Source organism: Adiantum capillus-veneris, chromosome 6, assembly GCF_014529385.1.
Source record: "Adiantum capillus-veneris isolate H3 chromosome 6, ASM1452938v2, whole genome shotgun sequence".
Taxonomy (NCBI): domain Eukaryota; kingdom Viridiplantae; phylum Streptophyta; class Polypodiopsida; order Polypodiales; family Pteridaceae; genus Adiantum; species Adiantum capillus-veneris.
This window is the reverse complement of record NC_140936.1, coordinates 63251118-63395296: the sequence shown is the minus strand read 5'-3', so window position 1 is coordinate 63395296 and position 144179 is coordinate 63251118. Positions and strand designations below refer to the sequence as shown.

General features: G+C 40.4%; 1 protein-coding gene across 1 annotated transcript; it reads left to right on the top strand.

The window, feature by feature from the left end:
• The first annotated feature begins 62078 nt into the window (after positions 1 to 62078).
• On the top strand, positions 62079 to 130214 carry LOC147455613 (uncharacterized). Its single transcript, XM_086513731.1, has 10 exons — positions 62079 to 62347; positions 97847 to 97901; positions 98113 to 98498; positions 99411 to 99669; positions 105341 to 106123; positions 127603 to 127773; positions 128122 to 128196; positions 128305 to 128370; positions 128869 to 128919; positions 129646 to 130214. The coding sequence occupies exons 1-10, from the start codon at positions 62079 to 62081 to the stop codon at positions 129781 to 129783; spliced, it is 2253 nt and encodes a 750-aa protein (XP_086369857.1). The 3' UTR covers positions 129784 to 130214.
• Positions 130215 to 144179: the final 13965 nt, after the last annotated feature.

The following is a 144179-nucleotide window of genomic DNA, read 5'->3' as shown; positions in this document are numbered from 1 at the left end:
GCAACGCCTAGTCATTAGTGGACCAGATTTCATCTATATGCTTTGTGAGACACAGACACGCTTCTGTGTCTCTTTTTGTACAAACAGTTAGTGTTCAGACAGTTATTGTTTCCCTTATGGTTATGATTATTGTCATTGTCATTGTATAGACAATTATTGTTTCTCTTTCTGGTTATGTTTATGGTTATTGTTAATTTTGTTTATGGTTATGGTTATCTGCATTATGGTTTTGATCAAAGTGGTTATAGCCGGTTATGGTTTTAAGTTATGGTTATGGTTCGTTATGGTTATGCTTTTAAGTTATGGTTATGGTTCGTTATGGTTATGCTTTTAAGTTATGGCTATGCTTTTCAGTTGGTATGGTTGTCTTTCATTGGCCTTAAATCTCATGTGAGATCCTACATGGATAGCATGTAGGAGGCGTATACATGATAGGGTTTTTTTTGAAAAGTTTATGTAAAAACAAAGGGAACTCTGCCGAAATTTCTGCGCGCGGGAGCATGGTTGATATTTTGGTGCTGCTCGCTTTCTTGGGCAGAGGGCAGGAAGTCTGGCTGTGGCTGTGTCCATCTTTTAACTGGGCACAGGCCAGGCTACCTGCCCTCTGTCCAAGAAAAAAATTTTCTGCTATGGTCGTCGCTATGCACGTCGCTATACACGCCGCTATCTACATCTCTATACACGTCTATACTTGCATCGCAAATAGCGACTGGTTTCACAGAGACGCGGATAGCGACGTACAAAGCGACGCTCCGCATCAATATCTGCGTTGATAACACCTTTTTTTGTTGTAGTGACCTCCTCCATAGACTCAAAGTCTCTACGCTCTACAGAGTCAAACCATGTAGCTGCATCCTCCTCTAGGGTTAGTCCAAACCCTGCAAATTGGGTAGGGAAGTCTAACACCTCTTCAGCTCTAATTACACGCACACAGGCTGCTACATGATCTCTAGGATCTCTGTTTCCCGTGTATTTCTTGTTTACCCATTTTTGCACCTGAGAAGGTCTAATTCTCCGATGGTCTACAAATCTCATCATTGGATCTCCACATCCTAATCGATATACCTCCTCTGCCCTTCGTTAGTGGGTGGGTTCCTCTCCCAATGGTGCTCCTAAACCGTAATTTCTGACGGTTCTTGCAAGAGATGGTTCATCCCTTCGAACTCGCTCTATGGGTGGTCTTCCAGGCTCTTTTGACCCTTGAGTTTTTGGCTTACTCTCGCCTTGATACCATGAATAGAGTGGTGATTCTTGTAAATCCCTTAGCCCTTGTGCGGCTTGATAACCTCTCGGTTTCGGTGTTGTTCTAATGTTTCACTTTGTCGAAGCCATGCTTGCAAAGATGGCTGGGTTGCTGGTTGGCTCTGGTTGTTGAATCTCTGGTGTCGGGTAGAATGTGAGGTCGCTTCATACTCTTCTAAAAATGGATTTGTCGACTTGCTAGGGGTGTAGGTGGCTCTTGGCACTTCTTCGAGGGAATATGTTGATGCTTTTGGAACTGTTGCCTTTTCTACCTCCTCTGGGAGAATGCGTTTGTATCTCGCCCGTACCTATCAACAAAAACGATATCCTTTCCCATAGCAATTTCATACGAGAATAAGTAAAGAACCTTGTCTTTGATTAATTTGTTTGGGTAGGGTTCTCTGCAACGGAAGTAAGAGACTATTCCCTCGCTCTCATGCTTGTAAATTCCCACATTCTCATTATAGGTTGAGACCCTGGTTGTTTTCTTATCATACATAAAGCTCCAGGTCGATCAATGTTTGGTGGCGGTTCTTGAGTTTCTGAAACCATTTTTCCTTTCGCCACGTTATCTCCCGTATCTGTTGTAATCCTCAGGGTTACTAACTATCAGATAGTGGTTTCCCTTTTCGTCTTGGAATCTATCTCCATCATCATAGACTCGAATTATCTCCAGTCTCTGAGCCGGCCTTTCTTCAATACAAATACACTTGCGTCCTCGATACTTAGAATAAACTAGGGCTCCCCTCAAGTTTGTTCCTTCTAAGAAGATTACAGTGAACTTGGAATCGTTCAAAGGATTTAGGGAGGTGCTTCCTCCTGGCATTGGTTCGTCATAGGAGAAACCTCCTGACTGTTGACTAACCATCATGAAGAAGGACTTGTCTGATGAAGTGTCAGTATCACTACCCTCCTCAAATGATCGGTGCTAGTGGATCTAGCCTTGCCTGAGTTACACTCTCCTCGGTGGACACTAAGCTACCTTGATCACCTGCCACCTTTAGGTCTCTAAAAATGTGTCTTCCTGATCTTAAATTCATCAAACTTAGCAATGCAACTTAACACAAATCCAACCACTCACCTGGTAAAGGATCAGTTTCCGCACAACTTCTTGCTTTGCCATTGAATATACCTGTACACAAGCGTTTAATTTCGGCAATCGAATCAAAGCATTTAACCGCTAGAGGTGATTTTAGTAATGATTGGTATAACTGAAGAGTTAACCTCAACCACTACTGTATTTTTACACTTCTGATGTTCTGGATTAGGTCTGCTAATCTGGAACTGTATTTCCCTCAGATGTTGGTCAATTTACCTGGAAAGTCTTAATTCCATCTTTGCTCCATCAGAAGGTCAAACAAGGTCCAAATTCAGTTCTGAAAGAAGTTCTAGAACTCTTAAGTCAAATGGAACATCACTGTATGTCCTCAGTCATTTTTTCTCTTCACTAATCCCTAGTAGACATCCTACACGTAGGATGTCTCCTGTTCTGTTTTGCCTGGATTTTTGCACTATAGACTCCCCTTGATGTGCTGAGTCCACAGCTGTTTTTACTTTTTGATTTGGACACCTATAAGCTGGTCAATGGATCAGAGATTTGTTCCATCAGCCTGATGTTGGTCTGACCAGTCAAATCAAGTCCAATTTGGACCAAAATTGACTAGGAGGCTTGCCTCAGGCTATACAATACCCTGCTATGCCTACAATCAGTTTCTGGCTTCAATTTCATGCATTAGACATTCTACGGGTAGCATGTCTAATTGCTCAAAATGGCTTCATATGCAAAGCACATACTCCTCTTGAGATGCTAATCACTTTGGTATGCTCAAAGCTGGATTTGGAGTGCCAGATTACCCAAAACACATCCTATGTGTAGGATGTTTATTTGGCCTACTTGATCCATAGCTTCCCCTTGATATCAGCAACCCAGTGCTATGCTTAAATTTTGGTTTGGAGTTCAAAAGCCCCAATTGTAGCTGTTCCAGCCTTTTTTAGTAAAAAATGCTAAAGTCTGCTTAAAACCCAATTTTCTCACCCAATTGAGATGAAACCTTTCTCAGTCACTCAATATATCATGCAGATCATGCTCGTGCAGCCATCCTATGGTTTTGGTCTTAAAATAATGCCTTGGCACAATTTGGGTAGGATGTTTGGCAATTTCTGTCTATCTGGCCTTATCCTGTCAAGATATGGTCAAATTTCCACTCATTAGGAGATTTCGGAGGTCTTTTGGAGGGCCTTTTGGAAGAGAGAGGAAAATAAGCTCCTCCAATGAGAGAAGAGCCTACGTTACGTAGAAAAATAGATTGATATTAACAAAAATATAAAAGGTGTCCCTCTCCTCATTTAATAATTGAAGACGATCACTCTCTTTCATTTAATGCGAGCACCTTTTTCAGAAGGTAGATGCGGTGCATTTGATACGGTTTACGTCATCACTAGAACTCAAAAAGTTACAAAACTATCAAGTGGTGGAAGATTTTGAAACTTTTGATACTGTCAATGCGTCCGGAACGCCCAAACATCCTAGAAATGAATGTCCAATTGTCTCGCTCCGACATCCAAAAAGGCAAAGAATATCAAAAACCCCTAAAAGAACATTTTACTAACGACGCGCGAGGGGGCATTCCAAAATTTTGGAATGCCTCCTCGCGTGCCGTTAGTAAAAAGCCCCTTTTTTCCTCTTTTAGGGAGCTTTTTGAGAGGAAAATGTCCAAAAACCTCTAAAAAGGGGATTTCTTGAAAGATAATTGTCTAAAAATCACTAAAAGGAGCTTTGTACTAACGGCGCGCAGAGGGGCATTTTAGAATTTTAGAATGCCTCCTCACGCGCCTTAAGTAAAAAACCCATCTTTTGGGGTTTTTTGACATTTTTTGCCTCTCCGGATGTCGGAATGAGACAAGTAGACATTCGTTTTTAGGGTATTTTGGCGTTCCGGACGCATTGGTGGTGTCAAAAGTCTCAAAATATATCACTATTTGATAGTTTTTGACTTTTCAACTTTCAGTGATGACGTAAGCTGCATTGAATGCGCCGCACCTGCCTCCTGAAAAAGACGCTCGTATTAAATAAAAAAGTGATCGTTTTCAAGGATGATTGGGAATATAAATCTACTTTTTAGAGTGTCTGGTTGTCCTTTTGGACTTACTCACAAGGTGCAAGTGCATTTTAAAAAATGTTTCTAGAGAGAGAAATACAATTTCTTACAAGGCCCTCCAAATGACCTCCGAAATTTTCTAATGTTCCAGGTGAAAATAGGGTAAAACCTACCTTCTGAACACATTGGTCAACTCAAAACTTCAAAATTTCCACCACATCACCCTGTAGACATTCTACGCGTAGGATGTCTCCTGGCTTAAAATTTATTTTTTTCCTGACAGAAATGCTCCTGATGCTCTGCAGCTCTATCAAAAACACTCACAACAACTTTTGAACTTCAGTTCAGCTTTCAAACACTCTTTTGCGTCTTTTACAACCTTGTGATGAACTTAACAGCAAGTATAACATGCATGAAATGCTCTAGATCATGAATCATGATGTCCTACTTACCCTACTCCTACTCATCATGTGAAATGGTGATATTGGTGTTTCGGTTGCTTCCTGGCCTCTCCGGACTCTCAAGCTCTCCTCCGCTTCTACCACTCCAACTCCTACTCATCAACTCAACTACGGCCTAAAAACTATCTAAGTCTAACTAAGTCTACCTAAGTCGAATTATCTAGGCCAGACAGACACTCCCTAGACTCCCTCTAAGACCTAGAGAGTCCTCCACCCTCTGATCCTATCTAAATGTAAAACGAGACTCTGGCAAGCCAGAGAATCCCTATCCTCAAGGACTAGTCTCGGTCACCTACCTAGGGTTTTCGTCCCCGGCAACGGCGCCAATGTTGGCGGATACACCACGACGGACGTCAGCACAGCGAGAACTCACCTAACAAGATTTGTCAGCTAAGGACGAAGCTCGACCCGCAGGCGCATGGAAGCAAGCACAGGGTGCCAATCTACACTCGACCGACTCTCGACTAATTCCTACAGAGGTCTCTACCCAATGTCTAAGCTACAGCCTTCAAGAGTGCATAAGAAGAGGTTTCCTACAACGCTTTCTAGAGCCGAATACCGATCAAATAGTCTCGAAACGCCACAGAACTTGAAGGAGACCCTACTAACACCAATAGGTCACCCTCCCTAAGGTCCATGAACCAAAATCCCAACCCTAACCACCCGGTGCAAAATCACGTAGGATGTCTGGCTAAAATTTGCAGGTCATCGTTTCCAAAAACTAAAGTGCCTAGTGTGTAGCTCTACTCAATGCAAACGCGTGGATATACTGAAATGCAAAAACGAATAACGTATGCTCACCAAATCACCAGATGAAGCTTGTACGTCTAGCTCGCAGAACCGGACCGTACGCGCGCAATGTAGGTATTGGCGCGTAGCTCTCGTCAGGGGCAACACGCTTCACTTCTCCACACTCGATTTTGACCACTTGTGCGTGCGTAGCAATGGGATAAAATCTGGAAACTTCTGTAAGCCCCAATATTTACAAAGGTGAAATGTCAGGTTTTCTCAATAAATGAATAATTACAAAAAATAATAATCCGCCGAGCAGTCATTTTCCGTAGGGTGTGTCCAACCGCTAACACCTTCGTAGATTTGCTTCTTCAATGAGGGCACTCGACGTGCATTCAGTCTAGATCCACATGTGACACGTGCTCTATATATGCTTGTTTGAAGCCCTGCATGTATACACATGACAATAGATAAGCTTGAGAAAAACCAAGATTTACAGTGTTTGATTTTGAGTGTAAATCAACTGAGCTTTTCTGTTAGTCCGGGATAGTCATGCCTGGTCCACATTAGAATACCTCTGATCAAAGAATTTTGTCGACCTATGTGTCGGCTCATATCCACCACTTCTATGCCAATCCACAATTGCTGTAGCCTTCCAATAGTGGATGAAGATACACATCCATATTCTTCACTTTATACCGCCCGGGCACAATCAAGCTTAGCCACATGTGCCCCTTCTTGGTAGTCAACCACGGGGGAATGTTGTAGTTGATGATGACAACGGGCCATACACTGTAAGATGTTGATCTTTGACCAAATGGATTTACGCCATCCATAGCCAGGCCTAGGCGCAAATTTCGAGCTTCCCTGGCAGAATCTGGCCATGTTTTGTCTATATGTTTCTAGGCTGCGCAATTTGCAGGAATTCGTAGCACACCATCCGAAGATTTATTCTCCTCATGCCATGATGCTAGGGCGGCCATGGACTTACATTTGAAGAAATGCTTGATGCGAGGAAGCAGAGGAAAATGTCACAAAATCTTTTGTGGAATTTTTGTTCCGTGCAGATCTACTCGATATCTCTCGGAATCACATTTCGGACACTTCTCCATGTCTATGTATTCCCCTCTGAAAAGAATGCAGTCGTTAGGACAAGAGTGAATCGAATTGTTATCCATTCCCAAGTTAAGCAAGATCTTTCTTGTTCCTCTCTAGAATCTGGTGTCACATTATCAGCTGGTAATATGTGCTCTTTGAGCAATCTACACAGGGAAAAAATGTGGTACACTTGTGTAAGTAATCTATCAGATCATTATACATATAGAGTTTTTTTATTAAAGTAAACACATTGTAATAGATCACCTAAAAAGCACTGTGACGCTAGTGTCACTCCATCCAAACTTTGCCTGCATGTTGAGAAGAACCAGGAGTGCCTTCAATCTAGACACACGTGCTCCATCATACAATGGCGTATCGGCTTGACTTTTCATATCATCAAAGATAAGCCTTTCTGAATCCATGATCATCTCGATCATTTCATCGATCTCGAGCTCAAACATTGCCTCATTGGGAATGTGGTCTGCAAGATCATCCTTCGAGCTGTCAGAGGCTATATCTTGTGGCCTCACGTATGCTGCTTGACTAAAGTGCTTGCGAACACGTCTATTGGGTTGCAAGATTGCTGCCTGTTGGCCAGTGTCAGAGTCCGATGGGTTATAATTGGCAACAAACTCGATCTATAATAGATGGATCGAATGCACCAAATTCGTGAACGTGGTGCAAAGAAATGCATCTTGTCCGTCGCACAGCATGCTTGCATTGATTACAAGGACATAAGATCCTTGTTGAGAGATAGGTGTTTCGGTTGGATGGCCCCACATCCTCGTCACTACTCATAATGAAGGTAAAAACCTTATAACCTAGACATAAATATAATCTTCTATTGGAATCCTCCGTCTTTAATTTATCTCTCTCTCTCTCTCTCTCTCTCTCTCTCTCTCTCTTTGTTCACACTGTAAACTACCTCACATTCTCTATCATGTCAAATCTCTGCACACCTCGGTCTAGAGGTGCACGGAGATCAGAACCACCTGGTTATAATCTCGTCTTTATTGGTCAATGCCTATATTTGTGTGTACGAGAAATCTACACACCCACGTCTACATGATAGTGCATGTAGTGGACAAAACCCCTTTGCCTCTTCTCTAGCTGTAGCAATTCACAACATCTTAACATCTCTTCATAGTAGATCTTCGTTTGAGGGATTACTTAGCACATTACATGTTGGCCTCCAATCTGAGTATCATGCCGTTGAAAGCTTTCCAACTTAAGGTCGCATCCGTAGAGAGGAAGAGAGGGATCACCGTTTGTCTAACTCTAAATTTTTTACCGTAATCCCAAAGGTAGACTCTAATATAAAAACTCAATTTAAAATCTAATCTAAAATCTAACCCAATTGAACATGTGGTGATTCGTGGCTAATTGAATATGGTTAGTGTGTGAGTTAATAGCTGTTAGGTTCTGATGGGAATATACATATTGTTGTGTAACTAGTGTTTGCTCTTTGGGCAAAGCGCGCCTTCATTGACATGCACTAAAATCTAACCTAAATCTAATCTAATCTTAAATTGAACATAAATCTAGATCTAATCTAATCTTAAACTCAAAATAAACCTAAATCTAATCTAACCTTAAATCTAATCTAAACTTAAATGTAATCTAACTTAAATCTAAATTTAATCTAGTTAATCTTAAATCTTGTCTTAATCTTAAATCTAAATCTAATTTAATATTAAACTGAACTTAAACTTAAATCTAATCCAATTTTAAATCCTAAACCTAAATGTAATCTAACTTAAATCTAACATAGATAGCTAATCTTTAATACTATCCTAATTTTAAATCTAACCTAATCTTAATCTAACGTAAATCTAAATCTAACCTAATCTTAAACTCAACATAAACATAAATCTAAATGTAATCTAACCTAATTTAATTTAAAGCTTAACCTAATCTCTCTCTCTCTCTCTCTCTCTCTCTCTCTCTCTCTCTCTCTTTGTTTTCTCCCCTTACCTCTCTCTTTCGTCTTCTCCCTCTCTTTCTCTTTGGTTTTTTATTCTCTCTCTCTTTCTCTTTGTTTTCTCCTCTCTCTCTCTCTCTCTCTCTCTCTCTCTCTCTCTCTCTCTTTCTCGTTGTTCTATATCTTTCTCTCTCTCATTCTCTCTCTTTACTTTATCTCTCTCTCTCTCTCTCTCTCTCTCTCTCTCTCTCTCTCTCTCTCTCTCTCTCTCTCTCTCTCTCTTTTTCCTCTCTCAATGTGTGTATGTGTGCATTCTTTATTTACGCATGTGTGTGTATGTGTTTTTTATTTATGCATGTTCTCTCTCTCTCTCTCTCTCTCTCTCTCTCTCTCTCTCTCTCTCTCTTTCATCTTTCAAAGACACAATATGTGTGTGTGTGTGTGTGTGTGAGAGAGAGAGAGAGAGAGAGAGAGAGAGAGAGAGAGAGAGAGAGGAAGAGAGAGAGAAAGAGGGGAAGGGAACATGAGAGAGAGGAGAGGGAAGGAGCATACCTGGCTCTCCTTCCTCTCCTCGTGTATGTGTGTGTGTGTGTGTGTGTGTGTGTGTGGGGAAGAAAGAGAGAGAGAGAGAGGGAGAGTGCGGGTTACCTCTTTGCTTGACTGCTGAAAACTCAGATCTGAGTTTTTGGGCGCTCTCGATTTATCTTTTACCCCTCTCAGCGTCTCTATGGGCATCGCTATAGGTGTCGGTATGTAACAAATAGAATAGCGACGCTCATAGCCGCCCATAGCGACACTGATAGCGATGCCGTGGATTTTCACTCTTGAGCGTTGCACTGTGAGCATCGCTAATGTGAAGTACCTCTTGTAGTGTTTCTTGGTGGATTTCTAATACAATCACTCAGAATTGTGAGTTTTACAAAGAAAAAAAAAGATAACACTTTCCCTTGCATGGTTATTCCAAACCCTTAAAATTGTGTTTATCAAAATCATGCACTTGTTTTACCCTAAGCTCTTTCTTCAAATAACCACATGTTTGGGTATATGCATGAATAGGTGGACTTACTACCTGTGTCCCAAATACCACTGGCAAGGTGGTAGCTACCTCCCAAATTCAAAGCCGGAGGGAAACTTTTGTGAGACTTCAATAGTAGAATTTGCAAAATTTAGTGGTGCCCACCAGAATCCAAGAATATTATGACCTTTTTCCTCTCTCTCTCTCTCTCTCTCTCTCTCTCTCACACACACACACACACACACACACACACACACACACACACACACACACACACACACACACACACACACACACACACACACACACACACACACACACACACACTTTTTGTGTTACTAAGACTGCCTAGCCTTTTCGGATACACACTCCCTAAAAATACACTCGGTTGGGTCTTCACTATGGGACTTAGCACTTCTATAAAAAAGTTACCACCCCTTTTCATTGGGTAAATCAGGCAGATTCTTTATTATTGTCGTATAGGTGCTGGTTTAGGAAAAACTCTCATTACTTGGGCGTGAAGGTGGTGCTGCTTCACAGATGGCAATCTCCTCACTCATGGTTCCCGCTCATGACACAGGACTAGTAGTTGCTAGTCCCTCCTCCTTCCCCTATATAAACAGGTGAGGGTGCATCTCTGTCCCTCACTTAGCTCGGGTTGTTCTGTCTTGTTTAAACTAAATAACCTACTGCGTGCTTCAACACGGAATTATGGAGCTCACTACTCATGTCTCTCATGTTTTTTCCTTTCCCATGCTTACTTCCTTACTGTTATTTGATTTTTGATAAGGTTGTACATTAAACAAACATCAGGTGTTGGCTGTTACAGCAAGGTAAGTATAATGGATGCCGGATGTTGGCATGATAATGGTATAAACATTTCTCTGAACCTTGCCTCTAGGTATGGACTTCCTGGTATTTTTGAGGTATGAGGGTTGGATTTTTGACATTTTCTTATAAGCTGCTACCGTAAAAAAAAGTTCTTTTCTAGAAAACATCCTACAGTAAATTCTTTTATGGCTGCTATGCGCAGCAGAACATAACTCTGATCCAACAATTGCTTTATGGTCTTTTGATTACCAAAAACCTTGGGGATTTTTTTGATACTTTCGCCTCTGTAGTTTAAGGCCATCCACATACTTTTCATAAAGCATTGGATTATTGGAAAAAACATCTTGTCAGACTGCCATTTTTTTGTATAAAAATTGGGGATTATTTTCTGGTTTTTTAGCACCGGAAGCCTTGGGGACTATTTGATACTGGGTGTACTGAATTTTGAGTGGGAACTATGAATTAAGCTTGGCATCATGACCACTGTGGCTTTAAGCATGGTAAAGCCCATCGTTTTGGGTTGACTAAGTACAAAAAAGGGGTTTTTTAATGCACTGATGTTGAAGGTAAGTATATGGTAACTCACACTTGGTTTGACATTGGAATGGTAAGTATCCTATCGATATTTAATGGAGCTTTGGGATGGGGGGTATACCCCGGATGATTATTGGTTCTTAAGCTTGATACTCTCGCTACTGTAACTTGGTATCATGATAACTGTCGCGTATAAGATCTGGTAAAACCCTCCGTATGGGGTGGCTTAGTGAATTTTTGGACTTCTTTTTTTGCCCATGAACACGTTGATGTTGCATGTTTTTATGGTGAGTTTGGGGGGAATATGGCCCAATTGCATTCTATGTTTGGACCTGTTCGGTATTAGTTTGATTGTTCGAGATAATGCAATACACTATTTGCATTCACAGCTTGACCTTATTTTTTGGTTTGACAGTTGGACGGGCTAGGATACCACAAAAGGTCTCTACCACTTGGCTTGCTATGAGATTGTGACTTATAAAATTAGGAAGGACTGGATTCCATTGTAACATAAACAATATTAGTTCTAAATATAGAACAATAAGCTTGAACTCGTGAATGATATTTAGGCTTCTTTACTGACGGAGCCTCATTAATTTGGCAAATAAAAACTCAAGTAGTTTGTTTTTGTGGGGGAGCATACCACTTGGAGTAGAAGGGGGTATGGCCCTCTAGTAAACAATAAAGTACTAAATAAACTTTGGGATAGTAAAACCTTTTTAGAAAAGCTGCATAAGTACTTTGGACTAAGCTTGTAAGTTAAGAGATGGACATGAATAACAACTGGTATAGTCCATTGATACCTGTAAAACACAACCAAGGCTAACATATCTGTTATCTTGTTTGGATGGATGCAGGTAAGGACTCTATCCTATCTTGGAGGTTTTTTTTGACTTTGGCAAGCTGACCTACACTGGATTGCACACTCACTTATGATTCGAGAAGTTTTTCTACTTTCTTTATACTAGATTGGGACCTCATTCCTACAAACATTGTACATAAATGAAATGATTCTAATACTGAGTTGTTTCTATACTTATCTGTTCTTTGATCCACTGCCAGTTGTCTTTTGAAACCAGCCCCCTCTTAAAGTCGGGCCTGCCATACGGCTAAGAAGGAAGGTGGCCACTTGCTCCGAACCCTATAAAAAGGTGATCTTCACATGCTCACTTAGCATTGGTGGTGTGTGTATTTGGGAGAAGTGTTTGTACATTAGGACTGTGAGGATTTTACCTGCAAAGGGGTATGTTAAGTGTCGGATCTATGACAAAGGGCAAGAATAAGCAAGCTATTATGGAGTTGGATGCTCCAACTCATTCTCAGGTGGATTTTGGCATTGAAATGGACAGCTGTCCAAACTATTTGATGGTTGTAAGTATTCCTCATGCATATGCTGGTAGAAGCACTTGAATAGCTTCTTCTGCTAATGAGAGCTTGTAAAGCACAAGGGGCTTCATTCGGTTTCCCCTTGTAAATGATTTCATCTCTGAATATATGATTAGCTTGACCTTTCTTATTATTTATCTTTGAAAGCAATCTAGTTGGGTAACATCTATAACATGTGGGATACCCATGTATCACCTGCATACGATACCAATGCTAACTAAATGTTGTGTTGTTTCCATGGGTGCAGGTGAGGGTTGCCTTCTCAGATATGGTTTTCAAAGTTCCTTGGCTTGAAGATGAGGGACTATCATATCTTCTGACCCTTGATTTCAACACTTGTGTATAAAGACTGTTTTGTACTATGAATGGGAATTATACCACCTTTTCATTGACATAGTTTCTAGTGTCTTTTGTAATACGAGAGGATTCTTTGGTGTATATGTTATATTGTTATTGGAACACACACACACACACCTAACACCAAGAATAGTATTGATACTGTTCAAAGACCTAGTTACTATATTTTAAATCTCTTGATGTCTATCCTAGATTGACCTTGGACTGACCCTTGAGGGATGGAGCTCTCTTCACACGGCCCTTATAGGTTCTCCTGGTCGGTTGAAGGCTAAAGAGGCTACCAATTTTACCATTGGTGGTATATTTCTCTAAATAACTTTTTATGAATTATGTAGAACTTAGCACTATCTCAAGGGTTAGAGATTCCTACAGAGCCTCTTTCTAAAGCCTCGCTTCAGGTACTTAGATGCTTAATTGACTTTAATCTAATGATTTTAGGAACATGTTACTTTTCAAAAAACTACACATATGAGGATTCCTTTGGGATCAAGAGAAAAATCATAAAATATATCATTGAGAGACTATGAATGACAACCATAATTTTTTCAAACTGGCTACCAAAGCCTTAAAACTCATACAGGAGTAATGTCTTTCTTGAAGACATTATCAGATAATGTGTTGATAAGATGGACTTTACCCACCTCAAGGACACCTTGACTTGGCACTTCTCTGCTAAGGCTTCATACTCGACTTTTGTTACTCTCATCTACTTCACAAGGAAGTAGGCCCGTACACAATGGGCCAATTGCCCAACCCATTATGTATGGTGCCTGGGATAGGGCGGGCGCGCGCGCGCGCACACACACTACTGATTATAGCGTGTTGCTATTTCCCTGGTATAATTTTGTTGGGGCTGTTGGCCTGGGGTACCTTTAGTGAATAACTCGCTTAAATTTACTAAGTACTGTATATACTGGTACTAGTACTAGTACTACTAGATTATATTGGTATTGGTACTAGCACTCTATACTACTGATACTGGTACTACTATACTAGTACTGGTAGTTCTGGTGTACTGGTACTATATATACTAGTATTGGTATTGGTACTTACTAATACTATTGGACTATACTGGTACTGGTACTGGTACAGACATAACACATGTGGCTGGTTATTTCCTGGTATAATTTGCTGGAACTGTTGGCCTGGGGTACCTTTGGTACTGACTGGTACTGGGAATGGAAATATACACTATTGACACTAACACTGCTATACTGCTATACTAGTATTGAGATTGTCTTGTTGTACTGGTACCATATATACTAATACTAGTACACACACAGACACACACACACACACATGGCTGGTTATTGCGTGTTTCCATCTCCCTGGTAATTCGCTAGAACTGCAAGGCCTGGGGGACCGTTGGGAGTGACTGGTAATACTGGACTATACTGCTACTGGTAATAACACTATACACTATAAATACTGATACTTCTATACTTGTACTAGTTGTACTAGTACTGGTACTCATTAGTAATTCTGGACTTTATTGGTACTGGTGTTGGTACACATGTGCACACACTCATATGGCTGGTTTTTACGTATTGCCATTTTTCTGGTATAATTCGCTGGAACTGTTGAACTGGCGTACCTTTGGTGAATAATTGACTTAAATTCACTAGAAAATATCTTTTAAGGTGGTACCTTAATGGTACCTAACCGTTAGTTACTAAAAAGTTTATGGGCGGGCTACCCGGCTCTGTAAATGATGTCATCTTCTGCTTAATAGCGAGGTGGCTCCCTCTTGACAGTTTGGAGATACTTCACTCTTAAGTGCTCTCTCTCTCTTTCTCTCTCTCTCTCTCTCTCTCTCTCTCTCTCTCTCTCTCTCTCTCTCTACAAAGCGGTGCTACTACACCATCCCCCTATTAAAGTCGGGCCTGCCATACAGTGTCGTGCTATGGCACGTATATAGTGGGAACGGGCATTAAACGATTTATCTTGTGACTTTTTGACGCATAAGTATACTTCATATAATACTCATATGCATAAATAAAATCTTTCTACCATACCTTAGTATTACCTTTAAAGTAATATAAATCTACATTACTATTAGAAAGTACTGCAAGAGAAGTATCAATGATTGTGCCTCTTTTTGTCTGGGGGAAAAGCATTTGTACATTTATTCTAATATCTCAGCTATACCCTACCATATATAAATTATTTTCTTCTTTTCCCATTTATTTAATAATATAACCCTTCAATAATGCATACCTTCTTGGATACATACAAGAGGGAAGGGCCTACTAGAAGACTTTATGAAAAGGAAGATCCAAAGCTTCTTGGACCATCCCAATTTGAAAATACCGACCTAAGGGCATGGAGAAAAGTCCAAAACCAAGTCAAGCTCTTTTAGTAGGCCAATTTTGCCTTTTGAAGCATGTTAATCCGAGTTACAGGTCAAAAGTTACAAGGAAACCAGTGAAAAACCCTCTAACAACTACACTGCAAGAAGAGATGGTAAACAGGTGAATCAAGTGAAAAGAGGTAATCTTGGTCTTTTTCCATAAAATAAGATATTTGGAGGATAAAAGACACAAGCATGTGAATGTGACACCTCAAAGATGCCTTGAAGGACAAGACACACAAGTTGGGACCCCCTGCTGGAGCCACACAAAAGATGCCTAAGTGGGGCCCACATACATCATGCACCCACATGGAGCCTCAACGACCAAAAATGCTGAATATCATGATATTTTGAGTCCTAATATTGCCCATTTTAAGAAATATCCAAAGAGAAATTTGATTTGGGCTAACTCTTTAGCCTAATCAAGTGATTATGTAAAACATGGCTTCCTCACCTATAAAAAGGGCAACCTTCTCTTCATTGCGGGCAAGTTATGAGTGAGTGGGAATAGCTCAATTCCATAGTGACACACTCATCTTAGTGCCACACTTTCTCTAGAAGAAAGGCTGAAGTCTTGCCTCATCTTCTCTCTCCATTAAGGTGGTGGCGATTGCTCTCATCAATCTTGTCAATGTAACGGGCACAACCTTCTTGCGGGAAACAATTATGTGCACAAGGTTAGTAACCATATCTTCATCTTTCACAAGCACCTCTCTCTCTAAAGGTTCTCATTATCTTCCACAAACTCTAGAATCTCCTTGCTACATGTACTTCTCTCCCCGCAGTATCCTTATTGCCTAAGGGCAACAATAGGGCTTGGGAGAGAAGCTCTCTTCTTCTTCTCCTTTCACTTCTTTCACACCTTTATCTTTGAACATACTAAGTATATCATCGATGAATAACCATAATGCACATAGAGGCGATTTCTTTCATTTTCATTATGTGCAATCTATTAGGGTCAACATTTGGATTAGTCGAAAGATTCACTTTCAGCAACGCATAGTGTTTCTATTTGGTCCTGAAAGGGTCAACGAAATACTTCTCTCACCAGATCCCATCATACTACCTATTATTGACTATAACTTCCTGATTGATGTGAGCGTGGTTATTTTATTATGAATCAAGAGGATTTGTACTCACAACTAATCCCCATCGCTAGACAAAACATATACATTATAGTAAGCACAAAGCTACAGTTCCAAAGAGAAATCCGTAGCTTATTTGTACAACAAAGATTAAATATCATTAACTCATCCATTAACCCTTTTATCCTACCCATGATACGATATGATCGTAATCTCGATGTTTTCATTTTTGTTTTGTTCTGATTATCTTTCATGAGTTCTCTCCATCACGTGTATGTCTGTAAGGAAAAGTGAGCGGCTTCTTTGGCTACATTTCTTCTTTAGCTCTAGAAGCCATGTTATCTACATCTTAGCTCTTTCTCATAACCCTTGAGCTTCCTCACAAAATCTCACAGCAAGAGGCCCGGTGCCTTCCTGGCAAGACCGCCTATTTCTTGACATATTTTTGGTGATCCCGACGCGAAACTGCTAGGGTGAGAGTTTGTGCGTAACCATGGGTGATCATGTTGAGCAACAGGGTATGCATTTTGATCCAACAACAATGCAAATGTTTCAAGCATTTGCAATGTTCATGCAACAACAACATGCCACTGAAAGAAGGAAGATTTCAGCAATGAAGGCCATACACGCGGTCGTCAATAGAATGGATCAATTCAATGGCAAAGATGTAACCAAGTACTTACGCGAGTATGTGAAGGAGATGGAGATGCATCGCGTGTCAGAAGGTGAGATGATTCAGAGCTTTGAGCTAGTTGTTGCTCCAGAAATTAGGGAGCTTGTTAGGGCAATTAAAGATGGTCATGGGAGAAATTGGGAAGAACTAAAAGTAGCTTTAAAGGAGGAATATTTCATGGAGGACTCTGAGAGAGTAACCAAAAGGACATTCTTAAAATGGGTAGTCAAGCCAAAGCAAGGACTATCAATAATAGAGCTACTTAGGGAATTTGAGCGGCGCTATGCACAACTCACAAGGACAGAAAGGGACACACTAGATGGAGAGAAGACAGATCTTTTCTTACAAGCTGTAGGTAAAGTGTTTCAAGAAAATTTGGAGCTTCTTCTTGAAGATAAAGATGATGAGCAAGGACTAAAGACCGGACTGGAATGAAGTTGAACGTGCTATCTTGTTGCTTGCCAAACGACAAAGAAGAAGGGACAAGATGGTAGTAAACAGTACAAGTCCTTCAACCTCAACTTCTGACAAAATGGTAAAGCCTACTTTTATCGCTCCTAAGTTTGATGAGTCCATGCTAGATGAGCTTGTGAAGGGAATGCGTGACTTGAAGGTGAAGCTTGCAAAGCTTGAAGAAAAAGGCCAACCATCAGGGCCACTTCCTAGGCAAAGACAACAGCCCAAAGAAGGGTTTGTTAATAGATGTATTTGGTGTGATAGTACAGACCATGTAAGAAGGGATTGTGATGATTTTAGTGATGCTTTGTCAAAAGATGTTGTCTTTTTTAAGGATGGTAAAATCCACTTAAGAGAGACAGGTCTACCCTTGAGAACTAACTTTGGGAAGGGGGGAATGCAAACCTTAGTTGAAGACATGGAAACTAAGCATGCCACCTCTTCAGTTCAGGCAGCTACTTATGGAGTAAAAATTGAACATTTTTTGATGAAGAGGTGAGTGACCATCATGGTCAAATTTGGCCAAATGTCATGCAATTAGCTAAAAAGGAAAAGCTTACAAAAGAGATTCTACATGAAGCACGTGATTGCATACGTCTAGAAACAGGATGGAATGATCCAGTGGACTCATTGTCAGTGCATGCCTACATTACAAAATGCCAACAAAATGAGGCAATTGTAGAAGAGAAGCGCAGACGTGAGAATACTGATGAAGGACCATCAAAAAGAGCTTCTAGAAGTGGGGGAAGAAGCGACTCAATGCCTTCTCAAACACCCTCAACAAAAGGAGCATCTCCACTTGAAGTACTCATGGAGGAGTCTACAACAGGAAAGAAGAAAGAGCCAACAAAAGGTAAGACAAAAGGCCCAACTTATAAACTACAATCTGATATTGAGGTTGCTATAGATTTAAAGAAAGTCTTGGAGGAAAGGATCTTGAATAGCAAGATTGAGTTTACTCTGGGAGAAGTTCTTGGCATTGCAAAGCGCGAATTCCATGAGGAGATCATTGACATCATCAAGAGGAAGAGGCAAACCCTTGCTGAAGTTTCTCGTCCACAGGTTGAAGGGGAAACCTTGAAGACACAAGGGATGCAGCTGCAAAATAAGGAGGATGATGGAGCTGTGGTAGGATGCTACCAACCTAGTAGGAGAGTGAAGCAAGTGCATTTCTCAAATGATAATGAAGAAGTTGAAGATATTCCTAGGAGCTACTATTCATGAAGTCACTGGGCAAGGGCTACTACAGAAACTTTGGTCAAGGTAGGTGATCTTGAAGAGCCATTTTTTGCCTTGATTGACCATGGTTCATAAATAAACATAATGTCAAAGAGTCTCTACAACAAGTGCAAATGGCCGATGGACACAGATCATGGCTAGATGGTAAAAGTGGCAAACAATTCATCCGGTGAATTGTATGCAGCATGTCCAGGTGTGAAGGTGACAATAGGTGATGTAAAGATTGAACAAAACTTCTTTGTACAGGATACATCTTCATATCATCTCATCCTTGGACAGCCCTACATTGGGGGAGTTCGAATGGAAACAAAGGTAATGGACGATGGTTCAGCATATGCTAGGATACGCAGCAAAGATGGTAAACGAGTTGTCCAATTTTGGACAGTTTGTGTAAACCATGAAAGAAATCGTGACAACCTCAGAGAACATCCTCTACCAAAGGTAAGCAAAGAGTTTCATGATCATAGAGAAATGATGGGTTTTGGCCAAGTACCATTGTAAAGCGGGATTGAAGTGGTACAGAAAGAAAAAGGGTCTCGCCTGATCCAAAAATAGGTGAAACTTTCTCAATGAGCTCCTTGGTAACAAGGAATGGATCAATATGTTTTACAAAACTTGAAGATTTGAAGAGATGTGAGAGGCAATATGTGCATAATGTACAAATAGGCATGAAAAAGAGTGGGTTGCTAAAGCCTACTGAAAATGTTTTGGGTTTGTGTGAACAAGTTTCTTTTGTAGATACTATGGGTGAGCTTGATGCTATAATGAGGTCTAGTTTGCATCTTGAAAATGAAATTGTGGAAGTTTGCTCTATGGAAATGTATCAAGTAATAGAAGCCTTTAAAGAAAGCCAAACAATTGGCCCAGAAGTCCATGTTGAAACTAAATACAAGAGTATAGCAAAGAAGGTGAAACCAATAGCTTCACCCTTACCACCCAACAACAGGGAAAAGATTGAGCAGGCTTCTTTACAACCAAGTTTGAGTAATCCTAAAAAGATCGGGCATACCTCACAAAGGAGTCTTTTCAAGAGTTGCAGATTGGTTGCGAGGAGTTTCTAACACAGGAGGAGACAAAGTGCTTCAAAGAAATGCTTTCAAAGCATGGTAAGGCTTTTGCATTTGAGCCACATGAGATAGGATGTGTTGATCCTTCTATTGTAGCTCCTATGGTAATTCTCACAATACCTCATGTGCCTTGGAATCTGCGGCCTATTCCGGCTCCAAAGGCTCATTTGCCAAAGTTAGTAGAGCTACTGAATGAGAAAATCAAAATGGTAATCTTGGAGCCTTCTTGTGCTCCATACTCAAACAGGTGGTTCACAGTTCCAAAGAAGAATGGTTCTCTACGCTTCATCCAAGATTTGCAACCAGTAAACCAGGTGACAATTAGAAATGTAGGTACAGGTCCAATTGTGGATGAGTTTGCAGAGGCGTTTGCAGGGAGGGCAATCTACTCAATGGGGGATCTCTACTCAGGGTATGATCAATTTCATCTTGCAATCGAAAGCAGAGACTTGACAACCATGAGGACACCTTTGGGTTTGGTAAGGATGTGTACCTTTCCACAGGGAGCAACCAACTCGGTTGCACATATGATGAATGGGATGAATAAGGTCTTATGTGACTTTATTCCTCAAATCACAATGCCTTTCATTGATGATTTGCCTATCAAAGGATGTGAAGAAAGTGACAAAGATGAAGCTTTGGATCTCAAGGGATGTCGCAGGTTTGTGGTAGATCACATAAATGATTGTGATAAAATTTTGTCTAGGTTGGAAGAAGTGAATCTTACATTGTCAGGGAAAAAGTCTATGTTTGGTGTCAATGAAGTGCTCATTGTGGGGCACATGTGTGGGCCATATGGTAGGAAACCTTGTCCAACAAAGGTAGATGCCATCCAAAGAATGAAAGAAACGTGCACTAGCATCACTGAGGTTAGAAGGTTTTTGGGAGCATGTGTCTTCTATGTTATTTGGATTCCACATTATGCACATGTAGCTGATCCTCTCTATCAGCTGCTTAGAAAGAATCAGAAGTTTAAATGGACAGAAGCACATGTAAAATCCATGAAAAAGCTAAAGGAGTTGCTCCTGTCAGCAACAACTTTGAGAAAGGTAGACTATGAGTGTCAAAGGCGAGTAATTGTGACAGCAGACACCAGTCCTACAGGGATTGGATGGGCAATAGGGCAAGATGACAAAGAAGGACACAGGTATGTGGTAAGATTTGGAGCAAAGGTACTAAGTGCTCGCCAAAGAAACTATCCACAGATAAAGAGAGAGTTATGGGGTATGGTTATAGCCTTGAAAAGTGGGAAAGAGTACCTAATTGGTGCATGTGTGGTTGTAGAAACAGATTGTCTACCACTTCTTGGGATGATTACAAGCTGCTCAACGCTAGACATTGCTATGTTGCGGTGGATTGCCTACATTAAGTCCTTAAATCCTGAGTTTAAGCACATTGCAGGTAAAGACAATACAGTGGCAGATATGCTATCAAGAGCAAGGTATGAAGATGAGTCACAAATGATTGACGAGGGAGATGATGTAGGCACAAAGTTCTATTCTATCTCTCATGTCAAAGATAACAATGTCTGCATGACTAATCTACTTGAATCATTCTTGAAAGAGCTTTATGAAGGTGATTGGCTTCTTATTGGAAGCTACTCGAGTACTCTAACAAAACAGGATGATTGGTCTGAACAAGAATTCAAGAGGATACGCAGGAAAGCATATGGTTAATTTTTGAGGGATGATTACTTGTGGAAGCATCCTAAACAAAAGGGTGCTACACCACAACGGGTTATATGTAAAAAAGAGACTCAAGTAAAGCTCATGCAAGAGTTTCATGAGAGTCTATGGACTGGACACTGGGTGTGTGGGCAACCTTCTCCAAGTTGAAAGAAAAATATTGGTGAAAGGGTATGTATAAAGATGTATCTCAATTTGTAGAGTCATCTGTAACTTGTCAAATGTATTCAAATGTTCGACATCGTGATGGATTGCACCCTACATATCCACTAGCCATGCACTATAAATGGGTTGTGGATCTAGTCACAATGCCTATAGGACTCTGGAAGATGAGATACTTGGTTCTTGCACGAGAAGACCTAATTAATCAGGTTGAAGGAAGAGCATTAAGAGCTAAAACCACAGAAGCTGTGTGCAAATTCCTTCTTGAAGAGGTGATTTACCGTTATGGTTGTGTGGGAAAAATCACTGCAGATAGAGGTGAACTGGATGCCGAAGAAGCAAGGGAGTTCTTTTCTAGATTAGGAATCAAGATTTCTCTTAGTACAGCTTACAACCCTGAAGGCAATGGAAAGAGTGAAAGAGGGCATCCTCCTATCATCAAAGCTTTGGCCAAGGCTTGTGAAGGAAGAGTTGGTGAGTGACCAAAACTGTTACCATATGCTGTATGGGCTGATCGTACAACACATAGCTCAGTAATTGGCTATATGCCTGTGGAGCTAATGTATGGTCAAAAGCCAGTGATGCCGATTGAAGATACAATTCCCACATGGAATGTACTACCTTGGCAAGAGGGGCTTAGCAGGGAAGATCTCCTTGCACTGCGTATAAGGAAACTAGAGAGAAGACCTGGAGACATTGAAGCTGCAAAGGAACGACTCAAAAATGCAAGGTTGAAAAAAAAGGACTACTTTGATAAGCGACATCGACTCAGGAGCAAAGCAATTGACAAAGGTGACTGGGTTTTTAGTGTATGATAGTAGCCTTGATAACCAGCACACACTCATGCGCAAGTTCTCAAAAATATGGTTTGGACCATATGTTGTAAAGCATGTGCATGAAAATGCTACTTACAGCTTGTCTGAACTAGATGGTACATAAGTAAAGATTCCCATTGCAAGAAAAAGGATTAAAATGTTTAAGAGAAGAGGAGACAATGATCTAGAAGATGTTGATGAGGAAGAAGAGCAAAACACACGTGAAGATCAAAGTGAACATGAAGCTCTGGAATTATCCAGTGAAGAAGAAAGCAAGGAAGATGTACAAGAGGTCTGATCTTACAAAGAAACAATGTGGCACATACCGAAGGATGTGCAGGTTTAGAGGGGGTGGATGTCGTGTTGTGGCACGTATATAGTGGGAACGGGCATTAAACGATTTATCTTGTGACTTTTTGACGCATAAGTATAATTCATATAATACTCATATGCATAAATAAAAGCTTTCTACCATACCTTAGTATTACCTCTGAAGTAATATAAATGTACATTACTATTAGAAAGTACTGCAAGAGAAGTATCAATGATTGTGCCTCTTTTTGTCTAGGGGAAAATCATTTGTACATTTCTTTTAATATCTCAGCTATACCCTACCATATATAAATTATTTTCTTCTTTTCCCATTTATTTAATAATATAACCCTTCAATAATGCATACCTTCTTGGATACATACAAGAGGGAAGGGCCTACTAGAAGACTTTATGAAAAGGAAGATCCAAAGCTTCTTGGACCATCCCAATTTGAAAATACCGACCTAAGGGCATGGAGAAAATGCCAAAACCAAGTCAAGCTCTTTTAGTAGGCCAATTTTGCCTTTTGAAGCATGTTAATCCGAGTTACAGGTCAAAAGTTACAGGGAAACCAGTGAAAAACCCTCTCACAACTACACTGCAAGAAGAGATGGTAAACAGGTGAATCAAGTGAAAAGAGGTAATCTTGGTCTTTTTCCATAAAATAAGATATTTGGAGGATAAAAGACACAATCATGTGAATGTGACACCTCAAAGATGCCTTGAAGGACAAGACACACAAGTTGGGACCCCCTGCTGGAGCCACACAGAAGATGCCTAAGTGGGACCCACATACATCATGCACCCAAATGGAGCCTCAACGACCAAAAATGCTGAATTTCATGATATTTTGAGTCCTAATATTGCCCATTTTAAGAAATATCCAAAGAACATTTGATTTGGGCTAACTCTTTAGCCTAATCAAGTGATTATGTAAAACATGGCTTCCTCACCTATAAAAAGGGCAACCTTCTCTTCATTGCGGGCAAGTTATGAGTGAGTGAGAATAGCTCAATTCCATAGTGACACACTCATCTTAGCGTCACACTTTCTCTTGAAGAAAGGCTGAAGTCTTGCCTCATCTTCTCTCTCCATTAAGGTGGTGGCGATTGCTCTCATCAATCTTGTCAATGTAACGGGCACAACCTTCTTGCGGGAAACAATTATGTGCACAAGGTTAGTAACCATATCTTCATCTTTCACAAGCACCTCTCTCTCTAAAGGTTCTCATTATCTTCCACAAACTCTAGAATCTCCTTGCTACATGTACTTCTCTCCCCGCAGTATCCTTATTGCCTAAGGGCAACAATAGGGCTTGGGAGAGAAGCTCTCTTCTTCTTCTCCTTTCACTTCTTTCACACCTTTATCTTTGAACATACTAAGTATATCATCGATGAATAACCATAATGCACATAGAGGCGATTTCTTTCATTTTCATTATGTGCAATCTATTAGGGTCAACATTTGGATTAGTCGAAAGATTCACTTTCAGCAACGCATAGTGTTTCTATTTGGTCCTGAAAGGGTCAACGAAATACTTCTCTCACCAGATCCCATCATACTACCTATTATTGACTATAACTTATCTTTTGATGTGAGTGTGGTTATTTTATTATGAATCAAGAGGATTTGTACTCACAAGTAATCCCCATCGCTAGGCAAAACATATACATTATAGTAAGCACAAAGCTACAATTCCAAAGAGCAATCCGTAGCTTATTTGGACAAAAAAAATTCAATATCATTAACTCATCCATTAACCCTTTTATGCTACCCATGATACGATATGATCGTAATCTCGATGTTTTCATTTTTGTTTTGTTCTGATTATCTTTCATGAGTTCTCTCCATCACGTGTATGTCTGTAAGGAAAAGTGAGCGGCTTCTTTGGCTACATTTCTTCTTTAGCTACATTTCTTCTTTAGCTCTAGAAGCTATGTTATCTACATCTTAGCTCTTTCTCATAACCCTTGAGCTTCCTCACAAACTCTCACAGCAAGAGGCCCGGTGCCTTCCTGGCAAGACCGCCTATTTCTTGACAACGGCTAAGAAGGAAGGTTGCCACTTGCTCCAAACCCTATAAAAAGGTGATATTTACATGCTCACTTAGCATTGGTTGTGTGTGTATTTGGCAGAAGTGTATGTACATTAGGACTATGAGGATTTTACCTGCAAAGGGGTATGTTAAGTGTTGGATCTATGGCGAGGGGCAAGGATAAGCAAGCTATTGTGGAGTTGGATGCTCCAACTCATTCTCATGTGAATTTTGGTATTGAAATGGACTGTTGTCCAAACTATTTGATGGTTGTAAGTATTCCTCATGCATATGCCGTTGGAAGCACTTGAATATCTTCTTCTGCTCATGAGAGCTTGTAAAGCACAAGTGGCTTCATATGGTTTCCCCTTGTAAATGATTTCATCTTTGAATATATGATTAGCTTGACCTTTCTTATTATTTATCTTTGAAAGAAATCTAGTTGGGTGACATCTATAACATGTGGGATAACCATGCATCACCTGCATACGGTACCAATGCTAACTAAATGTTGTGTTGTTTGCATGTCCTTCTCAACTATGGTTTTCAAAGTTCCTTGGCTTGAAGATAACAGACTATCATATCTTCTGGCGCTTGATTTCATTACTTGTGTACATTAGGAAGGAAATGGGGTCTAGGAGGGCCTTTTAAATTGACACAAGGTTATAAAAAGGATTAGGGAATGTACAAATGGAAGGTTGACGTGTGTCTCAAAATGGTGGGTATGGTAGAGGGTTTAAAAGATTCCAAGAGGAGTTTTTCTGGAAAGATATGGACGTCCATCTTATTTATGGAGTGGAGAAACCACTAGCTATTTTGAAGGGCCATCATAGCTTTATTAAAGTGAGTGTGAGTGTAGTTAAAATTTGGCCATTGGATAGTGATGGGATCAAGGGTTGAGGTCCAAGATCCTCAATCCAAGAGAGGGGACAATCTGCACCCTTGGATCTTTGCCTAGATCAAGGGTCCTTGTGAAAAGGTGTTTTTCTCTTGAAGGGTTGACTCCCAATCCTTGGATCTTGGCCTAGATCAAGGGCTCTCAATCACAGGCACCCTCCCACATGTCCCCACTTGCTTCCAGATCACCCCAATATCTATATTTTATTCAAAAGTCCATCATGGCTTGTCATTATTCCCCTCCACCTTTCCATGTAATGATTGATGTCCCCCTCAACTTTCCAGATCTCGTGCAGCTCTCCAAGAAATTCTTGTAAGATCCCTCTTTTAAAAATACTTTCCATTTGAACCTTTAAAGAGGAAAACCATCCTTATCAAGTTTAAAACCACTCAAACTACAGCATTGACTTGTAGAAAACCATGGAAAGGCCCTTATTTTTCTTTTTATTCTCACCTCTTGGTTTTAAATAGGGATTTCAAATTACTATTAAGAAAAAATTAGCCATTCCTTAAACTGCCAAATAAAGAGGTCCTCCTAGACCCCATTCTCTTCCTAATGATAAGACTGTTCTGTACTATGAATGGGAATTATACCACCTTTTCATTGACATAGTTTCTAGTGTCTTTTGTAATTCAAAAGGATTCTTTGGTGTATATGTTATATTGTTACTCGAACACACACCCAATCTGTCTAGAGGTGTTTCTTGTCCAAAAACTTTGGACAGGGTACTTTGTCTTCCACCTCTCAAAGTCTTGCATGATGCTAGTAATGGTTCTAGTTGAGTGAAGTGCAATTCATGCAAACAAAATGTAATCAAAGAGTATGAAGGAAACAAAAATCACGTATATTGTGAGAGAGTCAAAGAAAGGGAACCTAGAATGAAACAAAGCAACTTATAGATACCCCCCTATGCCTAGGGGTCCAACCATACCTTCTGTGGCTTAATATAAAAAAAATAAACTCACAGTTCTTGGATGAAACCCTCCTAACCTGACGTGCCACAATATTACTACACAAGTGATCAAGTTATTCAAGTGTTGCATAGAGGGTCTTGACAATGAGGCAAAGGGGAAAATCCTCGATAGCATTTTGAAGCGTCAAGCATTGAGAGGCCTGAAGTTTCAATCTACAGGACCTGAGGTTTCCAATGATGAGCAAAAGTTTTTGATAAGTGGAATGCACAACAATCTCAAGGCAATGAAGAGACCAAAAATCTTGAAAGAGTTGTTCATTAAACGAGAAATTATAATGATGCTTATGAGTTCAACAAGTAGGAAACCAAGTATAGAAGCTGCATTGAGGCTTCTTGGTTTACATCGAAGAAACTTCTATGTACTAGATCTTGATTGAAACATAATCATACACAAATGCCATTGCATTTGTGCGAGTGCCACTGCCAACCATACACAAACAATGTAATTATAGAGGAAGTGAAGGCCATAGTTGTGACATTTTGGACTAACATGTTATACACGTGTATCACCCAACAAGAAGGATGTGTGTCAAAAGAGTATTGCATAGAAAGTGTTCACAAAACACCCAGTTACAACACTTTTGAAGGCCAACTAAACCACAATGAAGAATCTCACTGCTCTCCACTACACCACCCAACTTACATACACACAAACAAAATGAAACTCACCAAATCTTACCAGAATCATACTGAACTTAAGGAACACCATCCCCTCACTAGGATACACCTATCCCAAAGCCTCTACACTCAAAATCCTCATTTGAAACCCATATGCAAAAACCTGTATGAAGATAGAGCAAAATTTTGCAAGTTCCTGAAATTGAAATCTATGAGTACCTATCTGTAGCTTATGGCCCCAGGATTCTCACCACTACTTGCAGCAAAAAAATAGACATCATTTGATACACTCACAACCACAAATATCTCGTAGATGTGTTAGCACATGTGCTCCATTTCGCATGGAATGCTTGGTGTTGTTGCATAGCTCTCTCCAAGACTATCACAATGGTGTAGTTGGATCTCCAATGTGATGAGCAAGTAGTGGATAGCATCAAGATGAAGCTCATGCTCTCTCTCTTTCTCTCTCATACACAGTCGACGACAGCTCAAAACTTTAATTATGATAAATTAAGTTCTCTTTACAAAATGACCTAGGTACCTTATATACGAAGGCTACCATAGGTTCAACCAAAAATAGAGTTCAATGGGTCAAATGGATTTGTATTTACAACCTAGAAGTTCCATTGCACCCCAGCTTCTGCAACTAAAATAGCTACTGATTACAATTGATGTTTTTAGCCTTAATCCACATCATTTCATAACTCTCAGAAAATAAGACTTTGGTACAAAAATTGAGTTATGCCATACTATTGACCATGTGTCAAGACTCCCCCCCTTCGAATTCACATCATCCCTGACATGACCTGCTTTCCAATGTCGGTGCGGTCTTTGTTGTCATTTTCACTTTTGTTTGCTCCAATGCTTGTACATTGTCTTTTGGATGCCTCTGTAAATTCCTTACTAGAATCTCTTTTGATGTCTAGTGCTTCAGGGATGACTTAAGGCTCTGCGTCTTCAATTTTCTACCTTTTGTGTGTGCTCTTATTCATTGGGGACTTCTTTGTTCCTGCATCAAGGTAATCAAAGTCACACTTGGCACTATTAGCTTTTGGTGTTGTGTAAATCATTATACTGCTTCTACTTGATACATGGCTTAATTAAAGCCTGACAAACCCTAGTTAATTCCCCAAGTTAGTAACTTACTTCAAAAGCGCCATATCCAACATCATGCATGATAGATGATCATCTATGACCTATCATTGTCCAATTTTCCCCAAAACTCATATACATGATGTACAGGGTATGTAGATGGCTATCATGGCTTCAGATTTGAAAAATTGCATCTTTGGCTAGGGGTTAGACTTCTATCTTTTTTTTTTTCAATTTTATTTATCACCGTTAGCTTGTATTCTCTATTCATAGCCTTTCGACAAAGTTTGGCTTGATTTGGACTTGAATTTGGCTTTCTAAGTTAACGTTTTAGATTTCAGTTTGATGGGCATCTCTGGCACCTTCTGGCTGCCAAACTAAAATGAATTATACCTTGAGCATCCTCTAAATATGTAGAGCCGATACCGATGACCAAAATTTGGATTGACCCCTGGTTGTTCCTATAGACATCTATTGCAATAGATGACTAAACTGTCATTTTTGCCTTTTTTTTTGTCGGTACCGTTAGTCCCTTTTGTTTGGTAGGCTTCATTAAGTCACATACAAGATAGAAGATTTACAGTATAAAAGTCTACTTCCTGTATACGGCCTTGTAGTCGTGTGAAGTGTTTGATAGGCAACTTTACACTTGATGGATGCTTTCATTGAGTTGCATCATCAAATTTCTTTGTCCTTGTAGGCCATCCCGCAGTTTAAGACCATTCTCAATCATTTTTGGCCTCATATTGTTGTTGCATACTGATCAACATTCTTTTTGTACCTCTGACATTATAACCTTGTGCATGTGGCTTTTGAGACATACATTATGAAGTTTTCTCATTTTTGTGTACCTTCTTCTCTTTGTACTACTCAGGCATTGCTACAGCCAGAGGCGTGGAGTTCCCTGCAAAATATCCAAAATAGCATACTACAAACCATAAAACAGACTAATTGACATACCTGGCAACCACCTTTGCACCTACTCCAAGCTGTACACGATAAGAGAGAGACAGAGAGCAGGAGAGGGCAAGAGAGCGCGTGCAGACACACCTCCTAGAAGGGAGTGCTACGCCGGCACGCGAGAGAGAAGAGAGGAGAGGTGAGAAGAGTAACGCAGACACTGGGTGCAATCTCCCCCCGTGCAAGAGTCACCATTTTCCTCTTGCACGTATTTGTTATATAGATTTCTTGAATGGTCAAATTGGTTACAAACTGGCTGGCCGGTCATAAATGGCCAAAGCTCATAAAAGAGCACTTGAATAATCAAATATACATAAAATATAATATCCTTCTTCATAATCCATTATCTGCTAATGCTTTTGCCACCTGTCAGCTGCAATAAATGTATAAATATCAATTCCATAACATACCTCTCCGTTGGAAAGCAACTGTCCTCAGTTGCGAAGATAAAAATCTACAAACAGTACTTGTCAAAAACAATGATTAGAAATCTGTATCAAATAGTAAAAAATTCATAAAATTAGACAATATTGCTTATGCCTACCATCATCCATATACTACCTATTCTAGTGTCCTATACCACTAGAATAAGCAGTATATGTCATACCGTGATGAATCAGGATATCATTGGTCACGCTCATCATCAATCTCATAATGTCAAGTCTCATCACAAAAACACTGCTAAATAATCACCAGATACCAAATCCCAATCCAATTCCAATTCCACAATATAAGTCAAATCCAAATTACTTTCATTATGTACCCGGGTAACAAAATCATACCAATTACAGTGGTGGCCAGCCACTGCAGCATGATTTTGTGATCGGTGTTGCCTCAACCGGCGAATCTACACCAATAGGATGTGCTGCTTAGATCGGCGAATCTGCACTAATGCTGCCTATATCGGCGGATATGCATCGGCGGCTCTACACCAAGGTGAGCATTTACACACTACCTAAATCGGAGGATCTGTGTGCATGTGACCAATGGACTAGACAATACATAAAAAACAAAACATTAACTACCTATGTGACACCACATTGGATTATAGTTGAGTAGCAGAGTACTTACAAATTTTTTGTTCGCTATTCGAGAGCACCTTAACTCATATAAGCAGCAACATAGCTTAATGATAAATTAGCTCAAGAAAAATTCCTTTCATTATAATTAGAAGTGATGACCTTAGTAGCAGTGTCTGAGTATTCATGTTAGAGCACAATGCAGAGAAATGAAATATGAAATGAGGAATGACATATTTGATGTACATACCCGGAGGGTAAACTGTATTTGAATATATAGACCATTGTTGGTATGTGGATGAGGTACAAGTGCTGCAACTCGCGTTTTACACCAAAGTATACCAATAGATCCAAAATGTTTTAGCATGGGGTTAATAATTGGTCAGGAACTTGCAATGACAACTACAAAAGGGATTAGTATACAATCGAGACAAACGTGAGACAACTGAATGGAAAGAAAATGTTGACTTTAAATAGCATACATCAACTCGTGCCACTAACCAAAAACAAATACAAGAATAAAGTGCGAGTTGTTGCACGGCAACTTGTGCTCAGGCAGTTGTGAAGCACTTAATTTTGGTTTAAAGTTTCATAAAAAAACTATTGTTAACTCAATGACCATGTTCAACTAGAATGAGCAAAGGTGCTCCAGGTAAGCGTCAATTGTGAGGGTGGTTAGTGTATGATACTAGTGTCCAAATTATATATATGAGCCATGCCCTGTGTGTTGTTCCGGTACGAGGTAGATGCGTGTTCTCAAATGTATTACTATTATTTTTATTGCAAATAGTGAATTATTATACATTGCGTAATTGTCCAAAAATCTAACATGATTGACGTCAATTACCAAAACATAACAATAGGGATGTGACGGGGGGTTGTGAAAAGAGAGAGAAATAAAATGAAATGTTATCGTGATCGTCTTTAAAATGCCAAAATTACCTAAGAACACAAAGTGAGAAAATCCTTGTGAATCTAATCCTCAATGTCCAATGCGTCTATGTTATCGACTATCAACCAAGAGGGAAGAAAAAGAAATGAAAGGAAATTTTATATTAACAGTCTTAAAAAGACCACAATTATAATCCTTGTGGATCTAATCTAATGCCTAGGTACAAAATAAAATGTCGTAAAGCAAAAGACTGGAAAAATCATCATGAGCATCGTCAATGCTTGAGCATACTTGTCAAGTATGCTCAATGCTTGAGCATACTTGACAGCGGACACTGTGACCTAGTTGTGATGATGCCTTTGAGTGTCTGCATCTTGCCCACCATATGGCTGAGAGCAAGGGAGAATAGTACTACGTTTCCAGGCAATGAATGACAATCGTGAGACACCATGTCATTTTTATTTTTATTTTGGGTTAACTTTTCACAATAAATGTCTACAAGTATGTAGCTATGTTTTCAAACCAAATTGTGTTCAAGATTTCTGGGCTACACGAGCCATTAGGTTGAAGTTTGAAGGTAAATTTCAATTATTGATACAACTTGTAATTCGGGTTTTGTTTTTCAAACTCTACGAGAAAATTTGATTTATCAGGGCAACCATTATGCCAAGTAAGAGAATATGAAGAAAACCCTCATTTAAAAACAACATATATCAAAGATATTGGTCGCATTATAGGTATAATTTATTACCAAGATAATGCTAACGATCATTCAATAAAAAAAAACATGAAAGACACGATTCGTCATCACGCAGCTTGCTCCAAATTCAATGTGTTAGTCTGACATGTCCTTAAAGACCCATTAAGACATCATCAATATACTACTCAACATCCAACCATAAGTCAACGTGTTCCTAAAGACCTGTTAATAGAAAACGGGAATACGATGGGATGGAGGCCAGTGCCATATATACAAACAAGGAGCGTTATTGACCTGCACCATATGTATATAAAACAGCTTCATCCTTCGAGGGACACGAACTCATCATAACAAAAATACCCTAGTCCAGTTTCATGATCCAGTTTGCTCGTCATTGGGTAGCTTTGCAAGCCTAAGGGCTCTATGCAATTTGGCTACCAACTCATGGCCTCATAGCAGCGACCTCAGAATGGTGGCTCCTCTCCGTGGAATGCCATGCATGGTACTATGTGCGTCCTTCTCCTCTGCAGCTTCCAGAAATCTCCTCTGCATCTTCCCTATTCCGGTCCTCATCCTTGTGTTGTGCCGGCCTCGTTCCCTCATCCTCTCCCTTACGATTCCTTGAGACTAAGCACATTGTCACAGAAGTTGGTCCAAAATGCTGCCATGGGGGTTCCTGTTCCAGGAAAACAGGGATTTGATGACACCCAAAGGTGTTCTTATTACTGCAGAGGCAACGACATCAGTGGATGAGGCGATTATATTGGGGGTCCAATACAGGATGACCAGTGGTTGACGAGATTGGGAAAGCGATTGGAATGCTCGGCACCATGCAAGAGAGGGAGGGTGGATGAAGCAGGTCCACTCCAAGAATGAGTGGGAGAGAATTATGAGTGGGAGCGCCTCTGCATGGTAAGTGGGTAGGTCTTCGGTAGGTGCAAGCCAAGGGCTGCATGCAGAGAGTAGAGAGAGAACTGGGGTGCCTGACGTGTACTGCTGTAACGAGGGGCAGAGAAAGAGAGAGAGTGAGTCGGGCTGTAGGGCTGAAAAGCCTACGTCTGTGTGTGTGTGTGTGTGTGTGTGTGTGTGTGTGTGAGAGAGAGAGAGAGAGAGAGAGAGAGAGAGAGAGAGAGAGAGAGAGAGAGAGAGAGAGAGAGAGAGAGAGAGAGAGAGAGAGAGAGAGAGAGAGAGAGAGAGAGAGAGAGAGAGAGAGAGAGAGAGAGAGAGACTGTTGAGAGAGAGAGAAAGTAGGAAAATCCGGGCGGCTACTGTATATAAGGGATACCAAGAGAGTAAGAGATGTTGATGGCTCGTGCTCCAATCAACTGCAGCGAGCCATGAGCTGTAGTGGCGGCTCGTGAGACACGGAGGCATGCATAGTGGGTGGAAGTGCCTGGTGGAGAGATAACTCAGTTGTGGCTGTTGGTAAAACTGGAGCCGCGAAGACGTATAAGAGACGGGAGGCTATGACGCTGCATGGATATTAATAGGTAGCTGTGAGTGAGTGCAGGCGCCATGCAGATATGTGCTGCTGTGCATGGTACTAAGGATAGGGGGAAAAGTTCGAGTAGATGCATGTGAGGTGTCGGATAAACAGCATTGGCGGCCGCTCCTTCTCCTACTCCTTCTGACTGGCCTTTCCGATCTTGAGCTCCTCTTCTTCTTATACAGTTTTGTTTGCTTTACAACAGTGCTAGTTTCCTCACGTTCCATCCTATTACCGGATGGGGATGTGTCTGCTATCGGACTATACACACAGACATATTGCTGCTAGCCAGTGCCCAATATCCATGCTACTGCCTGACGATTGAGTTATGTGTGTCCGTAGAGGCCCTGTGTAGTTTGCCATGGGCTCAATGCTGCCATGATAGAGATGACCTTCCAGCTTGCGTGCTGGCCGCAACGAATAATGTACAATTCATTTATTTTTTTGAATTACCTTACTCTGAATCTGTGGGTATTAGTGTGGGTTCACACCACAATCGACAGCCTAGGTCGGCTACTCCTTTAGGAACAGAGGATGAGTTCATTGCACACAAAATACCTCTACATAGCCTTCTCGGATCATATATCCTCAAAGCTTAAGGATCAAAGTGATCGTGATTAAGGGCATTGCAAAAGACGCGTTTTTTCTTCATTCTTCTATTTCTTTACAGCTCCTCTAGCGCAATAGGCAGGCATGGTCACTTTGACGAGTTCACAATCTCTTTGTCCCCTTCCTACCGGCAATAGACAAACTAATACTAAAATATTGAACCTCATTCCAACCTCCTATTATCTCTCATGCTATGTACTCTATAAGCAAGTGTATTATACACGATTAAGAATTAATGTAAACAATTATCCTACCAAGCTTGCTAATTAAAAATTTGGTTTGTTTGTACACATTCAACTTATAATTTAAAAAGATTTGCATTACAAGCATCTTTTCCCACAAAACATACACCTACATCCCTATATATTGAATGAAAAAGTTCAAATAACTTAGCTGTATTCATCGCTGCTCTTGTTCTCTGGGTATCCATTCTTCCTTAGCAGTAATTACTAATTCCAAGATAGTTTCCAGGGCTCTGATACCACTGCTACAGCCGGAGGCGTGGAGTTCCCTGCAAAATATCCGAAATAGCATACTACAAACCATAAAACAGACTAATTGACATACCTGGCAACCATCTTTGCACCTACTCCAAGCCGTACACGATAAGAGAGAGACAGAGAGCAGGAGAGGGCAAGAGAGCGCGTGCAGACGCACCTCCTAGAAGGGAGTGCTATGCCGGCACGTGAGAGAGAAGAGAGGAGAGGTGAGAAGAGTAACGCAGACACTGGGTGCAATCTCCCCCCGTGCAAGAGTCACCATTTTCCTCTTGCACGTATTTGTTATATAGATTTCTTGAATGGTCAAATTGGTTACAAACTGGCCGGCCGGTCATAAATGGCCAAAGCTCATAAAAGAGCACTTGAATAATCAAATATACATAAAATATAATATCCTTCTTCATAATCCATTATCTGCTAATGCTTTTGCCACCTGTCAGCTGCAATAAATGGATAAATATCAATTCCATAACAGGCATATCTTCAGTCTTTTCTTCATGTGGATTATGGATTTTTTCCCTGTTTTTCTTAAGAAAATTTCAAAAAAATAGTTAAATAAAACCAAAAATTAACTCAACAAAAAGCAAAATCATTCAAATAGAATTCTAAATGTTATGTACACTGTACACATGTCCCTAGGAGCTCAAATATGGCTTTTGTCCCCGCAATCCTCTTGTATTGCTATTATGAGGACATATACTCTGAATTTGTCAAAAAAATATCACAATCAAATGCAAAAATTTCAATTCATCTCACAAAACATTTCCCTCTAATATGCATAATATTAGGTACGCATTTAGGATGCCTCCCCGCTCCTATTTGGAGTCCTCCTGGACGACATGGTATCATCAAGGTTATGTGCTGTGCTTGGAAAATTAAATACTGTGCCAATGCAGGCCTTGTAATGTAGCCCTATTATGCATACACAATCAATGCATGGAAAAAATTTATGTTGTGCAAGATGTGGGTATATGAAATTTGCTAATTGGCATTTGTTGGGGCAAGGCTTCCTATTCCAAGCAATGTGATGGTCTTTGAAGCTCCTGTGCTATTTTCTTGATTGAAGGTTGTAGAGAGATTTGGAAGTCCTCTTTGGTTCCTCTAGTTATTTTGATTCCAAGCTTTTCTTGTGCATTCACTTCATTTCCTGATCTGAAAGCCTTGTGCAACATACAATGGTGAAGTGAGCAACTTTCTCTATTCTAGCTGTACTATAACCGTAGGATGAATTTAAAGAATTCAAGCAGCAATGCATTGATAGTAGTTTTATTGGTTTCCTTTGGGACCCACTTCTTTGTGATTACTGTCTGTCTCATTGATGATGATCATTTGGGAGCCCATACTTGTCCCTGCTTTGTTTGTGTTTGAAGAGACTTCTTTGGGATCCACCTTGTCTTTAAGTGAGTTAGTAGCGGTCTTTGCTTCAGCCTTTGCATGACTGGTTGATGACAGGATTCAGACTTTGGGAGTTGATACTTTAACCGTTTTGGAATCCAATAAACTCATGTCCTCTTTGTGCTTGAGTCAAATTCTTTGGAACCCAAATTTGAGTTGCGAAAGCTTGTGACTTTGTGATTTTCTTAGCCGTTCTTGCACACTTTAATTGTTTTCCTTTTGGTGTTGGACCTTGAGATTTTTCATCAGAGATCGTCATCATCTTGATTCATACCTACTTTTGGCCAAGCTGTCTCTTTGGTGTCCAGAGTTGTCAAATTTCTTGGCTCTGGCTTGTTTTTCTTTTCTTTTGGCCTTCCATGGTTGTTACGGAAGCTGCTAGTGATAGTGATGACCTGAGTTCTTGGTAGGGGATGTCATAAGAATCATCGTTGTTGCTACTATCCTCAACAAGGTTGATATCCAATGCTTTCCCTTGGTGGTTTGGCTTGTTATGGAAAGTTATTATCTGTTTTCTCTTGAATTGCTGTTTCTGGAAGAAATTTTCTAGCCAATTGATTAGTGCATTGTTAGCTCGTTGACATGGTTATGTTCTTCTTGGCTATGTCTTTTCTTCCTATATAGGAGCCACATATGAGGATTCTCGTTGCGGTTGCATCACCATCGGGGATTTTGAAATCCACTACTGATGCATTTTATTCTTGTAGTGATGGAATTGGTTCCTTGATCTTTGATTTGCACAATCATAAAGCCATGCATTAATTAACGGGTCGTTTATGTCACCTATTGGGTTGTATGGATTTTCATTTTTGGCATCATCTTGAAGCTCCAAGTGTTCTACGGAGTCATAGAGCTCATCTTCTTCTTCATTACAAAAAATATGAACCCCAAAGGGGCCTTGTAAGAGAAACCACTCAGATTCAAGCAGGCAATAGGACATGAAAGGGGGGGGGGGGGGAGGGGGGCATATATAACCCATATCTATGTACCTCAAAAATATATCATGTAACATATCTATGGAAAGAGCTTGAAAATGTGCTCCAAATGAATTACTTTTTGACAAATTTGAAGTTAAAACGCTCAAGTTATGGCCGTTAAAAAAAAATGCAAAAATTGGTGGAACCGTGGCCACAAGCCCATTCTCATTGGTGTAGAGAGTGTATATTCCAAAAGCATCTTTGACCCTAAAGGACCCTTTTCGGGTTCATATTTTCCCTAATGTCATATTTTGATTTGCCACATTTATTTGTTTGCACTTCATCTCAGCAACTTGTTGATTCTTGGTTCTCTTCATTTTCCTGGATCAACTTTATTACAAAACTTTGTTGTTGGATCGCCTTATGTGGAGCAACTCAGCTAACGTTATTGTACAAGTGACTGGGGTAGATAGAATATCTATCAGCCCTTTTGAGTCGATGATCTTGTTGGAAGACAGTCTCTGTGATGAGACTGTAATAACATCTAGCTTGGCCTCGTACTCTCTTGTATAGGATGGTAGTGCTCTCAGCAAATGGGGTTGACTATTCATAGATTGTACAAATCCTTTGTCTCCCCAATACAATTGCACTTCTAGATTCATTTGATATCCACCCTCAAATTTCTTTATTGGTGGAAGAATCACTCCTCTTCCATCACTCGTCTAGTTTAATCGTCTACTTAGCTCACTTACTTCATTGGCCTCTCTGACTTGTTTCCACAATTTGTCAAGACCATTCATTTCTTTACAACTATCTGGTATAGCTAGGTGAAATCCCTCCGAAGAGTTATTTATGGTATCCAACACTATCCTTAGTTCTAATGCTGGGTCCTTGAGCTTTGGTCCATGCTTGTGACTTGGATCTGGCTCTATTTGTTCCTTTTTTGTTGGGATTGATGATGTAGGTGGGACAATTATCACATCCACAGGTTTTCCAACTGGTGGTTCTAGTTAAGCCTGGGTTGTTTGAATCATTTTCTAGCACATTTCAAGCCTTTTCTTTTCTAGTTCCTCATATGGATATGCCATCCACCTCTGTTCTTGGGTTTGGTTGTTTTTGAGTTGTGCGTCATAGGCTTTTAAGACGACGTTTAATGACTCATTAACCTTCTCGACCAACACTGATCCTCCTGAACTAGTACTTCTTGGTTTCTGTTCTATGGATGGTTCTTCTGGAGGTTGAGCAGTCCTTGTTAGAGAAGGTGCAACATTTTTCTCATGTTGTCTTATCTTCTCTTTATCTTGAGTAAGCTCCTCATCTATGGATTTTTTGCTCTCGTTTCCTACGTGCCTTCATCCTAGCTTTTCTAGCTTTCCAACTATTCCATTTGCTCCTTGTTCTTTGAGTAGGTACGTTGGTCTTTGTTTCATCATCCATATCTGGTCTTGCATCAATTTTTGTTTTCTTTGTATTTGGGTTCTCATCAGCTTACTTTTGAGCTTGCACTCTCGTAACTACTTGAACTAGTATGGCGTTTTTGTTTTCTGAGCTTTTGGGTAGCTGAATGATACCTAAGAGACTTGTTGTGATCTTTATAGCTCGGTTTGGGTTTTTTGAATAGTCGGGGATTAAGTGAATGATGCCACAGTCAAGACAATAGGCATTTACTTGAGTGATCTTTGTCTGAGGACATTGTTTGACCAACTAGTTGTCACGGATTTTGTAACAATCTGACTCTGGTTGAGGAGCTTCTTCTTGCATTTCCTCTTGGATATAAACATTTTATAACCTAGCTAAGCCTCTATTCACAAAGAACCAAAATGTCCTTACATCCATCTCACACATTTTTTCTTCAGGTCAAAACACAGGAGGCGAAGGTTGTACCAGTCTCACCACTCCATGTGTTTCTGTCATCTTTTGTCACTTCAATGGGTAGTACCCGCTTTGATTTTTATAATACATTTTAGTTGGTACTAGTTCTTGTTTATTATATGCTTCCATCATCAACATGTATCTCATGTTTACAAGTATTTTAGTACCTGGAAATGGACGTTGTTGTCCTAAGAAGGGTTGTGGCCTTGAAACTCCTATTGGACCTGTCGCATTCCCCATAACGTATCTAGGTGGAGTAGGTGGCACTAGAACAGGTTGTACATACCTCTCCCTAGCATATTCCATACTATAGTAGCACTCTTCCCTTGTATGGTTCGTCCATTTCCTCTCAATTTCACACCACTTAGGCTCCCTCATATCAAATTTTACAAGAGGAGTTAACCTCGTGACTATGCCGTCGATAAATTTTATTTGATCGATAGGTGCCATTGGATTCACAATGGACTCAGTCATCTATAATTAACTATACTGAGAGGATGTGTTCTCCTCTTGACTCTTACAATCCTTTTCTTTATTCCCCATGATCAATTCATTTAGCGTCAGGCTCCTTATCATATGTAGGTCCTTCTAAAGATCTGCATGTCTCATTCCCTGGATAAAGATAATCATCAATCATGCTTGCATAGGTAGTTCCACTCTCGAATAGAACTTGACATATCTCTTGAGCAATAATGCCGCTTTGCTCACCGATTCTCCCTCTTTTTGCTTGAATTTGTAAAAAGGCATTACAAGAGGAGTATTTCCTTGAAGATTCTCAAAGGATAACTAAGCAAAGTTTTATGAAGTGGATCCATAAAAAAAACAAGGATTTATCTACACAAGAACTTCTATGAGAATTTGAAAAGAAATTTGAGCAAATATCTATAGGAGAGCAGTGTTCATTGAAACCAGAACGGGTAGAGCTATTTGTCCAAGCTGCTGACCCATGGCTTCAAAAGAGCTTGGTGCTGCTACTTGAAGATTCAACAGGTTAATTGGGCTTAACATCTGATTGAAAGCTAGTTTTGAATTAGTCAACATGATTATAAATCATTGAGTCAATTTTGGATAATGTCAAAAGCCAAATGATCCATCACATTGATTCAATTTTGGATGTTTATGAAGAAGCATTTGAAGATGAAAAGGCAAAGGTTGTGGTAGTTTCAAATCCAATTATACTTGAGGTAAGGCATGTTCATTTTAATGAAGATGGAGATGAGGAAATTATCACTTTTCTAGGAATCATTGGGTCAGAGCAACGACAAAAACCATTGTGAAGCTTGGGGACATAGAAGAGCCGGTCTTAGCACTTGTGGACCATGGGTTAGGAATCAATCTTATGGCAAAGAGATTACATCAAAAAGGGAAATGGCCTATTGATGTGGACCACAACTGGCGGATTCGAGCTGCCAACATGCTTCGAGGGGATCTTTATGGTGCTTGTGCAACCATTAAGGTAACTATTGGGGATGTTTGTGATGAACAAATTTTTTTAATGTAGGAGCATTCATCCTATTTACTCATATTGGGACAGCCCTACATTATGGCTGTGTGCATGGAAACAAAGGTGTTAGATGATGGATCAAAATATGCAAGGATCCGAAGCAAGGATAGTAAAAGGGCTATTCAATTTTTGATTGTGTGTGTTGATCATGCCAGAAACAAAGATAGACTACGTGATCATCCATTGCAAAAGATAGCAAAGAGTTCAAAGAACACAAGTTTCCACAGGATTTTCTTGGGGTGCCACTATAGAGCGGGACTATGGTGGTACGGAGAAGGGAAAGTTATCGTAAAGAAAGAATTTCTCTTTGGGATTTTTGGGATTAACATATGCAAGTTTGGTGTCATACAAGAAGTATAATGAGCTACCTAAATGGAAAAAACAATATGTTTCAAGTATTCAAAGTGAATTGTAGGGATGTGATGTGCTTGAATCGGATGATGTGATCTCAAGAATCTTTGAAGAGTCTCTTATGTGGATACTATGTCAAATCTAGAGGAGATCAAGGAAAAAAGGTTACAAAGTGGAACTGACATTGTTAAAGTGCATTCAACGTACATGTATGAATAAGTAGATATATATGAAGCACTTACACATATAAAGGAGGATTTGGGTCAAGCAGTTATATTCCAAGTAGAGACAAAATATAAATTTATTACAAAGAAGGTGAGGCCGATGGCTACACCTTTGCCAGAAGGAAGTGATGAAGTGATGGAGAAAGCTTCTCGACAGCCTATGCTGAGAGATCCACATAACATTGGGCATAAATTCACTGAAGAGACATTGAAGCAACTGAAGATTGGAGAGGAGGATTTCATTACCAAAGAGGATATCAAATGCGTCAAGAGATGCTTGGAAATCATGGTAAAACCTTTGATTTTGAGCCTGATGAGATTGGGTGTGCAAATCCAAATGTTGTTTCTCCTATGGTTATATTTACTATTCCTCATATGCCATGGAGTTTACGCCCTATTCTAGTATCCAACGCTCATTGATTTTCTCAATAAGAAGATACGGATGGGTATTTTGGAACCATCATGTGCACCATACTCTAACTGGTAGTTTACTGTTCCAAAGAAGGATGGTACCCTAAGGTTCATTCAGGATATGCAACCGGTCAACAAGGTAACAATCTGCAATGTAGGAACATGTCCAATAGTGAATGATTTTACTCAAACTTTTGCACATAGGTGATCTTTACTCAGGATATGATCAATTTCAACTTTCTTTGGAGAGCAAGTATCTTACTACAATGTGTACACCTCTAAGATTGGTAAGGATGTGCACTCTACCACATGGTGCTACTAACTCTATAGCTCATATGATGAATGGTATGAATAAGGTGCTAAGAACATTTATTCCTCGTGTTACTATGCCTTTCATCAATGATTTTTTGTTCAAGGGATGTGAAGAATAATTCAAAGATGAGGTAAAAGATTAGAGGGGTGCCGACAATTTGTTGCATGTCTGAAGTTGAAGCTATACAAAAGATGAAAGAAACATGCACATCGGTGACTAAGGTTTGAAGGTTTTTGGGTGCATGTGTATTAATTGTATTTGGTTGCCACACTTTTCTCATGTTGCAGAGGTGCTTTACCAATTGCTAAGGAAGGGGTAAACGTTTGTATGGGAAGAAGCTCATACAACGGCCATCAGAGAAAATTGAAAACTATGCTTCTCGAGGCTCCTACCTTGAGAAAGGTTGACTATAAGTGTGGAAGGCCAGTGATCTTAATTGTTGACACTAGTCCAACAGGTATTGGGTGGGCTATAGTTCAAGATGATGAAGATGGTCATAGGTATGCAGTCCGATTTGGAGTAAAAATGCTTAATGCTCGTCAAAGAGGTTACCCACAAGTTAAGAGAGAACTTTGGGGTGTTGCGACTACCCTAAGGTCTAAAAAAGAATATTTCATAGGTGCTTCAGTTGTGGCAGAGACATATTGTTTACCATTGACAGGGATGATTGCAAACTGCACTACTCCGAACATTGTAATGTTGCGATGGATAGCCTTTATTAAGTCTCTTACCCTTGAGTTTTGTCACATTGCAAGCATAGATAACGATGGATGGAGTGATCAAGAGTACAAAAGGATTAGAAAAAAGTATTATGGCTACTTTTTAAATGGATGTACATATGTGGAAGCAACCAAAGCATTTGAGAGGGGTACCACAATGAGTTGTTTGTGATAAAGCAACTCAACCACATGTGATTAAAGAGTTCCATGAAAGCTTATGGGCTGGACACAGAGGGGTATGGGCAACTTTTGTCAAAATCAAGGACCACTACTAGTGGAAGGGGAATGTACAAAGATGTTGCTCAGTTTGTATGCCAACGGTATTCTAACTTATGGCATCAAGATGGATTACATCCTACTTATCCACTAGCTATGCATTACAAGTGGGTACAATGCCAGTGGACGTTTGGAAGATGAGGTATATTGTTCTTGCTAGAGAGGATCTCACAAACCAAGTTGAAGGGAGAGCTTTGCGTACAAAAGCTACAAGTTCCGTGTGTAAATTTTTTCTTGAAGATGTAATCTCCAGGTATGGTTGTGTGAGTGGGTATGTCTACAAAGGATTTTCTTGATTTACATATTTGCCAACTTGAGAGGCATCGAGAAGATATTGAGCAAGCCAAAGAAAAGCTCAAGGAGGCAAGGTTGAAGAATAAAGCAACATTTAATGAGAAGCATAGACTACAACCATATGGCTATCAAAGATGGTGGTTGGGTACTTGTTTATGACAGTAGCTTGGAAAACCAATACTCTGCTATGCAAAGTATGGTCAAACATTGGTTTGGGCCATATGTTGTACTTCATGTTTATGACAATGAAACATATAAATTATGTGAGCTTGACGGCATTGAGCTTTGAGTGCCTATTGCAGGGAAAATGAACAAACTATTCAAGAAACGGGAAGGTGATTTCAATTTTGAAGATCAAATCTTAGATCAACAATCAAGGGATGATGATGATATGTATGCATCAGGCGACGTGTTTGATGAAGCTTTTAATGATGCAAATTAATGACAAAGACGGTTGGCACATGCTGGAGATGTGCAGGTTCAAAGGGGTGGATGTCGTACCGCTCCACTTCCATGATGGAAAAAAGGGCAAGGGGATGCAAGTTAAGCTTCTTTGAAGCCTATATGTATATTGAGCAATGACCAAGGTTTGATAAGAGGCAATGTTTAATGTTGAATGTATGGGCTTTAAAGGGCCAAGGGCTATGTTTTGATTCTAGAAATGGGTATGTTTGAGGTGATTAAAAATGTATGTTTATGGACTAAAATTGAATTACTCAAGGTGCTACGCGGGCTTGACTTTACAGCTCGTCAATAAAAGCTACGCTGGGGAAGATATAATAGTTTGAAGTTGGGATTGATAGCAGACGTGTACCAGATTGGGAAAATGCAAATGAGGGAACGGGGATGAAGTGAATGCAAAGGCCTAAAGTGCTCATCTTGTGGAGCACGTCAATCTTTTCAGATCTGCAGTCGGAGTTTTGGTTGGTGGTTTAAGTTTTACCAGGGGCCGGTCCCGTACCAGTTTGGTCGCCTCGGTTAGTGTGAGATCTGGCGGTTTTGGGTTTTGACCATGTTTTGGAATATGGTGTACATAATATAGCAATAAGTGCTTGAGGAGTATCTTGTCTAGAATGTCATCCCATGTAGTGCTCGATCGGTAGTAGTTATGCTTGGCAGTGCCTTGATTGAATGCGATTGTCGACGAGTGGCTATTGGAGAAGCATGTTGTGGTTGGAAAAGCTTGATCGATATGTATGCTAAATGTGGTGCCCTTATGAAAGTGCATAAAATCCTTTATGAGATTATAATTTCATAAGGCCGTCTCTTGGAGCGCATTGGGTGTGGAAAAAGTCCAACAAAGTTGTGGCAAAGAACCTCTGGTGCTTTTAACCCAATGCAAAGGGAAGGTCTTTCACCAAATGCAATCACTTATACTTGCATCTTGAAGGCAAGTGGCACTATCCAAGAAATTGAAATGGGTAGCAAAATTCACGATGATATTTTCAGTCAAGGGCTGCTACAAATGAATGCCGTGCGAGGCAAGCCTTGGTCAATGTGTATGCCAAATGAGGTAATTCGAGGGCCACCCAAAGGCAATTAAAGGAGCCAACCAGAGATGAGCTCAAGATAAATGTCTGCCCTTTTAATAAATAGAGGCTTATGTGTGAAAAAGGGGGAAAAATAAGGGAAGAGTAGGTAGGTAGGGCGATGGCTGTACAAAGCTCGAACAAGATCGAGCATGAAGCGGAGATGAATTGGCAGGCTAGGGTACCCGTTTCAGTGTTGTTCCTGAGCGATTTGGCTCTGTTCCTCCCAAGTCGACTGCCACATCATCAATTTGTCAATGACGGCGTCGTCGTTGCTTAGGGAGAGGGAAACATTTAAAAAGGACGAGATAAGGTGTGTGAAGGAGAAAAGAGAGAGGAACGTGTCGATTCAAAGTGTAGGAGAAGAAGGGAAGAGCTCAAAGAAGAAGGGCTTGTTGGCTCTCTCGACTCAAGGCGTGGAAGCTTAAGAGGTTGAAGCAAGAAGGGAGGGATTTTGAAGGTGATTCAAAGCAAAAGGTGGAGCTCCGGAGGGAGAAGAAGTGGGGAAGAAGGAAGCTCAGGATAAGGGGCTCGAAAGCTCGGAAGGGAAGGAGAGTCGAAGCGAAGGTCTCTCTCTCTCTCTCTCTCTAGACTATGTTCCTTCTCTCTCAAAATAAAGGGAAGCCTCAAGAATAGCATGAAGCAAGGGAAATAGCACAAGTTTGGCGAATGATACGAAGTGATGGAGGGAGGTAAATTGCAAGAAACCTCTCTGCTCTCTCTCTCAACTTAAGGAAGTAGACAAATGGTAGGGATACTAAAGTGGATAAGCTTTCAAGGTATAACCAAGATTAATTTCTGCTCTCTCGGTTAGATTTTGGGAGAATTAAGCTCTCACAAGCTTGAGGCTTGCTCTAACAGTGCCGTCAATGGCTAGCATTTGTAAAATAATTCCACTATGGTTATCCATTAGCAACTTAAGTCTTTCAGGGTGTCGATTTTAAGTGATCCATGTGTTTATTGAGCTTTTGTTTGGTGTCGTACATCTAGTCTCTTAATTTTCCCACAGCAAGCAGCTCGATGATGACCCAAATCACCTCCTGAGTCCATTATCCTCAACAATGCATATGATGTATTTTGTGGAACAACGAAGTCTTTTATCTCAAAGACTCTTTATCACTCAAGCAACTCTCAGCAACTTCCAAAATTCAATTTCAACCCTTTTTGTGCAAGTTATGGTCAATAGAAGCATGAATCTTGCCCAATTTTTGTCTTTTGGCACTTTTTAGCCCAAGTGTACTCCAAATGCAATGAAATCTTGATTAGGGACTTCTTTTATGCTTTAGGACACTAGGGTATATTGAGATGTTTGATTTGACCCAGATCTGGCCTAAAAGTCTTCTTTTGGTTCATATTTCACTTCTGCTTCTACCCAAGGTTCTCCTTGATAAATACAACAAGAATATGTGTTCACAAAAGAATTTGGACGTAATAAATGCACAAAATCACCACTTTTCACGTTTACCTTCTTGGAATTGCAAAAAGCTTCTTAAACTCAAAGATATGTGTCTAAATGAGATGAAATTTTGTAAACAATCTTAAATCATCATTTCCAAACCTCTTTTGTGGTCAAAAGTGCAATTGGACTTTTAGATCTTGACTTGAGACATCATACGCGTATGATGTCTATGTGCTCAAATTTTGAAATTGTCTTTACCTTAGGTCCCCCTTATCATAAGTAGAAAGAATATGTGATCACAACAAAGTTTAAAGCTCAACATTGCTCTCAAATCACAAATTTTACCTGTTACCTTCCATGAAGTGAAAAATCACACTTTTCTCTCAAGCTATATGTCCAAAACGATTCAAACTTGGTGAGAATGCTCAAAACAATGTGGCAAAGCACCCTATAATGACAAATGGTCAATTTTGTTCAAAAATTGGCCCAGGAGACATCATACGAGTATGATGTCTATGTGCTCCAAATGCAATGAAATTTGGTCTCTAAGCTTGTTTTGTGGTGTGTGCTAAACACCTTGGTGGTTTTGTGGTGCGTGCTAAACACCTTGGTGTGCTATGATGTCAACTTTGGTCCCTAAAATTACCCTTTAAAAATCATACGTGTATGATGTCTAGCTGGTCAAATTGAAGTGAAACTCACTCCAAAGGTCTTCCACCTCAACAAGCAACTCTCAGCATCTTGAAGAATTCAATTCCAACATTTTTTGTGCTAGATATGATCAATTCAAGCATTTACTTTTCCTAGATCCATCTTGTGGATTTTACAAGCCCAAAACTATTTCAAATTCAATGGAATTTTGCCTATTTTCTTCCTAAATGCTCTAGATCACAAGGGTGCCCTCAAATGTATCTTTTGACCTCAAATATGGCCTCTAGGACATCATACATGTATGATGTCTATCTGGTCAGAATGAACTTCTGTTTCTACCCAAGGTGCTCCTTGGTATGTAAAACATGCATATGTGCTCACATCAAATTTTGGAAATCAAAATTGCACAAAATCACCACGTTTTGACAAAGAAATTTCTTGAAAGAGTAAAATCCCCTCAATTCTCAATCTATATGCCCAAATGAAATATAGATGATGTCAAAGATACTAATGAGATTGAAGAGTTTTCATATGAAGGACACCATGATGCGTTGAGTGATGCATTTTGTGTTGGTGGCAATTTTGCTGTTATAGCTCCTCATGACAATGTGGAGCTTGTGGATTTCTATGTCTTGAAATGTAGCAGAAAAGACTCAGACTAAAACTTTTTGAAAGATGCATGGGAATGTTTGCAACACCGACTCATTTATTGTCAAGGGGTTTTGGTACAAACAAGAAAAAGAAAATCCCTACGAGTTCAAGCTATTGAATTGTAAGCCTAAAGGTACCTTGCAGAAAGTGGGATGTCAAAGGAAATTCCTAATTTCCTCAAAAGTGTATGAGGATTTTTACAATAGCACTCCTTTTGATGTATAGCACCCCTCATCACATTTCTTATCCTTGAATGTAAGGATTTCAAAGTATATTTGGTAAAGGCTTTTGTCTATGCTGCTTGTATACTAAACCTAATTTTTTTTTTGCAAAATTTGGAGAGTAGATGCAAGTAGGAAAAGAGTAGCGACCATGCAGACTAGGATCTGCCAATGATATCCCACTGGCTACCAAAGATATCATGGTAGATACTAGTATTATCCTACTAGCTGGTTGACTGAGAATTACAAGGATGACACTAGTAGCTACCAGTGCTACAGCAAGCCTATGAAGCTACTATGCACAAATTGGTAACCATTATGCAAAATGGTAGCTACCAATGCAATAAATACTAGTGAATACCACTATTAGACATTGGTAGCTATTGTTGCTTCCTAATAGTAGAGTCAATAAAGGGTTGCTACCAGATAGATTTGTGGATACCAATAAATACTCTGGAAGCTACCACTTAATACATGAACTCATGGGTATGCAAACCATGCATACAAGGGTAGATACCATGGAGACCATGATCTACCAATGATATCTTGGTGACTACCAAAGATATACTGGTAGCTACCGAGCCTATCCTCCTAGCTATCAGTATTATCTTGCTAGCTAGCTGATTAAGAGCTACCAAGATGACACTAGTAGCTTCTAATGTATATATACTTCATACACATAAATACTTTGGAAGCTACTATTGGTACTCAACTTATAGACTTTGGGATTTTAATGTATGCAGACCTCATACCCATAAATAGTTTGAAGTTTAAATCTTGATAGCTTGTCACACACATGCCACTATAATGCCTACAAACCTTGCAAAACAAGTTGACTATGCAACAAAAATAGAGGCATGAGACTTTGGTTTGAGATAACTAAAAGAAAGGATTTTGATCGACTCGTTAAAAAAAAGCATAAGGAGGAAACACTTGTACCCTTTTGTGGTATCGTGAAAACCTTGCACAGTAAGTTGATTTTGCAGCAAAAATAGATTCATGAGACTAATTGTTTGAGACAAGTAAAATTAAGGGGTTTTTATCGACTCATTTTAAAAAAGTAGCAAGAAACACAAGAAACATGTTTTTGGCTTTCGAAAATAGGAGAAAACGCTAGTACCCTTTCCTAGTATCGCGGAAACACCGTCTAAGTGTGTCCCTTGTAGGTGAAATGATAAACAATGTGAAAACTTAAACAAGTGTACAAGTGAGCAAAACTTTCTTTACGACATTAAACACTTAACATTCATCCTCTTGGTTTAGTACCAAATAAGATACATGTATCGCCATTACCAGTGAGCAAAATAATGTTTAAGATAATAACACCGCTTACTGTGATTACATATCAGAATACCAGGTCATGCTCTGTGCCATTTCCTTGCAACTTCTATGCTCACATCATCAATCGATCGATTGCAGCAACGGTGAATGGATGGTGAATGGAGGCAATCTTTGGCACAAATCCAAGACATGAGCCAAGATATGACACTGGTAAATATTCTTAAATCTCAGTGGGATTCTGATCTTCCATTACCTTCACTATGCATGCTATGCCTTTAGGACTCCACAACAGCTTATACTTTGAGTCATCCACTACAATTGTGGATGCAGGAGTGTACTAGTTTTTTTTTTCCAAAATTCACATTGCTTCTTGCAAAATAATACATGCCTGCCACCTTGCAGTGCGAATCTGTTATCTCTTGTGATTTGTTTTTGTGAAAACATTGCCTTGAACCTAGGAAGGTGCTTTGGAAAGAATCTTTTCAACATTTTTTTTTCTTTCCTCCTCATACAGCATGTCCGCACAAAAACGTCAAAGTGCTCAAGACACCCAATAGACTGCCTTGCTGCCGTTTTCACAATTGAGAGTTGAACCTAGGTAGGAAGGCACATCTTTACTATGCTTTCTATCTATTGAAGTCAGCAGAACACCATTAATGTCAAGAATTACCATTGGCTTTGACTCAAATAGTGTATGCTTTGGATCCTCCCATGGATGATACACTATCCCATCCTTGCGCTTCACATATCCACTAGACCAGATGCATCACCACCTACCCCACCTACATCACTATTTGCAACACTTCCAGATGCATCACCCCTAGAGGCATCACCACCTGCATCACTATCTACAACACTCCCAGATGCATCACAACCTGCATCACCCCCAGAGGAATCGCCACCTACAGCACCACCTACACAACCTGCATGACCATCATCCTAGATGCATCACCATCTAGTTTTTCAGAAATATACACAGATGCATCATCATTGTCCTCAACTGCTTCAAAATTTCCAACAATGCAATTTTTGATTGCCTTTAATAAGTCACATGTGCTGACCACATTTAGCCCGTAACCCAACTCATTGAGTGTCTTATGTAGTGAAGACAATCCCGCTAGCTTCGAGTAATCCTAGCTTAGACCAAATCCTCTTGCCCCTCAAGAGTGCTAGCACTTGGAACTTTTTCCTCAACTTTAAATGAAGTACCTGCATCAATAGGGTCTTGCAATGTAAACTTTACTACCACATTTATTATTTGATCTAGATCCCCAATGAGGTAGTATTGGTAGCATCTGAGCATAAAAAAAAACATAAGATAAACGACAACAATAGACAGAACATAAAAAAAAACAATTTTGGTTGTCTTAATACAAAGGAAATGGAGAGATGCTACAAAGCCACGCTTTAGAAAAAATGCCAAAAATGGGGATATGCTGCAAAGCAAAAATACAGAGACTAAGTTTGGAGTCTTTTTCTCACTTTGGTTGCAACAGACCTTTTCTTCCAACATCTTTGGAACTATTTTCTCTTTCATCTCTCTACCAATTCCTTTGATGTATTTGCTGGCCCTTCTACATCCTCTGTAGGCTTTCTAGAAGCCTCATCTGCACAGGAGAAGCAACAATGAGTAGGATTCAACTTGACAAATAGTATTACCTCCCTTAACTAAGGACAAAATAGAACCAAAATTACCACCAACCATCTTCCTCTTTCTTTCCCTTTGCATCATCCGTATGGTCTGCAAGATGGAAGATTTGGTGTCTATGGCTTCAACGACATTGTTCTTCTCCACTGAAGGATCATCTTCAGCTTCATCTTCCTTCTCAAGACCATCCTTGTCTAACACATGTTCCTTATCAACATGTGCGTGCACCTTTGGAAATTTCTCTTCACAATATTACCATAGTCTTTTATTGTATCCTTTTTACCACATCGATTATGTGATCTAGATCATTGTTGAGACTAGTGATAACATCTGAGCATAAAATAAATAAAGAGATAAAAATCAATGATTGTTAGGACATAAAAAAATGAAATTTGGCTTTCAAAATATATAGGAAATGGTAAGCTGTTACATTGACAAAAAGGGTGACACAATAATTGAAAACAACCAAAAATGGGTTCTGGCTATGGAAGTATCACAATTTCTTCTAACATCTTTGGAAATATTTTTTGTTGCTTCTTTGTCCGCGTGGTCCTTTGATGTCTCTCTTAGCTCTTGTCCATCCTCTTTTGGATTTTTAGCAGCCTCATTTGTAAAGAAAAGAAGCAACAACGAGCAAGATTTAAATTTAAACATTATTATCTACCTTAAGGACATAACAGAGCCATCTTTGTCTCACAAAGCGTCCTTCTCAACTTGTACGTGCACCTCCAAAAAATTTTCTTCCGAATTGTTACCTCCTAAAATCTCCACCTTTTTGGTAGGCTCAACCTCTGTAGTCATGACAAGTATTCAGGATTAAGGACATATCTCAAGTTACATATGGCTAACATCCTACAACATGAAAATGGAGCTACCACGATAGAACTGAGAGCTACTAGTACTATGAAGGTAGCTACCAATACTATCCTAGAAGCTACCAATCATATCCTGATAGCTACCAATGCTATTCTGTTAGCTGGTTGAATGACCTAGCTAGTTTGGTTGCTACCAAGATAATAGTCGTAGTTAACATAATTAGATCCTATCAGTAACCTTACCAAGAAGTAGCATGCCAACTAATTGTGTCCCGGGGAGGTCACCTAATAAAAATGTAATCTATCACGTGAGTTCAACAAAAGTGTATTTAAAGTTCTTAAAACTTACAAAAATATATATACAAAAGGGCATTATTTTTTTCAAATTTGAAAAAAACTTACAGATTTTAAAAGAAAAGGGTACATTATATTCCTAGCAATATTCACAGATAAGGGGTTTTACAAACATGTCTTGACGCACGTGATATGGTAGTTTTACACATAATGAACCCCGAGAATTATGTAAAGGTGGCTACCAAGCTAGTAGTGGTTTTAATTACTCTACCATGGCAACCATATGACAAACTGCAAGCTACCACTATTAGCTTGGTAGCTATTTTGATCAAGGCACGCCTAGGAGCTATACAACTATGAGTCTGGTAGCTACCACTCTGAGCTTGAAATCTCCCAGTGTAATAGTGGCTACCATTACCATAAGGGTACCTACTAGTACCATAAGGACAACTACCACTATTACATTGGTAGCTACCTTGCTGACAATGGTAACTATCTTGCTATCACCAGGACTTCCATGGGAGATTGCTATCTAATGGGAGAATGTTAGCTACCACTACCATACTGGTAGTTACCACTATGAGGTTGGTACCTATCTTTACGAGGAAACTTCCACTATCACTACAAGAGGTTGTGTGCACTTGTGACGCTGTTAGCAACGAAAATACATTGGGTTTTTATACTCCCCGATGTTGCTAAGAGTGTCGCTAAGAGCATCGATACGAGAACGTCGCTATGAGCATATCTATAACGATCGCTTTATGTGTTGCTATATAGCGACGATCATAGTGACATTTACAGGCCACCGATAGTGATGTTTATAGCGACGCTACAGAACCTTATATAGCGACGGTCATAGCGACGCCCGAGAGAAATCTTTTCTGGTGGCTGGGCATTGAATGCCCTGCCACCCATCAACCATATTGAATGTTTCATAAATTGATTCACTTTTGAAAGAAAGTGCAATCTTAGATATAGACCCAAAGTAGTCCACCACAAGACAATATAACCATTAACTCCATCATCCATAATATTGTTTACAGAATAAAGGTACAAAACTGACAAAAGTAAATTGATGAAAGTAAATCAATGACAATTGTACACATCATAGGCAAAATCACTTGATTGTTAAACTTTGTAAATGTAATAGTTACAACGCCATTGTCATTATTGAAAAAATATACATGGTTTTCAAAAAGACGTATAAATGTCATCTCATGATACATATGCTATGACAAAAGGAAACTAATGCTATCTAGCTACAGCTAAAATGACGTCGTCTAATCATACATCTCATCGCATCCAAGCGGCATATCTGTCGGATTCTGCAAAAAAAGAAAACAATAAGACAGCTTTTGGTAAGTATAAACATATAGAGACGTTTAAAAAACAATACAACAAATAGAAAAGAGTAAACCCTAATACTAACCATGCCGTCGTGCGAGAACTCAAAATGTCCATCAGAGTGTTTAAGCCCTTCTTGCCTACGTACTCGCGCTCGTAGGGTGTGGGGTCACGTCTTGTCATCGACCACTATCAAAACATACAAAGAATCCATTATGTTAGAATTTAAAAACCCCTAAACCCTAAACTATCAAACCTAAAGAGAAATGCAAAAACACTTACAAAATCAGCTTCAAATGATGCCCACTCGCCGCTCCCCAAGTGGTGCGAGCTCCCTGCCTCTACTCGCGCTCTGGCTGCCTCCTTTTGTTGCTTCCACTTGTTGGGATTCTTGCGCGCTGCTTTCATCGCATTCTTCTAATCTTCTTCGGCCAGCCAATCTGGTCTGCTCCACCCATGCTTAATTGTTTTTTGCACTTCGGAACGCTTGTGCTTGCAGTATTCGTGCATTCGAACCTTCATCAGTCTTCATTGAAGTAGTCATCCCGTGTTGGAACGGGAAACTCATCATGAAGCATGCTGATGACTCTGTCTTTTAAATCACTTGGTACTTCACTCCAGGTGTTTAGTATGTAGTGTCTAAACACCTGAGAGCAAAGACCGCGCATGCGCGAGATCACCTTCTTGCCTTCATCATCCAAGATGATGCCACCGCTGAAGTCGACGGAGTAAGGCAATCCCTGTCGCCGGTGACGCGTAAACCTGGGTGTCCCGGCAGGGGTCTCTAGCAGTGTGTCGATGGGGGTACGGACGTCAGGTGTCTCCACTGGAGTTTGGGCCCCGAAGAGAGGAGTGTCGACTGGAGTGACTCCAGGAGGAGTAGCTAGTGGTGTGTAGCCGCTAGGAAGGGCCGTCAGCCACGCAAAACCTCATGTCGATGGCGATGCCGTGGCTGGTGTCGGGGTGGGGAAAGAAGGAGAGGTTAAAGAGCCTCGTTGAACCCGAGGTGGTGTCAAGGCATCGGCGGCGGCATCCCCACAACAACCACTGCCACCACCACTAGAGTGACGGCGACGAGACAAGTGTGAAGATCGTCTCGTCGACACCGAAGCTTCGGTGTGTGCTGAATGCTCTGAAACAGAGGAGGACGCGGCCGGAGTAGAAACGTGCAATGGTGCACCAGAGCGATGACGCTCCACGTACCACTCTCTCTGCTGGTGTGACAAAGAAGAAAGAAACTCCTCATCATCCATACTTGCATTAAACACACGAACATTTAAACTTAATATTGAATGAATGGAGAAGAAAACATGGACAAGTAGAGAGATAGAGAGAGATAGAGAGGGAGAGAGAGAGAGAGAGGGGATTCATAAAGGGGGGGGATTTCTGTGTAGACAATGACGCAATGATGCATATAGACAAAATGGACAAAAAGCCACGTGAATACAATATACATTATAAAACGGAGCTAGATTGTTCGAATACAATATTTATGGCTTTCAGAGGTCTCTCTCTCATCCTCGCAAAGCTCAGCATAACTTCCTATATCTATATAGAGTCCTCCGTTTAAACAGATGTCCTCCATTTCATTTTGTAGATCCTTTGCATGCACCCCATAGAGAGTAGCAGATTGATGCTCGTCTGGAACCACCTCAACGGCTTTTGACTGAACATCTTCTCCGATATCCTTCATTTATGCCGTTGTGATTGGCACATGGTAGCCTTCATACGTCTGTGCAATACGAGGGGCTACCTCTATGGCGTACCACCAGTTTGATGCAGACTTTGTAGGATGAAATATCACCTGCCAGAGCCACATAAGTTACATGAGAGCTTCCAAGCACATAACTTCTAAAATGGGATGTTAACTATTTACATACTTACTTGTTCACAATGCTCGGGTAGTACAAAAGTGTCTCTTAGGTCAGTCCATTTATTAGTTGAATCCACCTCAAGAAAACCAGACTCTCCTCTACGCACAGTAGCGTTGCGGCCCTCCATGATTATCTTGAACCATTACACGTCGAACAAGTCGACAAAAAATCCTCTATAATCAATCCTCAAAATCTCTTGTAGCGTGCCGAAGTAAGTGAGTTCCGCAACCACAGGATCTGCATCAGAGGACCGTCGTTGACTAGACTGTTCAAATTTTGCCATGATTCCACAATCTTGAGTAAAATGATTTTTGTCGATCCGTTTCACCCTAAAATGTTGACCTTTACACCATGATGCTGTGTATGACTTATACTACAACCTACAAAGATTTTGAGTGTCTGTTCAAACATCTAGAAAGTCACTAGTCGTACATTGCAAACTTACCTTGGTCGCGTAACCCCGAGAGTACTCCCACTCCTCCTCAGTCACTTCTTCACCGCACTGTTGTGCGCTTTTCAATTGGTTGTGCAACCATCTTAAGCTCATGAATGTTGGTAGGCTCTTCAGACCTGTCGGATAGTGCATTGGTGGTCGTCTTCCCCGTCTCCACTCGATTCGTGCTCTTTGTCGCTCTTGCTTTGCATCCTTATATTGTGAAATCCGCTTTTTCATCACTCGATTGTGAAGCATGCAAAATCGGTTGATTTTAGCCTCTAGATCTTCCGTCATCTTCTTCTCAACACCGAGATTGCACATGACAATCCCAGATATGTGCTCATCATCTATGGTTTGCCACAGCGTGTCCAGGGCTTTATCAAATCCGTCTAGCCACTCTCCAATGTACACTAGGGACTCTGATACCAGCCAACCTTCTGCCATGCTACCCTTTGGACGTGCCTTCTGACGCACTTATCCCTTGAGCATTTTCATGAAACGTTTTAAAAATAACATCCATCTGAAATGTACTATGCCAGCTATTTCCACCTCATCAACTATGTGAAAAAGAAGATGCACCTGAATGGTTAGCATGGTAGTAGGAAAGTGTTTCTCAAACATGCACACAACTTCCCCAGCATTTAGTTTGGCGAATGGTATGGATTCTACATTGATCTCCTTTTGTGAGATCCATTGCACCAACTTCGCAAGTTTGTAGATTGTGTTACGGACGTCAAGAGTCAAACATCCCTCAATGGCCACCGGTAAAATAAACTGCAAAAGACGTGGTGCAACAATGATATTAAAGTCCACACACGAATTTGTTACACAATTCCCACTATGATATATTCCACTATGAACATACCTGACACATTTTATGCCAGTTATGTGACTTCAAACCGGTAAGCTTTCCTTCTTTAGTAAAACACGTTCGGAGAGAGTGCATTACGCCAGTGGGGGTCCTCAAAGATCGAATGGTCTCTTTTACTTTGCGTTCTTGGGCTCCTGTGAAAATCCATGGCACTTTAGGGAGTTTTATCGATCATCGGATGCTGTCTGCGACCAATATTGCTCCATACAATCCACATTTCTAAGGTCAACCCTGGCTCCCAAAGTATCTTTCTTGCCGGTCAGATGGTCCCATAGTAGATTACCCACATTCTTGAATATGTGCATTGGATCGAGAAAGTGATTGATCATGAGTCGGGGCCAATATGGTAACGCGTACCATAGAGATAGTCTCTTCATCCTTGGGGGGCAACCATCATCACACATCTCCTTCTGCTCTAACCATGCTTGTGCAGACATCCTCGGTGGCTCTCTTCCCAAAAAGTCATCGCATAACACATGATTCTCTAGAAGATATGCTTGATGACCTTCGTAGATTTGCTTCTTCAATGAGGGCGCCCGACGTGCGTTCAATCTAGGTCCACATGTGACACATGATCTATATCCGCCTGTTTGAAGCCCTGCATGTATACACATGATAATAGATAAGCTTGAGAAAAACCAAGATTTATAGTGTTTGAGTGAGGAGTGTAAATCACCTGAGTATTCTGTTAGTTCGGGATAGTCATGCATGGTCCATGTTAGAATGCCTCTAATCAAAGCATTCCGTCGACCTGTGTGCCGGCTCATATCCACCACTTCTATGCCAATCCACAATTGTTGTAGCTCTTCCAATAGTGGGCGAAGATACACATCCATATTCTTCACTTTATACCGCCCGTGCACAATCAAGGTTAGCCATAGGTGCCCCTTCTTCATAGTCAACCATGGGGGAATGTTGTAGTTGACGATGACAATGGGCCATACACTATAAGATGTTGATCTTTGACCAAATGGATTTATGCAGTCCATAGCCAGGCCTAGGTGCAAATTTCGAGCTTCCCTGGCAAAATCCGACCATGTTTCATCTATATGTTTCTAGGCTGCGCAATCTGCAAGAATCCGTAGCACACCATCCGAAGATTTATCCTCCTCATGCCATGATGCTAGGGCGGCCATGGACTTACATTCGAAGAAATGCTTGATGCGAGGAAGCAGAGGAAAATGTCACAAAACCTTTTGTGGAATTTTTGTTCCGTGGAGATGTACTCGATATCTCTTGGAATCACATTTTGGACACTTCTCCATGTCTATGTATTCCCCTCTGAAAAGAATGCAGTCGTCAGGACAAGCGTGGATCAAATTGTAATCCATCCCTAAGTTTCGCAAAATGTTTCTTGCTTCCTCTCTGGAATCTGGCATCACATTATTAGCTGGCAGTATGTGCTCTTTGAGCAATCTACACAACGAAACAAATACGATACAATTGTGTAAAAATCTATCAGATCATTATACATCTAGAGTTTTTTATTAAAGTAAACTAATTGTAATAGATCACCTGAAAAGCGTTGTGATGCTTGTGTCACTCCATCCAAACTTTGTCTGCATGTTGAAAAGAACTAGGAGCACCTTTAATCTAGACACACGTGCTCCATCATACAATGGCGTATCGGCTTCACTTTTCATATCATCATAGATAAGCCTTTCCGAATCCATGATCGTCTTGATCATTTCATCAATCTCAGGCTCAAACATTGCCTCGTTGGGAATGTGGTCTGCATGATCATCCCCCGAGCTGTCAGAGGCTAGATCTTGTGTCCTCACATATGCTACTTGACCAAAGCGCATGCGAACACGTCTATTGGGTTGCAAGATTGCTGCCTGTTGGCCAGCGTCAGAGTCCGACGAGTTATAATTGGCAACAACTCGATCTATAATAGATGGATCAAACTCACCAAATTCACGAACATGCTGCAAAGAAACGCGTCTTGTCCGTTGCACAGCATGCTTGCATTGATTACAAGAACATAAGATCCTCATTGAGAGATAGGTGTTTCGGTTGGACGGCCCCACATCCTCGTCACTACTCATAATGAGGGTAAAAACCTTATAACTTGGACAATAAATTTAATCTTCTATTGGCATTCTTCGTCTTTTATCTCTCTCTCTCTCTCTCTCTCTCTCTCTCTCTCTCTCTCTCTCTCTCTCTCTCTCTCTCTCTCTCTCTCTCTCTCTCTCTTTGTTCACACTGTAAACTACCTCACATTCTCTAGTCATGTCCAATCCCTGCACACCTCGGTCTAGAGGTGCACGGAGATCAGAACCACTGGGTTATAATCTCGTCTTTATTGGTCAATGCCTATATTTGTGGGTACAAGAAATCTACACACCCACGTCTACATGATAGTGCATGTAGTGGGCAAAACCCCTTTGCCTCTTCTCTAGCTGTAGCATTTCACAGCATCCTAACATCTTTTCACAGTAGATATTTTCACCGTTCGTCTAACTCTAATTTTTGTACCGTAACATCGAAGGTAGGATCTAATATAAAAACTCAATCCAAAATATAATCTTAAATCTAACCTAATTGAACATGTGGTGATTCGCTCCATTGAAGGGTAAAAGACATACCAATGGGGCTACGAGCTGCGTAGATGTGAATGGGCCTCACATATACAAATACTTCAATGCAAGAGTTTAATAATCTCACCTCTCCACCCCGTCGAGCCATGACCCACTCCTCTCTTTCAAGCTAGTCAGGTCTAGCATCTGTGCATCTGACCTTTGATGCTTCATGTAGTCGCGCATGCATCTCCTCATCCAAGCATCGTCAAATGTATTCTCCAGAGAGGGAACTGGAAACTCCCGATGCAGCGTAGCAATAAGATAATTCTTGGAGGCTTTATCTTGAGCCCTCCAAGAGACCATGACAGACTATAGTGTGTCAAAAAACCTGTCTACAGAACTGTCGTATGTGGCCCATCACCTGCTTTCCCTCATGGGTCATAATGATCTCATCGGACATACGATTGATGAGGTACGCGTATCCCTTTGGCATGTCCCTCCCATGAACTATAGCAACCCTGTCCGGTGAATGCTCATCGTCTAGGCCTCTAGGCAACCCCGATGCAGTGTTCGGGTCACTCCTTAGTATCTCCAACGCAGTGGCCGGGACACCACTCTCAAATGCGTAGGCAGTATGATCCTTCGATGTAGTCTGAGCAGTCTCACAAGCAGGGACACTCCTCGGTGTGTCCTAGGGACTCTGCAACACATGAGCTCTAGGAACGACGTGCTCCTTGCCACAACAACCACCACCTCTAGACTGTCGTGCAATTGCTGGTCCGTATGGTCCATCGAACATAAATCTAGATCTAATTTAATCTTAAACTCAAAATAAACCTAAATTTAATCTAATCTAACGCAAATCTAAATCTAACGCACGTAAATAAACCTAAACTAATATAACATAAATCTAACTGAAAATAAACCTAAATCTAATCTCAAGTAAATCTAAATCTAACCTAATCTTAAATGATAAAAAGAGGAAAATGGTATAACCTTTCTATCACCCAAGTGTGGTAAATTGGTTATGCCATTTCCCTCTTGAATAACAGGTCTTGAGTTCAACTCCTCGTCAACTAGATCTTTAAGGTCTCTTGGGATAGTTTCCTACGACGTTAAAAATTTCTTCTTCTTGGGTGTGTGTGTGTGTGTGCCAATAAAAAGAGGAAAATGGTATAACATTTCTATCACCCAAGTGTGGTAGATTGGTTATGCCATTTCCCTCTTGAATAACATGTCCAGCTTCTCGTCGGCTAGATCTTTAAGGTCTCTTGGGATAGTTTCCTACGACGTTAAATTAAACTCTCTTCTTCTCGAGTGTGTGTGTGTGGGTGTGTGTGTGTGTGTGCCAATAAAAGGAGGAAAATGGTATAACCTTTCTATCACCCAAGTGTGGTAGATTGGTTATGCCATTTCCCTCTTGAATAACAGGTCTTGAGTTCAACTCCTCGTTGACTAGATCTTTAAGGTCTCTTGGGATAGTTTCCTACGACGTTAAAACTCTCTTCTTCTTCTTCTTCTTTCTCTCTCTCTCTCTCTCTCTCTTTGTTTTATATCTTTCTCTTTATCTCTCTCTCTCTCTCTCTCTCTCTCTCTCTCTCTCTCTTTTCCTCTCTCAATGTGTGTGTATATGCATTCTTTGTTTATGCATGTGTGTGTGTGTGTGTTTTGTTTATGCATGTGCTCTCTCTCTCTCTCTCTCTCTCTCTCTCTCTCTCTCTCTCTCTCTCTTTCAAAAACACAATGTGTGTGTGTGTGTGAGAGAGAGAGAGAGGGGGAGAGAGAGAGAAAGAGGGGAAGGGAACATGAGAGAGAGGAGAGGGAAGGATCATACCTGGCTCTCCTTCCTCTCTTCGTGTGTGTGTGTGTGTGTGTGTGTGTGTGTGTGTGTGTGTGGATGAAAGAGAGAGAGAGGGAGGGAGGGCGCGGGTTACCTTTGCTTGCTTGTGTGTGTGTGTGTGTGTGTGTGTGGAAGAAAGAGAGAGAGAGGGAGGGCGCGGGTTACCTTTGCTTGCTGGAGCGCCGAAAACTCAGATCTGAGATCTGAGTTTTCGGACGCTCTTGGTTATCTTTTTACCCCTGTTGGCGTCGCTATAGGCGTTGCTATGGGCGTTGCTATGGGCGTCGCTAGTTTACTTATAACTTAGCGACACTCATAGCAACTCCCATAGCGACATCTATAGTGACGCCGTGGGTTTTCACTTTTGAGCGTCGCACTGCGAGCATCACTAATATTAAGTATCTCTTGTAGTGTATGAGGTTGGTAGCTACCAATATGTAGTTTCCACTACCATATTGGTAGCTATTACTACTAGGTTGGTAGCTATCTTTAACAGTAATAGCATGGCAACTACCACTATGAGGCTGGTAGCTCTTGAAATGGGTTGCATGCATCCCATCTCCATGCACCTAGCTCTTGAAATGCATCCCATCTCCATGCATTTATCTTTGCTTGCAGCAATGCGACAAAAATAGTACATATGAAGGGCATGATTGCAGGGCAATAGAAACATGCCAAGTGCATCATCATCGTACATCTTCAACCCGCAAGCACTACAAAATTTGTGGAAAGAAAAGGTTCCCATATCCATAGGTGTAACTTTCAATGGAGGTGCAAACAACAATACTGTACTTCTTTTGACTTGCATGCTTCTCACAAAATCCATATGCACACGTGTACACTCCTCCATTTCATGTGGTAAATCTCTTTATCTTGATCCCTAGCCATAGCCTTAGCTGATGCCTTGTCCACAACGATTCCTTACAATGTTTGAATATTTAGTGACAACCTACCAACATTATTTCTTAGTTGCTCCACATGCAGTGCATCCACATCATCCATGTTGTTATTTGCCTTCTGTAATGCAGCCTCTACATCCTTCAGTTGCCTAATGAGCATGTCTATTAGGAGGTTGGTACCTTCATCTTGGTGCACATATGCCTTATTAAATTCAAGCTTCTTGGTACCTTCATGACACTCTCAGAATGCCAAAGCATGCCTGGTTTCAACCATGTTGTAAATTGTGTCTAGATCTGCAAGACATGGTGGACCAAATAAAATATTTTTATGCACATCACCCACTCTAGAGACCGGAGTTTTGTGTGCTTCCTCCATGTGATTTGGTGTCCTGGTCAATTATCAAGAACTCTGCGGGCCATCTCTGCTTCTTTGCGTGCAATTTTCCTCCTCCATATGTGTGATCATACTCTCTGAAAACAAAGCCGAATCGACCTAACTTCATACCATAATTGCTTGGAGGTTCTTCCTACACAGATGTAAACTATGTATAAAACTTGTTTCAAAACTCCTGCTTCACATATTTGCACTTTACTTCACTGCTCCTCTTTCGCATCTCCTTAAATCATTTCAACCATTCTTTGGTTGTGAAATCTGCCTCATTTAGGGATCATGCATCCATTCTTGAGCTGGGAAGGTCATATACTTCATGTGTTTGGGCTTTGTTCATGCAAAAAAATTGTCTCCCTCTCAAAAGACAATTAAGGAGTGCACCAAAAATTTGTCTTCCTCTCAAAAGACACATAAGGAGTGCACCAACTCATCGTGGCTTATACAAAACATGGAAAAAGCTAAGACATGAAAACATGGGTAGCCAACCAATAAAAGTTAAACTAAAAATGCATGAATGCGTAAACATGTAGCACATACATGCATGCTTAAATGCATGCTTGTAGGCCTCTATCCCGGGTTTTAAATGCAGGATTGAATGCATGCATTTAAGATTATCGAGCTTGAGTGTATGCACAAACATGTAGCCTCTAACCCGAGTTTTCTTCAAAGCAAGATTATAAGCTTATGGACCTTAGAAAGAACAATGTACTATGTGTAGAGACAACCAAAATTATTATACATGAATGCACTCATGAACTTGTAATACATAAGGCTTAGAGGTCACAATCAACATAATTTTAGTAAAACAAATGGATGATTGCATAGTAGTACCTCTATGTTGGGAGTGACAACATCTGCCATCCTTGAAGGAGTGGAGGATTTGCATGAAGGAGTAGTGAACACCTTCTTTGTCCTCTTCCTAGGAGGGGATGTGGATGGTGTGGACAAAGGGGAGTCTGAGGGTGGAAGAGAGGGAGATGGAGAATGGATTTTCCTTCTCCTCCCTGTTGACTTTCTTTCCTTTGCTTCAACTGGGGGAGTTGCCAGGCCACCGACGTTGCCCGCTCTCTGCAACCGTCATCGAGCAGGCTTCATGATTGCGCAGTAAGGTGCCATCCCCCGCTACTTTCACACCTCGAGTTTCACCCACATAGTGAAGTTCTATAGGCAATTTAAAAAGAATAAAGCTTTTGAATGATTCAATTCTTAATTTAAAATATTCAAGTGTAATTTATGTTTCCTCACCTAGCTACCAAACATCCCCCCTGCTTGCTATCATCCCCAAAAATAGGTAGCTAGTGTACCACCTATTCATCCATATACCCATCTCCGATTCTAGTGTAGGTTTCTTGAGTACCCACTTTTGGACTTGCAAGGATCTAATCCTCCCATGGAACTACCGTGTCATCATAGGGCTTGTAGGAATATTTCCTTAAACAAAAACCAAAAATTAGCTAGAACATGTGACCCAGATCCCTTTCGATAGAACATGTGACCCACCCAAATCCCTTTTAATCTAAACCATCATTGCAATTTTAATTGGTGGGTGTCTTGATGTCCTTATCTTAGACATATTTGGATGAGTCTAAGGATTACATTTGGGCTAGAAATCCGCAAAATAGACTTTTGCATATGTATTTGAATTTAGTTCCATATTGGACCACCAATGATGCAATTGTGTTTCCATCAAAATGGGTATGGCTGAAAAGAGAGAAGCTTTGGCTCTCAACCGATTCCCCAACTTTAGGATAGTAATGTTGATGATACAAATGGATTTTATTATTTTCTCTTGTGTAAATGGCCACAAATTTCATCAGTCAACACTTGAGAAACCATAAGGGATCTCCTATGTTTGCCATGATTAATGTTGGTGGGTGTGTTCCATCAAGGTTTTTTTTGTTTGAACGCATTCAACCCCATATACCAATCACCATTCTAATAAACTGGGACTTCCAATCCATGGTCCTTAGCTATGTCTTCCACACATAATACATTCCTATGTATCCCATTGGTATAGACTTTAACATGAGAATTTTCACACTGGACTTCAAATGTCACCAAGAATTTGATTGGATGGTGATTCCTTGATGTTTTGGTTTGTTTTTTTCCATAAATTTCCATCATTAGTGTAGATAGTGCCCACCATTATATAAGATATATCAAAGGATGTGTTAAACACTTCCTTCTCTAAGACTAGGTTCATTGGGTCTAACACAAATGGGTTTGCCCTCTCCCTAGAAGACACTCTACTAGCTTGATATCTAGACATGCTTCCCAAAGGAACAAGTGATCTTGATCTCAAATACGTGAAATGAAAATTTAAATGCAGTATTAGAAGTGGATACCAAGACCCAACCAATTACCTGGAATCAACAAATTGTATACTATGGATGTTAGTGATATGACAAATATAGTATTACACCACTCCAACAATTAGCAAGATTTGTACAAACACAAAGAGTGTAGTATAAGCTTCCAAGTGATTAGTATCTCTATTGATGTACATGCATATGATATTCACAAGAGGTTATGTAGTTGAACTTAAATTTTTCTCATTTCCAACTCAAACTTCAAAAATAAATTTATTGAAATAAAAAATATCAAATACCTATCAAACTTCACAAACAAGTAGTTCTCAATGAGATATATGTGGCTGTATATCTGATGGACTCAAACTAGGTCTCACTTATGCTATATAGCTTGTCAAATTTCTCATGTTTTAGTAATATGGCCACTTCAACACTTAAATGGGTTTTCTCCTATTTGATGGACTTAAAATCATCCAAACGACTTCCAAGTAGGATGCACAACATGATATAATGATGTGGGGAACACTTGGGTATTGTCATATCATCTAGAAGCTCAAGGTGGAAAGTATCAAGATACTCTCAGTTGATGAATTTTCACAGGATGTTCCCAATTGTGGTATACACATACAATCTACAATGCACCTATACAAATTGAGTCAAATAATAAAAATATTAAGGTCATCAAATTAGAAAAATTAATACAAAACCCCAAGTAGTTTTTCAAATTTTGGTAAGTTTAGACCATTTTTTCGTTTTAAGGCTTTTCTTGTCTCTTTGTTGTGTGGTAAAATGCACCCAGTGGGGTGGATACAAGGAGAAGCAGTAGGGATCAGCCTCCTTGCTACTATATCACTTGTCTAGGTATCTCAATACATGCCAAAGATACAAGGAGAAGCACTAGGGATCGACCTCCTTGCTACTATGTCACTTGTGCAAGTATCTCAATAGATGCCAAAGTGCTCAAAAAATATATCATTTTGCAAATGATATACTATCCAAATGTGGACAAAGTGGTATCAATAGAGTGTAATGATTGCACACTATACCAAGGTATGGTCCAAATCTCAAAAAATATCTAGTGGTGGTATCAAATGTGCTTATGTCCTAGGGGGTCCACCCTTCAAAAATACCTCTACCTGGTGTATTCAAGAGGTATCTACAAATTAAATCCCTACAAACACACACACACACACACACACACACACATTTCACCATGAATTAAAGGACCCTCTTCTTTCATAAACATATAAGTTTTTTTTTTTTTTTTTTACTTTCATTTTTTAAACCTCTCTTACACATGTAATGTAATGTTGTAACTTTGAAATATAAAAAATGTCTCTAGGTGAGCTCACGTGCTACACTTACATATTTTTCATTGGACAAACACCCCCCCCCCCCCCCCCCCCCCCAAAAAAAAAAAGAAAAAAAAAAAGGTTTTTGCTAGACTAGATAGTACTCATGTGTCAAGTACTCTCTTCTAAGCATAAGTGGCCACCGAATGAGATTTTTTTTAAAAGTAATGAATGAGATACTTTACTTAAGTTTAACACTTTTTTCTAGCTCAACTACAACTGGGGTGAAATCTAACAAATATTTTGTCAAATGTCAAACGTCAAATGTCAAATGAAAGCATATATCATGAATCTTGCATCAACAAACATATATCATCTCATCATCCAAATTGAATATAAAAGCTATGGTAGAATGATCAGAGTTATGGCAAATGAGCCCAAGATTTCCTAGCCACATACCAATCTAGGTACTTGTTAGAAACTTTCAATCCTATGATCTAACATATGCAACATGTTTATAGCTATCCCAATCTATACTTCAAATTGAAGTAATACAAGTATAGTTGACAAAATAAGCAAAAAACACTCTTAGACGAGAGATTTTCAATCATAGACAAAGTGGTTAGCTTTGTAAAATTAGCAATAATTTGTAGAGCTCAACAAGAGGAAGCGTGATGTTTAATCCCATTAGCATCAGAGAAGCATACAATGCATAACAAAGCCACACAACAGCTCAACTTTTGCATAGAGAACCCCCGTGATCTCCTCTCCATTCAAAGGTTATAATAATCTTACAAAAATGAGTTTTATACCCCAAAAGCTCAAAAATATGGTTGTCAATTATGTGAATTAGTAGTTTAAATAATCTAAGATATTGTAGCTTTCTCATAAATCTGTATCCTACATATCTACACCAAATATGGCTCTCAAATAAGCCATCAACTTAATAATTATGCAAAAATGAGTCTTTGCATGTCGATCATGGCCAAATTTTGGATTCCTTTTGGAGCAAAACTGGCCTAAAGCCTCATCTGACATACATATCTCATGCACTGATCCAACATCCTTTGCTCCAAGGAATCTTTGAGGAATTTTGCAACATTTTTTTTATGAAAGGGCCTCTTTCATTAAACCCTCATGAAAGCATAACCTCAGATGGATTTGACCCCTAAATCTTCTATTGGTTGTCCCATGCTACTCTTGATCAACCTCTCGGATTCCATTAATTCGTGGTCATACGTCTTCTTCACAGTTATCTAACTAATCTTGTTCTTGGGGTATTCACTAAAGGGTACCACATGGTGGCGTGTGAGTGTACAATACGGGGGTTTTGTAAGGCAAAAAGTATAAATTTTACAAACGTCGGAATCATATATAGGGGTAAAAAAGGCAATTTTGGTGCATGCAGGTGACAAAGTCTCCTTATTACCACTAGTGAATCCCTCGGAATCTCATTCTACCAAAGTACTTTTCCTCACCAAAGTTTACTTTCCTCTCAACGTTAAGCAACATGTACTCATCAAAACATTAAGAGGCAACAAACAAAAGATCCTCCTTCTGAAATGCACTATGCTTCATTACTTGATATCCCAATTGTACTCTCTGAGTCCACCGTAAGTGCTATGCACGTGTCATAGATCTCCCACGTGGATTGCTCATTTCGTCAATGTTGGAACAATATAGGATGCATTTGACCTCACTTTAGCCCATATTTGGCAACATATTAAGGGCCAATAAATCCCCTGTATCTTTATTCTTCATTGGCTTTAGACTTTGAGCACCAAGGATCCCAATTTTGAAGAGTCCTAAGGGTTTTTCCACAGTTGATTAGTAGTAGGTCTAACATCAGGGCTCACATAAGTTGCTACCTTCATAACTAGTGTCCCCTTCAAAGCATGGCCTTAGATGTATTCAACCCCTAAACCTATTGCTACAGCCTTTTCGGTTTTCTTGTGATGTAGTTGGAGATGGTGGAAGCACATTGCCGAGAGAGAGAGAGAGAGAGAGAGAGAGAGAGAGAGAGAGAGAGAGAGGCGCGAAGGGGGCGAGGGGGGTGTTCTTCATCCCCGTGTGTTATTTGTTTTCTTCTAAAGGCAAAAGGGGTGTGTGTGGGCATCCCCTACAAGAAAGACTACGAGTGAAGTTGGGAACTAGATGGAACTTGGAATCCAATTTGTGAGGTGAGAGGAAGTTGTAAAGAGAATGTTTGCGCATTCATAGACAAGAAAATCTTTACAAAAAGTATTTTCTTTTGTTATAAATTAAATACAATTAATAAAATTCACGTACTTTTATGGTTGACACTATATAGTTACGAGAAAAAATGTTGAAGAATTAGGAGACATTGTTATGTGCATTCTTTTGAGTGAAGGATATTCTAATGAAAAAACTATCCTCAGAGTATGTGCTGATTAGGTTTAGAAACTCTAGAGAGGATGGCCCAAGGCTCTAAGAAAGAGATGGAAAGGTAGGCGGGCTCTCAGTAGTAGGTGAAGGTTGGTAAGCTAATTATAAAAGAAATTCTTCAGATTTAGAGAGGCAAAATGGCCTTTTTATACTCTATTTCTATAAGACATCTTGTTTGTACCTATGCATACCAGTATATTACATAGTATGTGACATGACATACCTATAACATACATTTGTTGAGATGGTGGTGTCTCTCTCTCTCTCTCTCTCTCTCTCATACACACACACACACACACACACACACACCTACATGCATATCTATGCAAAATCAATGGTTTCATGTAAATGTAGTGGTGACATGACATACATAGAACATACATTTGTTGAGATGGTGCTATGTTTTACACACACACACACACACATACATGCATGCATGCCTATATACATATGTATCTATATATCGATGGTTTCACCCATTCAACTGGTGAAATTTGAACTCACTTCGTCTGCAATGCACTATCTAAACTATTGTTTGCAGAGTCACATTAAATTGCTTGCTTAACCAATAAAAAAGAATTAATCGGCTCACTGAGACACACTAGAATGGTACATATATGTGTGTGTATATCGACGCCTTCGAGTCTCGGCCATTCCACAAGGGAGGTCGAGGCTTTCGAGCTGATTCAAGCTACAGAGGTTCAGCATAGTCACCCAAGTGTCATGCTTAGCTAGTTCAAGAGAATTGGATGGCACATTGATGCATATAAGAATCTATGCAAGGTAAACATGGTACGGATGTATGTAGATCAGAGTGTACGAGAATGCATGCATGGCATGGCACTTTGTACAACATTCTCATTATCATGAGAAAAAAAAATATGCATAGAATAAAACCTTTGGATTTGTTTTGTTGTGGGGGTATCTGAGGTAGGTAGGAAAAGGGGCCTACTTTAAGCATGTGCAGAGAAAAAAGCAAAAGCTTTAGGAAAGGAAAAGGAAAGGGAGGGAATAAAAGGTTCAAGGAAAAGGCAGTCAAACCTGGTCGTCCGGACAAGGGTAGCCAGGCTTTCTTTTCTTGTAACGGTGTCCGGACAAAGCTGGTCTCACCAGTTTTATAAAAGAATTTGGCTGACCAAAATAGGGAATGTCAAACTTCAAAGGCTCCGTTAAAGCCTAAAGGCTAAAGGCACCCACTAAAAAGCAAGATATCCAGATAACGGTTTGACCCTTCAAATTTTTAATTGTGATGCAAGTTGTAACTTGCCTATACTGGGCTACAAAGAGAGCCTCGAGCATACTCATAATGAACCTATAAAAATTATATATTCCTATTATTGTTGACCAATCATGTCACATGGTCCGTAAAAGTAGCGTTAACAAAAACCAGGTTGGTGTGAGACCACAGGAACTACCGCATGCTCATCATCACCCATCCATACTCCTAAATAGGCAGTTTGACCCTTGATTAGGAGACCCCTTGACAATGCATGCATGATTGGCACTTTGCCGGGGCGTGCCCTCATAGTCGTACCCTTGGCTTAACCATGTGGTCTCCCTAACATCTTTAAGTTAATTCTACAATAGTCTACTTAGTGACTCATTTATGAGCATTGAGCTTTTACGTGAAAGAGGTCCATAATTATTACATTATTGACATTAACCAACCTAATTATTGTATCCTTAATCCTTCTCATAGTAGGTAGAAGTGTAGTCCTATCATCTCAGAAGAGAAGCATATAATTATATGCTGAGTTATTGACCTAACTTTGGATGATGGTTAATGAGACTAGGGCTTGTTTTAGCATTATCTTTCCTACACTATTTGCATCCCCATGTGTGTGCATTGTGCATCCCCATGTGTGTGTACATATTTTTAGAGCCTCAAGAAGCTCAAAGGAATAACCTCAATGATGAGAAAAAGAGAGCTCATGGAAATGTGTGTGCCTTTGTCCTTTGCTGTCGCCAGCACACTTCCTCCCACACATTCACATTTGACCCTTCATTGAGGTCTTCCTTGGGGGTCTTAAGATGGATACATCACGATTCACCAAGAGATCCCCAAGACAAAGTTGGATGGTTGTACCTTATTTTCAAGCTCCAAATTTTGGCTCTTTGCTCTAGCAACTTCTTTCTTTGATTTTTCAAACAAGAAATCTTGAAAAAATATATATATATCTCATGAACAACTCTCAAGAGTCCCTTTTTTTTTTCTTTTTTTGCAAAACTCACAATTGTGAGTGGATAGTATTAAGAACATCAGAAATATACACCAACCTCGAGCTCGGACCGAGCCTTGAGGGTCAAAGGATTACAAGTTTTCTGCTTGACATAGAGACCACAACTACTCCTAGGCTTTACTTATTACAAGATGTCATGTATTGTTCTAGACCAGCCCTCTGAGGCTTGTTTGCCTCCGATCATGTGGATCGTCACTCTGCGTGGTCTCTTGTATTATTTCACCAAAGCTTGCCACAGCCAACTCTCTCTCTCTCTCTCTCTCTCTCTCTCTCTCTCAAGAGTCCTTAAAAAATGAACGTTTTACAAAACCTTATAAGGTTATGAAAGAAAAGGGGCCTTTTACTTCATGGTGAAGTGTGTGTATAGATGGGTTTTATAAATACCTCTTTGAACGTATGTGTTATACGCATTTTTGAAAGGTGGACCCACTGGTGTATGTGGTGCTAGTATTGAGTGACAACATTTAAAAATCCACTTGGAAAAAGTTCGAAAAAGCGCAAAATCCATTGCTTAAAGATTTTCTCTAAGTAAAGGTACAACCACCGTACATGTTCCAAGCTCCTTCTCCTTAACTCAAGGTCACTTTCCATTGAGGTTATGGGCATGTACATGATGAAAATATGCCAAATATCTACGCATCAACTTCCTTGAATTGCATGGGAGGCAAGAAAGAACGTTCTCAAGATAGATAAAAGCAAATATATTTTTCTGAGGATGGATAGATACCAAGAATTGGGTTGGAAGATGGCATGGAGCTCAAGAGTTTTAGCACCTTGCCTTGCTTGAATGATACACTTTAGATCAAAAATTTCCAACTTGAACCATTTTGAGATCTTCAAACTTTCTTTCTCAATCACTTTATGGGCTCTCAGTTGCAAATGTCTTCTACACTCTCAATCTACCTCTCTCTATATCGTTGTAGTCTTTCCTATCTCTACCTCTCTCCTTATCCATGGCACTCCAGCTCTCTCCCCATCTCTATTTACCTTTTCCTATGTCTACCTCTACCTAAAGGGAAAGGAGACTCATTGTACATTTGGTTTTGGTTTCGTGGATCATAGTTGGCATGTAGTGGATGGTAATCAGCCACACTACTATACTTACTCTCACTCTGTTCTCTCTACCTATACCTCCACCTCTCTATTTCTTAATCTACGTGTAAGTCTCTAGCTTCCTCTCTCTCTCTCTCTCTCTCTCTCTCTCATATATATATATATATATATATATATCCATTTCACTCTCTTCACCTCAACCTATCTCTCTCTGTTTCTCAATCTCCATTGAAATATTTTAAAGGTCATTTAGAGGAGGGCATTGGAAGAAATTCTATTTCTCTCTCTATAATGTTTGTATAAAATGGACTCGTGCTTACTGAGTATGTCCAAAAGGACAGCTAGCTCGAGGGATGCATTCTTCATCCCCTATATAACATGCAGTTGTGGGATAATTAAAAAAATCATTTTTTGACATGTTTGAATGAATAAAATGATCCCTTATTTTAGGAAATTTTTTCCAAAATTGAACATAAAAATCCTTTGTTTTAATGTATGTCTTTTAAATTCCCTATTTTTTGGCATTTTAAAACCCCTCCCACTCAATTCACGTGGTACATCAACATGATTATATAGTGCACCCCTCCAGACAATTACACACTTTGAAAAGTGAACCTAACTTCTCGTACTTTTTAAAATGGAAACCTTTTCATTCAATGCAAATGTCTTTTTCATGAAGTTGATGCCACTCATTCAATAAAGCTTTGGGTGTCAATAAAATAGTAAAAATTCATGAAACTTTCAAGTAGTGCTAGATTCTAAAGCTTTTAACACCACAAAAATCTAAAAGATGTATGTCTACTTGCCTCGTTCCAACACCCACAGAGGAAGAAAATACCAAAAATCCCTTTTAAAGGGGCACTAGTTGACTAGCGCATTAAGGCCATTCTGAGAGAGAGAGAGAGAGAGAGAGAGAGAGAGAGAGAGAGATAGAGAGAGAGAGAGAAGGAAGCTAGCGAGCTAGAGAGTTGAGAGAGATACTAAATAGAGGTGGAGAGTAGAGAGAGGTGAAGTGAGAGAGTAGAGAGGTGAGGAAAGGGAAAGGAAAATAGAGATACCAAGAGAGATAGAAAAACGATGGACTAGATGTGTTTGTGTGTGTGTGTGTGTGTGAGAGAGAGAGAGAGAGAGAGAGAGAGAGAGAGAGAAATAGAGAGAAATTTGGAGTAAAGGCACTATTTCTACTTTATGGTACATGCGAAACAAAGAAAAAATTAGAGAAAGATAGGCTAAGAGATAGAGAGGTAAATTTAGAGTTAGAGAGGTAAGAAGAGGGAAAGGGAAAATGAGAAGTTTAGAGAGGGAATGAGAGAGAAATACAAATAAAGGGAGAGTGACAAAAAGAGATAGAAACAAAGTAGAGAACATTAGGACATTTTGGAGGCCTTTTAGAAGAGAGAGAAAATAGAGATATAGGGAGATAGATAAAGAGAGTAGAAAGCATTAGGACATTTCAAAGGCCTTTTAGAAGAGAGAGAAAAAAGAGCTCCTTCAATGAGAGAAGAGCAAACATTACGTAGAAAAACAGGTTGATATTAAAAAAAAAAAGAAAAAGTGGTCATCTACTCATTCAATGATCTATCAGTTCTTGAAAACGGTCATCTTTTCACTCAATGCAGGTGTCTTTTCCACGAGGTAGGTGTCACTTACTCAATATGACAAGAAAATTAAAAAAATTCATGAAATTGTCTACCACTAGATTGGTAACATGACACTTTAATTGTGTTCTCTTAACTCAACAACTTCCTATAATTATTTCTTGAGATGCCAAGGAGGTTCTAAAGTGATTTATATCCACAAAGCTAGCTTATGACCTGGAAAAAACTTGGAATTTTTTGGGATTATTGTTTTCACCTTTAGAGTTGCGTTTGAATAACATTTTTATACCTAACTCGAGCCAAAAAATATTTGTTGTTTTTGGGCAATTTTCATGAAATTGACATTGGATCACTCTAAAATACAACTTAGTGACCTCTAAAGTTATACATAGCTAGCATAGCTAGTTCTATAAAGGTGTTTTTGTGCTTCTATAAAATGGAAAGCCTATGTATTAGAAGCTATGGTCCATTTATAGAAAATTCATTATGCTTATTTGCTAGTACAATTCACATTTTAATGAATATTTTGGAAGTGTCTCTGTTATCAAAAGGAAATTTTGAGAATGTTTATGGACTCCTCACCATGTATGTCTTCTTTGTTGAGTTTTGGGACACATAATATCCTAAACAACAAACAACACAAAGACAGAAGTGATTTTCCATCTTACCACATATCATACTCATTTGGATTTAATACTAGGTTGTCAACTTGATAGGTTTATATGCCATATAGAATGCCACATTATGAGAGCCATTTTTCATCAGTGCAACTTTTGCACTTCATAGATGTGTTCCAAATTGTCTTAGAAAGACATGTTTTGATGCTTGAACATGAAAGTAAAGAACCAAAGTGTGTAAAGTGGAGGTATTCACAAAGATAATGATGGGCATACACATATAAACATTTATGATAGGTCAGCAGATTGAAAAAAATACACCTTTTTTGTAGTTAATCCTATGTTCAAAAGAAAATTATTGAGCCTGCAACAACTACCATAGACTTTGGTCAAGAACTCATTAACGTTTATGAGAAAAATAGGCTCATTGTCTAGAGTTCTTTTACCTTGTTTAAAATGGGGTTCATAGGTCAGATTGAGAACTCTTTTGGCTTTGAGCTCTCTTGATAACCATGCAGTCATGATAAAGTGGAGGTATTCACAAAGATAATGATGGGCGTACACATATAAACATTTATGATAGGTCAGCAGATTAAAAAAAATACACATTTTTTGTAGTTAATTTTATGTTCAAAAGAAAATTATTGAGCCTACAACTACCATAGACTTTGGTCAAGAACTCATTAACGTTTACGAGAAAAATAGGCTCATTGTCTAGATTTCTTTTACCTTGTGTAAAATGGGGTTCATAGGTCACATTGAGAACTCTTTTGGCTTTGAGCTCTCTTGATAACCATGCAGTCATGATCAAGAGTTGTGAGTGTTTCTTATTTTTCTCACATTATGTGTGGTGTTAGCTTTGGACTAAGGTAAGGATATCTACAAACACATACATATGATATGAGTATTTGATTTTTTTCTTCCAAAACCGTGAAAGGAAATTAATATGCTATGCTAGGTTACCAAACTTATGCTAGTAGTGGTAGAATTTGAAGTTTCTGACACCATTAATGCATTTGAAACTCCCAAAAATCTTAAAAAAAAGATGTCTTCTTGTCCCGTTAATACAGATAGAGGTAGATGGATATCAAATGAAAAAAAGATAGTGTAATATTATTTTGTAATTTAAAAACTTTATATTTCTTGAAAACACTAGAAAAAAAAGAACTCTAATTTGTAATTTAGAATCTACATATTATTACTTCAAAAAGGTAGGACACAAAAAAATATAGATAGAAGTAATTAGAAATAGAATAAAAAGCAAGCACAAAAGAAATACATTGACATATCAAGCTTTAAATAAATAGAAAAAAGGAGATGGACATTAAAAATAGAAAAAGAAATTGTATGATTAAATATAAATTAATAGATAGAAAATAGATTAAGATAGACATATACAAATAGATACATAAACTCATTGATAAATGTAAAAGGATTAAATAGATGTAGAGTTCAAAGTAACTCATGTACATATTTCCTTTTAGTGATGGATAGCTCTATTCACATGCTATGGAAGTACAAATGTATCCTGCTCATCCATCCACATCCGCCTAGAGTTCACTTTAACTAGTCCATGCCATCTTTGTGCACACTTACATTGGAACCAATAGTAATAACCTTGAATCACTTGCATCAAAAATAAAAATATCAAATTTTCTAAAGCTAATCATCTGTCCACACCCGACTACAGTTCACTTGAACTAGTCCACTCCATCTTTGTGCACGCTTGCTTTAGAACCACTAATAATAACCTTGAATCACTTACATCAAAAATAAAAATATAAAACTTTTTAAGATGTCTTGCATGTAGTCAAAGTAGTTAAGCTAGCTAATCTATGTATTGTCATCCCTAGCACTACTCCGAATTTCTTGGACAAAAGTTGCCCTAACACCATTGTCAAAGGTGACCCCTCGTGTCATAAAAACTAATATGTAATACTCCCAAGTGATTTTATCATGTTAAACTGATCATTTAATATGAGGAAGTACTAGGGGAGTAAAAGCTAGAATATTGGTAAGGCTGCTAGACCGATCTCTGTCAGGGATCCAAAGGAGGGAAAATAGGGATCCAAAGGGGGACAATCTGCAAACGAGCAATGTGCTTCAATGGGATTAAAAGACCTAAGTTTCAACCCCATTAAGACTTCCATAGGTTAAAGTTCATAATTTTAATCGTATAGTCCATAGGCCAATAAAGTAGGGAAAATATTGGATGGTCATGGGAAGACTAAAAAGGCTTCCCACATCCCTAGGAAGGAGGGGGCAAGTCCTTCACTACAAGAGGCTATTCATATTAGCGACGCTCACACAGCGACGCTAAAAAAAAATTTCCCGACGTCGCTATGAGCGTCGCAAATTTCCAAAGAAATTTGCGACGCTTATAGCGACGCCGACTGGGCTAAAAAAATAACAGAGCGCGCCCAAAAACTCAGATCTCAGATCTGAGTTTTTCGGCGCCCTCAAGCAAGGAGCAGGTAACGCTCTCCCTCCCTCTCTCTCTCTCTCTTTTTCTTCTCCACACACACACACACAAACACACACACACACACGAGGAGAGGAAGGAGAGCCAAGTATGCTCCTTCCCTCTCCTCACTCTCATGTTCCCTTCCCCTCTTTCTCTCTCCCTCTCTCTCTCTCTCTCACACACATACACACACACACATAGTGTTTTTGAGAGAGAGAGAGAGAGAGAGAGAGAGAGAGAGAGAGAGAGAGAGAGAGTACAAACATAAACAAAAACGCACACACACATACATAAACAAAGAATGCACACACACATTGAGAGAGGAAAAGAGAGAGAGAGCATGCATAAACAAAAAACGCACGCATTGAGAGAGGAAAAGAGAGAGAGAACATGCATAAACAAAAAACGCACACATTGAGAGAGGAAAAGAAAGAGAAAACATGCATACGATCCAAAAAAACGCACACACATTGAGAGAGAAACTAATTTAACGTCGTAGGAAACTAATTAAAATTAAAAGACCTAAAGATCTAGCCGACGAGGAGTTGAACTCAAGACCTATTATTCAAGAGGGAAATGGCATAACCAATCTATCATACTTGGCATGGGTGATAGAAAGGTTATACCATTTATCTCTTTTTATTGGCACACACATCCACACACGCGCACACACACAAGAAGAAGAGAGTTATAACGTCGTAAGAAACTATCCTAAAAGACGTTAAAGATTAGGTTAGATGTAGACTTACGTTAAATTAGATTTAGGTTTATTTAAGTTAAATTAGATTAGATTTAGGTTTATTTTTAATTAGATTTACGTTTATTTACGCTAGATTTAGATTTACGTTATATTAGATTAGATTTAGGTCTCCATAGACTGCGATGCCTGCATGAAGCGGGTGAAGAAAGCCCTCAATGGAATATAGGGTATTGCTGCCTTCACTCATGGTGGGCTCCGTCGATCCAAAAGTACTGGTGAAATGTCTTCAGAAGATAGGGAAGAAGGTGGATCTTCAGGGCAGCAAGAGCCACTACATCCCCGACACAATGACCATCTAGACAACCTCTAGTCATTCAACAGCAACTTCAAAGTTAGTCACAAGAGCAAGAACGGTCTAAAGGGCCAATTGCTGTCGTCAGATGTGGATGGAGATGAGGCAGCGTCACCGCCGGAAGTTAACTCTCACATCTTTAGTGATGAGAATGCCAACTCTTGCCGAGTTATGTGAAAAATTATGTGTTAAATCAGTTTTAAGGTTCTTATAATCCCTGTTAGTTTAGTTCTTTGTTTTTAATATAACATAATTTACGTTAGATTTAGATTTATGTTATATTAGATTAGACTTGGGTTTATTTAGGTTTACACACACACACACACACACACACACACACACACACACACACACACACACACACAAGAAGAAGAGAGTTTTAACGTCGTAGGAAACTATCCCAAAAGACGTTAAAGATTAGGTTAGATGTAGACTTACGTTAAGTTAGATTTAGGTTTATTTTTAGTTAGATTTACGCTTATTTACGTTAGATCGAGTCCACGCAAGAATTACTTACGGTTTAGGGTTTAGAGTTAGACGAATAGTGAAAAGATCTACTGTGAAAAGATGTTAAGATGCTGTGAAGTGCTACAGCTAGAGAAGAGGCAAAGGGGTTTTATCCACTACATGCAGTATCATGTAGACGTGGGTCTGTAGATTTCTTGTACCCAGAAATATAGGTATTGACCAATAAAGACGAGATTATAACCCGGTGGTTCTGATCTCCGTGCACCTCTAGACCGAGGTGTGCGGGGATTGGACATGACTAGAGAATGTGAGGTAAAGAGAGAGAGAGAGAGAGAGAGAGAGAGAGAGAGAGAGAGAGAGAGAGAGAGAGAGAGAGAGAGAGAGAGAGAGAGAGAGAGATAAGACGAAGAATGCCAATAGAAGATTTTTATCCTCATTATGAGTAGTGACGAGGATGTGGGACCGTCCAACCGAAACACCTATCTCTCAACGAGGGTCTTATGTCCTTGTAATCAATGCAAGCATGCTGTGCGACGGACAAGACGTGTTTCTTTGCAGCATGTTCGCGAATTTGGCGAGTTCGATCCATCTATTATAGATCGAGTTGTTGCCAATTATAACTCGTCGGACTCTGACGCTGGCCAACAAGCAGCAATCTTGCAACCCAATAGACGTGTTCGCAGGCGCTTTGGTCAAGCAGCATATGTGAGGCCACAAGATGTAGCCTCTGACAGCTCGGGGGATGATCATGCAGAGCACATTCCCAACGAGGCAATGTTTGAGCCCAAGATTGATGAAATGATTGAGACGATCATGGATTCAGAAAGGCTTATCTATGATGATATGAAAAGTGAAGCCGATACGCCATTGTATAATGGAGCACGTATGTCTAGATTGAAAGCACTCCTGGTTCTTCTCAACATGCAGGCAAAGTTTGGATGGAGTGACACTAGCGTCACATCGCTTTTCAGGTGATCTATTACAATTAGTTTACTTTAATAAAACTCTAAATGTATAATGATCTGATAGATTTTTACACGACTGTATCGTATTTTTATGTTGTGTAGATTGCTTAAAGAGCACATACTACCAGCTGACAATGTGATGCCAGATTCCCGAGATGAAGCAAGAAAGATTTTGCAAAACTTGGGGATGGATTACAATTCTATCCACGCTTGTCCTAATGACTGCATTCTTTTTAGAGGGGAATACATAGACATGGAGAAGTGTCCGAAATGTGATTCTGAAAGATATCGAGTAGATCTCCACGGGACAAAAATTCCACAAAAGGTTTTGCGACATTTTGCTCTGCTTCCTCGCATCAAGCATTTCTTCGAATGTAAGTCCATGGCCGCCCTAGCATCATGGCATGAGGAGAATAAATCTTCGGATGGTGTGCTACGAATTCCTGCAGATTGCGCAGCCTGGAAACATATAGATGGAACATGGTCGGATTTTGCCAGGGAAGCTCGAAATTTGCGCTTAGGCCTGGCTATGGATGGCGTAAATCCATTTGGTCAAAGATCAACATCTTACAGTGTATGGCCCGTTGTCATCGTCAACTACAACATTCCCTCGTGGTTGACTACGAAGAAGGGGCACCTATGGCTAAGCTTGATTGTGCCAGGGCGATATAAAGTGGAGAATATGGATGTGTATCTTCGTCCACTATTGGAAGAGCTATAACAATTGTGGATTGGCATAGAGGTGGTGGATATGAGACGACACACAGGACGACGGAATGCTTTGATCAGAGGCATTCTAATGTGGACCATGCATGAATATCCCGGGCTAACAGAATGCTCAGGTGATCTATTGACACTCCTCACTCAGACACTGTAAATCTTGTTTTTTCCCATAGTTGATCTATTATCATGTGTATACATGAAGGGCTTCAAACAAGCGGATACAGAGCATGTGTCACATGTGGACCTAGACTAAATGCACGTAGGGCGCCCTCACTGAAGAAGCAAATCTACGAAGGTCATCAAGCATATCTTCCAGAGAATCATGTGTTACGCGACGGCTTTTTGGGAAGAGAGCCACCAAGGATGTCTGCACAAGCATGGTTAGAGCAGAAGGAGATGTGCGATGACGGATTGCCTCCAGGGATGAAGAGACTATCTCTATGGTACGAGTTACCATACTGGCCCCGACTCATGATCAATCACTTGCTCGATCCAATGCACATATTCAAGAATGTGGGTAATCTACTATGGGACCATCTGACCGGCAAGAAAGATACTTTGGGAGCCAGAGTTGACCTTAGAAATGTGGATCGTATGGAGCAATATTGGCCGCAAACAGTGTCTGATGGATCGATAAAACTCCCTAAAGCACCATGGATTTTCACAGGAGCCCAAGAACGCAAAGTAAAAGAGACCATTCGATCCTTGCGGACCCCCACTGGCGTAATGCACTCGCTCCGAACGTGTTTTACCAAAGACAGAAAGCTTACCGGTTTGAAGTCACACGATTGGCATAAAATGTGTCAGGTACGTTCATAGTGGACTTTAATATCATTGCATAAAATGTGTACTTTAATATCATTGCTGCACATACTTTACAGTTTATTTTACTGGTTGCCATTGAGGGATGTTTGTCTCTCGACATCCGTAACACAATCTACAAACTTGCAAAGCTGGTGCAATGGATCTCACAAAAGGAGATCAACGTAGACTCCATACCATTCGCCAAACTAAATGCTGCGGAGCTTGTGTGCATGTTTGAGAAACATTTTCCTACTACCATGCTAACCATTCAGGTGCATCTTCTTGTTCACATAGTTGATGAGGTGGAAATAGCTGGCACAGTTCATTCCAGATGGATGTTCTTCTTAGAACGTTTCATGAAAACGCTTAAGGGATATGTGCATCAAAAGGCAGGTCCGGAGGGTAGCATGGCAGAAGGTTGGTTGGTATTAGAGTCCCTAGTGTACATTGGAGAGTGGCTAGACGGATTTGATAAAGCCCGGGACACGCTATGGCGAACCATAGATGATGAGCGCATATCTGGGATTGTCATGTGCAATCTCGGTGTTGAGAAGAAGATGACGGAAGATCTAGAGGCTAAAATCAACTGATTTTGCATGCTTCACAATCCAGTGATACAAAAGTGGATTTGACAATATGAGATGCAAAGCAAGAGCGACAAAGGGCACGAATCGAGTGGAGACGGGGAAGACGACCACCGATGCACTATCCAACGGGTCTGGAGAGCCTACCAACCTTCATGAGCTTAAGATGGTTGCACAACCAATTGAAAAGCGCACAACAATCCTGTGACGAAGTGACTAAGGAAGAGTGGGAGTACTCTCGGGGTTGCGCGACCAAGGTAAGTTTGCAATGTACGACATGCTAGTGACTTTATTTCTAAACGTTTGCACGGCCACTCATAATCTTTGTTCGTTGTAGTATAAGTCATACACAGCAGCATGGTGTAAAGGTCGACATTTTAGGGTGGAACGGATCGACACAAAGCGTTTTACTCAAGATTGTGGAATCATGGCAAAATTTGAACAGTCCAGTCGACGACGTTCCTCTGATGCAGATCCTGTGGTGGCGGAACTCACTTACTTCGGCACGCTGCAAGAGATTTTGAGGATCGATTACAGAGGATTTTTTGTCGACTTGTTCGACGTGCAATGGTTCAAGATAATCATGGAGGGTCGCAACGCTACTGTGCGTAGAGGAGAGTCTGGTTTTCTTGAGGTGGATTCTACTAAGAAATGGACTGACCTAAGAGACACTTTCGTACTACCAGAGCATTGTGAACAAGTAAGTATGTAAATAGTTAACATCCCCCTTTTACAAGTTATGTGCTTAAAAGCTCTCATGTAAGTTATGTCGCTCTGGCAGGTAATATTTCATCCTACAAAGTCTACATCAAACTGGTGGTACGTCATAGAGGTAGCCCCTCGTAGTGCAAGGACGTATGAAGGCTACCATGTGCCAATCACAACGGCATCAATGGAGGAGATCAGAGAAGATGCTCAATCAGAAGCCGCTGCGGTGGTGCCAGACGAGCATCAAGATGCTACTACTCTATATGGGGTGCATGCAGAGGAGCTACAAAATGAAACAGAGGATATGTGTTTAAACGGAGAGCTCTATATAGATATAGGAAGTTATGCTGAGTTATGCGAGGATGAGAGAGAGATCTCTTAAAGCCACAAATATTGTATTTGAACAATTTTGCTCCGTGTTGTAAAAGCTCTGGCTCTCTAAGTACCTTCCATGGTGTATAACGCTCTTTTCTACTCGAGCTCACATCTTTTGATTGAAAATTCTAAGTTTTCGACTTGCCTCTTCTATCACTCAATTCATTGCATCATTGTATTTATATGCGTCATTACGTCATTGTATTTAATGGTCTTTGCATCATTTTCTACTCTATTCATTCAATATTAAGTTTAAATATTCGTGTGTTTAATGCAGGTATGGATGATGAGGAGTTTCTTTCTTCTTTGTCACCGCAGCAGAGACAGTGGTACGTGGAGCATCATCGCTCTGGCGCATCATCGCGCGTTCCTACTCCATCCGCATCTCCCTCTCTTTCGGAGCATTCGGCGCGCTCCGAAGCTTCGGCGTCGACGAGACGATCTTCACACTCGTCTAGACACCGGCGCTCTAGTGGTGGCGGTGGCAGTTGTTGTGGGGATTCCGCCGCCGATGCCTCCACACCACCTCGTGTTCGACGAGGCTCTTTACCCTCCCCTTCTTTGCCCGCCCCCACACCAGCCACAGCATCGCCATCTACACCAGGTTTTGCGCGGCTGACTGTTCCTAGCAGCTACACACCTCTACCTACTCCGCCAGGAGCCACCCCACTCGACACTCCTCGCTTCGGGGCCCAGACGCCGGTGGAGAAACCTGACGTCCGTACCCCCATCGACACGCCGCTAGAGACCCCTGCCGGGACACCCAGGTTCACGCGTCACCGGCCAGAGGGCTTGCCTTACTCCGTCGACTTCAGCAGCGGCATCATCATGGATGATGACGGCAAGAAGGTGATCTCGCGCATGCGTGGTCTTTGCTCTCAGCTGTTTAGACACTACATACTAAACAAATGGAGTGAAGTACCAAGTGATTTAAAAAACAGAGTCATCAGCATACTTCATGATGAGTTTCCCGTTCCAACACGGGATCAGCGCTTCAATGAAGACCTGATGAAGATTCGAATGCACGAATACTGCAAACACAAGCGTTCCGAAGTGCAAAAAGCAATCAAGAATGGGTGGAACAGGCCAGATTGGCTGGCCAAAGAAGATTGGAAGAATGCGAAGAAAGCAGCGCGCGAGAATCTCGACAAGTGGAAGCAACAAAAGGATGCAGCCAGAGCGCGAGTAGAGGCAGGGAGCTCGCACCACTTGGGGAGCGGTGGATGGGCATCATTTCAGGCCAATTTTGTAAGTGTTTTCGCATTGCTCTTTATGTTCGATAGTTTAGGGTTTATGAGTTTTTTAATTCTAACATAATGAAATCTTTGTATGTTTTGACAGTGGTCGATGACAGGACGTGATCCCACACCGTACGAGCGCGAGTACGCAGGCAGGAAGGGCTTAAACGCCCTGATGGACATTCTCAGTTCTCGCGGCGGCATGGTTAGTATTAGGGTTTACTCTTATCTATTTTTTGTATTGTTTTATAAATGTTGTTATATGTTTATACTTACTGAAAGCTGTCTTATTGTCTTTTTTTGCAGAATCCGACAGATACGCCGCTTGGACGCGATGAGACGTCTGACTAGATGACGTCAGTTTAGCCGTAGCTAGATAGCATTAGTTTAGGGTTTCTCATAGCTTATGTATCATGAGACGGATTTTATACGTCTTTTTGAACCATGTATATTATTACATTTGTCACCGCAGTTCCTTTTGCCAATCAACTCTTTATGCCTATGATGTTGTACAATTGTCATTATTACATTTGTCAATCAATTCATTTTGCCTATGATGTGTACAATTGTCAATTTTACGCTTGTCAATTTTGCAAACAATGCGTCTTGTGGGTGACTATTTTGGGTCTATTATCTACCCTTGCACTTTTTTTAAAAAGTGAATCAAGTACAATATGGTTGATGGGTGGCAGGGCATTCAATGCCCTGTCACCAAAAAAAAATTCTCTCGGGCGTCGCTATAACCGTCGCTATTTATGGCTCTGTAGCGTCGCTATAGTCTTCTGTGTAAACATCGCTATAACCGTCGCTATGACCGTCGCTATGAGCGTCTCTATATAGCGATGCTTATAGCGACGCCTATAGCGACGCTCTCGTAGCGACGCTCGTAGCGACGGTTTTAGCGACGCCGGGGGTTATAAAAACCCAGTGTATTTCCGTCGCTAACAGCGTCACAAGACCACACAACCTCTTGTAGTGCTTATTGTATGGGATGAGAGAAAAACACACATACACACTCTAAAGCTCCCCCTTTACACAAAGGGAATACTGGACACATGCCAGGGTCCTAGGCTAGTTGCCCCCAAGCTCCCCTCAAATCCTACTGGATGGCCATAGAGGTGAACCAATGAGAATTAGGATAGATTAAAGTTAGTCTAATCAATTACATAATGCTTGATAAAAGAACCAATAGAAATTAAGCTCTCTAAAAGACTATTGGACAGTCTACCAAGGGGTCTAATGAGCATCCAACAGCCTAATGGCTTGCCTGATTCCTGTTGGTCAGAAGACTAAGAGGTCCAATGAGAGTTTAATTAAATTATTTAATTACCTTAAGCTCTAATAGAAGGGGAAAGGGGAAACTTGTCAAAAGGCTATCAGTTATGCTTCTATTTTGTGATTGGCTAAGCTTTACAAGAGCCAATGGGAGGCCATCATGAGAAAATAGCAAGAGGTGTCGACCAAGATGAGAGAGAGGGCTGCATTTTACTCTAACACAATGCTACACACACACACACACACACAAACAACTCATGTGTGCAAGAAGAACTCCATCTCCTTTTCCAAGCATTGAGAAGTAGAGGCCTACACCAACAACTCTTGGCTATGGAATGAAAATCCAACCAAGATCCAAGCTTCAATGGCATGCTCATCTCCTCTACCATGCTAATTACTAAGCTAAGCTATGCTATTAGAGTGATTATGTGAGGAGAATACTTCTTTCTCATAAGATACATCTTCTTCCTCTCAATCTATCCTCATTCCTTGCTAGCTCTCACCATTTTTGAAGGTGTGTGAGGTCTTGGGACAGAGGCTAGGGACTCTAGGTTTGTAGCATAATTTGGCACATGAAGCTTCTATCTTCATTGTACCAGCTAGTTTTGTCAAGGAACACAAAGATTGTATTGTATAAAAGTCTCCTTTGATGGGAGAAGCTATAATACAAAGCCTTTATGGAGGGGGGACCGGCTCCATGTAAATCCAGTCCTCAACTGTTGTCAATTGTTATATTTCTCTCTCTTTTCAAGTATTGTCAATGCCAAATTATCTAGGTGTAAATTGCTATGTTGCTTTCTCAAATTAAGTACTCTCTCTATGCTCATTAGGAACTTGTTCTTAATGAAATGCTCACTATGTTATCAATTTCTGCTACACACAAGTTACTAGTGCATTAAATGTTACATTGGTATCAGAGCTATTGGTTTCTCTTTTCTTGATCAAGAAGAGAGGTCCTCAAGCTTGCTACAAATGGTTGGTGTTATTAATTGCAAAATAGTAAGTAGAATAGGGATTTTTCATCCTTGAAGCAGGCTTGCTTTATGCAATTAACGGGGATACCGTCAAGAGCTATGGTCTTAATAATGGACTCCTACGGGGCTTGCCTACGACTGAACCATTATTGAGCTCTTAGAAGCTTGACAGGAACCGGTGTTGTCTTGGCTCTGTTGAACCCTCTCTTCTATTCCTTGCAATTTATAATATTCAAACCACGGGTACAGATGCTTGTGTGCTTATCTTTGAAGGTGAAGAGGAGTAGCAACTAGGGCTTGAAGTGCCAAAGTACAAGTAAAGATTTACATCTTAAACTTGCTAGTATGGATAACAAGGGAAAAGATATTGAAATGAATGTTGATAGCTTTGATTTTGCTAATGAAAGAGAAACTAATGATGTCCCTATGCTTGTAGATTATTTATTTATAGGCAAGGGCAAGGAGCAAGGGCATTCCTATTGTGCTTGTTCCCACAAGAATACATGTAATGAGCCTTCTAGAGATACCTTGCTCAAAATTCAAGAAGAGGATGCTCATCACAAAGGATCTCCTCTATGCCATGCTTGGGGAAAGGTAAGAGAACATGATGATTTTATTCTCTTAATTTGACCATGGTTCTACTCACAATTTCATATCCATAGAGTTGGACACCAAGCCAGGCATCCAAACCTATGAGATGGGAGATGTTCTACCTACCGATGGTCCTTTCAAGGGGAAAGAAGCCTCAGTCACTCCCTTAATTGGGAAATTGAGGCTCCATGTCCAAAACTATGTGGACGAGGAGGATTTCTTCATCTCTCCTCTCAAGCATGAGGATGTAATCCTAGGGGCACCATGGTTTGATCGCATGGATGCCAATGTTAAATTCCCTGAAAGGAAAATCTACTTTAGGTTCAGGGAAAAAGATATGTACATAGATGCTAAGGAGTTGGGTAGTACCATACCCCTTGTACATAAGTTAATTAGCTTTCAATAAGTCAATAAAGAGCTCTATTTCCGTGTACATGATTTTTGTTAAAGATTCTCAAAATGAATCTAATGATTTAGCAAAAGGAATTAGAGTTATGAAACTTCCTCAAGGGGTTCCAAGATGTTTTTATTGACAACATCCCTTGTGAACTACCTCCCAAATAAGGCAATGTCGACCATGCAATTGAACTTCTTCCAGGAAGTTCACCGCCTAATAAACCTCCTTATCGAGTTTCTCAAGCTCAAAAAGAGGAGATTATGTGGCAAGTGCATTAGTTGAGAAAGGCATGGTTAGGCCTAGCTCATCTCCATTTTGCTCATCAATGTTACTAGTGCAAAAGAAAGACGGCACATATCATATGTGTGGCGACTATCGAGCACTAAATAGAATCACTATCAAGAAAAGGTTTCCAATTCCGTGGGTAGAAGACCTATTTGATAAGCTATAGGGGTCGATCTACTTCAGTAGGATTGACCTAAAAAGTGGCTATCATCAAATAAGGATAGTTGATCAAGACGTTGTAAAGATCGCATTTCGCGCTAGTTTGGTCTTTATGAGTACATTGCCATGCCTTTTGGCTTGACCAATGCACCAGGCACATTTAACCGCTTGATGGAGAAGCTATTTAGGCCTCACCAAACCTTTACTAGAGTGTTCTTTAATGATATAATCATCTACTCTAATTCATTAGACGAATATAAACAACACCTCCAAGTAATATTTCAAGTTTTACGAGAGAATAAACTTTATATTAATCGAAAGAAAAGTGAATTTTTCTTACAAGAGATTCAATATTTAGGTCACATTATCTCCCAAGATGAGCTTAGAGGTGATAAAAGGATGGCCTAATCCAAGGAATTTGCATGAATTAAGAAGCTTTATAGGTATGTGTGCATACTATAGACGCTTCATAAAAAAATTCTCACAAATTGCGAGACCATTACATGAACTAACAAAGAAAAACGTTAGGTATATATGGTCCACCAAGGAGAACAACGCTTTGGAAAAGCTTAAAGAGAAACTTATCTCTCAACCTGTGCTTACACTGCTAGATCTCTCAGAGCCATTTGAGGTCCAATGCAACACTTGTGGTGATTGCCTTGGAGCTATTTTTCTCCAAGAAGGGCACGCCATAGCCTATGAAAGTCGAAGGCTCGACCCTGTTGAGCAATCTCTAGGCATATATGAGAAGGAACTCTTAGCATTTGTACATGCTTTAGACTCGTGGAAGCACCATCTATCGGGGACTCCTTTCATTATGCGAACGGATCACCAAAGACTTAGGTACTTCATGATGTAGACCAAGCTCTCCCACAAACAAATGAGGTGGGAAAATTTCCTTTCGCAATTTCATTTTCATATTGCTCACATTGGTGGCAAGCATAATCAAGTAGCCGATGCACTCTCAAGACAACCAAGGGTGAATGCGGTATCCATAGCAACTCACAATGATCTATCTTTTATGATAGATGAGTACGATGTCGATCCCAATTTTAGAGATGTGATTCCAGCCCTTGCACTACGGAAGAAAGAAGAACCATTTACCCTACAAGATGGTTATCTTCTCTATGGCAATAGACTATGCGTTACTAACTCACTACGTGACAAAGTAATGTATGAATCTCATGCTATTCCTTATTCGGGACATAGAGGGATTCAGTCTACCCCAAAAGGGATATAAACATATTTCTATTGGCCTGCCATGAAAGAAAACATACAAGAGTATGTTTCAAAATGCGTAGTATGCCAAAAGACGAAGTTTGATAGAAGGAAGCAACCTGGATTGCTTCAACCTTTGCCAATCCCTAATTCACCATGGGAGAGCATATCCATGGATTTTATATTTGGATTGCCCAAGTCCATCCATGAAAATACAGGAATATGGACGATAGTAGACAGGTTTAGCAAACAAGCACATTTCATACCTATCAAAACGATTATCAAAGCCCATCAAATGGCAACCCTTTTTATATCACAAATCTTCAAGTACCATGGCTTGCCAATGTCCATAGTGTCGGATAGAGATCCTAGAATGACCAACAATTTTTGAAAGGGTATCTTTGAGAATTTAGGTACAAGGCTAAACTTCTCTTTGACCTATCATCCCCAACGGATGGCCAAAGTGAAATAGCAGCTAGCCTAACAATTCTTGATCTACTAAAATATTATGTCACAGAAGTAGATCAAAAGTCCCAATGGGAGAAGTACTTACCCTTAGTGGAGTATGCTTACAATAACACTGTACATACTTCAGGTGATAGAGGGAAGATAAAAAAGTCTCCTGCTACTCAAGGTACATGGGAAGATCTTCACTGCAGATGAATATAGCCGAGACCTGCAAGAATCTTTCCAAAAGATTAAGGATGCTATATCCATCTCTCAGCAAAGGCAAAAGGCTACTACTGATAAGCACAAAAGAGCTCTAACCTTTAAACAAAATGATTGGGTCTTGCTTAAGTTTCCCAAGCCTCGATTAAGGCACACAACGGGCAAGAATCCTATAGGACACCAAAAGTACTATGCTAAATTCGCAAAAAGGTACTATGGTCCCTTTCAGATTCTTAGGCAAATCAATGAGATGACCTTTCAACTTAAGTTGCCCAACCATTGGCTCATACACAATGCTTTTCATGTGAGCCTACTAAAGCCTTACGAAGGAGAGCCACCTCAAGAAACAATCATTGAAGACCCACCGGAGATTAAGGATCAAGAAGAGGTGCTACAACCTAAGTTCATTCTCCGACATGAAGACAAGGTATTACGAGGCGGTAAGACTATCCGACGATATCTTATCAAGTTTAAAAATTATCCTTTTGAAAATGCTAGATGGATGCAAGGCATACAATTAAAGGATAACTTAAACCTTGTCAATGCTTACAATGATTCCCTAGTGTAAGCAAATGTAAATATGTATAAATGAACAAATTTTTTGTCTCATAAGAATCTCTTTTTCTTTATTGTGCTCAAATGTCAATGAGTATGCATGCTTAGGATCATGTTTGTGGAGACGACGTCTCTCGAACACTAAGTAGAGCTTGTCACTATATTATAAATGATTGATACGGACTAATGTGCATACATGCTTGCGGCAGCTAAAGCTCTCAAGCATCAAATGGACTAGTCATCCATTCTATAACGGTGTCGTAGGGTAAAGTAGGGATCCTTTACCTGCTAGCAAACGGACTAATGACTAGGGTTTATCTTCTCTACCTCATAGTCGAGGACGACTATGATTTGAAGAGAGAGAGGTAATGTCATAAAAACTAATATCTAATACTCCCAAATTATTTTCTCATGTTAAACTGATCATTTAATATGGGGAAGTACCGGGGGAGTAAAAGCTAGAATATTGGTAAGGCTGCCAGACCGGTCTCTGTCAGGGATCCAAAGGAGGGAAAATAGGGATCCAAATGGGGACAGTTTGCAAAAGAGAAATGTGGTTCCATGGGGCTTAAAAGACCTAAGGTTCAACCCCATTAAGACTTCCATAGGCTAAAGTTCCTAATTTTAATTGTATAGTCCACATGCCAAAGTAGGAAAAATATTGGATGGTCATGGGAAGACTAAAAAGTCTTCCCATATCCGTAGGAAGGAGGGGGCGAGCCCTTATTGTAGGGGATGAGAAGGGAACACACAAACACACACACACACACACACACACACACACACACACACACACTCGAAAGCTCCCCCTTTACACAAAGGGAATACTGGACACTCTAAGACTATTGGACAGTCTACCAAGGGGTCCAATGAGCATCCAGCAGCCTAATGGCTCGCCTGATTCCTATTGGTCACAAGACTAAGAGGTCCACTGAGAGTTTAATTGAATTATTTAATCACTTAAAGCTCTCACAAAAGGGAAAAGGGGAACACTTGTCAAAAGGCTATCAATTATGCTTCTATTTTGTGATTGGCTAAGCTTTACAAAAGCCAATGGGAGGCCAGCATGAGAAAATAGCAAGAGGGGTCGACAAAGATGAGAGAGAGGGCTGCTTTTACTCTAACACAATGCTATACACACACACACACACACACACACACACACACACACACACACACACACACACACACACACACATACACACACACACACAAAAACAACTCATGTGTGCAAGAAGAACTCCATCTCCTTCTCCACGCATTGAGAAGTAGAGGCCTACACCAACAACTCTTGATTTAAAGCATCAACTCTAAGCGGTTTTTACACAACTAACCTTAAACAATCAAACCAAAAACCACTAACCCTAAGCGGCTAGTCCTAAGCGGACTAAATCGGCCAAACCAATGTGGCCCTAAGCCAATTTAGGGCGACCAACCCTAAGCAGATTTACATGACCAACCTTAAGCGGCCAAACCAAAAGCCACTAACCCTAAGCAGCTAGCCTTAAGCAGCTAGCCCTAAGCAGACTGAAACTACCAAACCAACGTGGCCCTGAGACGATTAAGCATTAGGAGGAGAATGGTGTGAGGGAGGGCCACTTAATTTGCCATGGCCTTATGAAGGAGTTTAGGAAAAGGGAAAATGGTTGGTTGCCAAGTGTGACTGCTGAAACCCACCATTTCACAGGTGCTTAATAAGATTTTCCTAGAATTTTCCTTCATTTTTTTTAAAATAATGATTTTTATGTGTTGGGGAAGAAAACCACCATGGATTTGGACCACCTTCAATGGATAGCTATCAAGTGCAAAAACTTTTAGTGAGTGGGAGAATTAAAAAATGCCTCCTGAATTGTGCGCTTGTAGGTACACATCACAATGTCGCTCAAAAAGAGAAGGGGCAATCGTTGATTGCGAATGGCTGGCTCTCACATAGCCCTTGATTAAGGGCCTTCACATCTACTCATTGTGCAACCTATCTCGCATTAAATGCTCAAGCATGCCTTGGGGTAGCTTTTGGTAGCCCGCATATGTGTGCTCCTATCCACGTCAAGCATGCCATCTTTTTTATTAAGTGCTCATCGGGCTCCAGTGTGCCTTGTGGCAGCTTTCGGCAGTCTATAGTTGTCCGTTCCTATCCAAGTCAACCTTTGAAGCTATTTTTGATAGCACACGTAGCCATGCAATTTCATTCAAGACCACAATTTTAAAAAGTACCCTATTTTGTGTAGGCCTTTGAAGGGCCCAAAACACTCATTTCAAATGGAGACCCACCAATTTTAAATGGAAACCGGTCAAAGCTTGTGGGAAACCATGCACCCACCTATTTTTGAGTATTTTTTACCACTTTCTAAAAAAAAGGAAATCTCACATTAACACAATACAAAAAATCATGAGATTGCTAAACTACCAAAATAAGTGGCCCTCCTAGACCCCATACTTCTCCTAATGAGCAGCCAACCCTAAGCGGCTTTACACGATCGACTCTTAATTAGAAACCAAACCATAAGCGGCTAGCACTAAGTGGCTACTCCTAAGCACACTAAAACGGTCAAACCAACATGGCCGTAAGCCGGTTAAAAGAAGCCAACCTTAAGCGGATTTACATGGACAACCTTAAGTGGCTTTACATGCTAGCTTTAAGAAAATTGTGTAGAGCAGTTTGCTTTAAGTGAACTGTTTGGAACAAATAGCTCTAAGCAACCAAACCATAAATTTAATTTAAACATAAGAAAATTAACATTTTTCTTTGTTTAAGTAAACATTCATGCTAAAGAAGTTTGAATTATCTTGTTTAAGTAAACGTTTATGTCAAAATTAGCAAATGAAGAACCTAATTTAAAAATTTTAAATTAATTATTGAATTTTATGTGTAAATATGTGTGTGTTTGTGCGTATTTATTTGTGTATTCATGTGTATCTATGTGTGAATATACATGTGTGTGCATCTGTGTAAGCATACATAAAACAAAAGAAAGAGCACTCAGATTTGAACAATGTGAGTGCACAAAAATCATTGAGGATTGAAGTAAAACCTGCAAAACACAACAAACACACGCTTTATTGTGCTCACATACAAAGATACATAATCTCTAATATAAATCCAAAAAAATGCATACCCTTCTTCTCCAAGAGCATGTATGAGTGTTAAAAGAAGTTTGTGTAAAGTCAACCCCAACATATCTGCAAGTATCAAGTCGTGCAGAGGAGAAGTGAAAAGAAATGAGAGGCCAAACACGAGAATGAGGCCGCTAGTTTTGTTTAACAGTGGGGCTTCGATATTTGCATCGATATGGGCGACGGTTTAAGCATTGGTATCAATGTTGGTATAGGCATCGGTATTATTGTCGATATTCAACATCAATATTTTAAAATATCAACGCTTAATTAAAATTAAAATTTAATGTTAATTTTCATTTAATTTGAGACTCCCTCCAAATATATCAATGCATGTACATACGCTCGTCAATGACTTGGTAATTTGGTGTTGGTAATCAATTGATCTCTTATAGTGATCCTCAATGAGATACTCGAGCTAATGCCTAGATTTCTCTTTTTTGCATTTGATCTTGTGACTATGGATAGTTTGCATTGCACTCTCTTGGTGCTTAAACACAACATTCAAATAGGTAAATGGATGCTCTTTTTGGAGAGAGACTCATGAAAGCATCATGAAAACATGTATGGTCTCAATCTCTTAATTTTCCTACTTCGTAACAGCTCTTGGAAGCCTCAAGATGAATTCTTTTCTCGCTTTGCGAAAAATCGATAGTGTCCTTCGAGCTACTCATGCTATTTAGATTACTTGACAAATCTAATTTAAGTAAGAGCTCTCCTTATCCAATTAGAAAGACTAGATTAAAAAAAAAAAAAACAACTAACAAAAAATGTTGGTACTCATTGCCTTCAGCAATTTCCTTTGTACAATTGCTAATTCTACAAAAAAATTAAGATATATCTTTTTTTCTTACCTTAAATCATCTCTTTATTAATTAAGAAAGAGAGAAACCTTTGAAATCTTTGAAGCGATGCTTGAGTCTCTTAGAATGGGTCACTCTATAAAAGAAAAAACCATCTTTGTGCTTCAATACCAATGAACCCTTAATCAGATTTATCTTGCTTTAGGCATAGGCTCACCTTAGCATATGTTATAATTTCTAGTGCATAACCAAGCATGCTTTCCACACACATATTCAATATATTATGTTACAACCAAAATTAAAGAGAATATTATTAGCGTGGGACAACATAAGATTGAGAGATGGATTTTATAAGACCGACCCCGCTTAAAAGGCATTTCATTACTCATTCTCTTTGAGTTATTTGAAGCTTGAGTATACATAAGAATGTGGAGACAAAGATCTCCATGACCCAAGCAACTTAGCGACTTCTTTAATTATCATATATCATTCTCCTCTTCTTGAAGAATCAATGAATAATCACTACAAGTATTTTTTTTTAGAGGAGTGGAATCCATGGGGCTTCTGGTTATGAGCTTCGTAGAAAGAAGCTCCGTAGTATAGTAGTATATGGAATACTAGTAGAAGTTTCTAAAATTTTTAGATAGTTTCTAATAATCCCATTATATGACTTTTTTAATCTCAAAATTGGCTTTCTACTTCTCCTATAAATTTGTAGAGCTTGAGAAGATCTTAATTTTGATAAATAAATATTACAATCCGACCTTGGATGAGTGAATTATGCCCGATTGAGTGAAGACTACGATTCCTTTCTTTTTCGAAAATAGTAACTTTGAATTTTTGGAGGAGGTGAAAGATTCCAATATATGAGCGTATAAACTTGGAGATTTGGCCTCTTTTGGGATCTTTGAAGAGGAAAATGAATGTTCTAAGCCCCATGCCCATTCACATTGCCCTTCTATCCACTTTGCTTTTTGTTCCCACTCTCTGTTTATCATTTGAGTCTCATAAAATTCTTGCGAGATCTGATGAAACTTTTGCATGCACTTATAAAGTGGAATTCATCTTTTGATGCTTCCTTAGCCATGGGTTCACTTCCTTGTATACCTCATTATCCGTCAACATGAGCTTTCTCACTCTAGTGTAGCCATTTTTGCCCCATAAAAATGTGTACGAACCCTTTAAACACATTTCCTCAAGCACTTGTGGAAATGACGTCACCCTTTTGGAACCATAAAGTCCTATGGCACACCTTTCTATCGTGATCTTAACCCTGAGCCTTCTACTCTATCTTATTTTCTCTTATTAGAATGACAATTCTAGTGAAAAAAAATCATTTAAGTAAACCAAAAGTGTATTGCTTGGGCTCATTTGATACCAAGGTCATGGTGAAAAATTGTGTGGAGAAAACTAGCATTATATAGCCAAATGCACCTATGGTAGTATATCCTAGCAATTGCTCATGAAAGATCTTATTCTTGTTGATAGTATTGTCCCCATGTACACACAAAACATTGAAATCAATGGCTAGAAAGAGTCATCATGTTTTTTAGCCTCCACTTCATGTACCTACAATGCTAGTATAAAGTGACAATTGGCCAACACTTTATTACACCAGCTAGGTACCACTCACACATAAGTGGTATAATTACTACTTTTGCTTTGATTAGATTGGTTGCATACAAGGTAGGGGGTGCTCACGTTTGTAATGTCTAAGGTATGTCCTCACACAGGAAGGACAATTTTAAGCATTAAAGATTTTGATGCCGCCCGGGGGTGTGTGTGTGTGTGTGACAATTACCTCTCCCCCGTTGTGGGCGAGCCCTTGTATAGCCTTCACGTGCTCCGAAATTTACAGGTGAAAAAATAAATAAATCAATTTTAATATTGCTTTGCTACAATACGAGTAGAGAAGGAAGGCTTATAGAAGATGATAGTACCATGTGTTTTACCTATGAAAAGGAACCAAAGCCAAAAAATTTTCAAGGCGTGTGCGTTTACTATACGAAAGTATAACGATGATCTTGTGGTAAGAAAGATCTAAAAGGTTTGAAACTAGAGGACTGTGGTCGTTTTCAAACCAGTTTTTCATATAATTTTAATAGATTTATTACCAATAATGAGAGAGAATTTACAAGGGACCTACAAGAGATTTGAATGTTTGAATCTCTTGAGTGCTACAAGAAAAAAAATCGAGTTCTTTATATTAAGTAAATGGAAACTTTGCTTTCTAAGGTTTTAGAGAGTATGTAGATATATAAAGCAACATTAGGATATTATTGCCAATTAGCTTTAAAGACACTTTCCACAAAAACCTTGGCTCATCAGTTCGTTATCAAAAATTTGAGAGGAGGAACCAAATTTGCTCAATTTTAGACCACATAATTGAGGCTACTTATGTTGCATTGCTATAGTGAACCATATAGAGCTAATCTAGAGTATCTTTCCCTAAGCTTGGCCGGAAGCCACAAGTTCCATTTGACATACACGACTAGAGTGTTATGTGTATTGAGTAGCTGCTAATGTTAATTAAGACGATTGTGTACTAAGTAGCTGAAGATCCATTGCGTAATGAGCTTACTTAACTCAAAGATCTTAATTAACTAGTCTTAATCAACATTAGCATCAAATTATTGAGGCATCATATGCAAATTTAACATGGCCAAATGGCATGCTTGATGCAATCCCACCGTCATGGCTTACCAAAGCATACCTATTGATATTCTATGTTGATTGCAAGTCTCGTGTTTGGAAAGGGAATGTACTGTTCTCAAATCCTGAAATGCTTGGAAATCGGTTGATCAATGGTTCGTATCTTTTGAGGAATGAGTTAACAAATGGTTGTCATGTTTGTTGTCGTCTAACTCAAGGAGGATACATATGCTTAGCAAGACAGCTTTCAAAGGAATGATTGTTTGAAGGAGGACTTGAGAATGTAATGTATGCTTAAGAAGTAAGCTTTTGAAAAAAAGGAATGTCATGATTTGACCTCAAAGCATGTGTCAATATATAGGCTCTTTTGAGGAATTGAATTTTTCTTTTACTGTAGGTAGACTATGGTGTTAGAAAAAAATTGCAATGGCTAATTGCCTAGGGGTGCTATGGGCAATTAGGGGTGCTACGGGGATAAGAATGACTATACCTTTTGACTATCTAGGCTAGAATATATATATTATGTCTTAGGACTAGGTCGCATGAGGACTGTTGTCGTAGCCATCGCTAAGTCACCTTTGCCAGAGGTTGGCCATCCTTTCGCAGTTCATGTGCATTTACGCACAAGTTTTGCAAGAAAACCTGTTAAATGTTTGTTGTTTTCTCCTTTCACAATCGCAGCCGGCAAGCTTTTGGAGCTGTTGATAAAGCTAGCTAGCACTGTCATTTGCTACTTGCTCTATTTGGAGCATTCTACTTGCACTTTTGACTACATTAACTAAGCATTTGGTAATGGGAAGCCTGAAGCTTGACTATAGGAGCAAGGTGGCCACGTGTCCTAGCTCTTAGATTAGAGTGTCACTACAAATTCTTTTGCATTGGGTTTGAGATCTTGTTAATAAGGAGAATATTCCAATGATTAACCTTTAAAAAATAGTAAGGTTAGTGAAAGTTAATATCAGCAAGAAATTAGGTTGGTGAGTAGTGTGAGAGAGCTCTAAGGATATATGCTTTTTTGGAAGAGATTGCATGCGTGGGGGGGACTGATGTGACGGGTCTGCTGGCCACTGAGGAGGCTGTCAACATCTCTACATCCTGTCGTACAGCCCCCCTACCTAACCCCCCTCTCCTCTGTCTACACTCTACAAGGCCTCTTTTCGGTTTTTTTTTTTTTTTTCCCCCCCTTGGATGATTGTAGTCTGTAGAGGAGGGGTCACTTTTGTGTTTTTTGCTTCCCCTGCCTGAGCATGCCTAGGCCTAGGTACTACTTTGTGGTTTTCAACCCAGTAACTCTAGTTGTGTGTCCTCAAATCTCTAATTTTGCATCCATTTACCAGTCTTAATTACTAAAGAGAGAACATTTCACGAACTCCTATTACATTAAAATAATCTCCTCTCTCTCTCTCTCTCTCTCTCTCTCTCATTACGTCTCGAGCTCAAAACTCATGGGATAGATCTTTGAGATCACTTTGTAAAAGCTCTCTTCTTCTTCTTCTTTTCTCTCTCTCTCTCTCTCTCTCACTCTCTCTCTCTCTCTCTCACACACACACACACACACACACACCCCCCAAAACAACAACAACAAAAAAGAACAAACCACAAAGGTGACACGCATACACTATCACACATACTCTCATACTTTCACTGCGTCGATGCAATCAGTGCTCGATAAAAACCTAGGTTTAGTGTAATCCCACCTACAAATTTTGAAATTTACCTTTAAATTTTATTTTTGAAGGTGAGAAAAACTGCAAAGTTTTGAAAAAATTAGTGTAATTTGGTGTAAAAACCTTCAAAGTGTGTCAATTTACCTCTGTTGTTTCACATATGTAGGTTTGCCAAGCTTTTGAAAAAAAGTTTTTTTCGTGCACTGGATGCAATGTCTTCCCTTGCACGTGTATACACACACGTGTGTTCAATCATGTGTGTGACACTGTGTGTCTGTGTGAGAGAGCGAGAGAGAGGGGGAGGGGGAGAGAACGAGGGTCGAAGGGTGGCTGGAGCGGCGAGCCTGTTGTATGTGGCGGAAAGCGCTGCTCGCCAAAAATCTGTTAGGAAAGGTCAACAGGCTACGTGTCTCAATACTAGCAGCACGACACACACACAGACTCTAGAGAGAGAGAATCTATTTTGTCAGAGTCGAGAGAGAATGAGGTGGGTATTCTGGGACTTTGGGTGTCTGAAAGAGAAACACAACACCCACACAGACCTACACAGTCCAGTAGGGACCCTAAAGAATGTGGATTTGTGGTGGGTATTTTGGGACTTTGAGGCACTGCTCTCGGTGAGCGGAGAGAGAAGAGAGAGAGAGAGGGTGAGGGGCTGGTCAATTATATCAAACGTAAATTTTCTTTTGAAGATTTTTAGAAAGCTTGTTACGAAAAATCCCAAGGTCTACTCAACGGTCTTGAGCTCAAGACCTGGTCGTCCAGAGAGAGAGAGAGAGAGAGAGAGAGAGAGTGTGTGTCCATCATTTTTTACCACCAGAGCCTCTCATTTCACCCTCCATCGCAAGTTTCCTTTTCCTTCTCACATCATTACATCAGCCATACCATTGACATAGCTAATAAGCATATGACTTTGCGTTAATGACTGATCCCTACATTCCACATGCTTTTTGGGCTCCCTTTGTCATCACGGGCCATAGCCAGCCGATAATGAGAGCTACTCATAACCGGAGAGAGTTTCTTCAGCCTTAGGACTCCTCGTGTGTGTGTGTGCGCGCGCGCGCGCACTGGAAAGAAGCCTTGTGCGTTTATTACAAATCAGTTTCTCTTTGTGCAGAGAGCGCTCGAGAGGTTGTGCCCTGTGTGTGTGTTGGCATGTCGCCTTCCAGACTCTCCCCCTCCTGATGTGCCATCCAAAATAATCTAGCTTTCCGTACTCTCATAGAGAAATTTTCACCACGGTTAATCCTTTAATTTTGCCCTTTCCTTTGCTCGCTACCAAACCCTTGATTCCATTCACCCAACCTTATGAAACAAGTATATAAATAAGCGAAGGTCAATCCACCAGAAGATTTTCCTGGCATCAACACCCTAATAGAGCCAAAGGAGAGCTCGTCATCCTTGTACGTAAGTCAATACTGCACTTCAACCTGAGACTGTTGTGTTTGCTGCAAGGCAAGCATAATTTTACTGGTAAAACTGCAGGAAGGAGAGAGAGAGAGAGAGAGAGAGAGAGAGAGCTGCGTTTTCATTCTAATATTAGGGTTAGCGTTTTTACGCGTCAAAAGATCAAGGTCGCCATAGAAGCTTGATCTGATGCTCTATCACATGCAGATGGATCAGAGCCAGCAAGAAGCTGGGGCTGGCGCAGTGGTGGACGATCCAGATCAGCAGGGAGGTGGTGATGAGGCAGCCACACTGGTGGCGACGATGGAGGGTGGAAGCTGGTATTGGACGAGCATGCTCAACTTCTCGCAGAGTGGGAGCAGTAGCACGCACACGTCAGCAGGACAGCTGGCAGGCTCTCAGTTTACAGGCTCCCCGCCTTCCTCGTCCTCGGTGCATAATACGAGCATGAACCCTAGTAATAATAGTATGAGTAATAATACCAACAATAATAATCAGGTTGATCACACGGCCTTGCCTCTGGACACCATGTTGCCAGTGAACAACAACAACAACAATGATCCTGAAAACGCAGTATGGAGCCAAGACTTCTTGTAAGATCTCTCTCTCTCTCTCTCTCTCTCTCTCTCTGGATCCCAGTTCATTTATTGCGAAGGAAAAGTTCTCTTCCTCTTCTGTGTATCGTGTGTGCGTGTACACGAGTTTCTTCCGGTGCAACTAGCAGTGATCGATGCTTTCTTGTTTGGTCATTCCCTTCATGAGATGAAGAATCCGGGGATCGAGCTTGAGACCACAAGCATGACGCTCTCTTTCTCTCTCTCTCTCTCAGCTCTGGTTGAGACCACGAGCATGATGCTCTCTATTTCCCCTCCTCTGATCTCTAATCTCTCTCTCTCTCTCTCTCTCTCTCTCTCTCTCTTTCCCCCCCCCCCAACGCGGTCTACATGACTAGCTGGCTATCACACATGACACTGATGGCAGCTAATTAGAGCTGATCAGCAGTTGGTGTGCTTGAGCCTATCTAAGGCTGCAGATGTGGTGCCGATGATGCAGAGCAAGCATGCAAGGTTTCCATACATACTGTATAAAGTTTCTCTTATGCTGTGTAGCAGTGCTGCAAAAAATCACGTCATTTTTTCTTCAACGTAAGACGTACTGACTGTTTAGAGACAACTAAACTTTTAATTAGACCTGAAAAGCTATATTGGGCTGGAAGGAGCTTGCGATAGGCGCTGCCCAGTACAAGCACGAGATAAGAATAGATAAAATTATGGTAGGATGCAGTGTACAATGACTAAAGCATGTTGGTCACTGCAAAAAGCGGGGAATGTTGTGAAAGGTACCAGGCTCGCTTAATATATTTGACTAATTTACAGAGAAGACTACTTTGTTTGAGGAAAAGCTATGTAACCTTTTGCAGAGGCAGCTGGTGGTAAGGAGGGCGTAAACGAGAGAGGCAGCTAGGGATCTTGGCTTATTTTGACTTCATTTTGTGTGTTGTGCAGAAGTGGGCCTATCGGGGAAAGTAAGGCAAGCATGCACGCATGTGGTGATGATGGCCTGCAAGAGCTCCTCTATCCGAGAACCGTGCGAGAGCTTCTCCTCGACCCGTCACCCTCATGGGACCTCCTGCAACAAGCTGCCATTAGCAAGACCTTCGGTTTCCCACTCGGCTCCGACGATCAACTGGCACCTGCCCAGCTCCATGGACTGCTCAACCCGGACATCAAGCCCACCCATTTGCAAGCCCTACTTTACTCTCATGTAATGTATATTCTATCTCTGCTCTTTTTCTGTACCTTTTGATTCTGTTTTAGACGCAACAAATGCTGTGATTATCTTATTAAAGAATTTACACCTCCTATACAATTATCGATTTATGGACTATACAATAACCTATCATTTTAACGGTTTCGCTCTATTATAAGGTTTATCTTTACATTTCAACACAATTCGAGTTAGAAAGAGCTTTGACAACTTGCTCAGCAGTGCTCGAAAAAAACCATTTTCTTGGCCATGTTTTCCAAGGGCAAACTAGTCAAACAAACCTGGATTTACAACTAAAATGACAAATTTTGGATCTTCAAAACAAAGGATCAATGTATTACAATTGGGGTTTTTTATAATTATCAACTGGGAAATTTACACTATAAACCGGGATATGTGAGCATTGTTGCTCAAGTTGTGTGGTATTAGCCTTGAGTATGTCTCCTATACTGTCTTTACATGAAGATTGTTCAGATAGACTCTAAACACCTTGCCTTCCTATTGGTAAACTAGCTTTTTCGTCTGGAATGAGTCTACTAATTTGTGCACGCACGCGGTAGCTGGGAAAATGATCTAATTTCAGATCATGCCAATGGTATTTTAACATCATAGGTATTGGCAAGAGAACTCTTTCTCCTCCATGTATTTTAACATCATAGGTATTGGCAAGAGAACTCTTTACCCTCTCATGTGTTGATGTACGGCCTGTGATCGACTTACAGATCCCTTTGTCAAATGGAAAATTTGTATTATATCCATGCCAAAGCCTTTGTCAAGTTCATGAAAGAAGTTTGATGGGTACACTTTTAAGAAATCTTAATTAGATATCACATGCGATCAAATGTAGTAAAAACTCCCTCTTAATTACACACAAATTGATCATGAATAAAATCATCCCTCTTTCTTCATAAACTTATATCGTTTCTTCAAAATAGGATAAAAATCCCCTCTTGTAGACGTAAACTTGTAACTCTCAAGAGTTATTATGTACCTCAAGGTGAGCGCATGTGACACCCCTATATATTTATATGTGCATCCCTTGAAGAAATCTCTCTTAATAGAATCCCTTCTATCCAGGATATGTAATCATTAGGATGTCAGCCTACGATGTTCACTTTACCTCTATACAAGAGGAGCTCATTGTGTGTTACGATGTAGAAGAAGAAGAATAGAGTAATCAAGCAAGTGTTTGAGTTGCTGTTTAATCTTGTATTTACTTTCATAGTGCTTCGTTAACCATGAATGCATGGTAATCTAACTAGTCTCCGATAATCCCAATTACTAGTATCAAAGCTTGAGCTAAGGCACAAACCCTAACCCTAAGTAGAACCCTAATTATCCATTAGCATGGCATTAAACATCAAAAGTAGAAGCTTTTACTAGTTTTTCTTTAGGTTGACAATAGATTTCATAATAATTAAACCCATACCTACTTCAAGTCACCTTTCAACTCCTACATCTTAGGTGAAAAATGAGATACCTACAAATTCTCACTACTTTCTTCACCTTCTCTAGGCCAAATCAGGCTTTAGTAAACACCTCAAGTTGCATACTCGTGTACTACCAATTTCTTCAATCAATAGTTTTCTTGCATAGAATTTAACAATTTGCTGAGAACTATGTGTTGTGACCAAGCCCGAGAGAGACCATTGGAGCTTTTTATAAGGAGGATTCCTAAGTGAATACTCTCTTCATTTTTAATCAAAATAGTCAAATAACTCTCCAACTAGGAGTACTAAAGTGTAGTAGAGGTCCATATTCAAATTCTGTTGGTCTTGGCCCCTTTGTAGATGCAAGCAAGTGATATGCATAAGTCCCAACTTTTTAATATATTAAATATAATTACTCCAATCATGGATTATATGCTTAGTTTTAGCCCTATACATATGAAGAATTAGATACCATTCCGATCCAAGTATTGGCAATGGGCCCTTCCCTAATCTTGTTGAAGACTATCTCGGGGATTAGTACCTTGCAGGTTTGTGGACCATAGGAATCGTAAATGACTAAAGCTAGTGGAGCACTAGAGCTAAAACCAAGGATCTATCAAATCACAAGATACAAGCCCTTGCCATTAAAGAGAAATAGAAAGAATCCAAATAAAAAGGCACTAAGCTCCATGTGGTAGAAGATCTAGAAGAAGATCATATCCTAGACAATTGGCAAATTGTTGTATATATTTTGTGTTGTATAGTTCCTTAATGTTGTTGTTCTTTCTTGCGCTACTATTAGTGCAAGAGGTAATTACTTTGGGGTTCATTTTTTCCTATTAAACACGGGTTTCAACCCTTTGTCGTTGTCAAGGTAGCAATATTGTAGAGAATAGCCTTTTTCACATGTTTGCTAGTCCATGTGTTTGATGGCCCTAAGTACTTAAAGGGAGGCATATTATTGTAGCTTGTCGCTCATTGTTATCATTAACATAGCAGTGTTGCTTAGATAGCCTTGTTGTAATGGATAGTCCATATGTTTGCTTAATTTGTTTGAGAGAAGACCGTTTGTTATAGTCCTATGGGAGATATTTAGTCTTTGTCAATGACATGTCAACTCAAGGGCCGTTGTCATCATGTTATCGTGTCTCGTTGTTCATCATAAAGAGCTCTAGGGGAAGATTGTAATTGGGGAAAAAAACCCTTTGTTCTTCCATGTGTACCCTGTGATGTGCCTTGTATGTATCTATGGATTGTGGATATATATCTTTGCCACATGAAAAATTCATAGTGTATCTAGCCTAAAGCCACTTGTTGACGTGATGGAAAAGTCTTTGAAATCCCTTCTCAATCACCTCATATATTCGGTGTTAGATTCCTAATTAAGAGTATAATATAGTCATTTATATTATAAGGCTCTCTTTGACTCTATATAATTCGAAAACCTTATTTATGTATGTTTTGATCTAGAAAAATAGGAATCTATTATTAATCAAGCACAATGTTTTAGTTTTTGTGTTAGATCATGTGTCTCATTCTACTCCATCAAACATGAATCTACTCAAGCTTATCCCCCGTAACACATGTGGTAGAGAGAATTCAAAGTTCTCTCCACACACACACACACACACACACACACACACACACACATATATATATATATATATATATATATATATATATATATATATATATATATATATATATATATATATATATATATATATATATATATATATATATATATATATATAGATAGAGAGAGAGAGAGAGAGAGAGAGAGAGAGAGATTTATAATTAATATCCTCACAGTCAACCTATAAGAAAAAGCATGTTTATCATTGTTATACATTCCACTTCATGATGCCAATAGTTGCATATAAAAGAAAAAACAATAGGTTCACCTAGATATTGTTTATAATGTATCATCCATTGCATCTTCCTTAGTTGATTGGAAATCTTCAATCTCTACTCCCACTCGTCAGTAGATAGACCATTTGCCTTCATGTGCTTTAGCAAGGTCTTATTCTAGTTCTTTAGTCATACCGCTGTAAGCTCATGAAGCATCCTAGACCATATCTTCCTCCCTTGTAATATTCTTGTTTGCTTCATCACCTTGGCCTTGCCATGTAATTTTTCCCAATGCAGAAGTGTACATTGACATTTGGTGTTGACAACAAGATTTTTGGATGAAAGTTATGCCTCTGTTCACTTTATTTTTGGAATCTCAATATTTGGTATGTATAATTCTCTCTCTCTCTCTCTCTCTCTCTCTCTCTCTCTCTCTCTCTCAATAGCATCCTACCTTGTGCCATGCATTCTTCAGGTAAGCCTCCCACTTGAATGATATTTGTCTTGTCTTTTGAATTTATTTTTTCCCTTTGATTTTTTTGAATGACTACTTGTTGCATTGCCAACTCCACTGTGTTTTCCTACGCTTTTTCCAAGGAGGCCACCTCCATGTACAAAGGCTTGCTTGCCACCATGAGCACATAGAGTATGAGTTGCAAGCTTTTAAGACTCTAGGTACAACCCACAAATACCTTGCACCTTCAGAATACATAGCCGTAAACAAATTCAAAAGATTCTCTGAAAGGAGGAGGTATACAAGCATTACAACACCTAGGTAGATAAACTTATTTAAATATAAGCACGCATGATAAGCAACTAAAGGCTAAGAATTGTTGTGTTCTTCTACAACTTTTTGATGTTTCACCGGTCCGAAATGAGCTTCTTGAAGCAATTTTTTCATTTCCTTGAGTTCTTGTTTAAGTCTTACTTCTCTTGCTGCATGTAAGTATTGGAGTAGACTATAGAGTTATTTATCCCATGCCAAGGGCCCAGGGTGTGCACCTAGTAGGTATGTAAATGTATCATGTGCCCTCATTAGAACTGTATATTATAACTCATATCAATTCCAAATTACTCTTACAAGATGGCTTTAATTCAATTTTCAAAAAAAGTTACAAGTTTGTACAAACCCCCCCCCCCCCCCAAGAGCCCCATCAAAAATTTCAACAAATGTGACCTATATCAACACTTGAAAATCTTTTCAAGCTACTAGCCATTGGGCTATGACTAAGGGTAGGGGATGTCTGTTGAGTTCTCTTTGTCCCTCAGTGTGAGACAATAGTTGCCAAGGACAAGAAGCTATCATGGCCAAAGGTAGGGAGGGATTCAAATGAAGAAGTTTTGAGGGATGTCGGCCGGATGAGAATTCTTGGCTTTTGTTTTTGTCACAGATGAGACAAGCAAGAGAGGATACTATCAAAAAAACTTCGTGACTTTTAGTTTCAATGACTTGAAGTACATCTAAGGAACAAACCCTTTGATGCTCTATGAGTAGGGCTTATTTTAGCAAATCTGATGTGTGTGTCTTGTACCATAGTATTCATCTCTAGCAATCCCAAAGTATTTAAGGTTTTAACCATTCTGTGTAACCATTAGGATGGTCAAAAACACTTTCATAAGGTTTTTTTTGAACAAAATGTATTTGTCTTGCCAACAAAGGTAAAACCAACAATTTAAAGAAGAAGACAGCTATACTATCCCTTTCAAGCTAGTACACAAGAAGATTTAGAAATTTTCTCATGTAGGAAAACAGAGTCTTTTTCAGTGTTTTTCATACAATGCATAACGTCATGAGCTTCTGCTCGAGAGGCACCACATACCTAGCTAGGTATGATTGGGGGCAGGGGACTTTCTATTTGCCAAGGGCCCAGGGTGTGCACCTAGTAGGTATGAATAGAAAGTCCTTTTGTTAGGCGGTCCCCTGCCCCCAATCATACCTAGCTAGGTATGCGGTGCCTCCCTCACAGAAGCTCATGACTTTGAGGCAAGTCACAATGTGGGAATTATTGTGAGAATTTGTCCAAAACTTCTTGTGGTGCAGGTCATAGACTAAAGTTTTTATGATATGTTCTTTTGAAGGAAACAATGAAACTAGTAAAGTCTCTTAAGACCTTGGCCACGGTCATGTAATAAGCAAGCTTTGCGCAAGGGAAAATTAGTCCCCAACTAGCCGGGCTCCTATCCTACAAGTCAATTTTTAGAATAAAGATCCTCTCAGACAAGCAAGCAGTTCTTAGACCGCAACGCAAAGAAGAGTATGATCATGTGAGCAAGTTGTAAGGGCGTGTGAATGCTGTCCTGTGGCCAGAAGCTATATTGTACATGTTTTCTAAGGTTGTTTTCTGCCTAACAAAAGGACTTTCTATTTGCCTTTTGTGGTTGTCCAGGATGACCGCCTCAGTAGCAGCACGGCCAGCAGCACGCTGTCTGACAACGCAGAACCCCATTGGCCCGCCACCCAAGCTGGCACAGAGCCGGCACAAGGCCGCACATGCCCCATGCACGTGCCGCACACCACCCTCCTCCAACACCAATTTGACCACACACGTGTGAAGCAAGAGTACCCCCAGCTGAGCTGCAGCACTGCTACCTGCACGTCGTCCTTTGCCAAGCCCTCCAGTACTATCAATCCCTTTCTGCTTCAGCACCACCAGCAGCAGCACAGCCTCCGCCTCATCAACCCTAATCACGACCCTGCCACCCTGCTTAATGAGGCTGCGGCTATAGCGAATATGCAACAAAATGCAGATGTCAAGCCCAGCTGCAGCAGCAGGCAACTCCACTCTTGGCCCAATTCTCCTGCTGCTGCTGCAGCTGCAATCCAGCTGTGCAGGTCATCTTCCTCATTCGAGCTTGGCGGCTTGGCCTCCTCTGCAGCAGGCGGCGACCCCCATCAGCTTCTGCTCCACTCTATGAAGCCGCAGCATCATGCTCACGGCCACCAGCTTGATAATGCCGGAGTTGGCTTTCCTGCTAGCCCTAGCCTGACAAATTTGATAAGCCAAGATGCTGCCTTCTTCCAACCTGACCATCATCAGCTTATGCAACAAGCTGCTGCTTTGCAGGCGCATCATCACCATGCAGGTGGTAGCGTGCTCAATACTCCACCTCTTCAGTATCTCAACCAACAAGCTGCTGGCCTTAAGTCGAAGGCGCGGGCTCATTTGGAGGTTAGTAATTGGTTTAAATTCTTAGCTATCAGCAAAATAATTTCATTCCTGAATATATGTAATGTCCTGAGACTTTGTTCCACGCAATTTCAAAGCCTTTGAATGGATGACGAGCTTACCATCCATTTCGTTGCAGTCATGACCATCTTACAGCAACAGTCTTGGAGCAAGGCATACATGTGTTGATGATATATTCATTTTTTAAACCATCAGCAGGGGGGAGCATGGGGGGGTATCAGGCACACCATAGCTCTCTTTCCAGCACTCCTTCTTAATCACTTCCTTCGGAAGTGAACAATAGGGACTTTGATATAACTTTTTGGTTTTCTTTCTAATATAATTTCTCAGGGCTCTTATGGTAAAGAAAAACAAAAGGAAGCAGGCAGCACATATGCATGTATTTACAACCGTACGTTGCAATACATTACTCCTACAAGCTATATATACACAAGAAGTTCTCGTCGGCTTCCCTTTTGGGAAGGAGATCCTCTTTCCCGGGTTTTTTCTATGGTGCTCAACATCATAAGCTTCTGCAGGCTCTGCACCCCACACCTAGCTAGGTGCGGTTGGGGGCAGGGCCCTACCCCCAACCACACCTAGCTAGGTGTGCGGTTCTCGTCTGCAGAACCTCATGATGTTGTCATAATTCACAATGTGGGAGTAATTGTGGGAAGCTATCGAAAGCTTCCTGTGCTAGGACCCTCTCGTGGAAGTTACTTCCTCATTGGGAAATTAAAGTGCACCCATAGACGTGATCCTAGAAGTTGAATACGATAGGATTTGATGCCCATGTACCCTAATTCTCAAGGCATTTCCATGAGCTTGGCATTAGAAGGGTTGGCTTAAAAAAACTCTATAGGCAGGGGAATAAAATAGGATGTCTCTCAATGGAAGGAGAGTACTTAAGAAGCTCCTCTAATTTAAGAAATAGGGACATGTTGAAACATTGAAAACGAGAAAATAGTATGTAAATTCGGAGTCGCTTGTATACTTTATGTATTTCTTAGACACTTGGAGAATGTTTTGATTAAGGCATGGAAATTTAAGTAAAAGTTCTACCTATTATGTTTACCAAACACTCTTTCTTTTGATATTCTTCACCAAATATATCACTAAGTTACAAAAATCAATATAAATTTTGTGATATTTTTTCATTAGAAGACCGGCAATACAAAACTATACCCTACTACTTGTGGACTGTTTTTTGGAAGAATAGCTAGGGAGCCCTTCAAATCCTAAGGCTGCCTACCTTGGAGTTCCATCACAAAGGCTCAACCAATTGAGCAATGCTCTTTGGGTAAACGATCGATGGATGTTTAGGTGGAGTATTGTAGCAAACTAGATCACTGAAGGCATTATCATCACTTTCAATTACACCCAAACATTCATCCTTACATATGGAACAATGCCTTGTAAAAGATATTGCCTCTCCTCATTATAATCCTTCTTCCTTGCACTCATGTTATACTGCAATATGATAACTCTTAGGGAAGTCCCTGAGGAGAGCATTAACATAGGATGTTTAGATTGGAAGGTCCTTCAGCAAAGAAGATAGCCCTAATGATTGAAAGCATTGGCCTATACCACATGAAAGGGTGGAAAAGTGACATGATTGACTACTTGTAAACAAAGGTAAATTAATCGAACAATATTCAAAAACATTACTTCATCCCTCAAGACGTCCACTCCATGTAAAACTACTTGAGAGTGCTAACATACACATGAAGATTGTGGGTAGCTTGATCTACTTGACTATGTCACATCTAGACTTGAGTTACACAATTGGATAGATGAGTTAATTTATACAATCTCAGATCAAGAGTTAGCCACACTTGGATGCAATGAGGTGCACATTGCACTATGTGAGTGCTAGTATATCAAGTGCATTCAAGGAGTATTATTAGAATCCCATATTTGTGAGTTTTGCATAAACATGAACACCCTTTTCTAAAATATATAAGTTTATGTTGAATTTCCTTAATTGATAACTCTCTTTAAATAAAATTAGTAATTTTGTACTTAAAATATCATTTTGTTGTACCCACATGATCAATCCATAAATCATAGGTGACCTTCCTACTCAACTCTAGCTTGTGAAAATGGTGACATACGAACTCGGAGCAAGACGAACCCCCCCCCCCCCCCCCCCCCCCCCCCCAACCCCAAAATTTAAAATGCAAAGCTATGCTTCCTCCTAATTTGCAACGGTATGTGTTTGTGTTTCATTGAATGAGGACTCTCTATTCACAATATTATCTCTATTCACAGTATTAGTGGGCCTATGGAGAAACAAAAGATGAAAATTTTTTCCATTTCAAAAAAGGATATATATTCTTTACCTTTCTAATTGTACTTTATATTTAGTTTTGTAAGAGAACACTTCAAATGAACCATTTATCACCCTTTGAAAGTAAAATTAGGAGATACCAACATGGTTGTCCCAAAGTGGTCGAGTGTGTACAATGCATAAAGGTTTAGGCTCTAAACCAACAATATCCAAGTGAGGTACCCTTTGCAAACAGGGGTTGACCAGAGAAGGTGAAGCGGAACTTAGGCTCAAAGATGTGAGTGCATGTGTGTGTGTGTGTGTGTGTGTGTGTGTGTGTGTGTGTGTGTGTGTGTGTGAGAGAGAGAGAGAGAGAGAGAGAGAGAGAGAGCGAGAGAGAGAGAGAGAGAGAGAGAGAGAGAGAGAGAGAGAGCACAAACACAAGATATGGTGAAGAGGGGGCAGTCAGTCCCCCATGACTACCATGAGCAAAAGATCCAATACACAATAACCAGATGATGGAAGTGGGTTTCCCCTAGCCCCATAAATAGGTGCCCAAGGGGAGGTGGGCAATGCCAAATAAAATCCCCCACGACCCAACAAGAAAAGAAACATATATGAGGGTGCCCAACCCCAAACTCGGGTGGCTCGCGACCAGGTACAACCTAGACTATGGGTGGCCATACCGAAGACATACTAGCCGTATCTGTATGCCCTAGACGTGTGAAGCAACAAAGTGGTATAAGTCTAACACTCCCTCTCAACACCTGATGCTGAACAAACCACATGAAGCCGAAGATGTGAGGCAAATGATGAAGATGTCTGTGATGTCCACTGAAGGACAATACGCTGATGAAATCCGCGAGTGTAGCAGCAGTCTAGGGTGTCCCAACCTCCGAGAGATCTCCATGGTAAAGTGCCCTCATGAGCAATGTAGCAAACTGTTGTACTCCGTCGATACTTGGTGAAGGTACTATGTGAAGGTCCCGAAATGAGTGTGCAAACAACTCCTTGTTGTAAAAAAAGTGCCAATAGACTTGCAAGTGTCGTGCCCAATAGGATCTGTGGTATATGTAGTCAAACCGTCTAGAGAAAATGGGGAAGCCCAGGAACCATCATCAGTATGCACAGAAGCCTATGAATGCATGAACCTGTAACCCAGTGTGGCCAGGTGGCTAGGCTATGTAAAACTCTAGGAAGGCCATATGTAGCAATATGCACCGTAAACATCCTTCAAGTCAAGGAAAGCCAGACTTAACAATCTACACTGTAGAAGCTATCATAAGCTGCAACAGTCACCGGTAGACCACACAGACCACCACCGGATGGTGTCCTGTCTGTAGGTAGGGTAGTCCAAGATGAGGGGAAAGCCAAACTCAATAGTGTGCACTGTGAAGGGCCTTTGAGAAGAGATGTGGTCAAACCAAGCTGTCTATACCATAATCATCCTATAGAAGTAGGAAAGCCAAACTGAGCAATTTGCACTATGAAGATCCTCTGAGAAGAGGAAAGGCCATACCAATCTATCTACACCATCTTGCCTATATCTCCTACCTCCTATCCTCCGGTGTTAAGGAAAACAAAATCCGTGCCAACTACGCCACCAAACTGCAACTCGTTGTGGCTCTCAATGTGATTAAGCTAGGAGTGGCCTACTGCCCAGGTCGGGAGATAAGTCTTATATAAGGTTACCAAGGGTGAGTGTAAGCAAATCTAAAGGTATCAATCCAAATGATCAGGAGTGTAGAAGAGCAATTGCACTACCATCCAAGCCAAGCTATGGGTGACTGCCACTGACTCTGGATGTAGTCGCTTTATAATGCCTGATCCCTAGCATCTCGCGGGTAAACTCTCCAAGAGAGTCCAAAGAACTGAAGTCCCACTCCAGTCTGTAGATCCAAGCAATGAACTTATTTAAGAAGAGATCAAATATCCTCTCGCTAAAGTCCATGTATATGCTCATGTGTAAGCAAGTGATCTGACGTGTCGAGGTCAAGTGGTAAGTGTCTATCCACCCAAGATGGTGGTGTCTTCTCTGGGAATGTCATGATCCCATATGCCATGAGCATGGCCATATCTCATGTGAACTCCTCTGGTGAGTGCATAGGTGTGTCCATAGAAAACCACTAGTCACCACTCCCTCTGGAGTGTGCAACCACCGAATGATGGATGGAATGAATGGATCTCCTAAGGATCGTACGCCCGTAGATAATCAAGCCGATATCAAAGATATTGTGAACTGCAGCAGTCACTAAGAGACTACATGGACCACCAACAGATGGTGTCTTGGCAGGAGGTAACTTCATCCTCTATGAAAAGCACAAGCCATGTGGCTGCTGTCCACCCAAAAATGCAACTACAAGGTGATGAAAACACTGTTTTCCAATGATTTTCAGCGTGCTTGTATGCTCTCGGCATTGTCCGAAGTGGTGGAGAGGGTCTGGAGATGGCGGTGAATCAAAGTCATTGCCCCAAATGGACTGTAAACAGAAAAAAACAGTAGGTGTATGGCTGTAAACAATGGTAGATATGAAGAGAAACAGGACCGGCGAGGTATTGGATGCCAAGCTCGGTAGGAGGGCAAGATCCATAGAGGGCCAAAACTAGCACTGCCCCCTCTCCTAAAAACGATGTTGTTGCCAAAAACGTGGATCTGATTGAAAACGCAGGTTATAGGGAGGGAGTTTTCCGCGATGAAAATGCCCAAGAAGCGTAGCACTGACAACCAAAAGCAAAAATGATGGTCCGATCTGCAAAAACGTAGGTGGAGGAAGGTCCTTCGCGATGAAAATGCACCATGTCCCATCGCGTGCCTGGCTCATGCAACAACATTGGTAGATCAGCAAAAATGCTGGATGATTCTACTGGGAGGAGTACTTGATGTTGATGTAGCGCCTTGGATTATCGAGAGACTTAAGCTGTTGATACCATGTGAGAGTGAGCGTGTGCGAAAGCGTGTGTGTGTGTGTGTGTGTGTGTGTGTGAGAGAGAGAGAGAGAGAGAGAGAGAGAGAGAGAGAGAGAGAGAGAGAAGAGAAGAGAGAGAGAAGAGACCACAAACGCAAGATATGGTGAAGAGGGGGCGATCAGCCCCCCATGGCTACTATGGGTAGAAGACCCAATACACAATAACCAGATGATGCAAGTAGGTACTCCCCTGGTCCCATAAATAGGTGCACAAGGGGAGGTAGGGCAATGCCAGATAAAACCCCCGACGACCCAACAAGAAAAGAGATATATATGGGGGCTCTCGGACAAGGTGGGCGTCCGGACCATGTATAACCTAGACTATGGGTGGCCAGCCCGGAGACATACTAGTCGTATATGTACACCCTAGACTTGTGAAGCATCATAGTGTTGTAAGTCTAACAAAAGAGAGAGTCAATATGTCTATCATCTTGGCATTTAATCTTGAGCCACTACATTAATAGTAGGCACATCTCACACATGCTTGAGTTACAATCAACCGGCTTGTATAGATGAGTATCTTTTACAGCCTTTGATTTGGAACCCCTTCACACATTGTATAGACATTTGCTAGGTACCCTTATGTAGGTTGGAAGCCCATGGAAATTGGATTGACACACATCTTTGGAGAATCATTGCAGTTTTATAGCATGCCTAATGATGCGTAGATAAATAGGTTGAGCCTCATATGGAGGAGGTATGGAGACACTTGACTATGCACCAATATATAAAATCGACACTTTTGGCTGGTTGGCATGTAACTTATGAGCTACAAACTCCAATGTGGATGGGTTCTTTTATGTAGCTAAGGTTTTGAGCTTGCGCAAATAAGGTGGAATGTTTCTTCTTTGACGTTGAAAAGGCAAGTTGAGATCTCTCATGCTTAATGCAAGGAAGTGTGGTCCTGGAGTGGACATTTTAGAGGGTTAGATGCTCAAACAATGTTTGCTTGATCGTGACCTAGAGGAGGTAGTTAATAAGGATTATAGCATTATGATCTTTTGGAGCTCGTCCTCTAGTTGAGTTGTGAAACCTTGGTGAGTGGTTTGGGCAAGATCCTTCTATCTATTTCACTTACCCTAGGATTCCCTTTTTTCACTACCCGACCTGGTTTGGTAGACATATGTTGATATAGAGATAGCATACCATTCTAACAACACTAGCATTAGCACCAACAAGTGTTCAAAGATGAATCCTTTTAGTAGATTTATGAAAACTTTTGGCTTTTCATCAAGACTAGAAGATTACTCTCTTTTAATGGGGTTGGTCTGGTTTGTACATGGTGGGGGCTACATGCGAATGGAAATGCAATATCTGCATACAAGGCAAGCAAATTTAGGTATTCAAGATCTAGATTTTTGTGTATCCGATGTCGGTGTTCAAAGACATATCAATTAAGACGCGTGATGGACTAAGGGTGGGAGTGGCTAATAAGTCCGGGGTAGGGACGTGAATCTTCCTTGAGACAAAAAACTAAGAGAGGTTCTTTGGGTTATTAGTTCTACTTGGGTTCCTCGTTCTTCCCTTGAGTTCACGTAGTCAGAGCATGCATAGAGTTTTGATACCACTGTCAGGTGCAGCGGAAGAGTTTAAGGATCTAGCTCAAATTGATCTAGTACTTTGCAAAAACACAAGGCTACTTTACTTCACTTGAAAAGAGAAATTGAACTAAACACAATGAATGAGAGAGAGAGAGAGAGAGAGAGAGAGAGAGAGAGAGAGAGAGAGAGAGAGAGAGAGGCGACACGACATATCGAGTCCCAACCACCACTCTCAAGGGCCCCCGTTCTCTGTTGCCAAAGCAAGTACTTTCTTTATTACTTGCGCAAATGCTATTTCAAATGAACCTAAATGCTGAGATGTTGATGGGTACTTGACATAGATGCTTAGTACTGCTGAGATACTAAGGGGTACTTAGTGTGGATACTTGGTACTTGAGAGGCTAAGTGCTGAATGCTAAAAACATTGATCTACTACGATGGAAAATGCTGAAGGTGGTGAGAAACATTGATGTTGGCGATCTGGCTGAAAAGACGCTAATTGGGGAGGCTAAAAACGTTGGCTCTTGATGCTAATGGTACTGAGTACTGTGGGTGCTGCGTGCTGGTACTCCTTTCTTTCCTTCAAGTGTGACCCCCAAGGTCACCTATATAGCAAGGAAAAACTGGGCCAAGAAGACACAACTTTGAGCCTCCACAATCCTTGACAAAAGGCTAAAAGGTCACTTAATAATGAAAGGATTTAAGAGACCGTGCACACGTCTATATGCTGAAATAACTTGTGTTGTGCAAGTGAGGGTATGCAACTATTACCTGCCTAGGTATGTACATCCTACTAGAGGCTCACAAAGTGTAAGGCTAGGTCCTAAATGAAACTAAGATTGATGCTAAATTGTAGCAGAAGCTTGTCCACGTGGCTCTAGTGCAATGTGCACGCGACAATAAATTTAGCACTTTAGTCTTGGGCATGCATTGTAGGGTATATCACATCCATTCAAGGACTAGTTTTAATACTCCTTATCTATGAGTTTCTCACAAATATAATACACCCATTTCCTAGTGAATCTGTATTTTTTTTTCCAGCTCCATTTTAAGGTACCCTTATGCGTGAAATTATGAGAAAAAATGCAATTTAATAACCCCTTCTATTGTTCTCACATGATAGTCACATAATTATTAAGTGACCCCCTGCATTCTTTGATTGATCTTTGAACTTGGAAGGCACCAACAATTCTATTATCAAGAAATAGCTTTAAGTTACAACCTGTTTCTAGGGTATGTATTAGGTGATAGAGCCGGAACCAAAACCCAACACTTTCATGACGTCCTCTACGTATGACCATACAATCCAATCATACACTTTGTCCATGTCAACTTGTAAGAGGATACATTCTTGATCGATGAAGTTTGCATATTTAATGCCGACCATTGCTGCCAAAATGTTATCATAAATTAATGTGCCTTTGATAAAGTTGTGGTGGGGAGTGATAGCTTTCTCCAAGAGTGGGGATGACATGCTCGGACAGCTACTTTGGCAATGATTAAATACTATTGTCTTCATTGTGATGGGTTACCAGTGTTTCACATGAGAGCAACGAGCTAGCTTTGAGATAGGTTTGATGAGACCTCTTTTCATGCTTTTTTTGACAAATAAAATAAACCCTTATCCTATTTAATATATAAATTTGTTTCCCAATTCCATTCCATGATATCCTTATGTAAGTAAAAATATGAAAATAAAATAAAATTTAATAACCCTTTCTACTGCACTCACGTAATAGTCACATAATTATATGCACACTTAAAAAGAGTTTACAACGCAAACTTGTATATAAAACAAATAATGAAAGGATGTACAACTTATAGATGTCTTTGGGAGTATGAGTTGAATGGTATTATTCGAACTCATGCTTTATGCATATATCCTCATCCACAAATCATCAAATCATACGTGTTGACTACTCAATCTAGCACTATGGGACGTATTCCTTTAAGGCTAAGGAGGTCCATGTGGTCTTTGTATCTCCTTGGGATATTCGATAAAGAGTGAGGGATGTTAAGTGGCTGTGCCTGTTTGAGTGAGGTAGGCTCTTCATTCCTAAGTCTTTGGTATTTATTTTTTTTAGAGCTAAGAGGGGCCACGTGGTCTTGGTGTCTTCTAGGACATGTAATAGAGTGTGGAATGTTTTGGGGATGTTCCTAGAGGCTTTAGGTTATTTTCCTAGCTTGAGGTCGTGTGTGAAAATGTTTGAGCATGAGAGGTGGCTCTCTATATAAGACCTAGGAGACTGAGATGCCAGATCCACCCCCTATCTTCCTATATATAGGCCAGTCCTTGTCCTAGCCATAATTTGGGTCCCCAGTCCACACTGGTCTAGTCCGAGCCCTTGGCTCAGGTCCCTGAACCCCTAGGTCAAGCCTTGTTGCTTAGGATTCTTGTCCTGACATTACTCACCCCTTGGAGAAGTGTTTTCGTCCTCAAAAACAAGAGTGGTGATACACTAATGTGTTTCATAGTGGCATCCTTCATGGATCCAGCTCTTCATTTGATTGAAACATGGTTCAACGGGTGGTTCAATGAATCATGAATAACATCTGGATTTTCCACATTGTTGTCCCTTTGCAACCATCTTGGTGTAACCAACTCATATGCAACATAGTGTGTAGACTCCATTTAGAACTCACTTGAGTATGCTATATGAGTTATCACAACTAAGATGTACCAAAAAGAGCTTCTTTTCACTTTCCATGAAAGTAGCTTGCTGACGTAACTCATCAGCCAAGTTTAAGTCCTTGACTTGTTATCTTCTTGTATCAGTAAACAACCCCACCTTAACTAGTGTTCAAGGTTGAGAACCTGAAATATACATGAAGAGACTAAACCTAATGGCAAACATTCTTTAACTTATGGTAAGCAAAACTCCAATTAGAGAAATACATGTTTTCTAATTGAATTTCTTGGTGCTAACGTACGCACTTTGCATATCCTTTAGCACCAAATTACACTTTGTAATCTACCTAATCTACCTATCCCCTTGGATGTTGACAGTACTGGTTTTTGAGGAATAAACAATGTTTTGAATAACCATCTTGGTTGACTTGAAAGATCCACAAGCACCCAAACTGAGCCATGACCTCTATTGGTGATTGGTAGATCCAAACATAATCTCATAGAGATACTGCATAGAGAGTGCAAAATGCTTCATAGCACTAAGGTGATGAATATGCATACTGCTCCAAATCAGCCTTTGCTAAACACTCGGGCGCATAACACCTAGTGTGAATGCATTTAGCAAAACACAGATCCAAACCTGCATATCCATAATCATACTTTGCCAATACTTATGACGAATGTGATGCTCCTATCACATATAAAAGAGGAGTGTTAATAGTTTTGAAAAGAAACTAATTACTTTTTATTGCAATCATTTGCAAGTCTTGCTGAAACTTTTGAACCATAATAGAAGGTGAAATGTTAATCACTTCTAGGGACAAACAATGAAACCTTTTCATTAATAACTCATAGCCTTGCTATATGCATAAACAACCATCCCTTAATGTTGTTTAGAAGCACTTGTACTGTAACAAGTCATTCTGAGTATCGGATAATTTTTTGCCACTGAAATTGTTCCTGACACATCGTGCCAAAATAGTCTATAAAACAGATTTGACCAGCACCTAGGGACTTTGTCGTAACACATAATTGAAATAGTGGGAGTCAATGTCAGTCCTAGAGACTCATATTCTCCACATGTGGAATATGTCTCATGTAAGGCTGTCTGAACAAAGAACATCCTTCAAGTACGCAATGTATTTGTGCGGGGAGTAACTGCAAACACTCTATGATGGGAGTGAGAGGGATCCTCATTAGCTTTGCTCCACACTGGCTAAACCAAACTCCTTGAGTTCCCAGACCATGTTGTATCCCATATGACAACATGTGCCAAATCAAACCCTACAAGTGGGTCCATAATTGCGTAATGCAGAAACTTATTTTGGACACACAACCCAAATTGCTTGGCTCTTACATGACCTTGTCATCTCTCTGAAGAGCAAAAATGGATGAAAGCATTCAAGCTTATTCATCCAAATTGAAAAAGTCAAGCAAAGAATATAAAAAAATGAAAATAAACCAAATCATATACATACCTGGAGGGTGAACATAGTGTTCACATACTTACCTATAGTCAAAGGCACCTGCCAAAAGTTCTCGCTTGCAAAGGCCTTTGCAATCTAAACCCCATGGTTAATATCTATATTATCAAACCCATTGGTTTAGGCTTTGCAGGAAAACTGCTCAACTAACAGCTGGCCCTTGGCCCGGGTCCTTGAACCCCCTTGGGTTTGCCTTACGACTTTAGAAGCTTAAAATTGTCCATTACCCCTTGGCAATTGGTGGACTTCTTTCCTTGAAAGCACAACTGTGATGGTTCCAAGAATTGACTATCAACACTTTAATAAGTGATTTAGTCATCACGAACTGGGGCTTATCCCCAAAATTGTACTCGTACAAACACTCTTAGTACTGTAGATAAAACAAAAGATCCACTCAAGTTGGAATCATATTCACACCGGGATCTTGTCTAGACCCAAAAACCCATAATCTAGGAGTTTTGTGAACATCCGTGCTGTCTGAATTGCTTGCTTCATCTATACACCTTGGTAGAGAGACTCATTTCCGAGTTTGAGACTTTAAAAAATGCAACTTGATCTTCACACGCAAAGTGTGTAGTGCTAAAATAACACCCAAAAAATTAGTAATGGCAAGACGCTTGCTTGTCCATTAAAATCAATGGGTATTCAACTGAATAGATTTGTTCGATCTTGCAAGAAATCACTGATGGTAGCTCTAATTCCTTCAAAAACAGATGGCGCTTGGCCCTTCTTGTTACCATATCGAAATAGAAAGATTTTAGAAAAATCATGCCTAGTTTCACCTTTCCCATAGGGAGTTAGGAAGGAGAGTGAGAGAGAATGTTAGGCTGAGGAAAATCCCTTATTCGAATGTGCTATATGCCCCTTGCATATGATTTAGTGCAAACCATGTCTGTGTCTTAGCTTATCATATAAGCGTACAATAGTGTACCTATATCACGCTCTCGAAGAGAGAGGTACCATAAATCACATCTGGACTCACTTACCACGTATGTGATCGTGATTGTAACAAGGTTCATATGGATGGCACTGTGCCTATGAATAAACATAAACACAAAATGTGTTAAAACATCAATAACTAAGCTCGATCAATGACAGAGTAGCTAGTGCTATAGCGAAAGCGTATGCAGTGATGGGTGTTGTACAGCCATCGGACTAGTATGTCATGCATACCAAGTAAAAAATAGAATAATAAGCCCTTGCTTCAATGACAGTCTCAACCATGTAAGCCTTTGGTATATGTGCCTTGCACGATTACACTGGCATGGATACATCACAGTGCACCGTTGCGTAAACTGTGAGCTTATATCCACATAGTGCGAAATATGTGTGCCATTATCATCGATTTGAAGTACTCAATTGATAATACATTTGCACATAAGAGAAGCCATGCTTCACATGAAGTCCGGCAAAGCGCTTTGCTTTGTACAACGGCTTCTTATGGAGTCTACCCAAGCACTTTGCTTTGCACAACAGAGAGATCTTTTTCAAAATAAAAAGTAAAACATAGACAAGAGCAAACATAACTTGAAATGTACTAACCTTGTCGCCAACTTATGGCGAGGTTTCTGGTAGCTCACTCGAATCCGGCTCATAGCCATATGTAGGCCTTGAGTGAGTTAGCATATGTATCATATGCACGCCCTTGTGGGACTTCAAAAGCCTGCAGACATCGTGGCAAGTTTCCCCAAGCTCATATGCTATCACATATTCCAAACGTTGGAAACGACTATGCCAAATGTCGTAAGGAAAGCCATGCTCCACATAAGTATGCATGCACTATTATGGTGCTCATAGCTAACGCATGGCATAACAAGAGAAAGTTGAACTTGTCGAGCGTTCATACATAACCAACCTTCTCTAACATCTTCAACTGAAATTTTCTATTAGTGCCACATAATAAGTATTCGTCACTGACTTCTGTGGCAAATAAACGGCCATGCCGAGAAGCTTTGCACCCTGCATGAAGTCTAGCAGCAGACCATGCCGATCTCCTTGACAGTTTAAAGCATTGTTGTTTGGCCGTGCATGTGTATCAAACCGTAACCTCTGATGAGCATGCATTATCGAGGTATTAAGGAGAAGCCATGCTTCTGATCAAGACTTTTTCGTACTCAAGCCATGCTTGAATGTGGTCGTCAAACCAACGTGGGTTCTTTGTGAGCAATGTTTTTAATAAGATTTGATGCTTATGATTAAATGTCACAAGCCATGCCTGTGTTCTCTGAGTACGTAAAGTGCACACATTTTCTTTGCATGCCATATCTCAACAAAAAAATTAAAAATTGACTACGTACCTTATGAATTCCTTATGCCATCTGCCTTTGCATTACAAGTCCTCAGACATGCCTGTCTTGCTTTTATTGCTAGGCATCCTTGTGTTTGCCTATCATAGCTAAGAGTAAGCTCTGACGTTGTAGCCTACTTTGGGGAACATAAACATATGCCTAGCATGTATGCAAACCGCGACCATGTCGACATTGGGTTTGTCCTCAATATGAAATGATTGATTATGTGTGCCATAATCAAAGTGGAAAAATAAAATAAAATTTCGCTAGCCGGTCCTTGTATTTCTCCTTCGCCATTTCCGATTTTCAAGAGATTGCATCTCTAATTTCAAAATCTTAGCCTTGCTAATTGCCAATTCTCGGCTCGTAGCCATGTGGAGAAAAAGAGGATCAAAACCTAGAAAGTTCTAACCTCCTTAAGCAACCTCCTTCAGTCTTGCCAACACCAGTTGTGAGGCTTCTATGAGGTAAGCCCTCTTCTAGTTCTTGTCTTTTGTTCAAGTCTTGTCTTGTACTCGAGTCATGTAATGCAAGTCTTGTAATCAAGATTAAGCTTATAATCAAGTCCCAAGTTCCTGTACATTGTGAGCACCTCCTCTTGCTTTCTACCCAATGATTGTGCTATAGAGCTTCAGGAGGGAACATCCCAACCCCCTTTTGGCCCAATATACAAGCTATCTCAAGATGAATTGGCAGAATTACAAAAAAGTAATGATGAGAATCTTGTTAAGGGGTTCATATGACATTCAAAGTCACTAGCAGGGGCTCCAATACTCTTTGTATAAAAAAAGAAGGACGGATCTCTGATCCGAATGTACATGGATTATAGGGGCCTGAACAAGATCACCGTCAAGAATCGCTATCCCCTTCCCTTGATCCTAGAGCTTCTTGAGCGCCTTGGCAAGGTAAGAATATTCACAAAAATGGACCTTCGTGGTGCTTACAACCTAGTCAGGTTCAAAGAAGGTGATGAATGGAAGACAACCTTTTGCACAAGGTATGGCCACTTTGAATATACCGTTATGCCATTCGGTCTCCGTGCTCACAAATGCCCCAGCAGTTTTACCTGACCGTCAGCAAAGTAAGCCAGATGCCTTATCAAGAAGATTCTACCTTGCACCTAAAGAAGGTGACGCATCATTTGATCAACAAAGAGTCTGTGATTTTGAACCCAAGTAGCTTGAGCTAAATGCAACCATAAGCCAAGCTCCTGAAGATTGTACTTTTCTTTCTAAGGTGAGGAAGCAAATTGCCAAGGACCCACTTGCCCAGAATATTAGACAATAACTACAAGGACAAGGTGTTAATGAGAACTTTCAAAAAATTGATGGACTAATTTACTATAAGGGGCTTCTTTATATTTCTCCAAGACCAGCACGCTAAATGGAGATATTTCAACAGAGGTATGACCTTTCATCAGCAGGGCATTTTGGGGTTAATAAGACAATTGAGCTTATATCACGTGACTTTCGGTGGCCTCAAATGTGGAATTTTGTCAAGGAGTATGTAGCTCGGGGGGTTCACCGTTCAGTACCCACTATATAATGTGCGTTCGCGGGGTATTAAAAAAACCCCTCTTTTAACATGTTTAAATGAATAAAATGACCTCTTATTTTAGGATTTTTTTTTTCCAAAATTGAATATAAAAATTCCTTATTTTAATGTATCTCTGTTAGATTGCCTAAATTTTTTGCATTTTAAAACCCCTCTTTGTGAACTCACGTTATACATCAACATGATTACATAGTGAACCCCCCGAGGTATGTAGGCACTTGTGACACTTGAAATAGAACAAAGGCCCCTGATCGTCATCGTCCTCATGGTTTACTGCATCCCTTGCCCATTCCAAGAAAATCATGGTCCATGGATTTCATTGTAGAGGTCCCCTTGTCACAAGGATTGACACCATTTTTGTGGTCGTGGATTAGTTTACAAAGATGGCAAACTTCATTCCAACCACCAAAACCATCACCGGAGAAGGTATGACCAAACTCTTTCTACAATATCGTATCACGGGTTACCAGATGACATAGTTTGCGATCGAGGCCCACAATTCATCTCTAGATTCTGGAAAATCTTATTCAAACTCCTCTCCTCAGCCAATCACCCACAAAGTGATGGAAAAACAGAGAGAGAGTGAATCAAGTTTTAGAACAGTATCTCTGTTGTGTAATCAATTATCACAAGGATAATTGGATCGGGCTCCTACCACTAGCAGAATTCTCCTACAATAACAGCTTTCATGCCTCCACCTGTCACACTCCAGTCTTTGCTAATTATGATCAACATCCCAAAAAGGATATCCACACGCATCATTAGGTCAAGAATCCAGCTATTGTTAATCTTGCACAACAATTGTCTGCTGCAATTCACAAAGAGCTTACAATTCTTATCAAACAATCCAAGTATAAGGAAAGTGCATATCTGCATCACATGCAGCATCCAAAATACAAAGATGGGGATAAAGTGTGGGTCGTTCAGCATGATCCGTGTTCATCTCATCCCTGTCAAAAGATAGATTATCGAAGACTTGGCCCGTTTAAAATTATCCGTCAAATAATCTAGTCACCTATCGACTCCGATTGCCCCCATCCATGAAAATCCATCCGGTCTTTCATGTCTCAGTCCTAGAACCTTTTCACACATCTAACATCCCTGGAAGAGCCCTACAACCACTTACTCTGGTTGAGATTCAAGGACATGACGAATATGAGGTCGCAAAAGTCCTAGATTCTCGATCGAGTTTTGCGTGGCAGGTTACAGTACTTGGTGCATTGGAAAGGATATGATGTTAGTGAACAAACTTGGGAACCAATATGCAATCTTCATCATGCACCTCTCAAAGTCCAAGCGTTCCATCATCACCATCCATGAAAGATTGTCCAAAGGAGCTAGCTTGGTTAATTAAGTAGTCGTACGTCCTCCATAACCCGGGTCAGGGGTTTGAGTGTAGCTAGGCGATCCATTAACACTCTTGGACGTGCTTTGTACCATTGCAAGCAAGAATGTCCGTATTGCACAAAAGATATCACAAAGATTAAAAAGCTATTTTTTTAATACTTATATTGACATTTTTCGTGGAGGATATAAGAAAACGACGGGTCTAGTGAACGAAAACAACGGGTCTAGTGAACGAATACTATTCTTCCTCTACTCTATGCTCACTTCACTCCACTCTACCTTCTAAACCTAAGAATAATCCTCTAATTATTGGCTTTTGCATGGTCTAGCTTCCAATTAACCTCATTTGCCTGCTCTTCCAATTGCCAGAAATAGGAACACTTTTGCCTTCAAATTTCGAGCTTCATTGTCCTCGTTTTTATTATGTGGAGAGAGAGAGAGAGAGAGAGAGAGAGAGAGAGAGAGAGAGAGAGAGAGTTAGTTAGTTTTCGTTGCATCTTGTTGTGCTTCTCTATCCTAGCTTCACCTACGCATTTGTCGTCGGTAGCTTGATCCGGCCCCTTTGCGCTCCTTGTGCATGCTTCATGTGGATTTGTCATTGGTTCCCGTGCCTCCCACAGATTTTGTAGTAAACTCCTCTCGTTTACGTGGTTCCATCATTGGGTTTACCTCCATCATAGATAAAGTGAGGGAGCGCAGGCGCGCGTGCACACACACACATACACACACATAGAGGACGGACGAGCAACGAGGAAAGAGAGAGGCAAAGGCAAACATTCTCTGTTTTCCCTTTTGAATCAAATTGGGGACCCTTGAAAAAAACAATTCGTGCCTCACAGGCCTACACAAGGTGAAGGGCCCTTCACCTAAAATCTCTCTAGGAGTCCATCAACCACCCGCCACACTTTAGAGATGTTTTTTTTTCCGATAAAAACTCGCAAGAGTGAGTGATGTTATATTACACAGATGAAAAACACACTTCAGAAACGTTTTTAATACATTCCACTCACAAATTGTGAATTTTGCGGAAAAAAACAGGAATAACGTTTTTATAACTTTGGTATAGGAGGTCAACAAGTCAACGTCAAAAAGAGAGAATGTACTCCCAATTGCTTATTAGTGCAAAGTTGCAAACGACAGGAAGTTGTTTTTCCTTGTTGTTGTTGAAGGGCTTATGGGGGCTTTTGCATGGTCTTCCTGGATGACCTTAATTGCAGGCCCTTCTAGTTACCAGGAATATGAGCATTTTGCCTTAAGCTTCATTTGCCCTCGTTCTGCTTATGTGAAATCTTCCAAGATTCCTTGTAGTTGCAAGCAAGACTAAAACTCCCACTCTTGAGACGGGCTTGAATCCACCACATTGAGACCAAGCACTATTCGTTGTTACACTAACCAACTCTCCCATGTGTTGTCTATGCTTGCTTAGCCCCAATAATTGTTATCAAAGCTAGTGTGGTCGACGGGCTCCGCCTGCCTCTCTCTCGATTTTCGTGCAAGTTGTCTCTCTCTCTTTCTCTCTCTCTGTCTCTCTCACTCACTCATCGTTGTGCGCCCGGACTGCAGGCCACACCCGCTGGATGAAGACGCTGCTGACGCATGGCAAGGAGGGGGGACTCGGAATCCCACCCACCCCCCCCCCCCCCCTCTCCCTTATAGATAGTATAGATAAAACATTTTGTCTCACTGTGCAGATTCTAGCATCACTGGCTCGCCGCACTCCTTGCAGGCATGTGCAATTTTCTCATTGCTCCACTCAAGTCTTGGCTCCTTTGTGCAATTGTTCTCCCTACAATACGCCCCATCGCCGCTCATATGGCCTCCCCCGTACTTTTTTATCACTTCACCCTTTGCCCTCAAGCTTCACCTATAATCTCGTGCAGATCTATCTCCTCTAGGTTCCCTTCCTCCCCAACTTTCATTTCATTCTTTTTTGCTTAAGGTCACAAAGGCATCGCCGCTCATACGGACTCCCTTTCCCTTTTCTCTCACTTCATCTTTTTTTCCTCAAGCTCTATCGTTGCAATCTCATGCGTGACCTATCTCCTCTAGGTGCCTTTCTCCCTAGTTTTTGGCTTGCCCGAAGGGCAAGGCTATAGCATTGCTTTCTCTTTTTGCTGATTAAAATAAGAAAAAAATTGAGTTATATTTTTAAGCATTTTTTGATCGGTCAAAAATGTTGATTGGTTGAAATAAGATAGGGAGTACTCATGAAATGAATTGTGTAAATCTAATGATGGACATGTCTTTAGTTTTGAAATATGAAATGAACTCTCCTATATGAAGGAAAAGATTTTGGATTGCCCAATGGTTTTGAAGGCATGGAACCTTGAGAGCCTTACTGGTTAAATGATAAAGCCTTAGAGACTCCACAAATCCCAAGGGTCACCTTTTCATTTTGAAATTTAAGAAGTTCTTTTAGCCACCTTTTCATTTTCATTTTGAGAATTTAGTTCACCCCTTGAAACTCTTGACACTTTAGGTAATAGACTAAAGTTATCATTTTTGTTAGTTAAAACTTTATGGAAAGAATTTATCATTTAGGGCTTTAACCTTTAAAGATTTTTTATTTTTATTTTTAAATATTTTAAAGCTAAGTTTAGAACTTGAAGATGTAAAAATTTTAAAGCAAAGTCTCCAATGATCCAATGAGGACGTAGAGTTTTTTTTTATTAAAAGGTAGAACTTTGAATTGAAGAAATTAAAAATGTTACATGGATCCACAAGCAAGGGAAAGGTCACCCTGAGACGCTAGAGTTTTAAGACTTAAAACTTTAAAGCTTTTAAAGTGGGATTTATAACTTAGGGATCACAATTTTAAATTTGTAAAAAGGGCTCTATAACTTAAAAATGTAGAATTTTTAAAGTGGGGTGTAGAGCATGGAGATCTAAAGCTTAGGGTGTAGAGCTTAAGGGTGCTTTTTTAATTCAATTCTATGTGCTTATGTTTTTCTTTTTCAAGCTTAAAGATGTAGTGATTTTAAAGTTGGATTTAGCCTCAAAATTTCAAAGTCTAAAATTGACGCCTATTTTTTTTGTCAAGGGCTATTTTGCCTACCAAAACAATCTCAAAATTGCCTGTCATTTTTTGTATTTATATCTTTAAGTTAACGTTATATATGGTAAATTATATAAGTTGATTGCATTACACAAAGCATATGAAAGGGGGCTTGAAAAATTGCATGTTAAAAAGAAATTTTTATCATGCCTGGCAGGTCTGGTGATTTTATCACTTGTTTTTCATTATTTTTTTTTAAGGCCACAAAGGCGACTCCTAAGATTTTCCTCAAAGAGAAAAAGTATAACTCTAGGGTGCTTGGTGTTGCTACATCGTTCAGAGTTGCTGCATTTACTCAGCCTGCGCCAGAGGTCTGAGCCGAGGGTGCTCGCAGGGCCATGTGTGGCAGGGAGTAGCATTTCAATGTGGAGGGAAGCATCTGCTTGGAGGCTTTGGCTAGGAGAGAAGGGGTCTGTCCCGGGGAGGGACATCCATCTACCCTTCCATTGACTATGTGCATTAGGTCATCCCTATACTTTTTGAAGTGAGATTCCTCCTCTCCCTCACTGCCTCTCTTGGGGTGGAAACAGAGGCCAAAACCTGAAGCAATTTGGTGATTCTTGCTAGGGGATCTAATGGTGTATGGTAGGCTCTCTTTGTTCTATGGCAATGAGTGTGGCACATTGATGGGGCATGGCTCCCCTTAAAAGCGTGAAACCTGTGTACTCAACATCAGAAGGCAGTCCCATCTTGTGGGTGAAGATTTTTTCTTGGTGAAGGCTCCTATGAAGCTTGGTGGTGGAGTGTTTGACTCCCCCCGTTGTGTGGCTTGGTCTTGGTTCCGTGCTAGTGGTCCTACTTGGGCGGGGCTCTATCCGGTGGTAGCTGATGAGGCTCCAATGGCATCTACCTAGGATGCTTATGGTGATTTCTCCTCTTGCGAGGGTAGTTCCTTGGTCAACCAATTTATGGTGCTTTTTTAATTCAAGGTGGCTCCCCTGTTAGCCTGTTGTGGTGGTTCTCTTGTTGATATGCAAGTCTTTAGCCAAGATGTTTTCTGTTGTTGATAATTTGGGTTTGGATACCATGGCTAGGTTGGAGGATGGCTTGCTTTGTAGATTTTGGGTTTCAATACACTCACATTTTGTGGGTTTTTTAAAAAACCAAAATATTTTCCTTAATGAAAGTGGTTCCATAGTCATTGACATATATTTACCTCAAAGTTCCTCGCTATAAACTTAGTATAAATGTATAGCATCTCTTTATTTTGCATAGCTCAATTCCAACCCTAATTATTTATTTATTAATATTGGGCAAGCCTCCGCACTAGTCGCATGGGGTCTTTTATGACCCCAAGCGGTGGGATTTGTGGTCAGGAGGATGTCACTCAAATCTCGAGGCGATTGGAGGGTGCACAAAATGTTGAAGACGTGGACCTCCCCTCCTCGGTGTTGGGTTTCAAACCCATGACGTCCACTTTGAGATCCCAATGCATTATCCACACGCTCGTGTGGGTTTCATTAATCACATAGCCATTTCCCCTACATATAAAGCAAGCCGACGTAGGAAAAAGTAAGCTCGAACCGATCAGATGGATGGAGAGCATCATGGAAAACATGCCCTACTTGTTAGCCATTAATCCCACCACTTGATCTTCATTGAAGACCTTGTTTGTATGGTGCTAAGTTCGAACAAGGACTTCTAGAATAACATATGTTCATTTTTTGAATACATACATTAGTTCTTCTGCATGCAATTTTTAGTTTTTTTGCTTCGCCAGGTACAACATGGTGGGAAGAAAAAATTCTACATCCGTCTCTACTCGATGGATGGACTTCCAAGCAAAATTTGAACCGAAAATGAAAAGGCACAATGCTGGGCTAGTTAGAGCATATATTTGAACCTGCGTGGAAATGGAGCAAGCTTGTGCTTCGCACAAGAAGATTTAGAAAATTTCTCATGTGGGAAAAGGGACTTTTTCTCAGTGTCACTTTCATACAATGCATAACATCATGAGCTTTTGCTTGAGAGGCACCGCATACCTAGCTAGGTATGATAGGGGGCAGGGGACCGCCAGCCCGGTGGGGGGCCAACGGTCCCCTGCCCCCAATCATACCTAGCTAGGTATGCGGTGCCTCCCTGAGAGAAGCTCATGATGTTGAGGTAAGTCACAGTGTAGAAAATATTGTGAGGATTTGTCCAAAACTTCTTGTGTATAGATTGGGGGGTCTTTGTGCCAAAATTGTAACCCGTATCCCAACTGGACCCTTTACCCTAGTCGTACTAAGCGTGTGTGCGTGTGTGTGTGTAAGAGAGAGAGAGAGAGAGAGAGAGAGAGAGAGAGAGAGAGAGAGAGAGAGAGACAGAGTTGATAGCGATATTATTTGGTTTGTTCATTAATTCAAGCAGGGTGGCCATGGAGCCCTTGAGGAAGGGAAGGACATGAAAGGGTCAGATCCCAAGTCTATAAGTCCTCATGAGCATGACTTCAATTTTAAGAGACCCCGCGTGGATCCACCACAACAACAACAGCAACAACAGCAACACAATACTACTCCAGGTTCCACCTCCTCATTCAAGGTAAGAATCAGCGCCATCTTCTTCATTCATTGTGTAATGCTATAGTTTCAACACACTCTCTATCCGCAATTTGGGACTAGTTGTTGTGAGGGAGGGCGAGCACTCCACTGCCGCCAATCGCACCTAGCTAAGCACTCCCTGCCCTACCAAGCAATAGCTGATGTTGTTGAACCCTATACTGAAAAATCATAAGAAAAGAGCTACTTTCTCACAAATGTCAGAAACTTGTTGTGATCATGTACATCATTAGAAACATGTTTGGTCTTTTGGCCATAGTTGCAACAAGCGCATCTCTTTGAAAACAACTACTTCCACTAAGCTCTATTCTAAAACTTGTTCATTTGACAGAGCCAACCGGTCCGTAAAGAGAAGCTTGGAGAGAGAATTACCACTTTGCAGCAGTTGGTTTCTCCATTTGGGAAGGTGAAGTCTCTCAAAACTAGTTGTGTTATCTCCTTTTGTGTGTGTGTGTGTGAGCCAGCAAAATAGAAATTTTTATGGGCAAATTTTTGATGTTGATCAACTTTGCAGACGGACACGGCATCCGTGCTCCTAGAAGCTATTGGATACATTAAATTCCTGCAAGAGCAAGTTCAGGTACTCATGTTTGGAAAGAACAAGCGAGTCTTATGAATTTTTTTTTTTCACAAAATTATAATAAGGATGAAAAAAATCTGATTATATAGGGGACCAAATCCTAATGAGAAAAAGAAACCAAAAACAGTGTGTTATTGTCTTTGCCTTGTGTTTGGAGCCTTTCTAACACAAGAAGATTTGTAAGTTTTCTCATGTAGGAAAATGGAGTCTTTTTCAGTGTTTTTCATACGATGCATAACATCATGAGCTTCTGTTCGAGAGGCACCACATACCTAGCTAGGTATGCAGTGCCTCCCTCACAGAAGCTCATGATGTTGAGGTGAGTCACAATGTGAGAATTATTGTGAGAATTTGTCCAAAACTTCTTGTGTAGGTCATAGATGGGACCCCTTAGAGCCGTCCAAGATAACAAGCAAGCAATAATAGCTTTTGCGAATTTTGACTAATTTATGTTTTATCTTGTCCACTGACTTCTCTTCTTGTCTTGTTGTAATGCAGACTTTGAGCTCTCCATATTTGAAAAGCACAAACAACCCAACATCACAAAGTGTACTGTCCTGGATATCCTTCAATTAAAATTGTTAATTTAGAGTACATTGCATTTTCTTACCTTAAATATGCTAAGTAAATAGAAAGATGGGTCTTTTATATTCATGGGAGTGGACTGTATGTATGTCCTCTCTTCCCCTTTGCACTTATTACTCGGTCTAGAACCATGTTATCTGGTAAAGTAGCTATTACCACCCGAAGAGCGTAGCTCAGTTGGTTGAGCCTTCATGATGCGTAACCCTACGGCGTTTGAGATATCGAGGCTCAATGTCTGTGCTCAATGGGTGGAACAAAACTTCTCTATTGGGGAAGGCCATTTCCTTCTCCCTTTTACCTTAAATTACTAAGTACTTCATACTTATTTGTGACCTTCAATTGAACTACATATGGAGAGTTAGCTAGATTATAAATCTTTTTACCTTACAGATATTCATTTTGTTGGAAGATTTATTTATTTATTTTTTTCCGAGAAAAAGATCCTTCTATTAGTTAGTGAAACTGCCCATAGGGCTACAACCTCCTCTACAAGAGAGGACTACAACAATCATGATGGGGAGACTCTCCCAATGAAAAAACAACATATGTACAATGAGGCTAGATCAAGGGATGGGAGGAGGGAAGAGCCACACAGGTGGACGGTAGTGCCGTCGTGGAGGATTTATTTAAATTTTACTTTTCATCAAGCTTTCTCTTCATTGTTAACGTTGCTTTTTCTTTTCTTTCCAGGGAGATAAAAATCAAAATGGAGAGGAAGCTAAGCCAGATTTGAGAAGCAAAGGACTTTGCTTAGTACCTCTATCATGCACTATGCAAGTTGCTAATGACAATGGAGCAGATTATTGGTATGGAGGAGCCTTTCGGTGATGAAGAGTCAATTGCCGCATTTACGACATTTCTAGCCACAAGCATATTATTTATAAAGACTTTTCCGTGTTTCCACCAAAAGTAAAGCTTGTTTTTGAGGCTTGATTAAGGCAGGGTTTGGGAAAAAATTAGGCTTAAGTTCAACTCTCTTGATAAAAGAAAAAGATAGTTTAGGTCTTAAAATTCATATTTTGGTGGGGAAGGACCCCCTTTTTATGTAATCTTATTCTCGTTTTGGTTTCCCAAACCCTGGATTAAACAACCCTCCATTGTTGCATACTTACTAAGTGTGATTTTTCCCCAATAATGGTCTGCTTTTAAGTACAATTAGAATTTGGGTTCTTACTCATTTTCAATTGTGATTGGGAAAAAAGGAGTTATTAGAATTTTGATACTGTATCAAAGTTTGTAAAGAAAAATGTTGTAACCAATCCTAGATTAAAGTTTTAATTGCCACATATGTTGCTCTTAACAAGTTATGCGATTAAGAATGTGATCAATTGTGTTCTAATTAATTACTCATATTGAGGTTTGTGCAAAAGTAATTACTACCAACCACATATACAGTTTTGGGGTCACCACAATGTGCTTGATGCATTGTATTGGAGACAAAGCATGCCCATATTCAGGCATCAATCCTTATCTGATAGACCAAATATCACATACAACACCCTCACACACAGAGTCTTGATGTCCTCATTTCATTATGCAATATGCATCAATTGATTGATTTTGATTGTTGTATCAAACGATGTTTCAATTTGACATGATTTCGTACACATTGCAAAGACAGATGATCATTTTTAGTCAAAGCCGGGACTTTGCATAGTTGAGCATCACATGCCTATAGATACTATTTTTAATAGACACTAGCTAGCCGTGACCTACCTATGGTGGGTCTCGCTCGCTCTTACCATTTATTTAGTGACAATAATATAACTTGGTTTTAGAATCTTACTTCTAAAGTGTCTCAATCATCAATTATCTTGAAGGCAAAGGCATGCTAGACAGCCAACACAAACCCAAAATTAGTTGCTCTCCACACTGCCTTTGCTTCAGCAAGCACTCACTGTATTCACTTTGCCTCATGCCCCTACCTGTCCATGGGCTTCGTTGCACCACCTTGCCAATCCTTTGCTAGTCTCTTAAACATCACTCCATTCAACGCCAAGGCTCATCGTCACTATCAATGCTAGATGTTGAGGCCATGCAATCATGATTCATGGAAACATCTTTACCAAAATGCAATCTCTCTCTTTCTCTCTCTCTCTCTCTCTCTCTCTCCCTCTCTCTTAGCCTGCACACATGCATCACCGCAGTTGCTGCTCCCGGCGAAAAAGCGTTGAGAGCCCACCAAAGGCCCGTCATGCCCCTGTAGCTACGCACAGAGAGGCTCACCGGCAGTGTACCGACAGCAGCGGAACTTCACATGCTCTGCTTTAACGGTAACCTCCAGTGAGAGCCGTTCGTGAGGAGGGATCAAGTCTCATTGGCTATGATGCACGGACAATGTGGCAGGAGCGGGTTGACCTTTGATCGAATGGCCAGCCGACGGTAATGCTGCAGCATGTGCGCAAGGTGCCGATAGCTAGTGAAGTTGGGGTCTCAACCGGCTAGCCACCGGAGACCATTGCATGTGTGCATGCTCTCTCTCTCTCTCTCTCTCTCTCTCTCTCTCTCTCTCTCTCTCTCTCTCTCACTCACTTTGTTACATGCATACTTACCAACTCTACTGCACAACAAAGAAAAGAGATCTGAAAACGTCTCTCTTGTAATGAGCACAATGGACAGCGGCCGCTAATTCTTGACGTAAAAATCACCTTTTGATTGGCCACTCGTTAAGAAATCTCAAGGGCTCTCTTCAAGCCAGTCGACTCGCAAGTGGCTGGGACAATGAAAATGTTCAATCTCTTCTCCCGCAAGAGATGGTCTTTTCCCTGCCTCATGCTTCCTGGCTACTTGTCCCATGTGCCCAATCGTGCAGGGTCGTTGGCCACCCATGAGCCAGCTATGCCGAGCGGAGGCCGGAGCCCTCCATGTGATACTGCTCTCTCTCTCTCTCTCTCTCTCTCTCTCTCTCTCTCTCTCTCTCTCTCTCACACACACACACACACACACACACACACACACACACACACACACACACACACACACACACACACACACACAATTATGTGGGTGCCAGTCCTCGCAGTTTTAAACTTGTGTAAGGGTAAGCACTTTGCCATAATATTATAATTTTAATTTTAGTATAAAAGTATAGATTTGTTAGCTCCTAAAACCTATCAACTTCCAAACGCCAGATAGCTTTCCACTCTTTCTCTCTCATTGTGAAGTGGAATTGTGTATTCTCCTTTTGTCAGTGTGCACAATAGACCCGCTTCTCTCTCTACTCCACTCTCACCCGCTTTCTCACTCGCCTAGAAGAGACTCTCTCTCTCTCTCTCCACACTAGCCAGGCAAGGTGCAAACCAACTACACACTAGTTATAATTACTTGGACCCCAATCGAGAACTCTGGTACACAATCAAATCCTTGTCTTAGTCCCTTTCCATGACTCTCTATTCAATCTCTAAAGGTAAATGGTAGTCTCTAAGGCAGAAGATCTAACTCACATGCACATCTCTCTCTCTCTCTCTCTCTCTCTCTCTCTCTCTCTCTCTCTCTCATCTCCGATCTCTAATAATCTTTTCCTTGTTGCTCGCTTTCCAGCATATTTTGTCTTTTTGCATAGATTGACGTGCTGAGGCAATGGACTTACAATTATGTGTGTGTGTGTGTGTGTGTTGAATTAATAAAGCATTGTTGCAAATCTATCATGCCAACACAGCCACACATGTAAATCAATGGACCATGTTTGTGTGTGTGTTGCTGTTGGTAATTGTAATGTGCTCCAACAGTGGTGTTGGTAATAGCACTATGACAATCTCTAATGGTTTACTGCGGCCTTTTATCGCATTCTGTATAGAGAGTCTAAAATCATCATGGGGCCGCGACGCGGGGGGTTTGGGGGGGGGGGGGGGGGGGGGGGGGGGGGGGGGGGGGGGGCTTTTTTCATTTCAAATTTTACCGCACTTAATTCTGTGCTCATTACTACAACATTTTTCTATGTTATTGCTGTAAAAATTATCACGTTTATTCTCGAAACCCATTTTAGTGCCTAAACATTCAAATTGTAGTGTTTCCCTTTGTTTTGGTGTTTCCATCCCCCTTAATAAAAATTAAAAAACATTATATAAAATTTTCAATATATATATATATATATATGAAAACATGGAACAATAGTTAGCTATGTGGATAAACGTGAAACAACAACGGGCCTAATCCATCCTAAAGTAATGCATGTGACTCTTCTTCAAACCCATTTTATCGACTAAACATTCAAATTGTAGTGTTTCCCTTTGTTTTGGTGTTTCCCTCCCTCTTTAATAAAAATTAAAGAACATTATATGAGATTTTCACCGAAAAAAGATATGAAAACCTGGAACAATAGTTAGCTATGTGGATAAACATGAAACAACAAAGGGCCTGCTACATCCTAAAGTAATGCATGTGGCTCTATATAAAGCAAGCATTGTTAGAGATGAGAAGCTAAACATGGACGACATCTTCTGTTTAGGCATGGACATGATAGAGTGAAGTGTGTCCACATTTTACGAGACGGTAGCACCTATGTTAGTCTCCTCTTGAGGGGTTCACCATTCAGTACTCCCCTATATAACGTGCATTCGCGTGGTATTAAAAAATCCCTTTTTTAACATGTCCGAATGAATAAAATGAGCCCTTATTTTAAGAAATTTTTCCAAAATTGAATATAAAAACTCCTTATTTTAATGTATCTCTGTTAAATATTGCCTAAATTTTTTATATTTTAAAACCCTCCTTTCGAACTCACGTTATACATTAACATGATTAATGGTGCACACGCACCCCCTGAGAGTCTCCTTAAGCTTTATTTTGCAGCAATGTGTACATGGTCTATACTTTTGTTATCAATTAAATTAATCAATACCGCTTGATTAACATAATTTAACATGCTTCATAAAATTAGAGAGAGAAAGAGGAGGGAGAGAGAGAGATTAATGGATGACACGACAAAAAAAAATCATAAATTAAAGTATACAAAATGTTTATGAATCATCTTCCAAAAGATCCCTACAAGAAGCGTCATTCAATTCTAAGGCCATGGCTCCTAAATCGATAAAGAGAGAAGAAGAATTGTCGTTTGTGGATGCATTAGCTTCATCATCTTTGAATTTATCATCCTCCATCTCATCATCATCATCATCATGGTAATCATCCTTGCTAAGACTTGCAGTTGTCGGACTTGAATCATCGATCCTCCTCTCCTCTGTCCCCCCCTCATCCAATAGTAGGAGGTGGAAGAGGGTCTAAGATGGTCTCCACTTCATTAGTGGAAAAAATGGTTCTCCTCCAAGGTGTTACGGGAATTACGACCAAAGTTTTGGTTGGTGGATTGCTGGGATATAGATTACCTATAGAAGAGAATTTCAACGTGAGTAACATTGGTATAATTAGTGTTATAATAAAATAAGAATAAAAAAGGTAGTCACTCAACTGTTCACAATTGCGTGGAAAAACTAAATTGTCATACCTCCCTGTGTGATGTACACTAGAGTCCACCATGTAGAGGCGATTATCTTGCCGTCTAGACACATTTGCAAACCACTTGCACTCAAAGATGAAGGTATGAAAGGTTCTAAAATTAACCTTTAGTCTCAGGGGTGCACTATGTAATCATGTTAATGTATAACGTGAGTTCGAAAGGAGGGGTTTTAAAATGCAAAAACCTTAGGAACTTTTATGGATATGCTTCTTGATGAGGTTGTAGGCCATGCGATGTATATCTTTATGTATGGCTATAATGGTTATAATCAGCTAAAGATTGCGCTTGAAGATCGGAGTAAAACCACTTTTATTTCTGAATGGGGTGCATTCATGTATTTAGTCATGCCATTTGGTCACTGCAATGCTCCAGAAACATTCCAATGTTGCATGATGGAGATATTCAATGAATTATTGCATCAATTTCTTGCCATATTTATGGATGACTTCACTGTATTCTCAATTGAGGAGAAGCATTTTCTATTTCTGGAAATGGTTTTTCAGCATTGTAAGGAGAAGAGGATCTGTTTGAATCCATTCAAATATGTTTTCCTGGTCTGAAAGGGACAATTATTAGGGCATATAGTGTCCAAGAATGGCATAGAGATGGCCAATGATAAAATCCAGTGTTTCTAGTAGGCCAAGACACCCTTCACAACATCAAAATTAAGTTCATTATTGGGATATATCAATTTTTATAGAAGATCTGTTCATATGTTTGCTTTCAAGGCATTACCTTTATATGAGCTCACTAAGAAAACTAGCAAGTTCATCTAGACTGCTGAATGTGAGGAGAGCTTCCAATGTCTTAAAAATGTCATTATCAGTAAGCCAGTACTCCGACAACTAGATTGGGATGTTATCTTCCATGTGCATGTCGATGCTTCGGGACTGGCAATACTGGCTCAACCAGAAGGGAGGACTGATTATCCAGTGTATTTTACCAGTCAAAGATTCAATTAGGCTGAACAAGGATATACTACCATGGAGAGAGAAGCCTTAGGAATGGTTTTCAGTGCCACCAAGTGTTGACATTATTTACTCGGCAAGCTATTTCATTTCTATGTGGATCATCAGGCATTATTACTTTTTATTAACAAAGCTATTATTCCAAGGACGATTGATCAGATGGATGATGTTCTTGATGGATTTTGAATTCAGCATGTTTTACAAGCCCGATAAATCTCATTGTGGTGTTGATTTCTTGTCCAGAAGTACTGACAGCTACTCAGAAATATCCTTGAGAGATGAGCCAATAGATGCAAAACTGTTTCAGGTGACAACTAAGGAAAACACAGATCCAGAATGCTATGATTTATATCAGTTCCTTTCCAAAGGAGGATTCCCAAAAAATTGGACTCAGAATCAGAAGAAGGCTCTGATGATTAAGAGTCTGAAGTTCACCATCATAAAAGGATTTCTCTATACACTGGGAGTAGATGGGGTTCTTTGAAGGTGTGTGCCAATGGAACGAAGAATGCAAGTTATGTCTGAAGCACATGGTGGGGATTCTGGAGGACATTTCTCCACTGATATTACTTACAAGAAGATTTTGCTGGCTAGATTATGGTGGCAAACTCTGATATCTAATGTTTGAAGTTTTTGCAAAACTTGTGATACCTATCAAAGAATGGGAAAAGCAACAACAACTGGTATGACTCCACTTACTCCAGTTCAACCACTGGGAGTATTTATGAAATGGGGTATGGACTTCATGGGACTATTCAAGAAGGTCACTCCAAGGAAGAACGGGTATATCTTAATGGCTACCTATTATGTCACTAAATAGGTAGAGGCCAAGGCTCTTCCAGATAATACTGCGAAGTCCACTATTGTTTTCCTATTTGAAAACATTATTTACCGCTATGGATGCCCATTGAGATTGTGTCTGATCAAGGGACACATTCATCAATGATACCATGGAAATTCTGATGGAAATTCTCTCACTTAAGCATAGGAAATCAACTCCTTATTATCCTAGGTGCAATGGTCAGGCAGAGAGCAATAAAAAAACCATGAAGAGCATTTTAACTAAAATTGTTCAAAAGGAACCACATCAGTGGGATCTTAAGCTACAAAGTGCTCTATGGGCCTATAGGACATCTTACAAAGTCACCATTGGAATGACACCTTTCAGAATGGTGTACGATACTGAAGCTATAGTGCCTATTGAATTTGTGATTCCTAGTCTCAGAATGGTGGTGGAATATGGATTAGATTTTAATCATAATCTTAAACATAGATTTAAAGAATCAGTGCAGTTGGATGAATTGTGACAACGTGCCATGCTAGAACAAGAAATTATTCAACAAAGAAGAAAGCACTAGCATGATAGAATAATCAAAGTTAGGGAGTTCCAGAAGGAAGACTTGGTTTTTCTTTATCAATCCAAACTGCGCCCTAAGAAACCAAATTTAAAGATAGCTTGGGCTGGTCCATATGAAGTTGATTGGGTTATTTGGACTACTGCTGCCAGGTGTTTATAATGAGGCCAGAATTAAGCTATATTATTCTAATGAGAAAGAGACCTCCAAAGAAGAAGATACTGGCATTTTGGGTACTAATGACCAGGAACTTACAGAACCAGCCATTCTAAACCTCTTCCATATACAACCAGTACCAGAACTAGTGACGGTGCCAGGAAAGTCTCGCGTGATAAAACAATCCAAGGGAAGAGTCAGTAATGTGTCAGAGCCAGTACCAGTTCTTATGGGAAAAGGGCCAGTGGGAATGCGGGTGATAATCATTAAAGGGAACATGGAAAGAATTAGTGTTGGCAGCTGGACACACCCTACGGAGAATGATTGCTCGATGGAATATTATTTTTTGTAATTATTCTTTAATTGAGAATAATCGACATTTCACCTTTGTAAATAGTGGGGCTTGTAGAAGCTTCCAGATTGTATTCCATTTTTGACATTTAGATTGAGTAGATGGCTAAATTGGAACATTAGGGTTTGAGATTGTAAGGTATTTATACCACTTTTGACCTTAATGAAAAAAACCTTTTGTCATTTTAAAAAAAAAGTTATGTCTGTGTGAGTGAACGTACTGTGTTTGAGAGAGAGTGAGAGTTTCATCTTGACGCTACGAGCGCATCGGTGGTCGGAATCGAGTGTGGAGAAGTGCAGCGTGTTACCCCCGACGAGAGCTACGCGCCAATACCTACATTGCGGGTGTGCGGTCTGGTTTTGCGAACTCGACCCACGAGCTACATCTGGTGATTCGGTGAGCATATGTTATCCGTTTCGCATTTCAGCATATCCACGCGTTCGCATCGAGTAGAGCTACACATTAGGCACTTTAGTTTTTGGAAATGATTTTAACCAGACATGCTACGTGATTTTTCACCAGGTGTTTAGGGTTGAGATTTTGGTTCATGAACCTTAGGGAGGGCGACCTATTGGTGTTAGTAGGGTCTCGTTCAAGTTCTGTGGCGTTTCGAGAACGTTTGATGGGTATTTGGCTCTTGGAAGCATTGTAGGAAATCTCCTCTTATGCACTCCTGAAGGCTGTAGCTTAGACATTGGGTAGAGACCTCTGTAGGAAGTAGTCGAGAGTCGGTTGAGTGTAGGTTGACATCCTATGCTTGCTTCCACGCGCCTGCAGGTCGAGATTCGTTCTTAGATGAAAAATCTTATTAGGTGAGTTCTCACTGTGCTGACGTCCGTCGCGGCGTATCCGCCAACATTGGCGCCGTTGCCGGGGACGAAAACCCTAGGTAGGTGACCGAGACTAGTTCTTGAGGATAGGGATTCTCTGGCTTGCCAGAGTCTCGTTTTACATTTAGATAGGATCAGAGGGTGGATGACTCTCTAGGTCTTAGGAGGAGTCTAGGGAGCGAGTGTCTGGCCTAGATCTTTCGACTTAGGTAGACTTAGATAGTTTTAGGTATTAGTTGAGTTGTGGTGTAGAGAGTAGGAGTTGGAGTGGTAGAGGCGATGAAAGGAGAGCTTGAGAGTCCGGAGTGGCCAGGAAGCAACCAAGCCACCAAAATCACCATCTCACATGAAGAGTAGGAGTAGGGTAAGTAGGACATCATGATTTATGATCTGGAGCACTTCATGCATGTTATATTTGTTGTTAGGTTCATCACAAGGTTGTAAAAGATGGAAAAGAGTGTTTGAAAGCTAAAGTGAAGTTCAAAAGTTTCTGTGAGTGTTTCTGATAGAGCTGGAGAGCATCACGAGTACTTCTGTCAGAAAAAAAATAAATTTTAAGCTAGGAGACATCCTATGCGTAGGATTTCTACAGGGTGATCTGGTGGAAATTTTGAAATTCTAAGTTGACCAGTGTGTTCAGAAGGTAGGTTTTACCCTATTTTCACCTGGAAAGTGGAAGTTTGACCATATCTTGACGAGATAAGGCTAGATAGAAAGAAAATTGCCAAACATCCTACCCAAATTGTGCCAAGGCATTATTTTAAGACCAAAACCATAGGATGAGTGCATGATTTATTGAGTGCCTGAGGAAGGTTTCATCTCAATTGGGTGAGAAAATTGGGTTTTAAGAAAACTTTAGCATTTTTGACTGAAAAAGGCTAGGATAGCTAAAATTGGTGTCTTTTGAAATCCAAACCAAAATCTAAGCATAGCACTGGGTTGCTCACATCAAGGGGAAGCTGTGGCTCAAGTTTGGGGTCAAACAGGCCATATAGACATCCTACGCGTAGGATGTGTTCTGTGTGATTTACCACTCCAAACCTAATTTTGAGCATACCAAAGTGATAAGCACCTTAAGAGGAGTCTATGCTTTGCATTTGAAGTCATTTTGAGCAGTTAGACATGCTACACGTAGAATATCTAATGCATGAAATTGAAGCCAGAAACTGATTGTAGGCATAGCAGGGTGTTGTATAGCCTGAGGCAAGCCACCTAGTCAATTTTGGTCCAAATTGGAGTTGATTTGACTGGTCATGCCAACATCAGGCTGCTGGAACAGATTTTTGATCAATTGACCAGCTTATAGGTGTCCAAATCAAAAAGTAAAAGCAGCTGTGGACTCAGCACATCAAGGGGAATCTATAGTGCAAATTCCAGGTAAAACAGAGCAGATAGACATCCTACGCGTAGGATGTCTACAGGGGGTTAGTGAAGAGAAAAGTTGACTGAGGATATAGAGTGATGTTCCAATTGACTTAAGAGTTCCATAACTTCTTTCAGAAGTGAATTTGGACCTTGTTTGACCTTTTGACGGAGCAAAGATGGAATTAAGACTTTCTCGGTACATTGACCAACGTGCGAGGGAAGTACAGATCCAGATTAGCAGACCTAATCAAGAACATCCGAAGTGTATAAAATATAGTAGTGGTTGAGGTTAACCCTCCAGTTATACCAATCATTACTAAGACCACCTCTAGCACTTAAATGCTTTGATTCAATTGCCGAAATTAAACGTTTGTGTACATGTATATTCAGCAACAAAGCAATAAGTTGTGCGGAAACTGATCCTTTACCAAGTGAGTGGTTGGATTTGTGATAAGTTGCATTGCTAAGTTTGATGAATTTAAGATCAGAAAGACACATTCTTAGAGATCAAAAGGTGGTAGGTGATCAGGGTAGCTTAGTGTCCACAGAGGAGAGAGTAACTCAGGCAAGGCTAGATCCACTAGCACCGATCATTGAGAAAGGTAGTGATACTGACACTTCATCCAATAAGTCCTTCTTCATGATGGGTAGTCAACAGCCAAGAGGTTTCTCCGATGAAGGACCAATGCTAGGAGGAAGCACCTCCCAAAATCCTTTGAGCGATTCCAAGTTCACTATAATCTTCTTAGAAGGAACAAATTCGAGGGGAGCCCTAGCTTATTCTGACTATCGAGGACGCAAGTGTATTTGTATAGAAGAAAGACCTGCTCAAAGACTGGAGATAATTCGAGTCTATGATGATGGAGATAGATTCCGAGACAAAAAGGGGAACCACTATCTGATAGTTAGTAACCCTGAGGATTACAACAGATATGGAGATAACGTGGCAAAAGGAAAAATGGTTTCAGAGACTCAAGAACCGCCTCCAAACATTGATCGACCCAGAGATCTTTTTATGTATGATAAGAAAACAACCAGGGTCTCTACTTATAATGAGAATGTGGGAATTTACAAGCATGAGAGCGAGGGAGTAGTTTCTTATTTTTGATGCAAAGAACCCTACCCAAATGAATTAAGCAAAGACAAGGCTCTTTACTTATTCTCTTATGAAATCGCTATGGGGAAGGATATCATTTTTGTTGATAGGTATGGGCGAGAATACAAACGTATTCTCCCACGGGAGGTAGAAAAGGAAATAGTTCTAAAAGCATCAACATATGCCCCTGAAGAAGTGCCAAGGGTCACCTATATCCCTAGCAAATTGACAAATCCCATTTTCAGAAGAGTACGACGCGACCTCACATTGTACCCGACAACAGACTTTCAACTACCAAAACCAACCAACAAATTGCAGGCATGGCTTCGACAGAGTGCAACATTAGAGCAAGACCGAAACCGAGATGGTTATCCAGCGACATGAGGGCTAAGGGATTTACAAGAACCACCACTCTATTCGTAGTATCAAGGCGAGAGTAAGCCAAAAACTCAAGGGTCAACAGAGCCTGGAAGACAACCCATAGAACGAGTTTGAAGAGATGAACCATCTCTTGCAAAAACCGTCAGAAATTATGGCTTAGGAGCACCTCTGGGAGAGGAACCCTCCCACTACTGAAGGCCAGAGGAGATATATCGATTAGGATGAGGAGATCCAATGATGAGATTTGTAGACCATTGTAGAATTAGACCTTCTCAGGTGCAAAAATGGGTAAACAAGAAATACATGGGAAATAGAGATCCTAGGGATCATGTAGCAGCCTTTGTGCGTGTAATTAGAGCTGAAGAGGTGTTAGACTTCCCTACCCAATTTGCAGGGTTTAGACTAACCCTAGAGGAGGATGCTGCTACTTGGTTTGACTCTGTGGAGCATAGAGACTTTGAGTCTATGGAGGAGGTGTTTGACGAGTTTATTGAGGAATTCTCACAAAGGGGGATAGCTCATAATACATTCTCACAAATCCATAAATTCAAACAGAAAGAAGGGGAGTCAGTGTGAAAGGCAGCCCTACGACTAAAAAGATATGTTAAGTTCTGCCATGTGGAAGAACTGCCAACTCAATCCAGACCAATTTGAGCACCTTTATTTTTTTGAATAGACGTGTAGCAATAACAACCGTGGTAATGGTCGCGACAATGTAGGTGGTAATAGTCGCAAGTTTATATTTCCGCATCTATTACCGCCTATAATGCTGTTAAACCACTACCATGACAATTTCCGTTGTTAAGCAACTGTGGTAATGGTCGTGGCAATGTAGTTGATAATAGACGTGGAGCAATAACAGCCATGGTAATGGTCACGGCAATGTAGGCGGTAATAGGCACGGGTATATTCGTGCATCTATTACCGCCTATAATGTTGTTAAGCCACTACCATGTCACTTGCCTCTGTTATTTCCGCACACACAATATTTTCTCTTTCTATTTTTCTTTGTTAGCCCGCTGCAAAGCTAGCCGTTTTGTAATTTTCCTCTTATAGTGTAGTCCTCAGTATCAGCCATCAAGAATTTACTACACACTCGAGCATGTCGAGGTATGTGTGTGCTAGGTGATCTTAGGAGGGGTGTGTGAGTGTCTGTGGTTTTATGACAACAACAGTGCTCTCTCTCTATTGTTCGTTGTGTGTGTCCTCCTTCTCTCACACAAAGTCCACCCAACTACACATCAAAATTGTCTCTGAGCTCTACAAAAGCATCTTCCTCTTTTTCATGTTAACCCATGTGCCTCCCCGTAGAAATGGTCTCTCTCTCTATATATATATCTTTTCTCTCCTCTCTCTCTCTCTCTCTCTCTCTACTATTGCTCTTGTAGTCTTTTTGTTTTTGCTTACATACCCCTGATCTCTCCCTTACATCTTGTCTACATATCAAGGGTGGCATGGGTAGCAATACCTCTAGCAGACTGAAAGTCGATTGCACTCACCAAGAATCGCTTGCACACCGGTCGATCAAAATCGCTTGCGCAGGTGATCATGTGTGTGTGTGTGTGTGTGTGTGTGTGTGAGAGAGAGAGAGAGAGAGAGAGAGAGAGAGAGAGAGAGAGAGAGAGAGAGAGAGAGAGAGAGAGAGAGAGAGAGAGAGAGATAGTTAGATAGATAGTTTTATTATCGTCCTCGGAGGTCAAATATGACCTATGGGACCAAATGAACATGTCACATAGTGTGAGTGGAGGTCATAAGTGACTCTCGATGCTCAAAAATGGCTGAAATGAGCGTCGCAATAGAGAGTCCACATCGTGGTTGGGAGAGGAAGGTATGTAGGGAGAGCTTCTGGCTGAATATATAGGGAAAAGAGGACATAATGTGGTCAAAAGCTGAGCACTCAAAGTAGTGTGTGGTACTCACTCTCTCGCACTTGACAAGGACATAAGGTACAAAGTCGACGAGACTCCTCGGTAGTGCCCCAATGTCCTGTCTTGCAGCTTAGAAAATCAGAGATAAAACAAATGGAGGCAATGGTGCGGATCGCACTCAACGGGATGGGCTCAAGGATGTAGGGATGGGTCCGGTTACCTTCTTATTCAGAGAAGAAGAGAGATTTGTAGTTTGGGGCAATGTGTGTGGTGTAATGGCTGAAGCGAGAACCTTCAGATTTCTCCCAGGCCGTGATACATTGGCGTTGTAAGAAGGCCTTATTAACTTGGGAGTCGATCGACGCATCCTTGACCAAGTGACATGCATCCCATCTTCCAAACCATTTCTTGATGTCATGCATCCACCCCGAACATAGTATTTTTCTCTTGCATGTCTTCTGGACCTTTTGACTTGCTTCATATGCAATTCTAGGAAGTCGATACAAAGGGCTACGTTGTGTCTTAAGCATGTACTCCACAACCCTTTGCATGCCCAAGACCTCAATGGGAAGCAATCCGAACTCAAGAAGTAAGAGCATGTAGAGTGTTTGTGCCTTGACTTGGAGAAAGTTGGTAAGAAAATGCTTTTGGACATTCTCAAACTCTTTCCAAGTAGACTTCCCAATGCTACCACCCCACACCTCCACTCCATAAAGAAGCACCAGTGTCACCAATGTGTCAAAGAGGTACTTTTTGAGATCCCAACACTTTATCTCTCCAGCATTGCACATGTTCTCAAATGCATAATAAGCCATTTTTCCCGCTTCCAAGCGACGCATTGCGCAATCCTTCCATTTATGATTTGGATGGAACCTCAAGGCCAAGGTACTTGAAGCTATCTACCACTTCAAGTTGCTCATTGTTGTATACAATGCATGGATGTTTGTCATTGAGGGTCTTTACAAGCATAACCTTGGTTTTGGATCCATTCACAATCAGCCCGCTATGTAGGCAAAAGCGTTCCAAGACACTCATAAGCTTTTGTGCATCTTCTAAGGTATGTGCCAAGAGCACTACATTGTCGCCATAAAGCAAAATCATGATCACCGCATTTTCGATCTTAACCTCTTCTATGTCCTCTTGTTGCATAAAATCAAGAAGCATGCATTCCATTTGATCAATGAGTAGCCCAAAGAGGGTTGGGGAAAGTGGGCATCCTTGTTTGACACCAATGGTGCTTGCAAAAAATTATGAAATTCCGTCTCCCATACGTAGTCTACATATCACTTTTTGGTAGATGTGAAAGACTTCATGCATAAATTCTATCGGCACTTGAAGGCTTTGCATACGTCTCCAAAGATTTCCTCGCGGTACCATGTCAAAAGCTTTCTTGAAATC

Excerpts from the sequence above, each read along its gene's own strand:
- LOC147455613 (XM_086513731.1), top strand. The coding sequence starts at position 62,079 with ATGTTGGGAGTGACAACATCTGCCATCCTTGAAGGAGTGGAGGATTTG. Across the intron at positions 97,902-98,112 it reads AAGGAGAGCTCGTCATCCTT|ATGGATCAGAGCCAGCAAGA; the intron begins GTACGTAAGTCA and ends TATCACATGCAG. Across the intron at positions 127,774-128,121 it reads GTTCCACCTCCTCATTCAAG|AGCCAACCGGTCCGTAAAGA; the intron begins GTAAGAATCAGC and ends TTCATTTGACAG.